The sequence below is a fragment of the Micromys minutus genome, assembly GCF_963924665.1.
Source record: "Micromys minutus genome assembly, chromosome: 11".
NCBI classification, from domain to species: Eukaryota; Metazoa; Chordata; class Mammalia; order Rodentia; family Muridae; genus Micromys; species Micromys minutus.
Genome location: NC_137980.1, coordinates 11909856 through 12054034, shown reverse-complemented (window position 1 = coordinate 12054034; position 144179 = coordinate 11909856). Strand labels below are relative to the sequence as shown.

The 144179-nt window shown below is 40.3% G+C and overlaps 1 protein-coding gene across 4 annotated transcripts; it reads left to right on the top strand.

The window, feature by feature from the left end:
- Positions 1–32035: 32035 nt before the first annotated feature.
- Positions 32036–107048, top strand: VCAN (versican; the record flags this gene model as incomplete). Of its 4 annotated transcripts, XM_080924670.1 has the most annotated exons (14): positions 32036–32105; positions 37578–37952; positions 41131–41305; positions 41385–41512; positions 54144–54437; positions 60887–63778; positions 72703–77859; positions 80981–81094; positions 81677–81790; positions 83330–83488; positions 84720–84802; positions 102089–102233; positions 106595–106777; positions 106921–107048. In XM_080924670.1, the coding sequence occupies 14 exons, from the start codon at positions 32036–32038 to the stop codon at positions 107046–107048; spliced, it is 10017 nt and encodes a 3338-aa protein (XP_080780796.1). The 4 variants fall into 4 exon arrangements, with proteins under 4 accessions (XP_080780796.1, XP_080780797.1, XP_080780798.1 ...); XM_080924671.1 differs by lacking the exon at positions 60887–63778; XM_080924672.1 differs by lacking the exon at positions 72703–77859.
- Positions 107049–144179: the final 37131 nt, after the last annotated feature.

The window sequence follows — 144179 nt, the reverse complement described above, 5'->3', positions numbered from 1 at the left end:
ATGAAAATAAACTCTGCAGAGATCAGATTGGAAGATCTCATGGATAAGTGGAAACAGTCTGTGTTTGGACACAGATATACAGACAGAGTATTTAAGAACATCTGAGTCAGAAAATTGAGAGATACTTGAAGTAGGAATACCCCTCTAGCCCTAAGAACTGATTGCTAAACACTAGCTGGCTCTGATTATATCAAAGCTGTTTACTAACCCCAAGATGAGTTCCTCCTGTCCTTCACGTGCTAATGGAAATTTCTGTTGCTTGTACCAGTGAGAAAATGATTAACCTGATTGAGTTTGACTTGCCAAATGTTAAGAAAAGGAAACATTAAGGAGGACAAGGTAGGTGTTTTCATCTCCTGTATACAGGAGGAGTGTTTTCACTGCCTCGACTTATTCTCTGGTCCTCCCTGTCCTTAGGACTAGAGTTAAGAAGGAGCTTACCACCTTGTGTTATTCCAACCTGAAACCACCAAGAGAGTTAATAAAATATTTTCATTCATCTTTGGTTTACTCTCTGAGAATTGGCTTCTATCACTGGGTTTCCCTTTGGGTATCACCCTTCATTGTTATATCTGCTCACCTTACTTGGTGCCTTTGGCATTCAGAAAGTTAATGTTCAAAGCTCCTGGGATGTGGGTGCATTGACTTGCAGCCCTTTCATGCAGTGAGAGTATTTTATTTACTTGTCCCATCAGCAGTCTGGACCTGCACTAGTGAGACTTCCCTGTAGTGAAGGTCTGTTCTGCCCCAGGACACTTACCACTTGGGAGAGGTTGCCCCACAAGTTGTGCAAGCTTCTGAGAACTGTTTCCCTTCCCCTGAACCTCTGCCACCTTCCACCCCCAGAACTTCAGCTGCACACCTGCCAACTGTTTCACCAATTGTAGAGTGGTTCTCTCATCTAAATTGACTTTCATGTAAAGAGTAGAAAGACGAAAGGCAGGCCCGGGGAAGAGCTCACTAATTAGAATGCTCAGAGCCAGAATCCTATGCCATCTCCCATAACTTCTTGAAAGGGGTAGGCAGGATTTCCATCAAAGAATTTCAAGGAATGGACTGACTTTAAATCCTGGGCTATGGAGGGCTCCATTTACTTGCACTGACGCCATGAGACCAGGAGATGCCCTCTTAACAGATGGAGCACCCCTGACATCAGAGAAGATGAAAGCATATCATGGTATGTGTTAATGAGCCATAGAGCACCAGGAGTGGAAGGTCTTTAAACCTACTTAATGAGAGACTCGCGTGGTGAACCTCATCAGAGGACTCCATGGAGTAAAGTCAAAGATGACTTCGAACTACCTATCCCTTGTGCTCAGCTGATATGTAATTGGGCTTCTACCAAGCTATTCATACTGAATCGGTAACTCATTTATTAAATTCTTATTGAGTGTTTCTAGTGCTAAGAAACTTTATTGCCACAGTCCCCTCGGGTACTAATGGAAGTGACATAAAATCAACTAGCTGGGATGGAGAGGTGACATTTGTTGCTTCTCTTTTGTTTCCAAGTTAGTATTTGGAAACTTGGAGTTTGTTTACTCCTAAACAACTATACAGAACCGAATAATTAAATGTAACAAATGATAAACAATGGACTGGCTATTTTGTGTTCATTGCAAGATATGGGATATTTGTAAGCATAACATATGGCTCTTATTCCAGTTAATGTTGACATGTTTCTCGGTTTGACTGATACATTTAGCTGTTCACAACACAAAAGGAGAACACAGAGGACATACATCTAAGATTGATTGTGAGGGGCTACATCTATTCCCTGAGCAGAAACAATTAAACAGCTGAACAAAATGTCTTGGAAAGGGTTTGTCTGCTTTTTTCTTTGAAATTTTTGTTTGTTGGTTTGTTTTTGTTTTAAGTTAGAAATACCTCTTCTATAGGACGAAGATATGTATGGAGTGGAAACATAAGTCCATATGAAGACTGTTAGTGAATGTCTGCTTGACCTACTTACTTGTGATTAACAAATGACTGAAAATAATGCAAGTGAGAGCATCAGTAGGGAAGGACAGACAGACTGTGATGTAATCCACACCATGGTACTATCTGAAAATGATAACAAAAAGGAGACTAAGGGAATGTTCTTTGGATATAGCAACATAGGTAAAAGAAAAAAAGAAAGGAAGAAAAAAAAGAATGAACAAACAAAAGGGCAGCAACAGCTCTAGAAAGCAAAGTACATGCACATACACTGACAAAACTTCCAGGAAATATAAATTCGTTTGTAGAGACACAGTAGTTGTTGAAGGGTAGGGCTGGTGAGAGGGCACAGGCCTGAAGCAAAGGGACAGGTCACACCTTTTGAAGATGGTAAGTTCATGGCTGCTGTGTATATGTACTATATATACACACACACACATAAAATGTGGTCAGTATACTGAATACTCTTTACTTTTGATGGCCCTGGCATGGCACTCAAAATATCTTCTAAAATCTAGAGAATATGATTAACATAAAATGTATTATTTCAAATATCTTTTATCTTTTGGATTTATTTATTTATTTATTAGTGGAAGTATGTATGTGTGTGTGTGTGTGTGTGTGTGCTTGTGTGTGTGTATTTGTGTGTGTGTGCATGCATGTGCATGCTTGTGCATGCATTGTGTATGTGTATCTGGTGTATAGAATCAGAAGACCATTTTCCAGAGTTTGTTCTGTTTTTCTACTATGTGGATTTCAAGAATCAATCTACACTCATGGAGTTTGGTGAAAGTTGCATTTACCCTCTGAACTATTTCACCAGCCTTAAATTTATCTCCTTTTAAAGAATAGAACTCAATGGCATTAAACATTTATATCGTTTGTTATATAGATATTATCCCCACTCATCTCTACAGAACTCCAGGCTAATGAAAACCAAATGTAGTTGCTAAAGTTAATAAACTATACATGAATCCAATGCCTAATTACATAATGAAATATGTATTGCCGTACAACTGTCTTATAAAGATGAAGCCAAGAAGAGATATTTCCTTCAGATTTTAAATATAAAGACAAGTTTTTAGGACTAGTCTGATGATGGATTATGAGAGTTGTTACTAGGTACTGGGCCTTGGAAAGAATAGATAGAAACCTATAAAAACTGTTTCCTGAAGGCTTCATCCAGCAGCCGATGGAAACGGATGAAGAGACCCACAATTAAACATCAGGTAGAGTGCAGGGAGTCTTGTAGAAGAGCAGGGGGTGGAGTTGAGCAGACTGGAAGGGTCAAGGACACAAGAAGACCTACAGAATCAGCTAACATGGGCCCATGGGGGCTCACGGATACTGAACTGCCAACCGGAGAGCATGCAGGAGCTGGACCTAAGCACCCTACACATGTATAGCAGATGTGCAGCTGGGTCTTCACGTGGGTCCCCTAGGAAATGGAGTGGGACCTACTTGGACTAGCTGGTTGGGCTTCAGTGGGAAGAAGTGCTTACTCCTACTGAGACTAGATGTACCAAGATGAGGTGGTACCCTTTCTCAGAGGAGAGGGAGTGAAGGGGGAAGGATTTGAAGGGTGGGAATGGGAAGAGAGGAGGGAGGGGAGCTTCCATCAAGATGTAATGCGGGACAAACAGTTCAATCTTCAGGAGCTCGCCATGGCATACATCAAGGCAATCTCTGCCTCACAGACTAGGAGATCTAATCTAGTAGGAGAAAGGTGGAATTAAGTAACTATTTAAAGTATACTCACCTAGCAAGATGGTGAAGCTAGAGTTTAAACCCAGATGGCTAATTGGAAAAAATCCGGCAATAATTTTCAAATATAAAAGAAGAAGAAGAAGAAGAAGAAGAAGAAGAAGAAGAAGAAGAAGAAGAAGAAGAAGAAGAAGAAGAAGAAGAAAAAGAAGAAGAAGAAGAAGTGAAATGGGTTCTTTTAAGGAAAGGAAGTGCCACTGACAGAGAAACCCAGGTGTGTTGTTTTCCCATCTGTCACTTCACGAGGACATTTTCAGATGGCCTGAGCATCAAACATCGCTCCAGGGCTTCAGTATTCAAGTAGAAAAACCTGTCCACAGCCACTAATCTGACAACTCAGAGTTGGGGTGCTTGCTTTTAGAGTTCCACCTCATCTGTAGGTTGCATCCTGCAGTGTAAGGCAGGGAGGGAAGAGTACTTCTTGTAGGAGACAGTGCTGGGAAAGCTTCATAGAAAAATGTAAAGTTAACCTGGCTCTGGGTATCTGGATTCTAATTGCTTTTCTATCTGGGTAAAGATGTTCAGCAAAGGAGAGCTCACAGAGTAGGGAGACAATGTCTACCAAGGTAAGCAGAAGGTGCCAAAGCAGCATGGAAATTACCCCAACTTTGGGATTGATTTGTTAAAAAAAACAAAGGAATCATTATATCTTCATTATTTATTTGAGCTGGCAATTTCTGGAATAGGAAAACGATTCATTACGATAATATGACTTCTGTGAATTTAAACATAAAAGTCCTCTGTGGCTACAGGTAACAAAAGCATAGTAACTTGAAGTTGTGATGTGTGACCCAGGATCCTATGGGCTTGGCATCCTTGGATGCTATAAGGGATAGTACTGAGCTGGGCAGTGGTGGCTCAAGCCTTTAATCCCCATACCTGGGAGGTCGAGGCAGGAGGATCTCTGTGAGTTTTAGGCCAGCCTAGTGTATGAAGTGAGCTTCCGGACAGCCAAGGCTACACAGAAAATCACTGTCTTGAAAAACGAAAACAACAAAGTCCAGACTAGACTTTTACTGGCAAGAAAGTTTATACCAAAAGACTACCTTGAAGTTCCTTTAGTGAAGAGAAGAGGCTCAGAAACATGCTTAGTGAGGGTTCTATGTGTGAAAACATGCTCTCCAAGTTTTCACAAATGTTGAAAACTTCAAAAAGCAAATCCTGATGTCTGATTTTTTTTAAAGGAGTCTTCTTCTTACTAAGTCAATGTCCTACAAGGAGATGTAATTTTTAATCCACCCTAATATTTATCCCTATACCTACAATCTTCTCAGCTATCCTCTTAATCGATCCCTAGTTTTACTTTTATAGATTATTATTCCAATTTATAAAGGTGGCATAACTCCCACAGACTGTTTTGATTTGGCTTTGGAGGCCAGAATTTCCCTGAAGATTTTGAAGTTACACTGTGTATTTATTATGACTACCTCCGGCCCCGATAAGAGTCTGAGAACATAGGCAAAGTTCTTACACAAAGTCCTACTGTGCTTACTTCAAGAACATTTCTATCTTTGGGGACTGATACCAAGGCTGGAGCTATCAGGATATAGTACTTTGAAGCCTAACGGAGAGAGGCAGGGTGTAAAAAGCAGTATTTGATTGAGTAGGACGAGTGGACAAAGACAGCAGGCAATTCATTAATTTTTTTGTTGTCTTACATTTTATATATAAATGAATGGTATAGGAACTAAGTTATCAAAATCAAAATAAAATATTTCCAGAAGAGTGTTTATCAGAGTGTCCAGGATGGAAGGATTTACAGGGCACTCAACCAAGCTGCGGCCACTTGAGAATGATAAGTAGTTAAGTCACCAACTGCTCCCCCTCCCCTTGTTAAGAGGAATAGGGCAGAATTGTCTAGTCTGCCTCACTTCACTCTGGAGAAGAAATGCTGAGGACGTGACACCCCATGAAAACAGCAATAGTGTTTGCTTTTTGCTCACTCTGAAGACTCACGTGTGGCCTTTCCCTTGTAAAAGATGTGCTTTGACCCAGAGAAGATCCCTGCTTCCAGTAGATCATGTTAATTCTATGCTGTTTTTTTTTTTTCCCCACCACATAAATGAACTTGATCGCTATAATCTCATTTCTGCTTGCCCAAGCTTAAATGCCTTCCTCTTACCTTGTCTTAAAACATGGCAATACAAGTAAACGCATATAAAGTAGTCGTGTGGACCACTCCAATCTCAGATGGGGGAGGTAATTTCTTTCCTCTCTCAATTAATCTCCCATAAAACCAGGACAATAGCATCCACTGCTATTTCAATAGCATCTTGAAGATTATACTTGGTCTATGTTAAGCATTCAACAGTCCAGAGCTGTTAGTCATATGTCTGCATTATTATTATTTCCGTTGACCTCATAACCGGGTTTGGAAAGTGAGTGAGCTTAAAGCTCATCTGTGATGCTAGTGTCTTTTGTAACATTTTGGATAAGTATGACCCTGGAAACAAAATATTTTGGTTTTGATAAGAAGAAGAAGATATAGTGTGATGAGTGGATAGAATCAAGCAGAAACTCGAAATCGGTGCCAGCCTTGGGTGTTTACTCTATCCAATTAGAACTTCCGTTTAAAACTCCAAGGGCAGTTTCCCTGTTCAATTAAGAGAACTGGTACCCGCGAAAGAACATTTCAGCCTTTTAGGTCACAGTTGTTGTCAAATCACTATTGCACGGTGATTAACAGCTATTTTCACACAGTAACCCCCAGCCATAAGCTTGGCATGTCCAGGGGCCTGCACCCAAACACTCAGTCTACCAGCTCCTGGAAGCACTTCAGACCAGCCTACACTTGCTTAGTCATGCATAGCGAAGTATGACATCACCAGGAATCCAGCACGTGATAAAGTCACAGAGAGCTTTGTCTGTAGGTATGGCGTCACTCTTCGTGTGGAGGGAAATAGAATGGGTCAGAAACATCTTGCTTTTGAGACTGTCACAATTCCTGTGGAATATCTTTTCCCAAATGGGAAGTCATTTGACCTTTCAAAGTAAAAGAACTGTTTTCACTTAAACCACGAACCCAGGGTATTTTTAGAAAACTATTTCTTAGGGTCTGTGGTGGCTGAAAACCCAACTTTGTGATTTCTGGTATTAAACTCCTGTGTTGCGGCGACTGACACTGAAGTTCAGGACATTGTTAAGATTTCCTGTAAGCATAACATTTGACACTTTAATAAGTCGGCGAAGAGATAGGAAGACCTTGCTGGCTAATAACTACATGCATTCAACTTGTTTTCTCAACCTGGAAATTGCTTTGATGTTCACTGAATATATCTATCAATTAAAGCACTTTTTTTAGAGAATAAAATTAGACCCTTCAAAATTAATGGATAGTCAAATATCAAATATTTATGTGATATTTAAAATATCACTCATTTTATTTGTAAAAGCTGGAACCCCCAATAGAGTTATGGGGTACCTGTTTCTATCCTCAAACCACATATTTAGTTCACAAATCAGCAATCGTGGTTAGAAACTGATCGTAGTAAGCTGGCACATGCATGCGAGAGGTGGATATTCACGTGCTATCACAATGGATGCCAGTGATGGATCTCTGTGGGTAGCACCAGAGGCTGCTCCTTGGCACAGCATTTCGTCCTGGTCCCTGAGAACACTGAAACACTTTCCACCTAAAGACTGTTTTCAGGCTTCTGTTTGTTTCCATTGCTTCCTTACATTTCTGATAAGTCCTGATTTTAGTACTTACAGTATTTTTTATTGTTTCCTTAAGAGTGCTGAGATCTTATTGTATCTCATTTTATCATGAAAGAAGCATTTTAGTTCTTTGAGATTAACCAAGTGTTTCCTGAGTGTACGGCCTAATCACATAGAGGTCTCCTGGTCTGAAGAAATGGGCAGGATTCTCTGAGCCCATGCACATACAGAAGTTGCAAAATGAGCAGTCTAAGAGTTGCCTGGACCAGATAACTATACGTGGCAGCTGAGCCCATCCGTTAGAATCTAGATTCAACCACAGCAATCCAGAGTGACCCACTGTGAATCTGTTTCTCTTGTGGTGTGATTTAAATAATTGCATGTGAATAGAATAAAGAGCTGTGGACAACTCACAGCACCAGGGACCCTGGATTCTTCTCTTTCTTTTCTACCACCCTGAAGGTGAACTCAGGAAGAAACAAGCAAACAAAAAACCTCAATCCACATGAGTGCACCAAAGGCAGCAGAAGGAATGAAGGAGAGAGGAGGTCGTGCTGCCATGCTTCCCGACATATTGCTGCGTTACTTCCATCAAGTCTGTCACATTGCTCAGAATTTAGTGCTATATTCCTGTCTGATCATAAGAACCCAGGAGAGTGACGTTTCTAGGAACAATGATCCCAGTGTGGTATAAAGAAGGGAAAGCCTATTTGGAATGGAATGACCAGCCATCTTTGCCAGCATGAGAAGAGCCACTTCCATAGAGACATGTTCCTAACCTTATATGAGATTGTGCCCTGGCAAACCCATGCTAAGTCAAAGGTATTAAACAGGAAATATGCTGAGCACACCAAATATGCTGAACACACCAAATATGCTGAGCACACCAAATATGCTGAACACACCAAATATGCTGAACACACCAAATATGCTGAATACACCAAATATGCTGAATACACCAAATATGCTGAATACACCTAGCCTCCTGAACACTTTCGGTTTAGCCACATAGAACATTCAACATAGTCATGTAAAAGGTGAAAGAGAGAATCTTACACCTAACTACCCTTATCAATAATACCATGAAAAGAATTTATTTTTATTTAAATCATTTCTTAGTGCTGTATTTCATAAGCCATATTGTAATGGGGAAAAATTGTAATAAAGCTACAGCAGATACTTAGAGTAACTAACTCCCTTGGGTATTCTTGGTGGTTAGCAAATGTAATGCATATAAGCATGACTCCTGGGGCACAAAGATCTCTCAGTGAGTAAAGTACTTGCTGTACAAGTGTCCAAAATGGACTGGGATTTGGATTCCCCAGTATTTAGTAAATGCCAGGCCAGTATAGTGTAAAACATTTAAATCCAATTCTGGGAGTCTAGTCAGAGCATCCCTGGGGCAGATAGACAGACTAATTGAATTGGCCAAATTGCCTTTAATTCGGAGACCTTGCCTCAAACCATAAAATGAAGATGATGATAGAGGAAACTGAAATCAACCACTGACCTTATGTAAAAGTGTACTGGCTGGTTTTGTGTCAACTTGACACAAGCTGGAGTTATCACAGAGAAAGGAGCCTCAGTTGAGGAAATGCATCCATGAGATGCAGCTATGAGGCATTTTCTCAACTAGTGATCATTGGGGAGGTCCCAGTTCATTGTGGGTGGTGCCATCTCTGGGCTGGTAGACCTGGGTTCTATAAGAAAGCAAGCTGAGCAAGCCAGGAGAAGCAAGCCAGTAAGCAACATCCCTCAATGGTCTCTACATCAGCTCCTGCTTCCTGACCTGCTTCAGTTCCAGTCCTGACTTCCTTTGGTGATGAGTAGCAGTGTGGAAGTGTAAGCTGAGTAAACCCTTTCCTCCCCAGCTTGCTTCTTAGTCATACTGTTTGTGCAGGAATAGAAACCCTGACTAATACAAATTGGTACCAGCATAGTGGGGTATTCCTGTGACAACCCTACCATGTTTTGAGGAGGACTGTGGAAGGACTTTGGAACTTTGAGCTAGAAGAGCCATTGGGATAGTAAGAGCTCTGTAGGATGTTCTGGAGGAGCTTGGAAGGTAATGTTAAGAACCTCGAAGAAGATGGAAGCCTGGCTTGTGAAATTTCAGAGGGAAGGTAAAAGACTATTATCAGGGCTGTTGCTGTTTGATTGTGAAGATTCTGTACTTTTGGTTAGCTGGGGCTGATGGATCAGCTGTGATTAACAAGATACCAGAACTACTAAAGCAAAACCTTCGTATTACTGGAACTATTGATTTTGGTCCGCTGGAGCTAAGAAATTAGTGGTGATTAAGAAGAGACAAGCATCATTGAGGTGAAAGCTTCTGGGAAGTGTTTTCTGAGAGCACAAAGAAGCTGTGTTCCAGAGATAGCCAAGGTTGTACCTCATGTTGTGGCTGGACTTGGTAATGTATAAGACTCACCCAGGTGGTACTGGGTTTGAAGGCATGAAGGGGTCATGAAGAGCAGCTAAGGGTTAGCACTGTGAGAGGCCATGGAAGGCCATTGGTGAAGGTGCAGCCTCAGTTGCAATTAGTAACCCAGGACTGACAGTAGTGTTTTGGAGATGCCAGTTCTATGAGATGTCCACCACAAACAGCAGCAACAGTGGAGAAAAGGTGGCTAGAGCCTAGAAGACAAGGTTTGTGCTACAAAAGACAGAGACAGAGAAGTGACCCAAGCCCTTGGAGGAGCCCAGACAGAAGTTTGTAAGTGGATTCCCATACATTGGATGGCTAGAGTTTGATTTTACTTTTGATTATGACTGTGTTCTGATATATTTCCCTCTTGAAGGAAGAAGTGGAGCCTACAGCTAAGAGACTAAATTGTAAAAAGACTTTGATTTCTAAAAGAGACTGGATATTTAAAGGGATTGCAATTTTAATATGTAAGAATTTGTAAAGATTGTGGGACTCTTAAAGTTATTTAGATCTTGGGGATGAATAAGTAAGAGCTGAGGCTTAATAGTGTTTTGTTTGTGTGTCAAGTTGACAAAGGTTCAATTGTACTGGTTGGTTTTGTGTCAACTTGACACAAGCTGGAGTTATCACAGAGAAAGGAGCCTCAGTTGAGGAAATGCCTCCATGAGACCCAGCTGTAAGGCATTTTTCTCAGCAAGTGATCAAGGGGGGAGGGTCCAGCCCATTGTGGGTGGTGCCATCCCTGGGCTGGTAGACCTGGGTTCTGTAAGAAAGCAGGCTGAGCAAGCCAGGGGAAGCAAGCCAGTAAGTAACATCCCTCCATGGCCTCTGCATCAGCTCCTGCTTCATGACCTGCTTGAGTTCCAGTCCTGAATTCTTTTGGTGATGAACAGCAATGTAGAAGTGTAAGCTGAATAAACCCTTTCCTTCCCAACTTGTTTCTTGGTTGTGATGTTTGTGCAGGAATAGAAACCCCAACTAAGACAATAAGCACACATCTGGATACAAATACACATGCACAGACATGCATGCAAAAATATACACACACCTTACACAACACATGCCAAAATGATTTCTATGAATTCTTGTATGTTAAATATAGTATAGTTTATTCATAGAAATTCTAACTTACTAGGTCTGTCGAAGAGGTTGAGACCTTCAATTTAAACAGCTTTCCAAGGTCATTTCTCAAAAGTATACATCCAGTTTTCTGGTAATACCATTAAGCAATGTAATTTACATACCAGACAATTTATCATTTAAATGATACAATTAAATGAGTTTTAGTAAATTAACAGAGCTAAGCATTCATCACTGTTAAAACACTATAGGACCTGTCCATATTCACAAAATGAGTCCTCATGACCATTAATAATCACTCTGTCTTGTCCTTTGTTCCCAGCCCGAGCCGCATACTTTCTGTCTGTCTGTATTGACACGCCTATTGTCATTCATACCCCGCCCATTGAGCCATGGTCTTTTGCAGTGCTTCTCCTCTCGTGTGTTTTCAAGGCTCGTCATGACACAGACTGCAGCAGCTCACCATTTCTCCCTTAATTAGTAATATTCTGTTGCCTGGATGTATTGTATCGTCTTTACCTATTCACTCGTTGACGGACTTGGATTTGCTTCCAGTTTTTGTCTACATATAACTAATGTTGCTACAAGTGTTCGTGTTCGAGGATAATCTACTCAGTAGGTCTGAAGCAGATGAGTGTCTTAACTGGTTTGGTTATGACAACAATGTAATAGCCCGTATCAAAGCCTAGCATATCGAACAAATATCTAAAGTTTTTATTTCCCAATTACTTTTAACTGAAAGACACACACACACACACACACACACACACACACACACACACACACACAGAGTGCTTGAAGACAAAAAAAAAAAAGGAGAAAGAAGAATTTCCTACCCTTGTTGTAGCTCATCCTCTACACAGTGGGAAAGAGGGAAAGGAGGAAAAAAAAAGCAGAGCTAGCCAGTTTCCTCTCCTTCCTTCTTCATGTTCCTTGAGCAGCAAACATGGAAACTTCAGAGAGAGAGAGAGAGAGAGAGAGAAGGCCTTAACTGGGGCATAAATAGTCCTTTGGAACTATTTAAGGACAGAATTTGTTAGTTAAAAGAAGTTACAGGATCTATCAAAGATTAAGGATGCCTAATCTCTTCCTGAGGAGGAAGCATCCATGCAGTTATAACAGACGCACAGTGTGGCTGGAAAGGAAGCCATTTGTGGTGCCGTTGGACAGAGTTTTTGAAATAAGCAGTGTGAATTTATACCCAGCGTTTTCCTTTCTCCCCACCCACTGCTTCATGTGTCTCCAGGTTAGCATTGCCCTCTCTCAGCTTCTGCATTTGACATGCACACTTTCGGTCTCGATGAGATACTTCTGGGTATTTCAAGAAACAGTCTCTAATTATAAACAACTCTCTGGGTATTCCTCGGGTTCATGCCTTCTTAAAAATCTGCTTTTTCTACTTCTTTGTTCTTTATGAAAATATAATTATATTTTCAGGAGTGTATCTAGGTTTTCTTTCTATTTTATATCTGAATGTGCCATTCTTTATAATGACAAGGGAACTGGGTTTTTTGTTGTTTGTTTGATTTTTGTTTTTCTTTATAGTTCTGGGAATATAGTCTCCAGGATATAAAATCCTACAAAGCCCATTGCTTAAGACTGTGCATGAGAAGTGTGGAGTTATTCCTGAGGACTCCCTTAGAGAAATAAACTGTGAATGCCACTTGGCTGCTACAAAGCTGACCTCCTCACTGCAAGGTTTTTTTTTTTTTTTTTGGCTGAAGTGAAGCAGAGCTGCTGGTAACAGATACTGAAGTCACGTGATAAGAGCACAGACAGGACAGAGCGGGGGCATCTTCTCTTGTCTCATCAAAAGCATCAGAAATGATCATGTATTAGCATCTTCTCTACTTTGAACTCTCTCTCTCTTCTCTCTCTCTCTCTCTCTCTCTCTCTCTCTCTCTCTCTCTCTCTCTCTCTCTCTCCTTCTGCTCCTTCCCAAACCTCTGGGGGAACATCCTCTTTTCCTGGAGATAAAGATGTTTACTGATAAGAAGCTGGGAACCGTTACAAGGAGGGAATGAAGAGAATGAATGGGGGATCAAATGACCCCCTGCTCTTTCTCCTCCCATTCTCTGTCCCAGGATCATTTCAATTCTGGGTTGTGTTCTGGCATTTCTTAGGTAGATGTCATCCTAAGGTTCATTTTATTTGATTTCCTTAATGTCTTAAGATCTTAAAGCCCTGGAGGAAGTGTTCCTGTTACAGCCAGTTTGTACAAGGCAACAATGCACTCTCTAGTTTACCTCACTCCTCATGGTTCTGTGTTTGCCTTCTCTACCTTCTTTCATCCTTTACCTTAACCTTATGGCCTCAGCTAGGAATTAGAGATTGTATTTCTTCCCAAGGTAGAGAGCAGGCGTTATTCCTAGCCTCATCAACATTATCTAACAAATGTCTCAGGGCATCAAGTACCCTCCATTTGCATAGCCTTTCTTTACACACACACACACACACACACACACACACACACACACACACACACACACACACACGTCTGCACGTGCATGCGTGTCTGCAGGAGAAAAGAGCAAATCTAGAAGTGATTCCTAGGTCAGTGTATAGGGAATTCCAGAGACTATTAGCTGATGGGGACAAACTCACCTTGACCATGAAAAGCACTGTCTTACAGGCTGAGGTACTATAATAAGAGGGGGCAGGGAGAAAGCCAGCCTCCATTGGCATTTTCTTGTTCTGTTTCAAATTAACCAAAAGAGGTGGTGGCAGCTAGCCTTCACCACACACTTCGGAAGGTATGATGTCCTTCCAACTGAATGGGTCTGAATAACAACAGACTGAGCCCTCAGGAACTGTGAGCTTAAAGTACCCTCTCACTGCTGTTTGTATTGGATGCACTGTTGTGGTGAGAAGAATAAATGTTATGGTGAATAAAATAGGAAGAGGAGAGAGGCATGTCGGAGACAGAATACATATCTACTGCATCAGGGGGCTACACATAAGAAGCATGTCTGCAATTGGACATCACAGTATAAAAAGCAACTGAGGGACTGGCCAAGCAATAACTGGCCCAGCCAGAGATCCATCCCACGGGCAAGCACCAATCCCAGACACAATTAAAGATATTCTGTTACCATGGCTGTCCTCTGAGAGGCTCTGCCCAGCAGCTGAGTCAGACTGATGCAGAAATCCACAGCTCAACATTGGATGGAGCTTGGAGACTATTATGGAAGAATTGGGGGGAAGACAACAGTGTGAACTAACCTGGACCCTTGGGGACACCCAGAGACTGAACCACCAACCAAAGAGCACACATGGGCTGGACCTAGGCCTCCCAGCACATAGGTAGCAGATGTACAGCTCCGTCTTCATGTGGGTCCTGAGCAACCAGAGCAGGGGCTGTTCCTAAAGCTGTTGCCTGGCTGTGGAATCCACTCACCTATCTTGGCTAACTTGACTGGCCTCAATGGGAGAAGTACAGAGACATGGTGTGCCATGGTTAGGGGGACACATACCTAAGGGAGGCCTCCACCCTCTCAGAGGAAAGAGGGAAGAGAGAGGGACAGGAAGTGGGGACAGTGATCCGGATGTAAAATGAAAAAAAAAAAAAAGACACTGCTTATGTGAATTTATAATCATTCTTGCTATCCTTTCTGTTAAGATTCACCAATCTTTTCCAGGTTAGTTCTCATGTGGTCACAGATTATTTTTCAGAGTTGAGACATTTTGAGTGGGAAAAAAAAGGTCTTGTTCGGGGTTGGAGAGATTTGCAGAGACTGAGTCAGAAGTGTTAAGGGTAAGACAATGGCAGACAGAGGGAAAGTCCTGGAGGAGAGGGAAGCTGACTTTGGCCATGAGGAAGCAGCCTATGAAAAGATTCTCGTTCTTTATCTGTTCCAGGATTTACCATGACAAACTGTTCTGACTGAGTCAAATAAGAAAAAGAAAAAAAAAATCTCATTGTTGCTAGTTTTGCAACCTTCTCAACCTGGGTAGTGATGGAAAAATTGGGAATTACAGCAAATATAATTCACACGCCTCATAGACCTTCACCCTGGGCACGTCAGCTCATCTCCCCACCACAGCTCAATATCTTTTAGCCCAGAGCACTAGGCAAATAGAACCGCAGCCCAAAGGTTTCCCCAAATGGCTGCAGCACAGGGATTAACACTCCTAAGAGAAGCTTTTAACCAAGCACCAGATGCTTTAGAATCTGTTCCCCCACCCCACTTGGAGACAAGGTCTCTGAGTCATCCTCTCCCCTGTGGCATGCTGCCTGTAGTAAAACCTGCTTGAAATGCCTGTCTTCCCTCCCTTCCCTGCCTCAGTGCTTTCTTATCAATGTTTGGAGACCTTGCCACCTCATCTGTAGACTTCTGCTGTGGGAATCCTGGAGCCAGGCATTTTGTCAGGATGTGGAGGAAGAGCCAGCTGCAGGCACCAGAGTAAAGGAGACGAAGGATCCTGAAATATTTGTGGAAATGGGGAAATGGGAAGGGTCATGGCACTTTGTCAACTGGACTTTATTTTGTTTGCGTTGGAGAGAAGCTTTTAAAAATGGATTTTTTTTTTTTTTTTTTTTTTTTTTTGGAAGAGAGGGTACCGGATGGGGCAGTTGAGGCAGGGTTTCTCTGGGTAGCCCTGGCTGTCCTGGAACTCACTTTGTAGATCAGGCTGGCCCCAAACTCAAAGATCCACCTGGCTTTGCCTTCCTGAGTGCTGGGGTTAAAGGCATACCTACCACCACCTGGATGAAAATGAATTTTTAAAAGATCACACCCTATTAACTCCCAGGAATACTTCTAACAAGTTGCTCTGTTTTTCTTGTTGCTAATTTCTGCCTTGTGGCTAGCAATCCAGAGGCCCTCGGTGTGTTTGCTTTCTCTGGTGTTATTTTCTTATTAGCATGATATTCAATACTTTCTCTTCGCTTTCTGTCCCTTTTTCATGTGGCACAAGTGTTCGTTATATCAACTATGGGAGACACCAGAAGTTCATTGCACCTTAGAGCTGTGCCATTCCCATTGTGCAGAAATGGTGCCTTACTTCTCCAAAGTGCAATGAAGTCAACCCCTGTGATAACATGTCGTCAGAATAGGTTCGCAAAGATGGTTTCCGGTACAGGACACAGTCATGTTCAGCTGCTGTTCCTCTCTAACACGTTTGTGGTCAATAAAGTGCTTTTCATTGTTTATTAAGCCTCTGACTTATCTGGGTAATAGAAATAACTGTATTTTCAATTACAAAACTGCATGAAAAGCAGTAAACGATTTGTTGAATTGGACAAACGGAAGAATGTTATGAACAGTCCATGACAAGTATTTGCTGAGTCTAATACTTCTGCTGTTTGCTTGAATTATTCTAACAAATATTGGATTTCCATCTATTTATTCTTGTGTGAAGATGTGACTGCTCATATTTTGGGACAAGAACCTGAAGTCCATGACATTTAAGTAGTATTACAATCCTGCTGATCGATGAATTAAATATAGGACACCTGCCTTCCGTTCTTCTGCTCCCACACCCACACTGGTGTTCTTCAAATGTTCCTTACACTGTGTGCAAATATTTCCTGACTCACCCACGGGGACACACTAAAACGGTCTTCTGGTACTAGCAGTAGCAGTTTTCATTAAACTCCTTGTTTCTGAATCCCTCTGTGGTCCAGTTGAATAACTGGAGATGTAGTCACTGAGAGCAAACAGTGACTGCCAAAGTTTTGCCTCTCAGGAAACTTCTGTATTGCTTTGCACTAGCCCCATAGCTGATAAGGTCTTTAGCTCTTCCTTGTGTTTGGAAACCAACTCTTCATTTCTTGGTTCAATCAAAACAATCTTCTACAAAAATCTGACCCATATACTTTTGGAGGATGGGAGAGGAAGGGAAAGAGTATGAGAAAGCGACTAAGCGGGAAGGAGACTGTGATTTCATTCTGTTGGGCTACTTGTAAGGTCTTGATCTTTTCCTTTGTAGCAATGATACATTCGTATTGTTTGCTTTTGATGCTTGGTCAGGGCAGCCTCCCTGGGTGAGTGCAGATGTGCTGAGCCATTTGGCTGCTGGGTGGACAGACTCAGAGTCTCTCTTCTCTGTAATGAAGTCATCGCTGCTCCAAGCCCAGCCTCTCCCATCCATGTTGGAATTTGGCTGTGGCTTGCATAGTTCTGTTGTGATGTAGATGCCCTTCCAGTTAAGTTCTAGAGAAATCTATCCAACATCGAACAGAAAGTAAGAAAATAATCTTTTTAACATTTTAGTTACCTTTAGAAGTCACCATTCATTTTGACATTATTTAAAGGGGCGTGGGGAGGGCTGATTGAGAGCAAAGCTATCTATTGAAAGAAAATGTTTATCCAAATGTTTTCATTTAGGGGCTTGAGGAGACAGAGGCTCAGGATGTTTTAAAAGTTGGTTCCTTGGACTTGATGGTATCTCAGTATATTTCTTTGTGCTAAGTCTCTCTCTCTCTCTCTCTCTCTCTCTCTCTCTCTCTCTCTCTCTCTCTCTCCCTCCTCCCCCTCCTCCCTCTCCTCCCCCTCCCCCCTCTCTCTCACACAGTGAGGGAGGAAGATGAGAGATATAGATATAACACAATCCTACAAAATCGTTAAGCAGGTTAAAAGTACAAAATGCCTGTCCTTGATGTGCTTTTCTTTTTTAAATTCATGACAACTTTGAGGAATTGGCTTTCTCCTTCGAATTAAAAGAAGGAAAAAAGAAAGAAAGAAAAGAAAAGCATCTCTGGGGTGCATTTGTCATCCTTAGCTTCCTTTAATGATCTAAGCAGCACACTTTGTTTGGTGGTGCGTAACATCAGCAGATCAGGGCAGAGAAACATGAACTCTGTTTGTTCAGTTTGAATAGGGCAGGCTGATCCAGAGCCCAGCAACAGACACAGCCCTGTCTAGAAGCGCTTCACCCAATCAACAGCAGGAGGACCCTGGAATTCGATCCCAACAGACCTTGGCAAGGAGTGGAGAGGAAGATAGTGGGGTTCCCTGGAGACACCTGCCCCCTATATCTTTTCTCTGCTTCAAGTTTTTGGGTGGTTGCCTCCAAACTCAGCCAAGTTCCTTAAGACTAGAGCACAGCAGCAGTGAAGAGTGCCTCAGGCTTTTCATCCCGTGTAGAAGGCATCGAGTTTACATACCCAGCATGCCCCATCCAAGCACAGGACATCAGGAGGGTACTCATACAACAAGATTTCAACTAGATTTAGATTTGGTCATAGTATATGTGTAAATATGTCCTTAGCCTTACAAGCTGTAAAGCAATGTTTCCTGTTTTAAAAGTTCTGGTAATTTTGTCAGACATTGGAGAATCTGAAATAGCTGCATTCTGGTTTTCTCAAAAGAAAGAACAAGAACACTTACATCCAGGTTGGGGAGATGGCTTAAAGATGAAGTGCTATCTTTAAGGGCACAAGCAAAGGACCTGAGTTTGGATACCTGGAACCCACATAAAAAGAGCAGGGCACTATGGCTCATGTCTGCAACCACCGTGCTTGGGAGACAAAAATCAAAGGATTCTGTCTCAATAATGACAAGAGTTATGATGATGATGATGATGATGATGATGATGATGATGATGATGATGATATAGAAAATGACTTAGGGAGATGCCAGGTGTTAAGGTTTGGACCCTACTTTCCCATATGCACACAGGAAAACACTGACACACATGCATATTCAGCACACTCAGACATACACAGAGACAGAGATAAACAGAGAGGACAGAAAGACAGATAGGAACACATAGAAAACTCAAAATTCAACGTATTAGTAGACTATCCTAAACATACCTTGTTTTTTACTTAAAAAAAAAAGAAAATTCTTTATTTTAGGTAGCCGAAACAGAGGATCTGTCCCCAGGGAAAGAAAGTAGAAATTAAGCTATATATCATTTTGTTATTTGACAGTCTTAAAAGGTGTTTGATTTTCTAAATAATAACTTCGGAAGCCAATGAAGGGGCGAGTGAAGCTCTTTAGCAGTGCTGTTGCCAATCCCTTAGTAAGTGGCCCCAGCCTAAGAGAGTGACTTTGCACCGTACGCCAGTTGTCTACAGATCATATGGGGATGGATGGGCCAGGAATGTTAGCCAGCTAAGAAAATAAAGTTAAAAAGACGCAAGGTTAAAAACAAACACATTTGACGAGATAATGTAAAACATCTCACAAGAAAAAGGTTCTCAGCCAATGACTTTTTTAATGATGTCCCATCACATGTACATGATATTGGTGATAAATACAATAAAGATCATCAGCATGTCTGGGAAACAGATATCAGTCTATTACCAGTTGCTTGCTTCTGCCCTACTTCTTTGTCGATTTGTTTATTCAAGTGTGTTTGGAAGGGAGAGTAGGGTAACAGAGTTGATAAGCTTTTAGGCCAATGATTTGTCACAAGTAGCCTTGGGCAAACCACTTCACTAGAAAACTCAAGCCAGGCTCACTTGAATTTAAGAACCAGAATGATGATAACTCCCTGAAACATTTCAGAGAGGAAAAAAAACAAAAACAAAAACAAAAAAACAAAAAAAACCTCTTTCCACCCCAATGTCAGTGGAAGTTTATTATATTTTACTTTTCTTCTTTCTGAATGAATTCCTGCTGACTCAAGAGTTATGTTCTTTCTGATAAGCATCTCTGGTCTGCGGAAGCTTGGCTGAGTCAAGTTCTGTACCTGGTTGTGTTGGTGTGTTACATGGAGCGGCTGAAGTCTGATGCCAAGATGAGGCTTCCATTCTAAAAAACAAATGGGATAAAATTTCAATTTTAGTAATGGTAGCATAATCATTGAGTAACTGTTAAATAAGTCACTGCAAGCCAAACTGATTTCTAAATGGCCCATCGCATAGTTATGTCACTCATTTCTGGGGGTGGGTAAGTAAAGGGATGCAGGAAATAAACATCTAAGAATGAAGTCGTACCAACAAACCTACCGCCAGTTTATCACTTAAGATCTATGATCATATTGAATCTATAAACCTTAGAAAAGGGTTCCACATGCTGAGAAGTCGAGGTTACAAGTTTAGAACTGTGGTTGCAACCAACCTAATTAAAGAAATCCAGAGCAAAGACAAACTTTCTGCGTTAATCACTACCGTTTCTGAAGCCCCGTGCTTGATGTAATTTTCTAAGCAAAACATCCAGAGCCAATAATTACAAGGATATTTCCATATTGGTGTAGGAGGAAAGGTTTGTAATTGTTTCAGTACCCGAGAGTTACTTCCAGGAGTCTTGAGAACTTACTCTCTCCTCTGCATAAAGTCATACTAGACTTCAAAGTAACGAAAATTCAAAAGTCCTCCTTTCTGAGGGGCAGAAATCCTTTGTATTAACTGTTTGACCCTTCGCTCTTTAAGGCCCTAATGGAGTCTTTTGTGATTCAGTGAAGGGTGTGCTTCTCTATATGGATGTTGTTTACATCTATGGAAAAGCCCCAGTAGGGAAAAAAAAAAACAACCAAAAACAAAAAACTGAGAACATGAAAGATTCCATTTCCTAACAACACGGAAAGACGGATAAATCCAAGAAATCTGAATTGGGCAGAAAATTATCCAAAAGATCCTGTGAAAGACAGTGGGATGGAAGAAGGAAGGAAGTGGAGTACATTTAGGAGAGACGCAGATTTGTGTCAGAGAAAGGATTCTCTTTGAATGGGACAAGGGATTGCCTGGGGAGATTTCCTGTCCAGTCCTTTATGGCCAGGGTCTTTGTGTAGGGCCTGATGCGGCAGGCTCCCCATTGAGCAGTTAGTTCCCCAGGGAGAGCTGCCACCAAATGCTTCTGCGTCTCCCTGGGGCTTGGGATCTCGCTTTCTCGGTATCTCTTTCAGGTTGGCAGGGGCATCTGAGCCTGACACCTCTGCTGACGGGGCGAGCGAGCTCCGGGGTCGCAGAAACACACTGTACACAAGTTCTTGGCTGATTTTTCTAGAGTCCTGTCCTCTCCTAAAAACTGACCATACTTAATTGCTCCTTGCTTGATGGCCACACCAGAGGCTGGGGACTCCTTTCCCCTAATTCAGAAGTAGCAGCACAGGGCGGGTGGGGGGGGATGGGGAAGGGTGGGAAGGCAGTTGTTTGAGACTGCACAGTGAGGTGGTACTGGAGCTGAATGCGGAGCACGGATTTCCCCCCAGCCGATTGGTACTTCTCATCAGGAAGAAACGCTGAGAGGTGGGAGTGCCTGGCGAGGGGAGCAGGCGGTCCGTACCACAGGCTCTAGGAGCTCCTTTCCGCCCCTCCGCCTGTTTCCAAGCCTGGGCTCTTTTGGAGTGGCTGTAGCTGCGGAGCGCTTCAGGAGCCTGTGAATGAACCCTCCTCCTCTCCCTCCTCCTTCTCGCTGAGTCTCCTCCTCGGCTCTGACGGTACAGCGATATAATGACGGTGGGTGTCACAACCCGCATTTGAACTTGCAGGCGAGCTGCCCCGAGCCTTTCTGGGTGAAGAACTCAAGGCGCGCGGGCGCAGCAGCTGCGAGCATTGGGTGCTGAGGACAGGCGCTGGAACGGGGATCAGCGGCTAGCTGCGCATCCTCCCTCCTCTCCAGCTCTGTCCCGCACTCGCCGCATCCTTCCCCAGGCCACCGCGCTGCCTATGAGATCTGCGGAGCCCATTCTCGCAGCTCAGCAGTGGATTTCCCCCCAAACTGCAGTAAGCCGACTTTCAAGGTAATCACGTTTCTTTTGTTCCCCCATTTAAAATAAAGAGGCGAAACTTGTTGGGAAAAGAAAACCTCCCAGCTTAGGGGAAGGGGGTGGGGAGGACGTACATTACAATTGGAAGAGGGCTTTAATTAAAGCCAAGAGGACAAGCTGTAAGACGAAGTTAAGAAAATGTGCGCACTTTAAAACATGAAGGTAACTTTGAAAGAGGCTCGCTAAAGAGAGGAATTCAGATAGACCTTGGTACTGAAAAGATCTAGACAAAAGAAGTCCGGGGTGCGGTAGAGAAAAAGAACCAACGGAATAGGGGGGAAGGGATTTTTTTTTTTTTTAGAGAAATCCTGGAAAAGTCCTTCTATCTTGAGTTGGAAGAATAGGAGGGACTCCTCACACCTTGATTTTTTTGTTGTCTTTAAACTGGTCGAGGCAAAAGTTTGAATGGAGAGTCCTCAAACTTGTCCAAATACAAGCCCCTGAAAGCACCTTAGGGCAGACCACCTGGTTTTCCTGGCTCCTGGTGTGTGGTCAGTATAGCTGGTTCCTGGAAAGCCACCCCTGAGCGGCTCTTGACAAGGCAGCAGGGTACTCTAGCTGCCCGGACCTGCCGGACATGACCCTTTCCCCCCACCCGCTCGGGCAATGTGGAAGGCTATCTGGCAGGGGTTGAGCAGGGTCCTGGGGCTGCGTTTCTTTGATGACTTGGGGCTGTCAAAGCTCTCTCTCGTTGCCCCTGTATTCTTTTGTCCTGCGCGTGGTGCGCCCGAGCCAGCCGGGAAGGCGCAATGGATGGGGGTGGGGTTGTTGGAACACCGTAGAGGTCTGGGAGGCTCCTGGGCGGGAAAGCTGTCCCTGAACCAGAGGGATGTGCAGTATTTCCCCCCTCGCCCTGGAAAGCGAAATGAGGGCTTGTCCCCCATCTTTACCAGCAAACCAGGACCTAGAGACTCCCCAGACAAAGGTGGCGTGGAGACCTGAGTTGGGAACCAATGGGTCTAGTCTTCTCGCCTGGATTACAGCAGTCCTCTGTTCCCTTCTGGATCTTCACCCCGCTCCCATGTCTCCGCTTGAGTTGAGCAACTTTATACCGGCTAGTGGAGTGGTTGCGGAGTGTGTGCCGGGTTTCCCCGGGGACGCCCTGGCTGAGAGAGTCCTACTGCCCCGAGTAGGCGTGGGCATTTGCAGGGACTTCTCTAGTGCCTGCAGACCCGGGACATCCCGGCTGTCTCGGTTTGTTCTTGGTGTCAATGGGCGTGGACCGCTCAGGGGGTTAGACAGAAGAAACAGTGGAAAGAAAATAATGTCATAGCCTGAACTATTTGCTCTCGGATCCAAGTACGTTCGCCTCCGCATGTCCTGCGTGTTCTCGGGATCCTGAGGAAAGGGGAAGAAATCTCCCCCGAGGCTGCAGGGCTGTACCGCCTCAAGTACAACCGCAGTGGACACTCGCCATCAGTGTCCCCTCATCTTTGTGTCTCTTTCTCCATCTTCTCTGTCTTCTCTCTCCCCTTTCTACCTCCTCTCCGCTTTTGCGTCCCCTCCCCCACGGCTGACAAATGAATGGCTAGTGTGAAGTCCCTTCCTTTTCTGTCCGAGGAGGCAGGCCCAGAGGGAGGAGCAAGGGGGGCGGTGCGCTCCTTAAGATCTGCTTGCAGTTGGGTGTTTCGGACTAGCAGAACCCAGATGTCTAGGAATAGGGAGTTTTGTAGTAGGCGTGGGCTCCCCCTGATGGAGGAATTCAGCATAAGCGGAAAATTGAGTCAGAAAACCATTTTTATATCCTTTGGTTCAAAGAGAGAAGAACCGAGTTCTCTTTTAATAGTCAGTTTCCCACTGCAGAATCTGGGAAGTGGAATTTGGGGGTTTGGAGAAAACAAAAAGAAGGGAATTTGGCCGTCTCCAAAAACACGGGCTTCTTTTTCTTCCTTCTGCCTGGCTTCCCGTGGCGCTCTGGGCGGCGCCTGCAGCGGGGCGAACGACGCCGGGACAGAGTCAGGTCTGTGGTTTCCTGACCTGCAATTTGCTCATCTTTAAGAATAAGTAATAAAGGCGCTTGCTTTGGCAAATTTCGCTAAGGTCCTTGAACACAATGCTAGGGCTCTGTCCCAGGCTATTGCAAAAGAATAGCCCCCACCCCCCCCACCCCTGACTTCTCATCCAAAACTTAACTTCCTCAACACCAGGACAAGCGTTGCACGTGGAAACTGGCAAGAAGGCGGGCGCCTAGAGGCAGAGGAAAGGAGCTTTTCCACTGGGAAAGAATGGGACAATGGATAGGCGGAAAAAGAAAGGAAAGAAAACGAAACAGATGGATGCAATAGCCAGGAGCCGGAAGAAGTGGTTTCAAAATTTTGGTCTCATGTCTGTTAGGCTGAAAACGAAAGCGAGCGCATCCTTGCCTGGTGCTGGCCTGGGAAGGAACTACAAAAGCGGAGGTGGTCCTGCCCCGCCTACCGGAGCGGGTCTAGCACACCCTCCTCCCCAACTCACCCTGATTTGGAGGAGGGACCCCGCTAGGCACTCCCTTCAGTGGCGGGGGTTCGCCATCCGCCACGTGGGCTGGAGCTTCAGTTTAGGGCGCGAGACGGGTGTGACTTCCTGGGCTCCCAGACAGCTGCGCAGCTGCTCGGCCAGCCGCTTAGCCGAGGTCTCCAGCGGCTGCGGCCAACTGGGGCGGGGCAGGGCTGGACCCGGGTGGGACCTCGGCTGGCGCGCCTCCTGGAGCTCTAAAGGCTAGCTGAAGCTGGAGCGGACCCAACTTCCATTCACATGGCACCGAACGCTCCTGTTAAAAGCCGTTAAAATACTCTTTTCTCTTGCGTTTTGGGGAGTGATACGCAAGTACACGGTCTTTGCTTTAGAGGGAGGAGAAGTGAAGTTTTTTTTCTAAGTCAACTCTTGGCATTAAAATGAGACAAATTTGCGACTGCTCCATGCTAAAGACCACTCTTAGCCAGTGACAAAATTAATGCTGCTTTAATTGAGTATCAGACAGGATCGTTAGAGTGGGCAGGACAGGGCAGGGGATAGGTGTCTAGCACAAGTTGACCAAATGGTTGATAAAAGACCTGGGGCGGGCGGCGGTGGGGGGCGGGGCGTGGGCAGGGAGCGCTGTGGTGGGTCTGGTGATATAGCCTGGACCCTGCTACTAAGGTCTCCACTTTAAATTCTCCAGCTTCTGATTCGGAAGAGCTAGGTTTTTTTAGTGGTTCTCTCTTCCATCTTAAAGTTTGTTTATAATGGGTCTATTTTCTTGGGCTTCCCCCCCCCCCTCTTCTTCTTTCTTTCTTCTCTCTAAAAATTATGGCCTAAATTGGGCTAAGTACTGCTTGGCAACTGTGTCAAACTCAGAAAATATTCACATAAAAGCCTAAAATGGAATCTTTTGGATTTAATAGGAAAACATTAGTGGAGGCATCATAGTTTTCTGAGGTGGAGAGGATTACCACTTGTAAGGACAACATAGCAAGAAGGGGGTCTCGAAAAACCTAAGTTCTAGTTCTGAGCACAACGTAATAGAGGAATACTTGACAAATTGCGTCTGCATGTCCCCACTAATGCTACAAAGGGTTGCAATAGACTCCCAAGCAGTTGAGCAATTACTTCCTTCAGCAGGAAGCCCACAGTCCTTAATCTTCTTGTGGGTGGTAGGCAGAAGGGCTGGATTCAAGACCATCACTTAGAATTTATGTAAGAGTTCAAAGTTTGCTTGTCCTTGGTGGTTTAAAAAATTAAGCTTCTTCATATGTCTCCTATCCCCCCCCCCTTTTTTTTCAACAAAAAGAGAAAGTTTGAAAAGAATTTCTTCAGGTGTTATGGGTGTTTATGCAATCAGGTCTCCCCAACCCCTTTTCTTGGCTTTTGCTAACTGCCGGGAAATCTCTGAGCAATCTCCTGCAGTCTCTATCTATACACGGGTAACTTTCTGTTTGGGAAGGATGTAAAGAATGAACTCAAAGTTAAATATGATTAGTGAGGGCGAGGTTCCCATGTCCCATTGTTCTGTTTCTCCTTAGGCTGCTGCTAAGCTTAAACACTCTCAGGTTAATGATTGGTCAATCAGGGGACATCCTGGAGCCCCTGAAAGCACAAAGACCAACTGACTTACTCACACACATACTGAAGCTCTTTTATTTTGTTTCCGAGTGGAGCTTAACATTTCTGTAGACTTTATTCGGGGACAAACATCCACAGATTCTATAGCTCAGACGGGATGTGGATCGGATAATAGAAGGACTTCTAGACACACATGTTGCTTTGGGTCAAAAGAATAAATCCTTATTCTAGGTGAATTTTTAAAATTTCCTCCACCCACCTAGAGAAATCAGTTAGGGACAGACAAACACTCATTGTTAGGAGTTTCTTGCTCTGGTCTAGAAGAATGTGCTGCCTGCTGCAGACATTTGTCAGAACAAGGGAGAGTAAAGGCACATGTCTTGACCAAGTTCCATTTGTATCAGTAGGCATTTGTCATTTTCTTCTTATAATCTAGATTTGGTAGATATCAAAGTAATTGGATGTGATGGGATAGTGATCTTTCACTGGTCAGTACCTACGATCTTTGTTAAAGGTGTTTATCCCATAACCCAAAGCTCTCTTCGTCCACCTGTTTTTTCATTATATACCGAAGTGTCTAAATATAGGATGCTTACCAGAAATGACTTAGTTTCAGTGCCAGCGAGATCCTCAGTGGCAAGGAGTGTGCAGTAGTGTGCACCGGGCTAGCAGAGGATGGAAGTTTGCTTCCACGCAGAGCTACTCACAATCATCTTCAACCCCAGCTGTGGAGGGATCTGACACCTCTGGCCTTTGAAGGCACCTGCAGTTACAGGATACTTCCAATAAGTTATGATTTCAACCTCACCTGAGATAAACTGGAGTAAGCACTACACTGCTGATCAAAAAGTTTGTGTGAGACGCTCTAGCTGGGAAAGCAAGTTAAATGGAACTGCTGGACCTCTGGGGTCATAATTTGTTATATGGGTAGTGCTGTAAAGTTTAAGAGTCTAAATTAAATACCTATGAGAAAGTTTGGAGAAATGGAACACTAGATGCTAAAGCCTTTTGCCTATTTAAAAATCTTTAAATCTAACAAAGACTGGATACAGTTAAAGATTGATAGTGTTGGAGAAAAATATGCTTTTGAACCTTGTGAGTGAAATTAGTTCATCTTTGTTCATAGTTATAAAAAATGATCATAAGAGCCTGGAGAAATAGCTCAGTGGTTCAGGGCACTTGTTCTTGCAGAGGACCTTGTTTCATTTTCCCATACTAACATGCTACATCACAACCATCTGTAACTCAAGTTTCAGAGAATCAGGTGCCTTCTTTTGACCTCTTTGTACATCAGGTATGCACATGGTGCCTGTACACACACACACATGCAAATGTGTGTGCAACTAAACTACTCATATGTAAAATAAAATATTTTTTAAAGTTACCAAAATACCAACAATACACTTTATCATTTTTTTTTCATCAATCAAACAAGGAAAACAGCTTGTGAAACATGTTGGATGAGTTGTAGAGAACCTAAGTTATAGCTTATTATGAGAACTTAAATAAGTTCATTTTCTTTAGAAATAATTTAGTAAACTGTTTTTAATTTACCAACAGACAATACAAAAAGTATGCACATTCTTTTATCTAGATATTCTACTTTAGGTATTATGGAGATGATGCTACACTTATCACTCAAGAGAAATAGACAATGATTTTCCCTCAGGAGTGTTTTACTGATAGACTGGTCTATTGTGGGGTAGAGACTGGGTATGTAGCAAGGCAAATCTGGATCTTTCTAGACCCTAGGTCTCCTTGATCTTTCAGACTTCCTGTTTCCTTCAGCACGTTCAGTGCTGGGATTACAGGTGTGACCTGTAATAAAACCCAAACATATGAATTAAAGCACAGTTTTTTAATAGTAACAACTTGGAACCATCCTAAAGATTCATCCCAGGGAACTTGCTGACCAAACACTTCTGCTCTTCCCATGAAAATTGTATGTGCTAATTGGGAATGTGTGGTTGCGGTGAAGAGAGCAAAAGGCAGATGTGCAGACAGAATGTGTCTAATGACATCAAATAAGTACATATTCATTCTTAGAAGACAAACAGCTACTGAATGTCCTGGACATTGTAGACTGAGGAAACGTTAGAGGTTCTCTCTTGAGGCATCTACATTGGCTAAAAGAGAAGATAATTTCTAAATACAAATCTAAACTGGTGACATGTGTTACAGTGAAACCAGAGCATGAAGGACATAGAGTAAAGAAACAAGAGTTCACAGGAAGAAGACAGAGAATTAAGAGATGTCACTAAAATGCTCAACTGAGCATTGGTTCAGGAATCCAAGTGTAGACTGTAACATATTCATGTAGTACAGTGACTCCTGTAAAATCTAAACCATAAGGCATCTCTCAGAGATTCTTCTTGAAATAATAAACTACCAAGTAAGATAGTATAACATGTAATGCTTACTATATATAATTTGCCATTGAGGTATCCAAGACAACTCTTGGCCCAGAACAGCTAATTGGCAGGATGGTAGAATAAAGCCACTGTGTCTTTTTCCTCAGGTTAGCCCTCAGTCCGCTAGGCTTCTACAAGAATAAGGGGAAATACTAAATGCCTGTTTTTAGAACTCTGGCAGCCCTTCGCTGGTATCATGTGTCCCTCTTCTCTGCAGACATTTCACAGCGATACAAGTTCCATTGACCTTGTCTTTTGTCTCCCAGGAAACTCAACAGCTGCTGTCAGCTTGGCCTTGATTGTTTTCCGGCTTTTTCCTGTTCTCCACTCCTGAAGTATCTGCCTAAATATAGGGACCTCTGGCTCTCTTATCGCCCCAGACTTTCCATGTACAGAGATTTGTTATCACTAACAGACCACACTTACAAGACAGACCTTCTGCAGCAGAACAAAAATGGGGGTGGGAACCATGCTAGAAACAAAGAGGTTCGCCTTTCTCACTCCCTAGGACCAAGTGCAGAAGAGAAGTGTCGTAGCTTAATTACAAACACAGGTGAGGATCTCATGGAACTGGAAAAGAAAAGGGAAATGTCTGTCCACGTGTACTTACTAATGATGAGGCCATGAACATACAGGTCTGAGACACCCAATATCCGGAACAGCTCTCGGACATATTTTATATTTACCAAAGCCATAACTAATCATCCTTCAGTTTGAATGTAGGGAATGTGCTGACAGAGGCACGCATGAGCAGAGGTCGAGGAGGCTAGTTGGAGCTCCAGGGACCTCCATCACAAAAGTTCCAAGTTGGGAGGGCCCAGTGTGCTTAGTGTTGGTAAGTGGACAGTTAGAATAGAGTGCTGTCGCTAGATCTGGTTCAGTTTCTAAGGAAGTTGGAGACCTGGGACTTAGTTTTAGAAGTTGTATTTACAGTGGAGCAATTTATTCACATAACATATCAGTGCAGCTAAAACATATTTCATCTCTGTGTTTTTAATGTGACTACATTCTTTCCTTTAGGTTTCATGGTAGACTCTCAGCAGGTGAGAATACTTACTGTAGGGATGACATATTTTTCTCTTTAATTTGGAAAAATATAATGATACATTGATAAGGATCAAGCATGGTATCTAGGGAGTGAGTTTTTGAGAATTTTTCCTGGGTAGAAAATGAGAATGCAGAAGATATATTCCAGAGTCAGGATCATGCCATTTTTCTTTGTTATTGTAATACTTGGCTGTCTGAATATTGACATATGTCCAACATTATTACTAGCCAACATTTATATTTAAATAGACAGTTACATATGTATCTAAATCTCAATTATCCCCACAGACATACTAACAATCATAATGATTTACTGATCTTTCAAAGAGGAAGTATTGATCAAGGGGTATTGAACCTTGAATCATAAAATATTGTGGGATTAGTAAGTAGCTCTGCCTTCGGGATGCCTAGTCTTTTATAGTGACTATAAAGTACATTTTATTACATTTATTTATTGTTTGTGGATGAAGTACAGGACAGTTTGAGAAAGTCAGTTCTCCCCTACCAAGGAGTCCTTAGCAACCAAACTCAGATCCTCAGGCTTGAAGCAAGTGCCTTTCCCCACGGAGCCAGTTTTCTGGCCAGCAAAATACATTCTAAAGTAATCATTAAAGCAACACTAAGTTATAGCAGTTTATCATAAGGGTAAAATTATATACTGCTTTTGTAGAGGTAGCCCAAAGTATGATGTAGCGCTTCAAATTCTTTTATCATTCATGATGTGAAGCAAGAATTAAAGACTATCTAGGAAGCCTGAGTTACTAATTTTAATAAGGACCACTAAGTAGTGAATGCTTTAGGTATGAATGAGCAACATTTGCTATGATTATCTTCAGTCTATCAATCATTTCTACACTGCCTATTTATTTCCTTTTTAAGTGATGAGAGAAACAAATTTTAGAGAGGCATATACATTTACTTACAGTCTGAAAGTTTACGTAGAAAAATGCAGAATTTGAATTGAAGTCTGTTTGGCACTGTAGTCCAGACATTTAAAAAATACTTTATAAAGATTTCCTGGGGACAAAAGGAAAGAAAAATGGGGAAAACCCCATATTTTTTCTTTAAAGAAACAAAGAATGTGTTACTTAGAACTATATGTAAAAGAAGTTTTTCTATCTGGATTAAATTAATATTCAAGGATTACATTTTATGACTTAAATATCTTGCCTGTGAACTTAATGTCTTATTTCTATGATGTCACACCATTAAGACAAGGGACAGTCACAGACCTATAAGCCATAGCCTATTGTTGGACCGCTTTGTAAGAAATCCAGAAATGTTATGAATTTCCCAGTTAGTGGATAGTGAGATCTAGTACCATGCTATTGTGATTATGTGATGAGTCCATTTAGATGCCAAGGTTAATTAAGAATGCTCAGTACAGGGGGCTTAGTGGTTAAGAGCACTGTCTACTCTTCCAGAGGTCCTGAGTTCAAATCCCAGCAACATGGTGGCTCACAAACATCGATACTGAGATCTGATGCCCTCTTCTGATGTGTCTGAAGACAGCTACAATGTACTTATATATAATAAATAAAAAATTAAAAAAATCCTCAGTACATCTTTCTCTCTGAATTTATCAGATCCATGGATGGAAAAGGGGAGATACATGGTACATTAAGTTTAAGGTGTCTTTATAGGAAAAACCTCAAATTACAGTATTTTATAGTTTGGCTTGAGTATGGTTGTGGCATGTATTTGAGATTTATAAAGCAAGAACAAATGCAGAATATTATTAAAGAAAAATGAGTAGCTGTCATAGAGTATTAAATTTTATTTGAGCACAAACTGGACTTGTATTACTTCAACATTTACTTATTTCAGTCCAGGTTTCCTAGGTGATACAGAATTTGTTTTCTAAGGAAGGCAAAGGGAGTTCTTTAGAGCAGCAACTTACATATGAGCCAGTGAAGACAACTTTGGCTGTAACAAAGCATTCTTAAATTTATTCAAACCATAATATGCCCATGAATTTGCTTCCAAGACCATTACAAAAAGCCTAGACAATCAACTTATACAGAGAGATTTTTTTTGGCTGTACCGTTTTGGAGGTTGAAGTAGATGATTGATTGGCCTTGTTTAAGGGCCTGTGGCCAGGTAGCATGTGATGCCTGGGAACATGAGGTGGAATGAATGTGCTACTCATGGAAGCGAGTGGAAAGGCAAACACAGGGAGGAAGATATCCTTATCCCTCCCCTTTGAGAACACATTATTGACAACTAGTTAATTCCCACTAGGTACCACCTCTATAATGTAATGTTTATCCAACTACAGGGAAGCCAAGTTGAGGCCCAAACCTTTAAAGCATGTGTCTTCGAGAAACATTTAAATCTAATTAGTAATACCCCACCACACACACACACACACACACACACACACACACACACACACACACACACCCCTGGTACTTATCCTTAATAGGATGTTTTCTACAAATCCAGACTTGGAAGGTCCCATTTTGTGACTCAGATGGTTAAATGTCTATCCCAAAGCACACAGCAAATTAGTGGCCAAGCCAAGGTTAGTGTTTCTTGACTTCCAGTGCAAGTATCTTCTTTTACTCTTTACTCTTGAAACTTAAAAGCTGTTGAGTGCTTTAAAACTGGTCACTTTGTAATTAGCATCTCTTTGGGATACATTTGTCTTGTTTGTTCAGTGGTGTTGTGTTTACACACATCAACAACATTCAGAAGGCGGAGTTCTTGCTGCTGCTGACATCTTCCAGAGCCAGAGCCAGTCCCTTCTCTCAAACCTAGTGTTCTTCCTATGGCCTGACTAGCTGAGGCCACTATGTGTCCTACGGTTCCCTGCAGAGGCCTGGAATTACTTTGGTGACCAGTGTCTCAAGTTGTGATCCAAATTAGTAACTAGCACGTTTGTGATGTCTTCTATTTCAAGCCTCCCGTGTTTACAGCCCACAGAGGACTGCCTCAGTTATTGCGCCCAGCACCTTATTAACATGTGATTGATGGCCTGCCACCACCATAAATGCTTGTGGTACACTTTCTTTCTCTTCATTTCTAGGACAAGATGTTGATAAGTATGAACCGCATCTTATGGATGTGCTCAAGCCTATTATTAACACATGCACTACATAAAGGTGAGTAGAGCAGCTCTTTATTTATTGATATGTGAATGAAGACTGGGGAATGGAATTATAATATGGGCTCACAACAGTGAAGAATCTTTTTGAAAAATCTATTTATTGCTCAAGATTATGACTTAAAATCATATCACCAAATGGAATGTTTTAATAAATCAATCAGACAAAAATAAACTCTTGTAAGTGAATCTTTCAGTAACATCTTAGACTATTATTATGTTTTTTGAGATAGGGTTTCACTACTTAATGTAGGTAGCCTCAACTCATGAGTGTCCTGCCTCAGCCTTACAAATGCTGTGATTCCTAATATGAGCTAGCATGCCTGGCCCCCAAGTTGCACTGTGTAACAAGATTCCTTTAGAGCACTGAGAATACTTATAATTCTATTTAGTGCTATACGAATTTTTCAAGACTTTCTTCTATCAAAACAAAATTAAATCATGAAGTCTAGACTTCTAAGGTAGGAAAATTAAAAACTGTTGTCAGCAAGTATTCAGAACCATCTCTGTCTTTGTTCATGAGGCGATAACCAGTAAGTACGCATGTGCTGTGTCTCTTAGTTTTATCTTTTTATTTAGGGAGGAGGCTACAGAACTGATTCAGTTCTTAGTGTATTCAAGGAGACAATCAAGAACTTCATGGACCTACTCCTGCTTCATGTTCTCTACATGCTTAGCTCCTAGACACCCATGCTCCAGACTTCTGGAAATCATTCATGCATTCACAGAATTTTGACTCTCTTCTTTCACCACATGTGACTCTTTTGCTAAGCACTCCCTCTGTGCTTCTCTTCAGTGATATTTTAACTAACTCCTTGGGAAGGTTTAGCATCCCTCCAAATGTTCTCCTACCCATCCACCCACCTATTTGTCCGTCCTTCCATTCTCCAACAATATTCTTAAGTGCATTCTCTGTGCCAGGCGTTAGTCTAGGAGTCTGAGGATAGATCGGTGGATAACTCAGATGCTGTCTTTATTTTCTTTAAACTTAAAATGAATATGAATTGGAAATAAACAAATAATCATTCATAATGATGGAAATACGCAGGATGACATCCAGAGAACAGTTCTGGTTGACGGAAGCAAGTCAGGTCTCTGAGAGAAAGAAACATGTAAGCTGAAATAAGAATGCAGAGTTGCTGGCCTTCTAAGATTTGACCTTAAGTTAAAAAGATAAACGGGTGTGAGCAACAGGAAAATCACCAACAGGAGCGATCAAAAGAAAAGCAGACATATAGACAGGGAGATAAGCCGAGCTGAGCTTATATAAATAGTAGCAACACCAGTCACGTAGACCGGATTCACTGGGAGCTGGAAGCTATTTTAAGTGCTTAACATTGGTTAACCAAAACATCCATTACCCCCTTGCTATAAGGAGGTCGCTGGGGTGTTGAGAAGTACAATTGCTTTCCCACAATTACAAAAGTAAGCATCCAAGGGAGGGGTTGAAAAGGGGAAGCTGAGTAGAGTCGCAGTCACCATTGTCTTACACTGCTTATCTGTCAGTGACAGTATAGACCAGCTTTTATTCCGTGTGCAGTATCAGGGAGTTGACTTGGATGATTATTGTGGCTGCCTGGGTTTGGTACTCATAACTTACTTCAGGTGGTGGGTCTGAGGATGGGGAGTCTAGACTCCATTATCTGTTGATACCACCAAAACTGTCTTACTAGAAGTTTCCAAGAAGTACATAAAGAGAGCAGAGAGAAAGATTAACAGTGCCCAGGGAAGGCAGGGAGTGTAGAGGAGGGCCAGGAAAACCTTTGTTGGCTAATAATAGAAGAGGAAACACAGTGAACACCACAGTAAGACATCACTCATTTGAAATACTCGCATAATGAAAAGAAAGCAACATGTGGTGTATTTCTGCCTTAGAATTAAAAAAAAAAAAAAAAAAAAACAAAAACTCTAGCAGCTAACACCATGCAATTGCTATATGTATTGTATATCTTTTATACAATACATGATTAACTTTTAGTTAACTCAAGTGATATTTAATTCTTCTCATGAGAGGCAGAAGCAGAACATATATAAGTTTTAGACCCACAGAAAAGGAATTTCACAGTGGGACAGGCAGCAGCAGCTGAGCCAATACCTGGCTTTCTCTTGTGTTCTGGGTGGCCATAGGATGCTAAAGTTCAGTGGCTCACCTTAAGCATGTCATACTGAAGTGTTGGATTTAGCACATGAAGAAGCCTTTGCTTTCACAATTTCTGTTGTATTGGAAACCAGCCTAATCATTGATAAGTCACCCACTTATTTTAATATCCCTCCAGTAATGTGGAACAGAGCATAGAGTCATGAGTTTAAGAAGTAAACAAGAGCAAGATAGATCCCAACGTTTTCAACCGGATATTTGACTGGAGCCCTCTTTCTGTCTCTGCACAGATGGAGTTTACATCATTCTTACTGTGCAGAGTCTATGCACAGAATAAGAAGTAATGAGCCATTCATTACATAGGGCTTTCTCCTCTACTGCAATCATTTAGAACACAAATCATATGTGAGAACAGTGAACTTTTTTTTTTTTTCAGGATACATTTTTATTACCTTCAGACAAGTTCCTGCAGGGAGCAGATTTTTTAAAATGCCCACACTCTATCAACCTTATACTTCAGATGGCTAAAATAATTCTTAAAATATTTAGAGGCATCTAGATTAGTTCTTGTGTCCCAGTGAATTATGACCCAAGGTTTAATACTCAAAAGCTTTGACTACACATCTTTTTGTTAAAATTATTCTGAAGACTGGGGTGCATTGTAAGCTTATATTAGAGCAAAGGGTTTCAGATGTGTGCGTTTATGAATAGCCAGATCAATATGAAGCCCTTGTGAAATTGCCTTTTTGTCCAATGTGCTCTTCAGTAGAGCAATAGTGCTTAAGCCACGTACAGTGTTCCAGCTTCTCTGCTTCGTAGATTTGGCTGAATCCTCTGTCTTCCCATATGCATTTATAATTGTGAAAACAGTTGGAATTTAGCAATATCTATTAGGGACGAGTAGATCATGTATCCAACAGTATTATAAAATTGTTTTCTACTAAAAAAAATTCTCAATATCTGTGGTAAGGTTGCTATATTTTATTTTTACTAAATGGTTCTTTAGGAGGGAAAGTATGAATTCCTTAAATGTACAATGAGCATAAATTAGACTTTTACACACAGAACTCATAAGTCTTCGAATCCCTCCCTAACATATAGGTCAACAAATTAAACAAAGCAGAAATGTTGGCGTCCTTTCTCTTAGTCTAAATTAAAGAGATGTGAACCAGGTGGGGTCATTTTTAGCATGTTCCCTGCACGCTTTTTGGGTGAATGAAAGAGATTATGAAAACACAAAAAAAGGTCTTAGTTCTGGCAGTGATTAAAGCAGGTGTCTAGAGAGCAAGGAAAATTTAGGATGAAGATCATCTACGTGGATGAATTTAGGGTCAGGAGAGGTAGTTAATAACTCATACTAAAAACTGTTGGGTTAGACATAATGAAACAATCTGTCCTCAGCCAGGTGGGGTCTTGCGCTTTCCTCTCAGGGGGCATCTTCCCCAAGAAATCAGGTTCATTTCAAAGGGAGAACTTCTAAGTTAGAGGCATTATTTTCTAAGCACCAAAAGTGACATTATTGCCTCGCTATTACATTGCTAAAAAACAAAACAAAACACAAACCCCAAAGCCCCCAAAACCTAAGTAGTAGTTTAGCTCACTTCATTTTTAAGTGTGTTAACTGTCTCAAGAATAAGCAATGGAATGGTTATCAAATCCTGAAGGTAATTGTATTATTGTTTTGGAATAAATGAGGGGATTCTATCACAAATACACTGGACATAATTCCATTTTGATCTCGCTGTTGGGAGGAGGAGACAGAGCCTCAGCTAGCCTGGCATTTTGATGTAGAGCAGGCTGCTCTCCAGCTAACAGAGATTCCTCACCCTGATGCCTCCCGTCCCAGGACAGCAATCACGAGCCACTGTGTCTACTTTAGGCCCGTCATCTGTCTTTGGCAGTGGAATTTTTTTTTTCTCTTTTCTTTTTCTCAATTAAAGGGAATAATATCTTCTTGTAATTTAAAGAAAAAGACCCAACTGATGGATAAGGGTTCCATGAGCTTCATCGTCATGGATGTGTGTTCACATGGAGACATGTATATCTTACTTAGATCACAGGCACAGTGTCAGAAAGACCTCCGTAATTAAAAGTCACAGAGTCACTTGATATGGATGTGACTCTTTCGGACACCATTTCATGAAGTGAGCATTGCTTGTGCAAGAGCAAGAATCTCTATCGTTTCTTACCCCTGCCTTAGCCAGTGGAGGCTGGAAAGTGGTTGGGGCCCTGGGGTGAGGGGGATGGGATCCAGGAAGGGTGAAAGAATATTTTCTTTTGCATGCAGTGGTGTTAAATTGTAACCAGTGTACACGTTGTCATTAAATGTTTAAGAGCTTAAACAGAAATGAGTATGTTGGGAGGGCTAGGTGAGCAGAAGCAGGCAAGCAGGCTTTCCGGCCAGGGGACAATAAAAGGCAGGGTTTCTCTGCAAAGTAAGTGACTGCAGCTGGAGTTGTCATTATAATGAAGTCTTTGCTTGGAACAAGGGCCCAAAGTGGGCTCTTCAAACAGTAGACATGCCCCCACTTCAGTCTTGAAGTACTGTTTGAAATTCTTCTTTCCGATTTATTTTTGTTTTCTCTAAGTTAATGTGGTAGCTACCTTTAATGATTTTCATCTCCGAGCTGTTAGCATAACAAGTTCAGGCCAGCCTTGAAAATTGGCCTGCCTCAATTGCTGGACCAGAAGATGGCTCTTACCACAGGAGCCCTGCTCCTTCTCCAGTCTTCTCCAGTAGTGTCAAAAAATTCTAACTTGCCCTTCAAATGTTGACAGTTATCCTAAATGATTTTTTTCCCAATCAAAAAAATGTAAGGTTTTTCTTTTTACCTTTCAACTGCTAGTCTAGCTTTTTGGGTTGTTTTTGGGAGAAAGAAGGAGAATGGGGAGAAGGGCAGAAGAGGGTAGGGGTTGGGAAAGAGGAAGTTTTCATTCATTAATTCTAGCCTGGAGCTTAGAACAACCCCCTTGTCTCATTGTCCTGAGAACTAAGATTGTCAGCACAAGTATGGACCCTGCTTGATCTAATCTTTCAAACTGGGGTTCAGACTCTACCCTGCCCAGTTCTTTTGCCCTTAATTTTTTGGTTTTGCTTGCCTTATTTTATCTTTTTCCCATTCATGTTAAATACCAAGTGACAAACGTTTCAAGTGAGCTGAGCTGTGCATTTCGGCGGACAAGGATGAGCATCACTAACCCCATCTTTGATATGAGGCATTATTGAAGTTCTACATAAATCATTCTCATTTTTCTCTCACACACTCAAGATTTAATAAAAGCTCGGTAGCACTTTCTGATCCATTCTTACATTCAATGGTCTCAGCATCGGATTTTTAGGAGTAGTAATCTGATATTTTGTCTTTCCTCCAGCCAAAATGGAAGATAGCCCACCTGTTAAAGGCTCTCTGTCTGGGAAAGTGGTCCTACCTTGTCATTTTTCGACCTTGCCTACCCTACCACCCAACTACAACACGAGTGAATTTCTCAGAATCAAATGGTCTAAGATGGAAGTGGACAAAAATGGAAAAGATATAAAGGAAACTACTGTCCTAGTGGCCCAAAATGGGAATATCAAGATTGGTCAGGACTACAAGGGGCGAGTATCCGTGCCTACACATCCCGACGATGTAGGCGATGCCTCTCTCACCATGGTCAAGCTCCGTGCTAGTGATGCTGGTGTCTACCGCTGTGATGTCATGTATGGGATTGAAGACACTCAGGACACCATGTCACTGACTGTGGACGGTAAGGATTTCAGATCTGTAGGAAAGGTTGTAGCATGACACCCACGTCAGAAGTGTGGGCCAGTACTCAAGGGTCTTCCTTGATATGCACACATGGAAAACAGAAAGAAGCTTTGCTTCTCACTGAAAGCAAACATAGTCTTTCAGGACAGGTAGCTTTTTGTGGGAAGCATCTTCACTGATGGGGTACAGTAAAACCCAAGATCCAGGAAATATACTGGAAACCTCAAGACATGATACATGATTGCATTTGAATGTTATAAAGGCTATTCTACATTTTAGTTTTGATGTTGTATAGATGGTGTCTTAGTTACTTTCCCATTGTCATAACAAAACATTATGACCGAGGTGTGTTAGCAAACAAAACATTTAATGAAGGGTTAGAGTCTTTGACCACCATCATTGTGAGGAGCACATGGCAACATGCCATCAGACTAAGAGAGCTAACTGGGTGAAGTGAGTGATTGGTTGTGTATAAGTAGTAGTTACTTCATGTTGTTGAATGAGCTAGAGCTGGCTGGAGAGCTAACTGGGAATAGTGTGTACTTTTAAAAAAATCGAAGCCCACCCCTGATGACACACCACCTTCAAGAGGGCCACATTTCATAGTTCTTCTCCAACAGTTCCGTCAACCAAGTATTCAGCTCCAGGGCACATTCTCATTCAAAATACCACATATGTTCACATACATAGATAGAACTTTCCCCTTTGTGTCTTAATTCTCATCATGTGATCTTTGGTGGTGCTGAAAGTCCAACGCAAGATCACAAGCATGCTAGGCAAATGTTCTGTCACTAAACTATAACCTCAGCCTCCTTACTGTGATTATCAGTCAACAATGGTAAGTGGGCCCAGCATAAAGAAACGTGCTGCCAAGCCTGACAAGATCAGTATGATTCCTGGAACCCATATGGTACAAGGGCATGTGTTTATATGTGCCTCTCTGCAAGCACACAAAATAAATGTAAACAACAACACACCCACTTGAGTTAAATTTTAAGAAGTGCTATTTAAAATATACATTGCAATACTAAGCATGATTTATATCATGTCTTACAAAGGTAATCAATATTTGAATTTTCAGTTGACTCAAAGCAAGAAATCATAGTAAAACCAAATGTAACGTTCATGCTATTTGCTATCCATTAAGTTTTGTAATGACACATTTAACCTCTATCCTTATTTTAATGGAGATTTATATGTCACTTAAGCTTAAGTTGGAAGACAAAGCAAAGAGAAATTGCTTTAATTGGGCACACACATAATGCCACAGCTCTTGGAAGCAGAATGTGTTGGCAAGTTATTAAGCGAAAGTCTAATACCCAGACATGATGGAACAGATTTTTCCCTGACTGTCAGTTTCCCTATAAAATATTTACCTTTCAGAAATACATAAAAGAGGTTTTAATAGAACTCTCTTTCTTGTTTAGCCAAAAGGAAATGGTTTGAATTTTCAGTGCAACAAACAAATTTATGATAAAGCATCCTGTATCATTAAATTCATCTGTTTCCTGTTGTCCAAGGAACCACTAAATCCCTGAGTTCTATTGATTTTATTTATCCTAAGATTGTACCTTCATATACATGCATATGCATAGATGTATATCACCCACATTTACTCTCTAAAGTTCTTCAAGTGTTTAACAGCTTCTTACATTTTTTAAAAGAAATGTTTCGTCATTAAAGACTTAGCAATGGACTTGCCTCTTGCAGCTTAGAAACCATGGCTATCTTCCACCTAATCTCCTTAGCCTCAGGATGTCTTCAGGTTATTTCAACGACTGCAAACACTTATACATGGATTGATGGCCTGGCAGGGAGGCCCTCCACCTCCTCTCAGTACCAGTATAGAGTGTGTGCGGAAGATTTATAATCCCCAAGATTACTTGAAACTTTGACCACTATAAACCATTTTAAACCCATTTAGAGTTTTTACTTAGAGCTTACAAGTTTTTTGGTGCATACTAGACAGATGGTAGAAATGTGCTCCCAGACAGTTTTGAAGATGGCACGTGACGGTAGAGATGGGCGTTTGGTAACAGTTTGAGACATGAACGATCAGAGAGAAGAAAAGGCCAGCTCCTTGCCGGTCAGTCCATCCCTGAGTTCCTGTGCAGCTCGCTTTGTGTGGGTCCACAGGGCTCATCTGCAACATGGCTGTTGGAACTCCTCCACAGCTCCCTTGGGGTCATCACCTGACTTGAGACAGAGACAGCATATGAGGAATGCCAGGAGCGAGAGTGTCTGACCGCCTGTCTCACGGTGAACCCCTGCCAACCCCAGGACAGGACTCAGAGTCAGAGGGAGAGGGACACATATCTTGGAAACAACAATTCATTCCAAACAACAACAGAAAGTGATCTTGAGCACTCGAATACTTGATTTGATCAAGTTTTGCTTATTAAAAATTCCCTTTCCCCAATTCTGTATTCTGAGGCCCATCAGTTGGGTTCATTTTCATGAGTCATGATATTTATTCCAGTTAAAAATAAAAATAGGGCCCTGAAGTCCCATAACAGGATCAAAAGTTCAAGCCCTTAGCCATTCTTGAGCTTTTTGAAGTCTCTTGAGGTAAAGAGCATAGCTCATAACTACCGCGTTACAATACCTAAAATACAACCAAGTGAAATTTGAAGCAAATATGCCTTGCTTCTCCCCGGGAAAGTGTGGGGGACATTATTTCAGATCTCTTTGGGGATGAAAATTGTACATTTGCATCATTCATATCAGAAATAGAAAAATAGGCTAGTCAGACAAATGTGTGCACATATAGATAGTTCATAACAATCTACCTTCTATTCAGATCAATCAAATAAATATTAGATCTAGATGAGAAAAGGCTGATTAAGGTTCAGAGAGTCTGACTAGTTTGTGAGAAGGGAACAGAATGAAGATGAAACAGGCATTCTCACACAGACAGCCTGCTGTTTTTCTCTACCCATCCCCACTCTGAGAAACAAAATGTCATAATACTGCCTGTTTCCAGGATAGAGCACATGGAGCAGGTCACCTTGTTATATGGCTTTTTGAGGTCCCTTCAGTCAACATGAGTTTCACATACTAAGAATAAGTCAGCGATGGTGACTGTATTAATTGGTATATTATTTGGTTGTGAAATTTTGCACAGTGCAGTGGGTGATTTGAGCATTGAAACTGTCTTTGATTTGCTGTCTTTGCAGGCGTTGTGTTTCACTACAGGGCAGCAACCAGCAGATACACTCTGAACTTCGCAACTGCTCAACAGGCTTGTTTGGATATCGGGGCGGTCATCGCAACCCCAGAGCAGCTGTTTGCTGCCTATGAGGATGGGTTTGAACAGTGCGATGCCGGATGGCTGTCTGATCAAACTGTCAGGTGAGAGGCCTGTAGCCAAATGCTTTTAAGTATTAATCTTCCAGTGAGAGTATCACTTACCAGGTCTCTCCCTCCCCAGATATCCTATACGGGCTCCCCGAGAAGGCTGCTATGGAGACATGATGGGGAAGGAAGGGGTCCGAACCTACGGATTCCGCTCTCCCCAAGAAACCTATGATGTGTATTGCTATGTGGATCATCTGGATGGTAAGACATTTGGTATTTTACAGCAGTGGTTCTCAGCCTTCCTCATACTTGGACCCTTTAATACAGTTCCCAGAGTTGTGGTGACTGCCATGCATAAATTATCTTTGTTGTTTCTTCAGAACTGTACTTTTGCTACTGTTCTAAATTATAATGTAAATATCTGTGTTTTATGATTGTCTTAGGCGACTACTGTGCAAGGGTCTATCTGTTCGACTCCCAAAGGGGCCCCAACCCACATGTTGAGAACCACTGTTCTATAGCTTCATTTGAACTTATAAAACTGAGAAAAAAACTAGAAGCAAACTCATAGGACAAGCCCTGGGCTTATTTACATTCCCCACAGCAGCGTTTCCTTTTTATGACTGTATGATTTTGTGGTAAAATAAGCCAAAATTACAGTGGGAAGGGAAGGAGGGGCATGTGAATGGTTATCCGGGCTGGAAATATCTCAGCCCATGGCAGGTTCTTTTCAGTCATACTGCCTTGTAAAGCATTCGGAATAGAAAACTGTAAGGGTGGCTCCTATTCTTGTAGAGCCAGGTAAAAACCCTGTGGTGACAAACTGCTTTGAATCCAAGTGCAAATAACCCCCCCCCACCCCTGCCACAACCAAGAAAAGCAGGATAAACTAGTAAATGAGGTGCTATCTCAGGCCTCCTTTACTGCAAGGATTTTTCCTAGAACCGTCATTCATCCGACCGATCCACACAACCAAAATGACGTATAGACACACACTGCTGTAGAGTTTGCTATTCACCAGGGAAGTTGCCACCAGTTTATTTTTGCTGTTTGCTTTTGTGTTTTTATGTCTGAGTGCTCTGATGGATTCACACCTGCAAGCCAGAGGAGGACACCAGGTCCCTTTACAGATGAGTGTGAGTCACCATGTGCTTGCTGGGAATTGAACTCAGGACCTCTGGAAGATCAGCTAACATTCTCAACCACTGAGCCATCTTACCAGCCCCAAAGTCAGTTTACATAAAGCCTTTTCTCCCCAACATGTTAGAGACTAATGAGTTTCTGTTCTGATGTTTCTCTGTCAGAGTAAAGACTATTTGAATTCAAACTGACTGCTATCTGAAAGGTTCCTGGTAGATTTATAAGGAAAGGCAGAAGGGATGATACTTACTACTCTAAAGGCAGTGGGCCTATCACCGAGATGGATTAAAATCTAATGAAATAGCCAACTTTATTCAGAGCACCAGACAATTTATACTCTGAGGGTTAAGAGGAATCACAAGGGTAAATTACACAACCACAATGGCAAGCCACATGTGGCAGACTAAATCACATGCAGAAATAAAATAAAACAAAACTAAATGACCATATTTTTCCACAGAGGCATAGAAGCAAATAAAATATCTAGTTGTAACAAAAAAATAAAATAAAATCTGAAGGAAACTGACTCCTTTCTGCTACACCTGGGTAGAGCACAAAACACATTCCAAGAAAGATTTCGTGGTTTTGAAGAAACTGAGGTCCCAAAACCATTGCCTTGTTTTCTTGGTGTTTTTTTCACAAGCACTCAGAATTCTCAAAGGACTTCATTCTTGGTCCTTGTTCTATACAGAATGGATGTTTCTATGACTTTTGAAACTGATTTTTATCTATGGTGACTGGCATCCTATATGCCCAAGTAAATAAATGTAGATGCTATTAAGTTGAGTCATTCATGTAATTTTGACTTGGTGTACATTGTGTGATGTGTAAAATATGGTTAGATGAGATAGTCCCTTCTAGGATTAAAATTCTGTGGTTGTTTGTTGGGTTGATTTGTTGTTGTTTTCAGTCTGGCTGTGTTAGCCAGGAAACCCTCATATTCCTGGACTCAAAAGACCCTGAATTTTGGCCTCAAAAGATTCTGCTGTCTGGCCTCTCACAGCACTGGGGCCCAGGTATATACGGCTTGGACAGGTTTCCATTCTCCAGCTGTGTTCACTGGATGGGTGGCTCTAAGATGTGAGAGGTGGGATATAAGTCGCCCACATTTTCCTTATGCAAGCATTAAATGTGTCTCAAAGCATACGCTACCATTCTTGTCACAATCACTTAATACCAGTAAGTGTGTTTTCTACGTAAGAAATTCTGGTGGTGACAGCGTCTGTTTTTGTATATAGGTAAAGTGGGACAAGGTAGATAGGTAATAATAATAATAATAATAATAGTAGCCAAGCCACTGCTGAAGCATACAAAGCAGTATCTTCCTCTTCCTCTTAACTACTTAAGATATGTTTAAAATAGTTTTTAATGACAGATTTCTTTTTTTTTTTTTGTAAACGGGAGATGTCTGATTAAAAGGCTTTGCATGAGTAAAATAAATTCCTATTGTTATCTTGGTAAGGCAGGAATTTGTATCATGGTTTTAGCTTAGAATAAGATCCCTCATAACTATAATGGATATGTTAGGGATGTTCCTAAGTCTATTAGCAGACTAGAGGTTGTTTATAGTGGGTATTTGTGAGTTCTAATCTACTGGAGAGAGTTTTATCAAATTCTAATGATATGGGGAGCATTCATGCCAGACTTCTTAATGGAAAGCTAGGCTTGGGTACTCAGGGACCTGTCTGTTGGTCTTTAGTGGCCCTCAGAGAGGCTGCCTGAGTCCTGCTTTCTAAGGCTGTACACTTTTTCAAAGCCTGGATGGGGACGTCTTCCAGGGATCTCTTAACTACATTGCATCAGTTGGGAGTTGGCTCTTAACATTTGCACAGTGTCACCTCAGCTTTAGGAATCAGTTCTAGCAGAGAGTGGCTCATGTGTGACTCTTACCATGAGAAAATATTTATTTACTAGTTATTGTCATTGTTGTCATTGTCTTCTTCTTCCTCTTCCTCTTCTTCCCCTTCTTCTTCCTCTTCCTCTTCCTCCTCCTCCTCCTCCGCCTCCTCTTCTTCTTCTTCTTCTTCTTCTTCTTCTTCTTCCTCCTCCTCCTTCTCCTCCTCCTCCTCTTATTCTTCTTCCTCTTCTTCATCATCTTCATCTTCTTCCTCTTCCTCTTCCTCTTCCTCTTCCTCTTCCTCTTCCTCTTCTTCTTCTTCTTCTTCTTCTTCTTCTTCTTCTTCTTCTTCTTCCTCCTCCTCCTCTTCTTCCTTCTTCTCTTCTTCCTCTTCCTCTTCTTCTTCTTCTTCTTCCTCCTCCTCTTCTTCCTTCTTCTCTTTTTCTTCCTCTTCCTCTTCCTCTTCCTCCTCCTTCTCCTCCTCCTCCTCTTCTTCTTCTTCTTCCTCCTCCTCTTCTTCCTTCTTCTCTTCTTCCTCTTCCTCTTCCTCTTCCTCTTCCTCTTCCTCTTCCTCCTCCTCTTCCTCTTCCTCTTCTTCTTCTTCTTCTTCTTCTTCTTCTTCTTCTTCTTCTTCTTCTCCTCCTCCTCCTCCTCCTCCTCCTCCAACTCCACCTCCTCCTCCTCCTTCTCTTCCTTCTCATTTTCCTCTTCTTCCGTTTCTTCCTTCTCCTCCTTTTTCTTTTAAAAATCAGGCTGGGTGGCCTAGATTAGTCTCAAACTCATAGTCCTTCTGCCTTAGCCTCACCACTGCTGGTCTTATAGGCATAGGCTTGATATTCTTAATAGGAATGGAAAGTAGATGACAGAAAATTACATTTTTAATCCCTAAACTAATAAAAATTGTTTGAAAGTGAGCTAGGATTCTCCCTAAAATATATTTATTGCTGCATTTATTGATCTACTAATTTCTACCTATATTTAGTTGTAGTCAGGGAAGGCAAGTATATGAGGGACTTAGAATTGGAGATCCTGATACAAATTTTTATTTAAATTAGTTATTTATAATTAAAGATATTACATATGTTGACTCAGAATGTCATATTTACTGACATTATTCATAAAATTTAACTAATTAGAGATATTATAAGTCAGGTATTTTTTTGCATTTTCTAAAGCAGTTTTTATAACACAGATTAGCATATAAATATAGTATTTTGCTTTTTTAAAAGAAAATCAAGTTCAGAAACTATACAGGGTATAAATGTTGGCTAGACCAACATTAACTTGTCTTAGCAGGAATGTTCTAAACCTTATGATGTTTTGTTTTGTTAGATATGATTTAGGATCAGAATACTGTTAGTAGAGAATGTGAGCTAGGGTTTAAAATAAAAATACAGAAGTTGAGATTGATGAAATAATTGTTTTTATATGTAATCTCTGTATTTCCAACAACTGGATTTTGAAGATGTTAAGATGCCCTTAGAATAGAGCTGAAATGGCTGAATGATTCAGAAAAACAAAAACAACAACAACAAAAATAAAACAAACAAAAGAACCAGGTAAAACTCAGGACCCCAGATGACCTGGCTTTGTGATGAAGTTACATATTGATAACCCTATATAAATTGAACGTGCATTTAATATGTATCTCACAAGGCAACAGTAACTTGAAGAACACCACCTGTTGTCCCTGTCTGGGACAGTGGCTGGAACGGAAGCCCTGGGTTAGTGCTGCTGCTGACATGGTGAGAAGTTGACCATTGTTGGCTCCGGAATATGTCAAACCTCATGTTTCAAATCATGATTCCTGTGGAATACTTGTTACTCTTTTGTCACTGTTGCTAATCATAATGCAAGCCTCAGTCTGTCAAACACCATTAGCATTTAGGAAGACTATGGTGAAAACAGGCTCAAGAGGTAGCTCACTTCCTCAGCATCAAGAAAAGAAAGGCCAACCTGGCCATGGTGATGCAGTCCTTTAATCTCAGCCCTTGGAGTCAGAGGCAGGGAGATCTCTGAGAGTTTACAACCAGTATGGTATAAATTATGCATTCCAGGCCAGGCAAGGGTACATAGCGTTTAAAAATAAAAACGTTTTAAAAATAAAATCAATAGATAAAATATCCTTAGAGAAATCCCAATGTATAGGAGAAGGTGGGCATGAAGAGGCACTGTTGGCATTGGTACCTGCTTTGGGAGGGAGAAAGAGTCAGGCTTACTGCTCTCCAGGGTAAGGCCACTCCCAACAGTAGCAGGATAACTGAAACTGCCCTCAGTGGGGCAAGATAGGGGAAGACACAGGATGGAGTGAAAGCAGAAAAAAAAATTGTATAAAAGTTCAATGAGTTAATAAAACATTATTTTAAAGGAAGCACCTTCATGAGGTTCATTTTGCCATGTAGTACTTGACAGGCCCTGGGAAAACTTTGCATCTTTCATCTTTGAACTGTTCCTTCTGTTAGAACATTTAGAACAGTTAGAGTATTGACTTTTGGCGGGTAATATGGAGGTCAAAGGAGATGACGTGTCCAGCATTTTCTACACTGTACGGCACAAAGTGAGTGACCAATCAATTGCAGCTGTTGTGTAGCGTATGGGAACGAGAGGTTGTTCATTCACACTACAGTCACAGAAGACTCACATTTCGAAACCACCCCTTTGTGTATTGGGTTCTGTAGGAGGTGAATTTTTCCAGCAAGGAAGATTGTTAAGTATTGAAAAAGTCTTTGGAAACTACAGCGTTTCATTCTTGGAGAGTTCTTAGAAATAGATTTGATCTGAAGGGAGAAGAGTGGACTGCTCAAGTCGGCTTGAGTCATGACCCTTTGAAGGATCTCAGAGGCTACTAGAACCGGGGCGTCATGAAGATTGTTTTGAATGTAATTAACGGCACGCTGGAACGTTATTGAATGATTAAAATATAATTAAAATATAAAATATAACCAAATAGAGAGTTCTATTTTCTCTCTCCTAATTTGTTTGGAAAAATTTTACTCTGATGCTAGTGAATGCAGCCCAAATCACGGACAGCATTCAGAAACACATGGCCTATACAACTTCAGAGTCATGGACACACAGACACTGCGGTGGCCTGACCATCTGAAGGTTTAAGACTCTGTGAAGGTGCTTTGTGACGTAATGGATTTCTCTCCTAGAGCTGGCAGCTCCTTAGAAAGTTTGTGTGCCTAGCTGCTGTTATGGCAAGAAATAATTCCTAGAAGAGATATGTGGGAGCAAGGTGTAATGTAAATATTTCAGCTAAAAATACCTCAAACTTAAATATCAGCCCTTTTAAAATGAAACTAGGTTATTTATCTGAGGATGGCAGCAAGTAGTTTCCAGAACAAAGTTGCCTTTTAAAAGGCATTTTATTTTCTCTGTAGATGAATAGGAGTGTGGCTGATGAGGTCAGATAACCTTTTTTCATGGTTGACTTGTTTAATTCCCTTGTAAAAGAATCAATCCCGGGCTTGTATCCAGACCTGTCTGATCAGCTTAGAGTTTCTTCACCTCCAGCTGGAGAGTCCTGTGTCCTATTTGCTCACGGCCTGTGTTTTCTATGTAGCCCTGCCCTTAAAGGTTGTTATCTCACCTTCATGAGCTAGGTCCCATTCTGGCTCTCCGTGGGACCTTGGGCATGCCTTTCTTGCAATGGTGCTCTGGTTATTATAGAGAACCCCACCCCAGCCCATCTTTCCACCATTCTCTATTGCTGGTATTCAAAAATCATGCTCCCAGAATTTCTTGGTTGGCGTTGCTGGGTTGCACTGGGTTTTTTTTTTTTTTTTTTTTTTTTTTTTTTTTTTTTTTTTGGACAGGAACTTTTGCTAAGTTAGTTTTATATACTTTGTATGGCTTTTTTATTCTTTTCTTCAAATATCAGGTTACTGGTCTTATTTCTGAAAAAAATACCCTAAGTTCTTAGTTGAGAAAAGCATATATATATATATATATATATATATATATATATGGAGAGATAGATAGCTAGATAGATAGAGAGAGAGAGAGAGAGAGAGAGAGAGAGAGAGAGAGAGAGAGAGAGAGAGAAGAGGGAGAAATTTGGAAAGCACATATGTATCTTTCTAATGTCTTTACTCCCAAATGAGAAACACTGGAGGCCTAATGCTGGCCCTGGGGTCTGAGCACTAGGAATGTGGTTCTGAGAGCACAAAGCCATCCTGTCATTATTTACAGAGACTGACTCATGTGTAAGTTGTAAGACATAGACTTAGGGAACTGACACATGGTGGCACTATCTATAAACAGTGGCCCTTTAAGGAGTTAGAGAACAGTGTATGTGGAGCCAATGCAAGACATGTAGTAAATTAATTTGTGACCCAGAGGATAATGAATATTCATGTTTAACTTAGAATTATATATATGTGAGTACACAGATGTTTAATCAAAATATGACAGAGAAAGAGTAAAAAAGGGAAGTCCTTTGAAAAATTTTAAGCCAGTACTTTGAAGCTAAAGATTGTGTTGAATTGCTGTTAGTACTTTGTGATCTGGCATATTTGGCAACTGGTTTTGAATCATGGCTATCTAAATGTTCATCTTTTCTGGTTACTTTCAAATTATTCATTTAATTATTAATAAGCTGCTCACATGTAATCCTCACCTAAATAGCAAGAATATGTATGTATATACACACATTTGTATACTTGGTATGTGTATGCATGTATATGTACACATATACATACACACACATATATATTTCATAGTCAAACTCAAAACTAAAGCATGGCTTTTGCTAGTTTACTGAACTGATATTCATAGCCCATAGTTCAACACAGCAGGACCATGAACACATGAGAACAAAAGGAAGAAAGTCGATGCCACCCTGCAAATTGCCTGGTTCAGGAAACCATGGCGACACCTCAGCTTTGACCACCGGGTGCAGCCATCAGCGTGACTGTCCCAGGCCTGCTCTAGACTTTGTCTCTTTAACAGTTCTGCTATGTGTCTCCTGGGAGGAAGCTTCAGTGTTTGGATTCCACAGATCATTTTTCATGCTTTAATGCGTTTCCCCATTGCTCCTGTTTCCCCATGTGTCACTTCTTAGGCTGCCAAAAAGTATCTTTTTCACCAGCCACTCAGAAGCCGGGAGAATGCAGGCATGGTCTGTTTTCAAAGGAGGCTTGCAGTAGCTTCCGGTCAAACTAAAGCATTTCTCCTTAATGTTTTTGATGATTAAGAGAATCCTAGTTTGTGTATTGTCATCAGATACTAAAATATAAACAAAATGCCTTCAAGTTCTCTTTTTCCTTCCTTTTGTCCTCCTTCTTTTCTTCCTTCCTTTCTTCAGTTTTTCTTCGAGACAAGGTTTCTTTGTGTAGCCCTGGCTGTTCTGGAACTCACTCTGTAGAGGAGGCTGGCCTTGAACTCAGAGATCTGCCTGCCTCTACCCCTGCTCCTGCCTCCTGAGTCCTGAGATTAAGAGCTTGAACCACCATTGCCTGGCTTTTCTACTTTCCTACTGTTGTGACCCTTTTATATAATTCCTCATGTTATGGTTACCCACAGCCATAAATCATTTTCATTGCTACTTTATAACTGTGACTTTGGTACAGTTATTAATCCTATGGAAATATCTGATATGCAAGATATCAGAGTTTAGACCCCCATGAAAGGGTCCTTCAACTCTGAAGGGGGGGGGGTGACCCATAGTTTGAAAACCACTGTTGTAGACATCTCTGGAGAGGTAATCAAAATAGGAGTAAGCTAAGGCTTGGAGCTATTAGCTTGAAGATGTGTGATAATGTGACATAGGATAGGGTTTATGTTTTCTATCCATCTGGGGCAAGTTATCTTGCAAGTAAAAGTCTCTGTTCTGCATTACATTTGATGTGTGCATTAATATGAATGTGTATGTACGGACCTTAAAGAATTCCTCACCTCTCTTTTGATGAGGCTGGCTGTTAGAACCTTACAGTGAAGTTCTTGTCAAAGGATAAGAACTCATTCACCTCCTGGGAGGCACCTGCTTGCTAAATCTAGTTACCTTGCTTGCTCAGGTCCACGTGCACATGGGGAGAGAAGCAACAATGTTGCCCTATGCTAGGAAAATTGCGATTTTCTTACAGGAGGCTGTGTGCCTGCCTCTTAAGCTCCAAAGATGGTGCAAACCTGAATGCGTTTTTCTTATTTGCTGAAATAATGCTTCAAATGTATTGAGAGATGAGCTCCTTTGTTTGGTTTAAATTGCTGACTTACAGCCTTGACCAAAGAACCCTGTTCTGGTCCTCTATTTTACAACTATTGGAGACAACTGGATTTGTTCTCTCCTGCTTTGGTTCTGTCTGGCAACCTAATCCACTTGTTCAGTTACTATGAACAGGTTTTCTAGTATCTACCAGAATTTTAAGACATGTTTACTATAAATCACTTTCGATTTATCTACATTATTGAGATATGTGTCTCTGGAACAAAATTTGCCAGAATAGTTCATGGAATGAACCCATCAACAGATGTTTTGTTTTGATACTTGGAGATTGTTGGAACAGAAAAGAGCTTTGCAAATCCAGGCAGTGTGGTTTGCTATGTACTGAGCATTAATTAAAGTAACTAGTGAACAATACAAATAAATAGAAGCAAAATAAACATAAAACAAATGGAATTAAACCTTTACAAGGTTAAAAAGGCCTTTACATATAAATGAAGTTGAAATTAAGTAGTCTTGGGATCATACAAGTTCAACTCATAAAATAGTTTTTCTACAGATGTGACTGATACGAAGGGAAGTAATATCCTCCGTGTGAGTTATATCACTGATGTAAGGTTTCATGTGATGATGCGTCTTACACAAAGAATTTGTTAGGCAGCAGATCCCTCTTCTCAGTCAAAAGGAATAGTAGTTTTGCTTCAGAACAGAGTGTTTAGCAATCTCAGAAACTAAGATGCCCAGAGCAATGTCAGCTAGAATAACAAATATGTGAGTTCTACCTTTGAGGGAGAAAAATGGGCATGCCCTCCTCCCTCCATGAGCATCCATTTCAGGCCTCAGTAGGGTATGATGCTGACGCAAGCAAGACTTCCCAGGCTGATGTCATCTTCCTCCAGTCTTTTCCATGTTGCTTTGGGCCAAGTCTGTAGATAAGAGTAGTGACTGTTCCTACCGGCAACAGAGTAATTTTATTTAATATGTTGCTTGAGAAGTGTGGAAAAGAAAAAAACAAACAAAAAAACCCAAAAGACAAAAAAAAAAAAGAAAAACCTGAAACAAAACTAAAACAATATTCTTAGACAAGAACCAGAAGTGCTATTTATTGAACCTGCCTTACTGAATTCACACTGGGTAATAGGTAGTGACTTTGTTGCATAATGAACTCTATAGGGCAGCTGTTGACATCTCAGGAACAAGGGAAGGTGGGTTTTATTGTTTGCTTGTTTGATTTTTTTGTTTGTTTGTTTGTTTGTTTTTGCATTTTGGGATTTTGAGAATACTGTTGTTTGCCAGTCTAGGTGATTTAGAATGTAAACATTCAATTATTATTATTATTATTATTATTATTATTATTATTATTATTATTATTGTATAGTATAGTCATTATCCCCCCCATTCTGCCTTCATTCCATTCCTTCCCCCATCCCACCCCCCAGTCTCTAAGAGGATGTTCCCACCTCCAACCCTTCCAGGCCTCCATCTCTCTGCAGTCTCAAGTCTCTCTATGGTTAGGTACTTCTTTCACTGAGAGCAGACCAGGCAGTACTCATGTATATGTGTCAGGGGGTCAGACCAGCAAGTGTATGCTTTCTGACTAGTGGCTCAGTGTCTGAGAGATCTGGGGGTGGCAGGTATCCAGGTTAGTTGACATTAATGGTCTTTCTATGGGGTTACCCTCCTCTTCAACTTCTTCCAGGCTTTCTCTAATTCAACGATAGGGATCCCCAACTTCAGTTTAATAGTTGGGCGTAAGTATCTCTATCTGCCTAAGTTAGCTACTTGTTGGGCCTCTCACAGGCAGCCATGCTAGGCTCCTGTCTGGCAGTACCATAGCATCAGTAATAGTGTCAGGCCTTGGAGCCTCTCCATGAGATGAGTCCCAATTTGGGCCTGTCATTGGACCTCCTTTCCCTCAGACTCTTCTTCATTTTTTGTCCCTGCAAAACAGGAAAAATTCTGGGTCAGTGTTTATGACTGTGGGATGGCAACCCCATCCCTCCACTTGATGCCCTGTCTTTCTGCTGGAGGTGGGCTCTACAAGTTCCCTCTCCCTAGTAGGTCATTTCATCTAAGGTCCCTTTCTTTGAGTCTTGAGAGTCTCTCACCTCCCAGGTTTCTGGTACGTTCTAGAGAATCCCCCTGCCTCTCACCTCCTGAGGTTGCATATTTCCACGCATTCTGCTGGTCCTTGGGGCTTCACTTCTGGCCTCCTCCAATACCTGTTCATGTTCCCCCTTTCCCCTACTCTTCCTCCTACCCTCTACTACCCAGTTCCTGCCCTCTCTCTACCCTTCTTAACCCCATGGCAAAAGCAATTTTCTTTCTTTTTATCTATCAATTCTTAATGGGGATTTAGGTTGTTTTCCCCGGTACAGATTTTGAACTTATAGTAAGAAAAGCTGATATGAGTCTTTTAGCCATCCTATGAATAATTCTCTTTTTCGTCGTAAAACTATCGTATACTTAGTCTGATGGTACCATTTGTTTTAAGCAGTTGTCTTGTTCCACCTGGCTAGGGTATACAATAGATCAACACTGTAAGAATTCTGTGTCTCCGCTGTTTGATCTATCACAGCATTAGAGATCACCTCTGAGGCATGGGGCAGCTTCTGTAATGCTGGCCAGATAACTTTTAGCTTCCTCTCCATTTCATCTGCACTCCTTCCTGTTCTGGTTATATTTATCTGGGGGTTCTGTAATGTTTCCTCTGACATTTAGCCATTTGTGCTCATATCTTGAAAGCATTAATTTGAATGAAATTTATTTTGTCAAATGGTTATTCTAGTGATCCAAATACAAAGTCAGTTTAACAAACATAATTTCCCAGAATTTGGTTGTTTTATGTTAACAAAAATGAACAGTCTTCTCTACTGATTGGATCTAGTGTTGAACACAGTGAGCAAACAGGAATTGATTAATTAACTAGGCTCGTTAATTAACTAGGAAGCCTAACAGTCTGTCCACCCTGGTTAGAACTCCTGCTATCATTTCTGGTGACACATATCTTCTTTTCTGGATAGAGGAAGTAGGAGAACTTGAGCAGGGAGAGGGTGTCCCTTTAGAGGACTAGAAACTTAAGCTGTTTAGTGGGAGCTAAAGTTACCCCTCAAACACCCTTAGCTCTGTGTTACTATGTAACTGTGGTCACAACCCTGTCACCTTCCTGAGCCAGGGACACAGGTGAATTAAGAATCCTTTAATTTCTACTGCTTCTATCCTTTCCCAAATTAAATTCCCAGGGATGTTTCTTATCTGGTTTAATCAACAAGATTAATCTGTATGGGTGGTAGAAATATGTAGGAAAAGGATGGTCAGAGAGTTACTTTTTGATTTTTACAATTCTCTCACAGGGTGTTGAATAATCACTTGGAAAAATTTGTTTATTTTAAAATGATTTCTCAAACTTTCTTAGCAGATGAATGCTCCATCAACTTTTTGGAAAGAATGCACACACACACACACACACACACACACACACACACACGCACACGCACATGCACACGCACAGGCACACGCACACGCACGCATGCATGCATGCATGCATGCATGCACACACAAACACTTGTGTAGAATTAAACCATTGTGGTGTGTTAGTTTTATTATATGGTAATAATAGTTTTCTCAAAATAAAAATGAGGCTATTTTCTCTACTGCGTTAGCAAATGGAGTATCGCGTCCTCCTCAGCATGTATCAAATCTGGGAGCAAAGGAAGAGTCGTTTTAAGCCTTTTTCCTTCTTCTTCTTGCAGGCGATGTTTTTCATATCACTGCTCCTAGTAAATTCACCTTCGAGGAGGCAGCAGCGGAGTGCGCAAACCGAGAGGCCAGGCTGGCGACTGTTGGAGAGCTTCATGCAGCTTGGAGGAATGGCTTTGACCAATGCGATTACGGCTGGCTCTCGGACGCCAGCGTGCGGCACCCTGTGACTGTCGCCAGGGCCCAGTGTGGAGGTGGTCTACTTGGGGTGAGAACCCTGTATCGTTTTGAGAACCAGACGTGCTTCCCTACCCCTGATAGCAGATTTGATGCCTACTGCTTTAAACGTAAGTTTTTCATGTCTTTTCTCAAAGTACAGGTTTAAAAGCTGCAGCAAATATACTCACTGAGGTTCAAGTGGATGTAGCTGTGTGGAGCACCAACAGTTGGTGACACAACCTTAGTACTGACATCATGGTTAACACAGTAGGGAGTTTGGCAAGTGTTTTGTTTTGCCTGGGGTAAGGAGGAACAGGAACTTCAGATTGGGGTCCTAATTGCACCCTGCTATTCCAGGAATCACAGAACACATCTTGAATTGGAGTTTCTAATTAACTGAAGCCATTAATGCAAATCCACTGTTAATATAACAATGTTAAGACAACAGTAGCTTAGTTAAACCTTTGAGTCCTGTTTTATTTTATTTTTTAATATAATTTTTATTGTAAAAAGGAGACAATGTAAACTTAAACCATTGCAGGTGAGTATTTGTTTTAAAAATTGATAATGATTATATTCAATTCCTACGAAAGAAACATCATACCGTCAAATAATTCACATATCCCATGTTGTTTCAAGTAATAGAATACATGCCTTCTGCTATATAACTTTGCTTTGAGTTAATCAAAGCACAATAAAACCTCTTCGCAACAGTTGAGTAGGGTATGCTTAGATTTGCATTGTAAAACTAATTTTAAGTAGCATTCATGCTATAGATATTTTCATTTTGTAGACATCCTTAATTTTAAATATTAGTTACATTATACAGTATTAAAGTTGTAGAATGCTTAACCTAACAGATCATTTGTCAACATTTTTATTGTAATATTTAATTTAGGGTCTGTGATGTGTTAGCTAACAAATACTTAGATATTTTAGTGGCATGGGCTAAGTCTGACACTGAGTACTAGTCTAATGAAATGCCAATAGAATACTTGACATCTTTTGAACCAGTGTTCTAATTCCTTTTGTTATATGAACAGGTAATTAAAATAGCCAGAAAATGTACTAGTTTGATACCAATTAGTTTTGAAAGTGAAATGTATAGGCATTTTTCATAAGGAAAAGGCAGCTATGAAGTTAAATCTCCACTTTAGACTTGGTTTTCTGAGGGTTATAGCCATATTGTGTATTACCTTAATTCAAGGAGGCTAACCCATACAAAGGCCTGGAGAAAGACAGCTTCTCTTCTCAGACCTTTAGACAGCAAAGTCTTCCATAACCTTTTTCAGAAAGACAATGGTAATAATGAAAAACCTTATCCTAAATATAGTCATATATACATGTACACATATAAGGCATGTATATTTATTTATTACAAATTCTCTCATTAATGATATTCAAGTAAATGAGGTTATACCATGACTTTTGCGTTAAGTTAGCCCTTTGCAGGAACAGGCTTGGGTTGATGGTGAGTAGGGGGTGGGACAGGAAAGGTTAGAGTGTGAATACAGTGGTTGGCCTGACTATCTTACTTCATTAGTTTTTTCCTGTGCTGTATAAAATAAACAACAGAAAAATTAAATAACATATTTTCTTCTTGAGAGTAAAATGGAAACCCGAGCTTTGCTATAGCCATAGAGAATATTATTAAAGAGTTGATCCTGGTAGACTTTAGGCTGTCTGTGTAAATGAGTTCACACGGATACACAGCGTGACAAAGTCCTTAGGTTTACATAGATTGACCACATTAAACTTAACATACACATGAGGTTTATATTTATTCTTTCTCTATTCATTTAAATGTATAGCCTTTTGGACTAAAATATGTACACCCTCCATCCCTATGTAATCTGAGGTTGAGATTCTATTTCATTCTATCCTTCCTTAAAGACTATAATGTCTAGTCTGTTTCACACATAAGAAGTTAAGAACATGGCTCAGCCAACGGATTCTTTTATTTTCTAGTGCAGTTTACAACTGTTCTTTTAATATGTGAATCCATAAAGATTTAAAATTATTTTCAAATAATTTAACAGATGTCCAGTTTTCCCACATAGTCCAGTGGTGACTAACCACGGCCTCAGTGACAGTTTTCAAAGGGATATCAGGGATGTGTAGTTGCCTTGCTAAGTTGGAAAGGCAAAAGATACATGCATACTGTAAATAAATTAGTTTTGTCAAACATAAAAAGTGGGCTTTTAGGCCACACAGTGAATAAATATTCCAAATCTTGTTTTGTTCTAATGCCATCTTCCTTTGAAAGGTAGTTCATAGTACATTTACGATATCAGCTAATGTACACAGATGGAAATTACCTGCTCAAATAGATTTGAAAACGAGGCAACCAAATGCCTCTTAAAAATAACCTCACTGACTACAGTCCTTTGATGAAGGCTGTCTATTTTCTAATTATCTTTGGCCTCAGGATTAACAACATTCTGTGAAAGAATGCAGTTCAAAACTCTGAAAGGCCATAGAAAATAGCTTCAGATTAAAGTGAATAAAAAATAACTGAAGACTTCATAATACACATCACAAAGAATCTCTAGGAAAGGGGAAAGGCCATACTTTCCAAAGCCTTAATTCTAGTATTCTTTATCCCTTTTTCCTGGCTTCTTCTTTTTTTTTTTTAGTCACAGTTTGAACAGTAGAATCTGAACTATTTTTTAACTATTTTTTTTAAAAACTAGTTTATCAAAGAGCTGCATCTCTACTGAACACAGATTTTGGTTGTCTCTAGCATTTTTTTTTTCTAACTGGAACAGTTTTACTGATGACAACGCTCATGACTAAACGTCTAGTTACTGTTTGATGTGGTTTGGAGCCTCCCTGTTTCTCCATCCTCCTTTCTCTGATAATGTTAGGGGCTGGAGAATAGAGCAGCCCCAGTCAGTTCCCAGCACTTCATGTACTTTAGTGTGCATTTCTCATGTTTATGATCAGTTTATTCTTCAAATCCGTGCTCACTTCATTACCTTTCTTTGGGCCCTAAACAATGATGGGCCATTAGCTACAGAGTGGGATGTTTCCTTACTTTGTATTTCAAAATGTTTCCTGTTTACTGAATCGGACTTCATGGCCACTCAGGCACCCACCAAACCCTCCGATGACAGTTCTAATTCGAACCCCACTGTGCCGAGAGAAACAGGATCCCCAGATGTGATCCTCAAGTCCTTCGGTGGACTAACCGTTACTCTCGTCAGCTCTTCTTCCCATGGTTTGCACTCACGAGTGGTGAATGGATGATACAAATGAGTTGATACGAAGTCAGTCAGTTCTCTAAAATGTGTACAGGGCAGTGTAAGCATGGATGGATCATTAGGCGGCTAGCATAGGTTTTCTACTTTGTTGGAAAATCTGCCTCATGTCTCACAAGAGACACACCGAGAGGATGGCCCATAGGATGTAGAACACTATAAGCATCTTGAGGCAAAACATCTGTGTCCAGGCAGCTGCAAGGACTGGGAGGGAGCATCTGTGGGAAAAGAAGCACGCTGGTTTTTGTTGGCTCCCTCAGTAATGGTACTGAGGGGGAAAAATCTGAAAGCCAAGTGTCCAATGTGACTGAGACTAAAGGAAGGTGCTTTTACAATGACCTAGAATTGTATTCTCCTCCTTCTAATTGTCAGTAGAGCAATACCATGGCATTTATTCATTCTGATGGCATTTCCTTATAGACAGTGTTTTTAAAACATCATTTTCTTTTTTTGGAATGGCTGAAAAGAATGGCATGTATTATCAGATACACTGAGTTTTGATGGAAATCAGCTGTTAGGTTGAAGAAAAAAAAAAAAAAAACCCGCCCAACCCCAAAAGGAAGTCTGAGGTTTTCCATTCCAAGTCATAGAATTAATTAACTTAATTGCAAGCAGACCTTCTTAAACAGAGCTCTAAAATTATTAAACCCCTCTTTTCCCCTGAAAATAAATCACATAAATCCTGGCTTTGTAATGCTTACTTCCCAAAACTCCCTGCTATCAGCTTACCATGTAACAGGGTAGAGGAGAGCAAGAGAGACTCAGAATCATAATTGACAATGGCATGTGCTTATTTGATTTTTAAAAATCTGAGTCCATTTTTTAAAACACTGTAAAAATATTTTTCATGGGATTATAGAGAGTTGCTCAGTTTGATCTTGTGCGATGTCACCTTCTTCTGAGTTAATTTCATCAGCCATGAAAAATGCTCGGAGGGGGGGAAAAGTAAAATTACCATTCTGTTTTTATTAATAGTAATATGATTATATTTTCTCTTATATGAAGGTGTCTAAGAGCTTGTATTATGTTTCCATGGGAACTTTCTTCATACATATTTTTTACTGTTTCCCCAAAGAATGCAGTTATAAGACAAACATGAAATCTGGCAGCTCAAGTGAGGTAACGGTGATGGAATTTCAGAGGATAGAGAATTGAATTAAAGAAAAATAGTCAGACACATTTCAGATCTTTAAGTTGTTCATGTCAATCAAAGTTGACCAATGTTTATGCCAAGAAGTAAATGCAGAAGCAGATTTTTTTGGGGGGGGGCAAGAGGAGAAAAAGTTTGTTTTCCATCCACACTTTTCAAGATCACAGTATTCTTTTTGGTTAATTTCTTTCCATGTATAAAATGATAAATGCCACTGTGATGGGTCTGTAAAGGACACATATTATCGTGTAAATGGACACCACAGTTTCTTTAGGAAACTGATGATTTTGGACTTGTAAAATTTTTTTTTGGAATACCAACAGCTAATAATAAATTCTAGCAACCCCCCCCATACACACACACACAAGTTGGAAATGATTATGCCCTTTTCAGATTTAGGATAAAATCAAATCATTATATCATAAAGTTCTGACAGAACGGAGGAAGCCAAGAGGCACCCGATTTTCTCTACTGGCTGTTCTTCTGGGGGAAGATATAAAGTTTTTAGCGTCTACCGATGCAATGGTTTCCGGTGCAAGGAAGCAGCACTGAAGAAACAAGGATGCCAGGACACGCAGGACACACAGTTCACAGGGACACACAGGACACACAGGACACACGGGACACGCAGGATGCACAGGACACACAAGACACACGGGACACGCAGGACACACAGGACACACAGGACACGCAGGACACACAGGACACACAATTCACACAAGACACACAGAACACATGGGACACACAGGACATACAACACACACAGTTCACACGGGACAAACAGGACACATGGAACACATGGGACACACAGTTCACACAGTTCACAGGGACACACAGGACACACGGGACACGCAGGACACACAGGACACGCAGGACACACAAGACACACAGGACACATGGGACACACAGGACACATGGACACACAATTCACACAAGACACACAGAACACATGGGACACACAGGACACACAATTCACACAAGACACACAGAACACATGGGACACACAGTTCACACAGGACACATGGGACACACAGAACACACAGTTCACACAGGACACATGGGACACACGGGTCACATGGGACACAGAGGACATGCAGGACACACAATGTAGCAAGATGGTGGCTGGGGGTTTCCTCAGGACCATTCCTTGTGTAGTCACTAGCATCCAATTCTCGGCTTTTAGAAAGCACTGATTCTTTTAGGAAGTACAATCTTTGTGTGCCAAACTGTTCCATTTCCTCTGTGTTGAAAGGGACATTGTCACTTTCCTGTACAACTTAAATTTCCTTAAGCCAGCCAATCTCCATGAACGTGGAGTCACTCATGTAGCATTTTATAATGACGAGGCTGCTTTCACCCTCTGGCGATCAAGTCCCTCCATAGTTAGAGGCTGAAAACCTATGAGTAGCCTTACTGCCTGTGCATTTGTGTTTCATGCTAAAGACTGAGACAAAGATCTGGAATAAGCCAAACACAGTGTGTAGTTACTCAGCAAACAGAACTGCCGCAAGTACCAACCAGCCTCTGCCAGACATGCCGAGTAATCTGCTGGCACCAAGTCTACAGAGTGGAAAGGAAGAAGACAAATGTCCAACACCTGGAGACGAAGGAAGAACGGGTATTACAAGTTTAATATCCTGTTTTCATGAAGGTCTACACATTATGGACAGTGTCATGGTTTATGTGTAACTTGGTTCCATTTGATGTGGCTTTTTGTTGTTTTGCAGTCTGAACCACACCCTCTCCCCTGAGACACTATGCAGCTTGAAAAGAAGGCAATATCTGAAGAAAGCCAGCAGCAGGGGCCCTTAGCTTCCAGATAACACATCAAGCTCTCTTTCTCGCTACTCTAGCTTGTTACAGAGAACCATCTATGAAAATTCAGCATTAATAACTTTTGGCATTTGCTTATCTCAGAACATGTAATGTTAATTTTTTTGTGTGAAAGCAATCATTTACCCAGTCATATATAGCACCTAACAGTATAAAACTACTTGAAGTTTATGGCTATTACACGATCAATTATCCTCCTTTTTTGTTTAGGTTCCAGGCTTCTTCATATCACAGAGCACTTGGGTCCAAGTGATCCGAGCGCTTGAGCACTCACTGGTCATGCAGCCCCTTCTAAGTAACTTGTCTAATTAACTCTTTGAAATTATCTTTCTAGCTAAACAGAATATATCAGAGGCCACCACCATCGACATGAATACCCTCGCAGAAACTTCATCACCCAGTTTATCCAAAGAACCACACATGGTACCCGACAGACCTACATCAGTCATCCCAATAGCCACCGAATTACCTATTTTTACCACACACTTCCCTTCTGCAGGAAATATAGTCAATTCTGAACAGAAAATTGTAGTCTACTCTGAGGCCATTACAGACACATTAGCCACTGAGCCAGCCACTGCTGCTGGGAGTCCCATCAACTCTTGGGATGAGGATGACTACTTGCCTTCTGGGTCAGAGCCACTTGAAAAGCCAGACATATCTGAAATTAAGGAGGAAGGACTTCAAAGTACAACTCTTATCTCCCAACATGCTACTGGCTCCCAGGATGAAATTACAGAGGAAATGCAAACATATGAATCAGTTACACAAACTGATCAAATAGAAGTAGGCCCCTTAGTAACATCCAATGCAATCACAAATCACATTTCTTCCAAGGAACTGCCAAAAACCAAAACAGCATTTGAATCAACAGAAATCACCACGGAATATAAGACTGAAATGCCAACAGTAAGCACCCATCCTGAACTGGCAACCACAAGTCACTATGGATTCACCTTGAGAGAAGATGGTAGAGAAGACAGAACACTAACCGTTATATCTGGTCAGAGCACCCGGGTCTTTAGCCAAATACCGGAAGTCATCACGGTATCAAAGACAACAGAAGATACTACCTACTCACAGCTAGGAGACTTAGTGTCCATTTCAACATCAACAGTAACCATGCTTGGCACAGATGGATCACCGATGAATAAAGAGAAAGAACCCAAAGCTAATGGTAAGATGACTGAAGACAAGTTTGGTCAATCACAGCCTACAACCCCCTTCCCATCACAGCATCTTACAGAAGTAGACTTGCTTCCATATTCTGGTGACACAATATCAGTAGAGGGAATATCCACAGTTATTTATCCATCATTACAAACAGACATGACCCAAGAAAGAGAGGGAACAGAAACACCAAGGCCAGGGTTGAAAAAAGATCCTTACGCAATTGATGAGATACAAGAAAAGATCACCAAAGATCCGTTCATTGGTACAACAGAAGAAGGCTTCTCTGGATTTCCTCTTTCTACATCTTCCTCAGAGTTTTCAGTGGAAAGGACCAAATCTGTTTCACCAGCATTGACAATTGAGAAGTTAACTGTGAAGCCAACAGAAGCAAGAGATGTGGAAGAAATGACAATCCTGACTAGATTAGAAACAGATGTTACAAAGTCTGACAAAGATGTTTCAAGAGCTCATTTGACCCATAGTACATTAAATGTGGAAGTGGTCACAGTATTAAAATGGCCAGGGGATGACGATAATTCGACTTCAAAGCCTTTACCCTTAACAGAGCATGCAGGCTTTTCAAAATTACCTCCTGTTTCACTTAGCACTATAGGAATAATTGGAAAAGATAAAGAAACCCCAAGTTTCACAGATCGAGGAGATGAATACACTCTTTTCCCAGATGGTACTCCAAAACCATTAGAAAAGGTTTCCGAGGAAGGTTTAACATCTGGAGAATTCACAGTTACATTTCCGACAGTTACATCAATTGGCAGTGCTGAAAAGTCAACTTTGGGAGAGCCTACAAGTGGAGACAGGGTTCTGCTCACTACAAGCACAGAAGACCAGGTCATCAATGCAACTGTGGAAGGAAGTGCTTTGGGTGAAGATACAGATGCCTCCAAGCCACTGTTTACTGTGCCCTCATTTGTCCACACCTCTGATGTGGAAGAATTGGCATTTGTTAATTATAGTAGCACCCAGGAGCCCACTACTTATGTAGACATATCCTATACTAGTCCTCTTTCTATTATTCCCAAGACAGAATGGAGTGTATTGGAAACTTCTGTTCCACTGGAAGATGAGGTTCTAGGCAAATCTGAAAAAGACATCTTTGAGCAGACTCATCTAGAAGCAACCATGTCTCCTGAAGCTTTGAGTACAACAGAAGTCACACAGGGAGAAATACAGAAAGAGCCACAAACTCCAGAAATCCCATTTCCTGCTCTCAGTTCTACTGCAGTTATGACCAAGGAGACAACAGCATTTGAAGAGGAGGGGGAGGGGTCAACATATACCCTCTCCGAGGACAGATTGACAACAGGTCCTGAAAGAATCCCAGGTTTAGAAACAAGTACAGTTGGCACATCTTATCCCCCTGGTGCAATCACACAGCAGGAAGTAGAAATGGGTACAGTGGTGACCCTGATGTCAACCATTAGGCCAACAGTCGTTTTAAGTACAGAGCCAGAAGTAAATTATGAGACAGAAGGTAGTAGTGCATGGGAATTTGCATCAACTTTGAGGCCCTTCAGGACTCCTGTCACGCACTTTATGGAAGAAACTACCGAGGAAGGAAAAAAGACATCCTTGGATTATGCAGATTTAGGTTCAGGGTTATTTGAACCATCCAGAGTTACTGAGCTCCCAGAATCTCCAACAGCTCCGAGTGATAATGGCGTCTTCACTACCATCCACAGCCTACACAGTGAGATACCCTCGACGCCATCAACAGCATTCACTGAAGAACCACTTGTCTTTGAGATGGAGCCCAGTGAGAAAACAGCAGATGACATACTTCCTAGAGAATCTGCAACACAGCGCCCCCTGACAACTCTCATTGATACCATAGCCAAGAAAACAGAACCTGATTTTGATCATGAGTATCACATGACCTCAAAGCCTCCTGTAACACAACCAACAGGACCGTCAGTTGTGGAAAGAAAAACAACCTCCAAACCTCAAGAGTCGACTACTTCACCACCCCCAGCAGGGACCAAGTCCCACCCTGACATAAATGTTTATATTATTGAGGTCAGAGAAAACAAGACAGGTAAGTCTTTGCTTTCAAGACAATCAGCATTTTCTCCTCAAAGTTAAAATGCCCATCATGCCAAATGCTGCCATTAGATGATAACAGTAACTGGAGTGTCAAAAGTTTGTTAGCTTCATGCATCTGTACAAAAATTGGAACGATATGTTAAACAGTTTGGAATAGTGTTAGGTACAGTTTTATACTGAAAGTTGTAAGAAGCCCTGCTTTGTCATCTAATACAACCATGTCATCATTGTTACATACCTTCAGAGCGTGTAGAACCAAGTGTTTTAATTTCCGTGTCTTTCCATACGTTACTACTCACGTGTAGCACGAGACAGTGCTAACATTCCATTGGTCTGCAACCATTAACCTTCAGCACTCACAATGTAGACAGCTAAATAATTTTGCATATCTCTGGGGTTGGCTGAATGATCTCTAAAGGTTTGTTTTTTTCTCTTCCAGGATTTTGCAGGCTTATCACATAAATTGTGGAATGGGTAATAGGTCTACTTTAATTCAAATTTAACAGTTGTAAGATGATGACTCTGTGTGTGTGTGTGTGTGTGTGTGTGTGTGTGTGTGTGTGTGTGTGTTATAATGTAGCGTTTCTTGTTTAGAACCACGTTCAATCTAGCTAAGTCCTAGCAATTGCGTGCAATCATTAACAACTCTAGAAGGCAGATTTCTGAATATGACCTTGCCTTTCTAAAGACAGGCCATGGTGTGTTTATTGTGATTTCATTTTCTCCTCTAAAAGCTGTTTATTGGCATTGCCTAAAATGTGCAGTTCTCATTGTCACCCATGTCTCGTTCTTATTGAAAAGTGATGGCACTGTCTGTCCTGTGAAACTCAGGAAGCTGAGTTGAGAATGCACAGCACAGAAGTCTGATGGATGGACTCACATTTATTTGTATCTTTTAAACTTAGAGCTCAAGTCCACTGGTTTTATTAAATTGCTTGCTTCAAATTTTAAAATAACAACTAAATGAATGACTGTCCATTTTTCTGTGTCCTGGCTCAGAAAAGGCTTTATGAGAAGGGTGCCTACTTATCAGTTTCTTTATTGGTATTAGAATATGCCCTGCTGGGTGTCAATCAGAAGACAGATGATCTTTTCATCAGGGTGATCAGGGGTACAGCTATTGAAAAGTACCAGAAGCTCCAGTTCAATTGGTATCCAGTATTGTACACAGAAACTACACAGCTTCTGTTTGCTCCTCTTCCCCAGAATTTTCTTGGTGTGAAAATATCTGTATGACATGAATAGTAGATCCCACAATCCCGCATTGATAAATTCATCTCCTCTTCTCAGCATAGATTTTCAGAGGGCAGAAATGGAGCATGATTTTTATTTATTTATTTTTTGCTACTGGTACAGTATTTTGTAAATCACAAATGGTTTCCTGTCTTCTCCATTTACACCTCTCAAAACTGGAGTTTCAAATAGAAATGTTAGCAAAAGGTAGAACTTGGGATTGCTGTTAGTTAGAATTAAAAGGAACATAAAACTGTAACTGTGGGGTGAGGGGCAGGGAATATACATGAAAGGAGATTGATATCAACCTTTGCTTTAGGGAGTTGAAAATTTTATACCAGTTAAGTATATGACTTAGCAAGTTATCTTACTGTACTGTTAGTGATGGGCTGGGTTGTCTCGAATAGTTTGAAACCAGAAATGTATGACATCTAACAACTCCAGTGGATGTGAAGTTGTACATTCAGCTTAGGGCGTTCAAACTACAAAATGAAGACAGGCTTGCCACTTGACCATATCCTCCCTCCCCACTGCCAGCAAGTGATGGCAATCATCAGATGAAAAGCAGGACCACTACTTAGTAGTAGTCCAAGTGGAGGCTCTGCATCGTCTGAGGCTGTAGTAGTTTATGCAGAGGTGTTTCTTGATGGGTGCCTTGTGGACTCCATTTAGGCTGACCTGCATAGTTGGTTTCTTTCCTTCTCTTCTAAAACAGGATTGTGCTGCTCATACACTCTGAGAAAATCAAGAAATATCTGGCAGTTTCTATCAGGCATGAATGCAGATGTGCATGTTGGGAAGGGACATTGGACACAGGCACAGTCTCTCTTTTGTCTGTTTATAATGCGTTCTAGACACACATTCTCCTGTAAAAATGACAGCAGGGTTTTTTATTTTCAGAAGTCGATGATATTTACTCAGACCCAACTACTCAGCAAATGTTGCTCGTTTTCTAACAATAACCCACTTTCCCAGTGTTCTGAACTTGACCCATGAAAACCCTAACACAGATGTTCAGTTAAGTTCTAAGGCGGGTGTGTTAATGAGGAACCATGGAAAGTCAAACTTTTTGTATTTCCAGACTGGAAAGTCCTTGGTGCATGCATGTCCTTGTATAAATCTGTTCACCTGAATAGATTTCACCTTCACTTTTACTCTGCATCCTAGTTCGTGAAAATGCCACCCAGGCTACAGAAACCATGGCATTTATATTTTCTGCTGCACTCAGAGAGTGATATAAAGCTTGACTTTTATGAAATAGCATGAGACAAAACATGGTATCCAAAGCACGGCTTACATCATCAGCTCAGATACACATTAATGGCAGTGTTGGTCGGGTGCTGGCGGGTAACTGTAGTTAACAGTTTAAAAATCTGAAGGAACTTCTCAGCCCATAAAGGTTTTATGAGCTGAAAAATGCTGTGGGTGTGGTTAGCAGTGGTTCAGGGATGCTGAAAGCTTGACTTGTCTGTTGCAGAAGTAATTTGCACACCTGCACTTGAAGAAATTATGAGAAGGCTTTCTTTGTGAACATGTCTGAAGGCTAAAGGATTTGACAATATAGAAAGGGTTTCTTCAATAACATCGGGATTTTTGTTGTTGGTGTTTTGTTTTGTAATTTGGAAAGAGTACTCAGGTTAAATTACTTTTTTTTTAAAAAAATTACACATTAGTGTTACAGCACTGCAATTTTTAAATCAAGCACAGACAAACAACATGTAACAGCATCTTTGAGACAAAACAATAATTGGGAAATGTCAGGTGTTCAATGTTCCGATCATGTCAGTACTCAGAGGCATACCTCCACATATGTTCGAGGTGACTAGAATTTCTTCTGAATTAAGTTAGTTTTCCATAACAAATGTGGATGTTTAAGGAAGTGACCTCATTTGCAGATCAGTCCCAAGAGTAGTGATGATGACTGGTGGGTGTGGTTGGGTGCCCTGAGGTGTTTCGGGTATTTTCAGGTATATTGAGGTATTATAGTCTTTCCCAATATAATTGACTGAGAAGAAACAGAAAATATCATATTGTATGAGGGCATCCCGTGAAGGCCTGAGAAGCCATGTATCATACTTACAAAGGTATCCCTTGAAGAGATAATGCCAATAATTTGAGGATGAGTCAGGATGGAAACAGATCTAATAGCAAGAGAAAGATTTAAAACTGATAGATTGATCAGTTATAGGGAAAATCTATATAATCTATACTTCCTCTGAATGATTAGGGTCATGGGTAGTGTTTCTCATAAATGATGTAAAGTTCAAGCAAGGGGGTTTAAAATATAAAGGATCCCTACAGTGAGAGAGAAAGTTTCTAGCTCTCTCTCTTTGAAAATGGAAATGCCATGTTAGTCAGATGTTCTGAAATATTTTGTGCACTCACATAATTAGTACATGTACCTGTGTAGTCAGCTCATGAAGAGTTAATGGTTTAACATATCCCTGATGTCTCAGGGAAAGTGTAATTTAGTTGCTTTAGCCATATGCTGCGAAGGTGTTTGTTTTACTAAAGTGGAAAAAGAAAACATAGATATACTAATGTGTGTTTCTAGAAACATATAGCAACACAATATAATTTCCATTTTCACCAACAATTTCTACCTGTGTATCTGTATCTACCTCATCCATATCTGTGTGCACGTCGACACACTCATGGGTCAGAGAAGTAAAGGATAGCAATATTCCATTTTCTGGTTGGCCTTTATTTGGTCAATCCAACGGGTTATGTGTACAAGTGCTTTCCCTCAATGTGTATCTGTGCTCCACTTGCATGTCTGGTACCTAGAGAGGCCAGAGAGAGTGTTGAGTCCCCAGCAATTGGAGTTGTAGTCAGTTTTTGAGCTTTTGTGTAGCTGCTAGGAGACTAATTCAGATCCCGAGGAAGAGCACCCAGACTTTTCCAGTGCACAATGGTATCTTCTGATAGAATTTGCTCTATTCCTTTTTGAAAAAGTCAAATTTTTTGAGGATTCCATAGAATGTATTTGGATCATACTCACCCAACTTTGCTCGGATTCACTTCGGGTACCCAACCTCCCAATTTCATGCCATCTTTTTACTTTTTAAACGTATGCACTTGAGTTTGTGCTGCTCAAACGCTCCTTGAGTTTGGAGCTGTCTCATGGATCGTGGCCATGCCTAGAAGGAAGACTTGTTCAGGAAGCATTTTAAAGTTCAATTGCCAAAATGACTAGTTTTTCATTTAGTTCTTTCTTACTACTTAGGTGTTCCTCAGATGACTCTGATTGCTTGGTTATGCTGTCAGTGTCTCTGTTAAGAGGGAGTAGAATCCCCTATGCCCTTTCTAAAGAAGAAGTGCTTATACTTGGTGATGTCTCCTTAACTGAACTCAGTCAAGATGACTACCTCTAAAAATAGCCTTTGCATTCGAAGGGACTGTGTTATCTGAGAATAACTGGAAGATGAAAAAGATGCCTGTTTTCCATAACATGCCAGCCTCTGCAGTGTGAGGCCATCAGACGCAGCCCCGTTGTCTACAGATGTGTATTTCTAGATGGGAAGTTTATGAACTGAGAAAAAGGTGTGCGGTGCTCAGCAGACAAAGACTGTCAGGGGGATACGACATGTAGAGCAGGGCTAGCTAAGTCACAAGTAGACAAGGGTCACAGGACACAGTGATCTGTGTCTTTGATCTTGTTAACCTCTCTGGTGTTCGGAGGGCTGCTTTGTAGATATAAGCATCACACACTACCCAAGAAGTGAGGGAATGAAGGAGCAAAAGCATCTGCCAACATTTGGGAAGGCATTTGTATCCTGAGTTTTAGTGTTGTTTAAAATACTAAGCTGGGCAATCTATGTCACAACTTTTAAGAAATGCTGAGGATTCAGAACATCTTAAGCCATTTGATTAAAAATCACATGTGTTTCTTTTTCCCCTTAAAGTGCTACTTAGTCATTTATTTCAATTAAGAATTGAGGACAGATAAATGACATATGAGATTCATTTCTGTATAGGTTTTGGATCTACATATACATGGAAACTTGACATGAGGATTTTCAGGCTTCTTCACTTTAAGATTTGAAAGGAACTTCCAGGGATTTGCAGTGTGGCTATTTTATTTTTGGAATAAGGAACCTGATCAACTATATATATTAGAACAACTTTCATTTTCAAGAAAATACAGTCTTATCTATCTCGACCGAGTAGGCTGCAGTATCTTTCACATAATTAAAGACTCTGAAAATTAAATTATAAAACCCCCTGAAAAAATATGAACTTTTACCAGTTGCCTATGCACAACAGCAACAAAGTTTTGTGTCTGGTTACAGAATGACTGCAAGACTTGTGCAATGTCTGCAAATTTCTGCTATGAAGTACTTAAAATTACTCGATGAATAGTTTAAGGTCAGTTATCCATAAAGCCTTGTGTGAAATGCCATTAAAAATCCCATTAACCACGGTACTAGTATATTCAAGTCAAGCTGTTAAAATACACCCGTATAAACAGAGAAAAGATTATACATGCAGTCGACAGACCTCTGTGGTTTGACTCTTGAAATCTAAATAAATGTTATATTCTCCTTAGAGTAAAATTCTGAATTAAAGTACTCTTTTAAAAGGGTCCATTCTTCTAAGAACGTGGACTGTCAGCAACCCTGTTCAGTCTTTCTTGTTAGTGTGAAATAAAGCAGATCAGTGTTTTTGCAATGAAACAGGACCTGGACAATAGCACAGGTGCCCCCCTCCACCATGTGCTACAAAGAGACTTTTCTGGTTTGCCATAATTATAGCCGTTCCAACTCTTTAATAACATGTGTGGTAGGTGGGGGTGGTGACAGGAAAGGGGGATGCAGAGGCAATTTTGGAAAATGAATAAACAAAACCGGCCGAGTAGGATTTGTTGAGTTGTAAGGAATTATTGATGGTACTTCGGGCCATGTGGCCAGGAAGAATTTGGTTATTTATATGTAGTGTAGATAAAGTTTTATATAAACTCTGCCCCGATCATGACATGCTGAAAGTGTGGGAACAGGTCAGACATGTACAGACAGGATAAAGTGTGGAAAAAGAAGCAAATCCAAAACCCTAGATAGTTACCACTTTTTTTTCTATCCTCAAACCAAAGTTAAGAAACCCAAGGAAAGCATTGGTAAGTCAACACAACCTGAACCAATAGCCACGTGTTGACAACCTGTGAAGATATTCCTTTCAGGAGAAGTAAACAATAAGTCCTACTTTCATTCTGCAAGTTTTGTTTGCTTTCGTTAAGTCATTTTTAGTAGGAAAATTTTAGTACTCCATAGAACACAAAGATTGTGGTTTCATATTAAATGAGAACCTTTTTTTTTTTTTTTGCCGAATAAATACATTTTAGGTGCTCTTGTCACATAGAAAACCGCATGGATACTATGTGCGCATCTGCTTTTCTGTGCCAATCACTCTACCATCCATAGATATACACTGAACTTAACATATCTCCACTGAGTCTAGCTGACACGAAAAATTACAGTATTTATCAAATAGGAACATTATGTATTAATGAAGCAACACAAAATGAAACCCATGAGGATGCTATTATGATAGCTACATTTTAGCCCTTTAGCATGAGATGTTATAATTTTATCTGAATTTATTTAACTACATTCAGATAGTATTCATGAGACACTTCTTGCTTTAATGATGAAATTGTTGATTTTATATCTCAAGAGTTCATATGCAAGGGCAATTTAATGTGGTCTTTCATATGCTTTGAGCATTGTCTTTACATTCCTTCTCACATGACAAAGTATACCTTTGTTTAAACCATCTACAGTTTCTATTGTGTCTTCTTTTAAAGCTTACAATAGTCACTATAAGATCATAGTAACAACTAATATTGGACAGATATTATTTTAATGATGCTTCTGTAAAAGATTAGGCATTTAATCATTTTCTTAACTTGGTGCTGAAGATAGTTGACATCTATGTCAGAAGAAGCACGTAATCCTTTTGGACTTTGATGTGCACTAGAATTAGGCATGGATCTAGCTTCTCTTTGTGACTGAAATGCTTCTCAATCATTTTAGTACCCATATGCTTCAGCTTGGATAAATGAAATCTAAGTGGCTACATTAGAGTAGATGGGGACATGTACAATGTGTGAAGTGTGAAGGTTAAATCGGATGTTATAGTTAGGGTAAAAAGTAGACACACAAATAATATTTTTGTAAAATGATTCATTGGGTATGTTCTGGCATATAGAAAGCATGTAATTTCAGTTATTAGGGTGAAAAAGAAAGTGGAATTACCGTATGTGTCTCCTGAAGTCATGTTTGTTGGTTTTCAACATTAAAAGTCAACACACATCCATGAGGTTTGCCTTGGTGGTTCAGCAAACATTACATTAATGCACAGTGGATTGGAAAAAAGCAAAAATCATACCAATGGCCCTCAACTAGATTTTCTCTTGTCTCATTGGATGTTGAATGTTGAGCCTTCCCAATGAGAAAGGAAGCGGCTTATATGAAGAACTATCCAGCAGAAAACATTTTTCTTTTTTAGAGATGGGCTTATGGAGGCAGAGTTGGCTCTGTCATACTTGTTTCTTCTGCTTGTTTCTCAGACTTGCCCTAAACCTGTGTATCAGAAGTTGGGGCTAAACTGAAAGTTAATTCTAAAACAGCGATCCTCTGGGCAAGTGCTAAGGCCTAGTGTAATGTGTCTAGTCCATTGCCTGGTGTGTCCACAAGTATTCTGTTGGTACTGCAAATGGGGGAGGGGCTGGAGTAGCAGGACTTCTTTAAGGATAGGCAAATGCATTGTGATACGGGTGAGGCCTCAGAATTTTCTCCTTTTGTATAACACTAGGCTAAAATGTTTGCTGGTGTGTTTCTGGCAGCAGAAAAGTCAACTGGGCTTACTGTTTGTTGCCATTTGGCATTACAATTCAGAGTTTGGGTTGATATATGTTATTTGAAATTTTTAAGAAGAATATTTATATACAACATCAGGATTGTCATTCATTGAAAGGTCAATAGCAAGAGATCAAATCAGTCTGGTCCTGGCCCATATCATAAAAGACTATGATGTAAAGGAGGAAAGGCTCCCCCTGGTCTTTTCAAGAAGACCTGTTCCAGCCCCCTCCCCCACTGGATATGTCCCATCCAGGGAGTCCTTTTCTGTTGTGCAGAGGTTCCTTCCTTCTTGCTTCAGTGAGTGCATGGCCATTACATCATAAATAGGATAGAACAAGCTACTTTTCTAAAAATAAACCCAGAGGGCAGAGAATGAAGAAGGAATTTTATCTCCTTTCTTACTGCATAGAGTGAAGAATAATCATTTTTTAATGTATGGAGCTATGACCAATTATTTTGATTTAAGGTCTGGAGAAATGGTCTCGATTTCAACGTTGTAGCTCACAGCATCACCAACTGTGCATCCTGGAAGTAAACTGTCTGAATCGTTTGTTTCTTTTTCACTGGAGAATCCTGCTCTCTTCTTAAGCACATCAAAGTGTTTCTGTAATTTGTGTGTATGCTCCTAAAACGGAATTTTTCTTCTTATTGTTATTACATAGCAGCACATTTGAAGAGCAAGAACCATTCCCAGAAAGGTGATGTCCCATGGCTTGTAACAAGTCAGAGCCTTCTCTTTGTGGTATGAGTGTGATGAGCCTTGTCTTCTGTCATACCCTGCCAAATCTTCCATTTAAGTATTGTGAAAACTCTTTGTTTTTTTCAGGTCGAATGAGTGATATGGTTGTAAGTGGTCATCCAATAGATTCAGAGTCTAAAGAAGAGGAGCCTTGCAGTGAAGAAACAGATCCACTGCATGATCTGTTTGCTGAAATTTTACCCGAGTTACCAGATTCCTTTGAAATAGACATCTATCACAGTGAGGAAGACGAAGACGAAGAAGAGGACTGTGTAAATGCAACTGATGTAACAACTACTCCATCAGTGCAGTACATCAATGGCAAGCAGCTTGTCACCACCGTGCCCAAGGACCCAGAAGCTGCAGAAGCTAGGCGTGGCCTGTACGAAAGTGTTGCACATTCTCAGAATTTCTCAGATAGTTCTGCAACTGACGCCCATCAGTTTATATTGGCAGAAACAGAGTCGTCAACTACCATGCAAGTCACCAAATCTAAAGAAGACACTGAATTGTTAGAAATCACATGGAAACCCGAGACTTACCCTGAAACTCGGGAACACTTTTCAAGTGGTGAGCCCGATGTTTTCCCGACATTCTCATCCCATGATGGTAAAACCACCAAATGGTCAGAGTCCATCCCAGAGAGCAATCCAGAGCAAAAACGCCCTAAGCCTATACCTCTGTTTCCTGAAGAGTTTTCAGGAGACGGTGCCATTGACCAAGCATCCCAGAAAACAATCTTTTCTAGGGCTACCGAAGTAGCTCTTGGTAAAGAGACAGACCAAAGTCCTACCATATCTACCTCTAGCATACTTTCAAGTTCTGTGTCAGCCAATGTCTTGGAGGAAGAACCAATTACTCTAACAGGAATCTCACAGACTGATGATTCCATGTCTAATGTGGAGAGCTGGGTAAAGATAACACCTAGGCAAACTGTAGAGTTCTCGGGGAGTTCTTTAGCTCCCATTATTGAAGGTTCTGGGGAAGTAGAAGAATATAAAAATAAAATCTTCAGCATGGAAACTGACTCACCACAGAGTAATCCTACAGATACAACCATCCCCTTGGATATGAGCAAGATGATGATCACAGACCCCCACACTTACATTCCTGCAACCACTGCCCCTTTGGATTCACAACTACCTTCAGCAGACGCAAGACCTACAGAATTTGGAATTCAAACAGCTACCTCTGAATGGGTTTCCAGTACATCTGTTGAAGGAAGGAACAGAGAAGAAGACAAAGAGGGAGCTACAAATGCATCCCACAGAGGGGAAGTCCAACCAGCAACAGAGAGGCCAGACCACTTACTTGTAACTTCAGAATTAGAAAGTTCAAATGTAGCTGCATCTAGTGATTTGGCTACCTGGGAAAGTTTTGTGCCAGAGACAACACCCACAGCATCTGAAAAGGACATGGCAAATTCAACTCCTGTTTTTAGAGAAACAAATGCTGTAGCAAATTTGGAGACACGGTTCTTTGAGCCTAGTAGTAGCAGTCAGCGCAGGGTCCAGGAAGAACTGAGCACTCTCTCAGGAAAGCCCCCCTTTCTTTTTATGGACCTGGGCTCAGGAGATGCCAGTCCTAATATGGAATTCATCACTGCTTCTTCATTTCCATTAGATTTAGAGTCTGAAACCAAAGTCAAAAAAGAATTGCCCAGTACTCTGTCTCCCAGTGTGGAGACTTCATCCTCCTCTGAACCAACAGGATTAGCTCCAAGTACTGTATCGGACATAGAAACCGCTGGGGTTATGAGCCAGACATCCGAAAAGACAGTGATTTCAGAAATATCAGGAAAGCCAACTGTCCAAGAAGAAGTAAGGGATTTATATACAGGTTTTCCCTTGGGAGAAGAGTTTAGTGGTGACTTCAATGAATATCCAACAGTGTCTTATACAAGGACAGAGGAAACAGTGGGCATGGGAGGCTCTGAGAACAAACACGTTAAGGATGCCCACACTTTATCATTTATACCGCCTACCTCAGACAACATCAACCCAGTGCCTGACTCCAAAGGACTTATCAGTACTTTGGCCAGCACCACAGCCTTTCCCTGGGAAGAGCTCATGACCTCAGCTGAGGGCTCAGGTGAGCAGCTAGCCTCAGTCAGGAGCTCTGTTGGTCCAGTGCTTCCACTAGCTCTGGACGCTTCTTCTGGTACAGGGTCTCCATATTTTGATGAAGAGTTTCAGGAAGTGGCTGCTGTGACAGAAACAGATAAACGATCCACTGCTTTGCCAACAGCAGCAAGTGGAAATTCTGTAGATCTGACAGAGAACGGGGACATAGAGGCAAATAGAACAATGTCAGTGGACTTTCCCCAGACAATGGAGCCAGCCAAATTATGGTCTAAACCAGAAGTCAGTCCTGAAAAGCAAGAGATTGGAAGCGAAAAGTTGACACAGGAACAAACTCAGGGACAAAAGACTTTTGAATCGCTCTACAGTTCTCTTGCACCAGAACAAACAACTTTGGAAACTGAATTCCAGACATCAGATTACTCTAGGTTGACAACAATGGAAGCATACAATACTAATAAGGAAGTGGAGAAGGAAGGCACACCCCTAGCTCATATGTCTACTCCAGGTCCAGGGATCAAAGGCTCAGAATCATACACTACCCGATCTGAAGCTCCTGGAAAGTCACACTCTTTCTTAGCTACTGTTCTAATGACTGAATCTGGACCAGCTAGAAGTGTAGTCGGGGATTCCTCAACTCAAGAGGAAGAAAGTGTAAAACTCTTCCAAAAGGGCATGAAACTAACAAATAAAGAGCCAAATACTGATCTCCCCTTCTCTGGATTGGGATCAGGCGAGGCTTTTCCTCCTCTACCAACAACATCAGTGAGTTTGACTGACATGGAGCAGATTGTAAGCACATTGTATCCTGAGACATCTCACACCGAAAGCATCTCAGGTGATAAAGTGGAAGACCATGAACAAATGAAAAATGTGTTGAATGAAGTTAGAATGCCTGTTTCTAAAACAGCCAGCATTTCACAAGACAGGACAGAGGCACCCAACACAACTTTGCATGATACCAGAACAGAAGAATCTACAACTTCTCTTCCTTTCGCGAAGCTCATGGACATGGAACATTCTCCAAAGCAGACGCTCAGATGGGAAGAGGAAATCCAGACCCACAGACCACAAACTATGACTGGACATATCTCTAATGACCATTCTTCAGCATCAGAAGCTGAAGCAGCAGCGACCTCCCCCACTGCTTTTCTGCCTCAAACTTACAGGGTTGAAATGACCAAACCCTTTGCTACGTCAGCATCACATCCAGATGACTTGTTTAATGTAAACTCTGGAGAAGGATCTGGAGAAGCGGATCCTCTTGACTTAGTGCACACTTCTGGAACTACTCAGGCAAGCAGTCAAGGGGACAGCATGGTTTCTTCTCATGGATTCTCGGAAAAGCATCCAGAGGTGTCAAGGACCGAGACTGGAGCTGCCGGTGGATCTCCAACAGCTTCAGTGATGCCCCTGTATCACTCAGAGTACAGTGAGAGTTCCCTGTATCTAACTAGCACACTGCCAAGCACAGTGACATATGAGAGTCCCTCAGAAGGTATTGCAGATGGTTTGCAAGACCATATCAGATTTGAAAGTTCTACCTTGAAACCTAGCAGAAGAAAAGCCACTGAGAGCATTATCATAGATCTAGACAAAGAGGATAGTAAGGACTTAGGCTTGACCATTACTGACAGTGCGATTGTTGAAATTCTCCCTGAGCTGACATCAGATAAAAATATTATTATAGACATTGATCACACTAAACCTGTATATGAGTACATCCCTGGTATACAAACAGACCTAGATCCAGAGATACCACTGGGATCACATGGCAGTAATGAAGATAGCCTTCAAATTCAAGAGAAGTATGAGGCAGCTGTTAACCTTTCTCCAACCAAGAAAGCATTTGAGGGCTCTGGCTACACTCCAGCAATATACAAAGAGTCTGTGACTCCCAGTGATGGGAAGGAGGCAGAGGACATAAGCTCTAGTTTTGCAACTGGAATCCCAGTTTCTAGCACAGAGACACAATTAGATACTTTCCCCCCTACAGTGTCAACTCTGCACATTCCTAGTAAACTAACCACAGCTAGTCCAGAGATTGATAAACCCAGCATTGAAGCAATATCGCTGGATGATATATTTGAATCAAGCACCTTGTCTGATGGCCAAGCTATAGCAGACCAGAGCGAAGTGATATCAACACTGGGCCATTTGGAAAAGACACAGGAAGAATATGAAGAAAAGAAATATGGAGGTCCTTCTTTTCAACCAGAATTCTTTTCAGGAGCAGGGGAAGTATTAACAGATCCTCCTGCTCATGTAAGTATTGGTAGCATATACTCTGTAGCTCAGCCTTTAACAGAATTCCCCAATGTGGTAGGACGATCCGACTCCACACACCACACTGAAGCAACACCTGCAGTTTCCTCTCTGACAGAGCTCTCTCCTCAGACGCCATCTTCTCCCTTTCCTGTCTATGTAGACAGTGGAGTCTCTAAATTCCTAGAGGTTCCCCATGCAAGTGCTCCACCAGCTCCTACTGCTGCCTCAACACAAAAGTCAATAGAGGGTTCTTTTAAGGAAGTCCGTACTAATATTGAAGCAACCATCAAGTCGTTGGGTGAGAATGTCCATAGAACAGAGCCTCCCTCCATATCTCCTGACCCTGCTTTAGACATTTCAGAAGATGAAAGTAAGCCTGAGTTACTAGAAGAAATGGAAATTTCTCCCACAAAATCTGAGCCTTCCCAAGATTCATCAGACAAAGCAAATGATCAGATTCTAGGAGAAACCATTGGGATGCTTACTGGTATCAGAACCACAGACAGTGGGCCAGTCATTACAGCTGCAGATGACATGGAACTAGGAGGTGCCACACAGCAGCCACGTTCTGTGTCTGCTTCTGTAGCTTTCAGGGTTGAGACAGGTATGGTACCTCAGCCCATCCCTCAGGAGCCTGAGAGGCCAACCTTTCCTTCCTCGGAAATTAGCCACGAAACACACACATCATTCTTTGGAGAATCTATACTGGCAACATCTGAAAAACAAGTGTCACAAAGAATTCTTGATTACGGTAACCAGGCGACAGTCAGTACTCTGGATCTAAAGACTGCACATTCGTTACCACCATTTTCCGTTCTGGGCAATTCTAATGAAACAGCTTTCCTGATTGGTATTAGTGAAGAGTCCGTGGAAGGCACAGCAGTTTACCTACCAGGTAAGATGTCAACATTGATACATCTGTTTCCATGGCTGGGATCAGTCTCTTGGTTCTATATACCTGTGTATGCCTTTTACTGGAATGTGAAATTCATAGCGACTTTTATATTGTTCAGGCCAAGTCATAGTAGAGGGTCATAAGTCAATGCAATGAATGTAAGTATGGGCATTTCTGTACTTTACAGACATACTTTGCTACCCCTGTCCCTGCGTCTTACGTACAACATACAGTTGTAACATGGATAAAGTGAAATAATGGTCTAAAACTCAATGTGTTTTCATCTACAGCCGAAATATTGACTTCTTGTGTGTCTACAATATATTTCATAGCTGTAAAAATGGGGAAAGTCACACTTTTCTTTAAACCCTTTCCCTTTGAGAGATGCTCTTATGATAGTACCGAAATATGCCAGGCCTTTAACTTTTAAGAATAGTAAGTGTGTCTTACAAAAGCCCATCAGTTACTGTTTGTACTATAGTGTGATGCCCTTGCTCAAAACAGGTTATACAATCCTGCTGACTCAGCTCTTAGTCACAGTGTATTTAGTATGTTTACAATCTACCTCTTGAAAGAGTAATTTCTATTTATTTACTGACTATAAAAAAGTATACATTTGATGCTACTTCATATAGACCATTTTATTTAATTGTCACAAAATGTCTAAAAGCTCCTCCCTTTTCATTAGCTCAATGTAAAGGGATAAAGCGTAGATATTCAGAAAGGGCCAGTAATTTGCCCAAGGATGCGCAGCCATACCATGGCAGAAGTGGCGTTTAACCCAAAACAATCCTCAGCTGATGTCCATGGTCTTTTTACTGCCCTTTTACTAGCTTGTCAATAGAGCAAAAGACCAACAAGTGGTATTTAGTAATGTATAAGCAGCAAATGAAATTTTGACTTAGTAGAGATAAAATTTTTCTTAATCTAGCCTGAAAATGTTAAAAAATAGCTTTTATAGTCTGTTCCAAGAATGCTATTATTTAAATAGAAATAAAATAATAACGGAACCCACAAATAAACACCATCATTTCATGACCTCCAGAAAAGGAAAGAAAGCAAGAAAGAAAGGGAGAAAAGGAAAAAGGGAAGGAGGAAGGAGGGTCAGGTCAATATTAAAGGCTTTGTTGGTGAGAAATGTTTTAGCTTAAATACTGTACTTTAGGTCATGGCTGTTAAATTATTCTCCTAGTCTTATTATTATTACTGAGACACACATTTTACCTTGGAAAGCAGAAGAACATATTTATTTGAAGCTTAAGATTTTAATAAAATAGTAATAGTTTAATAAAATGATAACATAGTATTTTGTGAATAAAATTGATCCAAGGGTAGTTGACACTGGGAGTATTTTGGAGTCTCACTATGGTAAATATATAATGATGACCTAGTCACCTGGCCAGTCTTCATTGTTTTATCATTAAGTTGAAATCCATGTAAGGATATAGAAATAAATAATTGGCAGTTGAAGGGTAAATATCTCTGTTATCCAGACTACAGTACTTACCTAGACAGTGTTCTGTCTTCACAACTACTTCTGTACTCTAATTCAGTAGACAGCTGCCCATGCTCCGGGAGGCCTGGCCTATCTGCTGTAGGGTTGGCTTTCCCAGGCCCACCTAAACTACCCCGGGAAAGAACAATGTGTCAAAAGGGCAAGTCTGTCTCTTAACCAGCACTGCTTTGAGCTCACAGGAAGAGCTCTCTTCCCACCCATGCTTGTCACCCGATCTCACTGTAGTGTCTGGTGTCTGTGATGGGGAGGAAGGCAGTCATTGAACCATAAGCATGGCCAATTAAGTCAACTGTATTTCCTTCAGATGTGCGTGTGTCACAGACTAAAACTGAGGAAATAGGTGGAAAACCAAGTGTCAGGGAGGTTTTTAAGAAACTTTGGAAACAAAAGTTTTAAAAAGTTTGTTTGTATTAAAAACAAACAAAAACAAAAAACAAACTGAGACAGATTTTAGAGAAACTGGAGTATGTATCTGAGTTTCCCCGGCTTAAAATGGATGTGTAGACTCAGAAGCCTCATCTAGTTGTCCAGATTTGACCTAATGCTAAAGAAGGTTGGCTTTGAACTTCTTGTCTGAGAATCGGTCATGTTTCTTCCATAGCCTATGTTTCATCAGATGTTAAATACCTCTTTATGTGCATGTATTTCAGGAGTTGGAGTTTATAATATTCTTGAAACTACCATTGTATATGTACAGCTTCATCTCTTGAATTTAAATTGTTTTGCAAAACTTCCAATTTTCATTTGGATCCCTGGACATTTTGGGAATTAAGTATTTCTAAAATAATACTCAAGTTCTCCATAAAATTCTTGTATCTAGACAATGTTACAAAATAAAATACATGTTTCCGAAGTGTAAAGTATTTATATTTAAAATATTCATTAAATCATTATATTAAGATGAAAATTTATGGTTTGGACTTTTGCATCTATCTCTAGGAGGGTTAGTTTTATTTACAAAAGTTATAATAAAGTTTTGGCTTCATTTTAAGTGAGGTTTTGTATTTTGAGTTGTTTTTATACAGTAGAGTTTAATCCATGTGTTGCTTTTCTTTAAGTATAGTTTAAAGGAGTACAGTTGGAACGTGGTTTGGGAAAAGGCATGTTAATGTAGCAGAAGAGACGTCAGTGCACACTTTCGAAGACAGTTTCTGAGTGGTAAAAGGCAATAGTAATTCAAACACTGGTAATACGCCAATATGCTAAAAGAATGCATGTTCTGTGTAATCAGTCATTTCACATGAACTAACATCGTTTAAACAATACATTTCCATTCACTGTGCACATATGTGTAATCATTTTTAACCAAAACCAATTGCCATTATCATGCCAACTAAATCTGCCATAGAATATGTTAGCTGCCAGATGTGGTATAATGCATTATTTACAAATAGTCATGATTGAATCCTAGAAAGGAATAGAAGGGATCTGTAACAGTTATCTTACCAAGGAACACTCCAGAGTAAAGTTAATTTTATATACAGTATCTCTTTAAATTCCTACGGTAATGCTTATGTGATGGTAGCAGTAAGTGACATTTTGTGCTAAACTATATTCAAACCTATGAGAAAAGGCTAATTGTTCTTATTTTCCTGAATGTGATAGGACCGGATCGCTGCAAAACAAACCCATGCCTCAATGGAGGCACCTGTTATCCGACTGAGACTTCCTATGTGTGCACCTGTGCACCGGGATACAGCGGAGACCAGTGCGAACTGGGTAAGATGCTCCTGTCTGAGGAGTTGCTGTACTCAGCCTTTTTCAGCCACTAAAATGGAAGAGAGAGAGCACTTTGGAATCTATGAGCAATTTCAGAGAAATGCCTGTGTAAGTGAAACGCATATTAAGTGGGTTAATTGAACAGGATTTTGATGGGTCCTGTTCATGTAATCCACATCCATCCAGGCTTCACAAGACCGCCTTTGCCATTTTGCTAACATCTGAAGTAACCGAAATTTCAAGCACTGGATGGGAGATTCCTATTAGCTCCAGGGCACATCGGATTTACCTAATAGCAGTGGAAACAAACTCCTTACTCTGGACCATTTTGCAATCGCTTTAGGGTGTCCAGTTTGAATGAAGAAAGATTCACAAAAGAAATTTTCAGGCCAAAGAGGAGAGATTTTGTGGGTATAACATTGAGTAAAACACAGCACTAACTTACTTTTATAAAATCTGAAAATCAGAGGGGAAAAAAATCTGAAAGTCATATTTAGTTGTCATTATGTATCCTGACGTGGCAGCCTCACTCTAAATAAGACCTTTTCCCCTGCTTTGCTCATGTTTTCCATCTTGTTTCAGATTTTGACGAATGTCATTCTAACCCCTGTCGGAATGGAGCCACCTGTGTGGATGGGTTGAATACATTTCGATGCCTCTGCCTTCCAAGTTATGTGGGTGCCCTCTGTGAACAAGGTAAGAGCTACTGACGCGTTTTCACTTTAATGGTGACAGTCTTCACTTGTGCACCTTTATGCTTTACATTGGGGGAAAAAAGTCACAGGTTGCGTTAGGGTTCCTTGTATGCCAATAGCCCCAAACATGTAAACCGTGGAGTGTGGCCTTACCGTGTTTGTTTTGCTGATGTGCTGAAATCATATGGGCCTGCTGAGTTGAATGGAAGGACACATGGTCCCTGGAGAAATACAGTTATAAGGATTATTCCTGGGAACAGAATCAGCATTTGCCATCTCATGACCTGCACTTTAGAGTTAATGCGCTCAGTGGGAGGTGCCTTTATTTGATCCCCATCAACACTTGAGGCTTATTCTCCAGGGCTTATTTATCTTCCAGGTCAGCCACATCTAGAGAATGCCTTGATGCAGGGTTGCAGTGCATTAGCTCTGGCTCGCCACATGCTTTGGAGATGATGTCCTGCAACTGCGTCCAGGAAACCATCCTAGTAAAGAAGCAACTTGGTTTTCCTTTCTATTAGAAAAATATATTTTATTGGATATTCTCTGTATTTACATTTCAAATGTTATCCCCTCCCCTTCTCCTCCCCCTCCCCTTCTACTTGCTTCCAAGAAGGTGCTCCCTTTCCCAATTACCCTCTCCACCTCCGTGCCTCGGCATTTCCCTACACCGACTCCAAGGGTGAGGACTCCGAGGCATAGAATGTCCCTCTTAAAAATGTTGAAGATGAGGGTAAAGAACTAAACATAGTCAGTTTAACATTCACTGTTGTAAAAATTAGACATGTTTGAGTGACATCATTATCCTATTGAGACACAGCTGTACATTACAGCTCATTGGAGGAGAGAAAACACATTCATAGATTTGAATTACTAGAGTGGGAGAAGGTCGCTAAGTCGAAGAACTTGGTCATTACTTTTAATTAACTCAAAAGCTTGACGTATCTGCACCAGAACTTCCCAGTTGTTTCTCGTCCAAAGAAGGAAGTACATGTTCCAAATTCTCTTCTCAAAGCTTCCTACTCATGATATGTCTTCATTTTAAATCTTACATGGCAAGAGCTGTAGCTTCCCAGAGAGCTCTCTTGGGAGTGCACCCTTCCAGAACTTTCGAAATCATTGAACAAATACAGTCTGTGACCTTGTCAATTGGAGTCTCCATCCTATCACTTGTGAATGATTTGCTTAGAAAAGTTTTATTGAAAAGAAATTAGCAGCAATACAAAGAAGTTAGCAGCTCTGTGGTCTGTGAGGTTTTAGGCTGATTTCTCTCCTGGTTTTGTCTCCTTCAAACACTGTCTGTAATTACGGGAATTACAATTAGATGGTGCCTTTTCAGTCCAACGATGAACAACCCCCCATTTCACTGGGATCAGTTGGCTTACTTTATAATGATGTCTTTGTCACTGTGACCAAAACTTATGAATCATTTTCTTCAGGGACATTGCATAGATATTATTTGGGTAGCCTATCAACACAGGGACTGAGGAGCCAAGTTAGGATGACGTAAGTAATGAATCTTGGCATTGTTTCCTTCCAGACACTGAGACATGTGACTATGGCTGGCACAAATTCCAAGGGCAGTGCTACAAGTACTTTGCTCATCGCCGAACTTGGGATGCCGCGGAAAGGGAGTGTCGTCTGCAGGGTGCCCACCTCACAAGCATCCTTTCCCACGAGGAACAAATGTTTGTGAATCGTATGTACTGGATATGAATTATTGGGAAATTCATGCATTGTTATCACTATCTTAGATTTCCTTGGATCCCAGTTTAAAGTAATTCTCTCTGTTTTCATTCATTTCATGAAGTCTCTTACCTCGGACTACATAAAGTCAACCTTATGACTGTTTTCACTTATATATAATGGATATATTCAGATATAGTACAAGAAGTTACTACTTGGCTTTCCAGTGGTGACAGGTGGAACAATAGAATATAGGTTGAAACATAAGTAATGCTATTCTCCTCCCCCCCCCCCTTACACAAAGTGTTATTTTTAAAGGCTCAATATAGTTATCATGATCGTTAACACCATCTTTGCTATTTTGATTATTTTCACAAGTTGTCAAAGTTAGGTATAAAGTTGCTTTGAGGGTTTTTCTTTTTGTGAATTAAAAAACTGAGTCTTGAATAGCATCCTAGTGATAACTCTCCACCTAGGGGCCCTCCTCCAGTGGCCTCTGACTTTAGAAAAGAAGATATCATGGTTACAAAGATGTGAGAACTGAAAGCTGATAAAACCTAGTACTAGGGCTGCTTCCTAACATCTGAACCCAGAGGAAAGAGGAGGCAGCTAGTTTTTATGTAGCAAATTGACAAGACCACTGTGCTTTAAAATCATAGTTTGTCGCTTAATTAAATGTATCCCTATAATGCCTTCTGTCTGAATTATTCTTTGTGAATTTATACTCTGGCTACAGTGCCTTGAACTTTATTGCCGGATATTTTAACTCGTGACTCATGTCATGATAATGACCTTTGAAAGTGACTTTCCAGAACTATTTGGCCTTTATGGTCATTGTGTTTCAAAGAGAGGTGTGTTTTTAAGTGAGGGAGAATCTCTGTCTTCCAGTATATTTCAGGGGACCACTAAATCTTTGCCAATGGCCTTGACTAATAAGATAAGGAAATGGATACTTTCTGTCATGAGTAAAGATAGACAATATTTAATTACAGGGAATTTCCAGGGAAATGATGGCCTCTGGCATTTTAATGTTTTAATGGTGCCTAAAAATGTGCTTCTTAACTTAATGCTCATTGTGTGGATGAAAAAAGATGAATCAGGAAAGAGTTTTTTTTTTTTTTTTTTTTTTTTTTTAATGAGCAACTAATTAAAAAACCAGAGAAAAGAATTCATAGCTCTCAAAATACTTTTCTTTGAAATAGTACTTTTGAACAGTGGTGACAACATTTGTCCTTGTCACTTAGGTGTGGGCCATGATTACCAGTGGATTGGCCTCAATGACAAGATGTTCGAACATGACTTCCGTTGGACTGACGGCAGCGCGCTGGTAAGATACTGCTGGAAGGGAAACATCTGGGCACAGTACACAACGGGCTGGCTAGGATCACTCCTTGACACAAGGATGGACTACAGAACTGTTTACAGCTACTTTGGCTAGTCATCAGTGGCCTCTCTCAGAACTGTGGCATCTTTAAGAAGACTAGAGAAGACTGTGTAGGCAGGGTAGATAAGCACCATTGTGCTGGATCATGGTGGCCTTAGCTTTCTTAGCTTCAAAGCAAAAAGGAAAACAGTAACCGTAAGAGAGACACAAGACAGACTTTCATAAAGTACATTTTTTTCTTCTTGCACATTTGCCATGAAATTCTGCTACAAAGCGTGGCTCATTTTTAATTACAAAAAAGGTTCAGCTTTAGTGTAAGGAATTTCCAACGCTGTAATTCTCATTCCATTTCAATCCTGCTGAATACTCATTGATCATTTATTAGCTATTTCTGTTTCTTAAGAAACACAGCCTTGGAAATACTAACTACTTTAAGTCTGCTTAAACTGCTCCCATTTTTGTTTGCTTTTTTTTTCCTTGTTTTTTTTTTTTTTTTTTTTTTTTTTTTTTTTTTTTTTTTTTAGGAAGAGTTTACTGTTTAAGTCAGGCTGCCCTTCAGTACAATACGTTCTTAGATCTCAATAGGTAAAAGCTGTTTACAGTGATGGGTGGTAAACACAAGAAAACCTAGTTAGTGTTTTACCACTAGCCGAGTTCTGGTTTGCTACACTGGACATGCTCAGTGATGCTGTTCTTAACAGCCACTTGGGGAGACTAATTAAACACCTCCATGAAGGCTTAGCCCAGACATATTCTAGCTAACTCTCCAGCAGGGATGGTTCCTGCTCAGTCCTCAGTTATTTCTGACATGGCAGCAACGCCGAGAGCCACACAGATGGACAGTAAATGCAAATTAAGTTCTAAAGTGATCAAGGGGACAAAGTCATTAATAATTTTTAAGTTTTAGATCTAAGCACTTGTGTACGAATTAATTATGCATTTAAATTTTACCTACTGCCTGCTAGTCATCTGGATTTGTGTTCCACAAAAGGAAAAGGTCACGCTGGAACCAGCCAGGAACTACTCGCTGCATTTAGAAGCTCTGTTATCCCCAAGGATTCGTTTCTGACTCTGAGGGCTCACTGCACAGTCACCACACATCTGGGTATAGGTCCTCACTGAACTCACCTGTTAGGCTGAGTTCTTTGTGCAGAGTCAGAAAACTGTTGATACAAAGCCGGTACCTGAGCTCAGGACTGGGTCTGCAGTTTCTGGCTCATCCTTCTTTGATGTGAGTAACAGCATACTTTGTTAAGAATTTTGATTGAGTAACTCCCCATGAAGCTCAGCTGGTTCTCTCTCTGTCACTATGGATGTAAATTGGCACAACTCGTCACTGAAGTTCACTAGGCCTTCGGCAAGAAAATTTGGCTTCTCTACATGACAGAAAAAAAATTCCAGGGAGGCAAGGTTTATTTTATTTTGCACCCCCCCCCCCGATTTAGTGAGTTTTAGCCCATTGTAGCAGGGAGGGCAGGACAGAATAGCTTCTAATGGCTGGAACATGGTGGGTTTTTACATCACAGCAGTTCAAGAAGCAGAAGGTAGCTGATGCAGGGACCAGGCAATCACCTCCGAAGTCCCACTATTAACACACACTCTGCCTGCTAGGTCTCACCTCCTAAAGGATTCCCAGCTCCACCCAGTTAATACTACTTTCCGCCAACAAGCAATAGGCTGGTGGGAGACACTTCCGAACTAAATCATAACAGCGTTAGTGGAAACAGGCATTGAGCTTCAATACGTTCCGTTATTGGAGTTTGATACATTAAACGGAGTACTGAGATAGTCCTAGTCAAGTCTAACGATTACCATTCTTTGCCTTATCAACCCCTCATAGAGACTTGCAGATCCTTGCTGCTGTCTTTAGAAGAGAAAGCAGGAAGCTCAAGACTCAGTCTGTAAAGTTGTATCGGCACTACATGTGTCCCATAGATCTGGGCCACTCATTCCCCTCCCCCCCATTTTTATTTCCTACCACACCTGAATAAAGCCTATATTGCTCAGCCGTATAAAGTAGCTTAATAAGGCCAGATTAGCCTCTCTCTGGCAACCACATAAAGTTTTAAGAACATCTCAGGGAATGTAACATACATTCTGTCACATACATACAGGTTAGCTTGAGATATTATTACTCTACTATGGCTCAAGAAAGTAAATCCACACCCTTTTATAAATGTCTGTTATTGTTTTATTAATTGAATGTTCCTTGACAATTTCATTTGTATGGACTGCTACAGTGCATTTTTATTACTCCTACTGATACCCTTTCCTCTCTCCCTCTCTCATCTTTTCTCCCCTGTCATCTTTCCTTCTCCCTGCACATCCCTTTCCCACATTTACATCTTTTTGTCTTGTATTGTGACCCATGTATTAAATGAGAGGGGACTGTGTGACCTTGAATTTCAAACTATGCGTTGAAGTCTGGTGTGCTCACCACTGGGTACACAACTGGAGACAATGACTTGCCATCCCTGAAGTTATAAGTAGCCAACTTTTCAGCAGAGAGACATAAGGCTCTAGAGTCCTTCCCTGATATATACGTGACTTTCAAAAGACCCAGACTTCAGACGGCCCATTGTAGGCAACCATAGCTGCTGTGATAGCCTCTTTGCAATGGCTGAGCCAGGCCCAGAAGATCAGATTTTGCAACTGTCTTCCCATCTTCTTCTTTCAATGATGTCTCTGCTGATTTGAGCCCATATTTTCATGTAGGCACAAAAATCTTGTTAAATTCATTATCATGTCTACACTCGATGTTGTCTCAAAATTCCTTAAACTGATGAGCATATCAGTTTTTCAAAAGAGAAATATCTGACTGGAATATTTCGAAGGTAGGAAAGACAGAGTAGTGTGATATAATAACCAGAGAACAACGACTGGAGCCTGGGCCTTAATCACTCACACGTATCATTAATGTCTTAGGGCTAAGCCTTTCCTACAAGGCTTTGTTTGAAAAAGGCAACAAATAAACCGAGTAAACAAGCAAGGTTTATCAAAGAAATGATAAAGGTAAATCTAGAACAACCTGAGACACCCTTGGTTTCCTCTTAATCCTGTCTTTGTGTCAAGTAAATAAAACCATGCTAAGGAGTGTCCCCAGCTCTGAACATTTGGGAACAGAAGAACACAGCTGTCCACTAGTCTGCCTACTCTGGACTGATCTCTGATCCACTTTTCTCCTCACAAATCCACCGTTTCCTCTGTCCTCTTTCTTTCTGAGACAGCCTAGGTGTCTCCTAAACATGTTCCTAGGTCTTAACTACTTCCATATGTGTGCAGGCTATTGGCTCCTTTGTTTTACTGTTTATTCCAAGGTTTTCTGCTTTTGACTGTGTCCCATATAATGGTCAAGTCTTCTTCCGGGAAAACAGTATCTGCTTACACTTGGGGAAATTGAATCTCCATGTGGAATTTCAAGGACTTCGTTTCTGCATAGGATGCTTTCTTTCCTCTTCTTGTTTCACAGTTTTTCGAGTGATGCATCTTGGGAGGTAGAGTGCTATCAAAAGAAAAACAGCATTTGCTATTTATCTGATACTATCTTTTGCTATTCACTATCCAGGAATAATTAGTATAATCCAGAAAATAAAGTTTAATTAGATCTCTGTATCAGTAATTTCATTTATTGAAATCATTATACTTAGTTTCCAATAAGCTCAAAGTATAATCATATAATATTCAACATGATCTTACTTCATAGCTAGACTAATTTAATTCATGTGTTTGTGCTAAACTAGTGATGCTGTCTGGCTGAGTCATCAGAATTTGCCTGTATTCTTCAGATTTTGATTAATCCTTACATTTTATTGGCCTCTGTAATGAAATGTTGATAATATTGATAAAAGGCCAAATTCTTGTTTATGTTATAGTTGGAAAATCTTTTCATTATTTCTGTGGCGTGTTTGCCTAATGACTTTGACCAAGCATACTTCTGAACACAAGAGTATGCAAGTTTCTCTTGTGATTTATGTTTCTCTTTGCACATGTCAGTTTTTACTTTGTTTCTTGGCATCTTCTTAGCCAGTCCATTCTTATCCTCATCACCCCTGGCAGCTCAGCACACTCTGTGCTTTATTAGAAACTGGCAAATGACATGGGCTGGGAGTTTCTCTCCTTGTCATCTTCCTTACACATTCAAAGCCATTAAGTTAAACTCTCCAAGTTAAACATATATTAAAGCCCAAGAAGTGGGAAAAAAGATTTTCTTATCAGGCAGTTAGACTGTTAGTATTTGAGGGTTTTTCTGGTATTGCTCTTTGGTTTTCTTTGACCAATTGTGAACTGAAATGACTGGTCTCAAGTGTTTTCCCTGAGATGTATTTCCTGGTGCCAGTGACAGGCCCTTATTAATCTCTACTATTCCCAAGTACTCCCTATCTCCTGTCTCATCCAGCCCCCTTCTGTCCTTCAGTAGAAAACAAACAGGCTTCTATGTGGTAATAATATAAAGTAAAATATGATAAGATAAAATAAACATACGCTATTGGGATAGAATGACATGAGCCCGTGGAAGGAAAAGAACACAGGAGAAGGCCTAAGAAACAGAGACCCACTTGCTCTCATACTCAAGAATCTCACAGAAACACTAACTGGAAGCTATAATGTGTACACAAAGGACATGCATAGGAAAAAGAAAGAAGAAAAATGCAAAAAAGAAAGTAAAAACAAAAGAATAATAAGACAAACAACTTGGAGGGGGTGGTGGTTAGGGATGAGCAGAGGCCTGACATGATGTTATGAGAGGAGATACTCCAAAGATGCTGTGGGTTTATTTTCTGTTGACTACTGTTGGACATGTAGAGTGCCCTTCAGAATGGTTTGTTTGCCTTGGCGAAAAGCTAATTTTCAATTACAAGTGTTATCTAATTGGACATAACTTCTGTGTAAGGGATGGGGGCATATGCCCATTTCTCCTTTAAGATCTAGAACCTCATTTGGTGTAGACCTGTGCAGCTCCTCTACATACTGCCTCAGACTCTTAGAGTTCATACGTATCTTGATCATGTTTATTTGGAAGGTCTTGTTTTCTTGGTCTCTTCTATTCCCTCTTTCCTTCTCCCCTGAGGGGTGCCTTGAGCTTTTAGGGAACAGGTTTGATGGATTCATCCCATTTAGGGCTGTTACTCCTTTCTTAAGATTCTTCATCCAGTTCCCCTGATTTCCATCTAAAATTCTGTGATCAGCACTGCAAAGCTAACTACCTTCACTTGCTATGTTTTAAGATACAATATTTTAATCCCATAGATTTGAGGCGAAAAAGACCACTGACATCAAATCACGGTCAAATTGAAACAAACTCATTTATTCATGTGTGTGGCATGGACCACCTCTCCATAAGGCAGGGTTCAAGAGGTCAGCATTGGACAGGGGGAAGCTAAAGGTTTTCATAGCTCTGGGTTGGGGTTTCTAAATGGGGGATTTGGCAGGCAAAAGAGATGGGGCTACAGAAGTAGAACGTAAGCATAGCAAGTTGGTCATCACAACCTCCTGAAACAGACATGTTTGAAAGCAGGCCATCACAACTCTTTGGTTGTTCATTCCTGGAACAGGCAGGACTGAACCATTTATAGTTAAGGTCACAGGTAAACATAGCCAAATTCTGAGAAGCAGTTTATCTTTATTATAAGATGGTTTTCAAGCCCAAGATGGTGGTAGGCTGGTTTATCATCACATCTCTTAGTAAATCATGACCTCTTACTGTTGTGAGGTTTTACACGTTTGCCCCATCATGATGAGAATGTTCTAAACTCTTACTCTAATTTCATCTCAAGACACTGAATATCTTCTAAGATAGATTTCCTGCTCACCTAACAAGGGGCTGGAAATTCAGCTGTGGTACACATTGATTTCACAGTGATTACTTTCAGCTCTCCTTCTCCCTTTCCCTTTCACCCTTCACCCAACACAAACACACAGTAGCATCTACCCATTAGAGGCTTGGATGAAACTACATCAAAGAAAATGCTGTTGTCCAGAAATTAAGAAAGGGGCAGAACTAAGAATTCATTTTCTTACAAAATGCTAGAAAGTTTTAGGAAGTCTAGCTTAAAAACAACAACAACACTCTAGTCTTTCTTTGGGTAACATCTACAAGTCTTTCACATTTTTGCTCCAGTGATTCCTGCTTTGTCAGTATCTGTGAAGTCTTCCTAGGCCATTGGCATCTTTGAGTTAGGAAGCCATCAAAGATTTCTCTTTTTACTCTTTAATCAACTGTAGGGAGGATACGGGAGTCTTTCTCAAATCGGTATGTTTCTCAGTCTGTTTAGTAAACTCTAGAATAAGTTTACTGAACCATAGGGATGTCATGTCTTATTCTTCTTTTAATCTTCTTAGCTTGCACTTGATAGTTTTGTTATAGACTCAAATAGGTTAATTAATATTATAATTATTTTTATTAATTAATTGTGAAAATCCAAATAACGTATTTCTTTGAGATTACTGAACCCCCTCCCCATTTTAGTGTGACTCAGTACTGTCTAGCTAGTGCAGCTACAAATTCTGAACCCTCTCTCTCTTCCCCACTAGCCTATTATTAGAGTGTGACAAGGAAAGAGCCGCAGTGATGTGAGTTTGCCTTTAAATTATTGTTTTCTTTTTAGAGACAGGGCTGTGCTATGAATCCCTGGCTGTTCTGGAACTCAATCTGTAGACCAGGCTGACCTCAAACTCAGAGAGATACTTACCTCTGCCTCCTGAGTGCTGGGATGAAAGGTGTGTACCACCCCTGCCAGGCTAGGTTTGTCTTTTAAATCCAGAGATACTTTGTCATTTTTTTCCATAAAATAGATACATCAGTCTGTCAAGCAAAGCACTGTGAGAGGTAGCTTTGAAAAGAAAAAAAAAAAAACAACAACAACAACAAAAATACAATAGCCCATAACCTGGAGACATTTTAAAGGGACAGACAAAAGTAGCTGATAAACCATTACTATTTTTCTTTTTTTTTTGCACTAAGGGGCCATTAACAGCCTTTCTGGAGACAAAAGGTGCTTCTTGGGCAATGAAAAAGAACTGGAAATGTTAACAAATTCAGAGATGTGGGCTGTGCTTGTTTGTGTCTCTCTAACCTCAAGAAAGAGATGCACATGATTTGATTTGGTAGGAAAGGACCCAAAATAAGACCCTCACATCTATATTGTTTCCTTAGTTTAAGGCTTTCAAAGTAGCAAGTAGAGAGAACTTTAAATGTTTTTACACAAAGAGATGATCAATGTTTGAGGTGATCGGTTACCCTAATGATATTGTTTTGTGTTGGTTTTATGTATTGATATATCATACGATATCCAACAACATGTATTTTGTGTGTTAATTAGACATAACAATATTTTAAAAATTCTGTTCTCTCCCAACAGAACCTTAAAGTTCTTAAGGACCTGGGAAGTCTTAGGAGGGATTTTGGAGATACTTTTACATGCTTCATCTGTGATGTGGTTTTAGCTCCAAGCCAAGAGCCACATCTTTGTGAACAAGTCACACAGAGTGTCAACATTAATTTAATTATGTTAAACTTTGCGGGCTTCATTATATTAGTCCCAAAGCCAAGAAAAACGTATGTTCTTTCCTCAGCCTTTAAACTATTACTCATGAATAGAAGACGATAGATTTCTTTCTACCAAAGACATTGTTAATGAAAAATTTTACTTCTGTTGCGGTTACATTTGATTGGAATCAACCACAGTTTCTTCTGATCTTACATTCAGGATGTTATGAGTCACCGTGTAGTTCTAGAACATAACACTCTTGTCTATACCTTCTGCTCTTGTTGCTCAGATGTCTAATGATGGGTTTAAATCGCTGAAGTACAGTGTTTGCCACCATTGGAAAAATCATCTTGTATTTGACAAGTCGACCCTGCAAGTGAAGAAAACGTAATGAATGCAGGGGGCCCCTTAGCCCTGCTTCGTGAAACTTTAGAATCATGTGCACATGTTTAAATGTAGCTGCTAATTAGTTTAAGGCAATGCACAACCATGGAAAAAAAGCAAAGAAAAAGAAGTTGAATGGTTTTTGGCACTTTCTCCGGCATTTATTCCTTAGCATTTCATGACTGACGACTTGTGCAAACAAGCCTGAGAGGCGCACACTGGCCCAGCTTCGGGTGGATTGAGTACATGTTGCTCCTGGAGGCTCTGCCTGGGGCCCCTGTCTCACAGTGGGAGTAACTTACATCCCTCTGGAAAGGCTGTTGATAATTACTGCTTTGTCAGTCAGTGAGCTCACAGCATTTCACAAGATTAGTGCTGTACTCAAGAGTGGCCAGATTGTCTGCCCTGCACAGAACTCTGGCAGCTAGAAAAATAATGGGCACGTTGCCGCTTTAACAGCTATCGGGAGACCCCACATTAATTTTCCCTTCAGCATATTCAATTTGGTAGAATCCAACTGCAGGCTTCCAGTGGGCTGTGATGCCCAGACAAACGTCTCTTTCTCCTCTTGAACAAAGCAGCTCTTTTCTTCTTCAGTTGTGGCTTCAACTAATGATAACAGAAAAAACCATAACCTCCTGTAAAACATAAATAAAATAAGACCCAGAGCAGAGTGCATGGGTCAGGAGAGCCTAGATCTGCCTTGCAGGGAAGGCATTTGCTGCATGTAAGGAGAACAGTTGAACATGAACTTGCTACTAGCAAGTGACTTTTGTGTACCAGAGCAAGCTGGGCAGAGAAAAAGATTTTTGTAATAAGAGATCCCCATGGCCTTTTTCTCAGATAACTCTTTGCTCTGTGTTCTAGAAGATGGAGTTGAGTCATAATTATCTAGTGAAAAGCTAACTCCTTATCAGTGTGTGTATATATGTGCATGCATGCATACTCTTGTGTGTGTGGGTGTGTGTGTGTTGCAGGTGGGTTCATAGGATTTTATGTAACTTGCTTGTATTCTTTGGGGATAGTGTTCTTCTTGCTCATGGTGACATGGGCTACATTAGGGCTTTGTTTGTGGCTCTTGGAGGTCAGTAGTGATTTAATGGGTCCCCAGTGAGGAAAAAAAAAGAGTTTGAACAAGTCAGCTTGTGGCATAGGTATAGATATTTTCAGAACATACCTCTGCAGATTCACACAGCATGTACTTCATTCTGTGCACTGGCACATAATTATTTATTGGTCCTGCTCTAAGTCTGTCGAGTGGACCCACTACACACGACTTTACCATCTCTGATGAAATTCCGCCATCGACATAAATCATTAGATGCTGTTAATAGGGATCTGGAAAACAAGCTTTTGGAGATGCTTGTCTTAGAAAGTCAGAGGGCAGCTGAAATGATCAACAAGAGAACAGGGTGGGATTAGAAAGTCACAAAGCTGAGAGGACAGGACGTGCCACAGATGAGACCCATTTTTCTATTCTCCAGGTGGAGTTAATAATTGTGACTCTAAAGCCCATGCTGGTACACTAAGCACTACCATACTGAGCAGTCTGTGTCACCACCTGGTGGCCACATTATGCTTTGTGTTTTAATATGAGCATCACTAGTGCAGGCAGGAATGTTGTTTAGGCCCACAGCTTTGAAACATGTAACACGGTAAACCCAATAGTGAGATGCAAAAATGAGATAATTTTCAAGCACAGTAGGAAACCAAAAGGAACCTTAAGCTTGATAAAGTCCTGGTAGATAAGGTTAAAGTTAGCACCAGTCTTTCTAGAACTTTACACACAGTAATCAAAGCCAACAGATCAGTTCCTTGGCTTTTTTTTTTTTTTTTTTTTTTTTTTTTTTTTTTTTTTTTCTTGGCAGGTGCAATGAGAGGATGTCTGTGGTTTAGTATAAAACTTTTTTCCCCTGTGAATTAAATTATGTGTTTGGAGCAAAAGGGTAAATGAAGAGCAGTTATTGAATTTTTCATACAATATAAATCCAAAATAGAGTTGAAAATTTAATCAATTTCCCCCAAAATTATTCCTGGATGTCAAGTCACTTTTATCAATAGTGTATATATGAAATATAAATGCTTTTATCACCATCAAAATAGTTCCAAAACATAGTCTTTTTATTACCTACTACAGGAAATCCAAAATATAGTGGATTTTTAAGTATAAAATGTGATGGTATTTAAGCTGAAGAACTATAGCAAAATATCTGATGGATACAGAGACAGATACAGAAGGGTCCTGACAGTCACAGACTCAAGTTCTACAATGCCGGACATATCTGAGATACCCAGAAGCACAAGCTGGAACTGTCGAGGACGGGCAGCCAGCATTTACAAAGTCTGCATGATAGACTTCTCAGCCTCCCCATCACCTGCAGCAAGTCTGTCTGCTCTTCTGCCCATTGTGGTTCATCTCTAATAGATTCCAGCAGAATGAGTCTGCTACACAAGTCTGTATAAATTAAGACATCCACAAGTTTCTCCATATATCATCTAGGTGCCAATACCTGCTAGGACTGTAAGCTTAGACCCTTGTGCACGCACGTGTGCACAGATATTTGTTTGTGTGTATGAATGAAAGAAAGATACACCTTGAAGCTCACATGCAGATGAACCTTAGTATTATTTAATGTCTATGACAATTCTGTTGAATTTGTTTTCATTCTGTTAACTGGGAGCTAGTAAAATAAAAAGCACTCCATGTTTTTAAGAGTGATTCTTCAGGAAAATCAGTGCTCAGTGATTTTTTTTTTAACTGTGGCTATTTTACCAAGTTAAATCCTTTAGTAGAAAGAATGTGAAGGAGGGCTAGTCACCGATAAAACTCTAATTTAAAAGGTCTCACTTTATGATGACAATGTGAGCTTTAAAACAGGTATTTTAAAATTTTAGTTTACTTTGTATGTGTACTAGCATTTGTCTGCAGGTACGTATGTGCATCACACGCATACCTAGTTCCTGAAGAGACAGATACTGTCTGGTCTCCTAGTTCAGCACATGGAACCAAACCAAGGTCATCTGTAAGAGCGACAGGTACTCTTAAACAATGACCCATCTCTTTAGCCTCATACCGAACATTTCAAATACTCTACGAGTTTCTTCACCTTGTGTCCTAAGGAGTTTGCTATTCTAATGGAAATTCACCTCTTCTTAAGATAAAATATTAGACTTTTTACTGCCAGTTTAAAAATGAATATAATATTTTATTAATGTTTGAGAATTTTATACAGCATGTTTTGATCAGATAACTGCCCACTCCTTAATCCACTTGAAATATTATTATCTATTCTTTGGTAAATTCATACATGGAGGTAGTGTTTGTAGATCATATCCATGCTCCCCAACTCCTCTCAGAAGCTATGACTTTTTGCCTCTTTAGACTTCTTTCAGGAATTCTAGTGTACACACACACACACACACACACACACACACACACACACACACACTCACAAAGCCAACCCCCCCAAACAAAAGCAAAACAAAAAACATACTAACAAAGCATTGAAAAATCCAAAAACCAAAAAAGCCAAAAAAAAAAAAAAAAAAAAAACCCAAATATTACTTTGGAGTGGTGCATTGTGGCAAAGCAAACCAGTTTATGCTTAAGAAACTCTCTTGTACCTGTCTGGCTCAGTCAGGGTTTCTATTTCTGCACAAATCATCATGACCAAAAAGCAAGTTGAGGAGGAAAGGGTTTATTCAGCTTACACTTCCACATCGCTGTTCATCACCAGAGGAAGTCAGGACTGGAACTCAAGCAGGTCAGGAAGCAGGAGCTGATGCAGAGGCCATGGAGGGATGTTATTTACTGGCTTGCTTCCCCTGGCTTGCTCAGCCTGCTTTCTTATAGAATCCAGCTCTACCAGCCTAGGGATGGCACCACCCACAATGGGCTGGGCCCTCCCCTCTTGGTCACTAGTTGAGAAAATGCCTTACAGCTGGATCTCATGGAGGCATTTCCTCACCTGAGGCTCCTTTCTCTTCGATAACTCCAGCTTGTGTCAAGTTGACTGAAAACCAACTAGGTCACCTTCTGTAGTCTTGCTACCCAGATGTTCACACCCCTCCTCAGAGTTTGATTGGTCTTTATTTGTGCCAATCACTGCAACAGCTGCTAATGCCTAATAACCTTGTTCTCTTTCTTCTAATGAATGCAGCACTTACAGCAGAGCCCAAACCTACTTCTATCCTCCTTTAAAGACTAGAGCAAACTTCTTGTTTATTTCTAAGTCTCACATAGACCTAGAAAAAAGTTTTAATAGTCATTTGTAGAGAGTCAGTTATTCTTCTCTGTATATGGAAAGGTGGATTAGGGAAATTACATGGTTTTGGTTGGATTGTTCATGCCTGGGATGCTTAGTAATTGCTGAGATTTTTCTATCATTGACCATGTGTTACACATTTTAAAAGATAAAATATCAGCTAATATACATGAATGGGCATTTGACTCTCTAGACTCCATATATGATTATTTACTGCAAGATTCTCCCTGTAGTCCGTTATTGAAAATTGCCCGGGCCTGGAGAGAGATGGCTCAGTGGTTAAGAGCACTGACTGCTCTTCCAGAGGACATGAGTTCAACTGCCAGCAACCACATGGTGGCTCACAGCCATCTGTAATGGGATCTGATGCCCTCTTCGGGTGCGTTTGACAACAGCTAAAGTGTACTTATATAATGAACAAATCTTAAAAAAAGAAAAAAGAAAAAAACAAAACAAAACAAAGAAAATTGCCCAAAGCTGACACCGCCTCCCATCCCTCCCTCCCCACCTGCCATGCTGACAGACAGGTGGGGGAACTCCAGACATAAGGCAGAAAACTAATTCTGCACCCACACAGAGAAACCCATTCAGTTGCTTTGAAACCTGAGGTCCCTCCCTGAGGGGTTAGGATGATGCCGGCCTGGAATGTCACATGGGCCACAGAAAACTGGCAGGCTAATTTTGACAAGGAAGACTATTGGGAGCAAATGTAAGCATTGATAATTTGGTCTATACATAGACGAAGAGCCTTAGTCTGCTCAAGGTTTCTCCCACAAACATTTGGGTTAGTTTGGAGCAGCTTTTGCTGTGTGTGGAGACACGTTTTGTGTAACAGAGCTGTACTTATTAGCTGCTGGAAAACAGCCAGGGTTGTTTCAACCATTTTATATTTTTGGCAAGTAATATATTTGAATTCAGTTGGGGGGTGGGGAAGGGCCGTGACTGAAAAGTCACTGAATTTAATTTAATTGAAAAGCATGTCATTTGAGAACTTGTTTTGCAGGTACAGAGCGCTAGCTAGTTATTTAATTGGAACTCCCAGAGTAATTTTGTCATGTGATATAAAGCATTAAGCAATTTCATACTGGGTCAAAATATCTTTAAGTAAAACAGAAGAAACCTTTACATCTGAGTGGACATTCCTTAACATCAACCCTTTGAGTTTTATGTCAGAGTTTATCTTTGCCATCAGAGGAGAATGAAAGATTAAAATTCTTTGAGCATTTTTCCCCCAAGGCATTGGGAGTTCAGGGCGGTGAGAAAGCAGAGTCTTGGAGGTGTTCCTCTGTAGGCTTGTGGCCGGCACCCATTCTGGGTAAAGGTTGTGAAGACAACTTTCTTAAACCATGCTGGCTTCTTAGAATAACTCCTGATTTGCCAGTCCTACCCTCTGAGTGTGCTGAGTCGGGTTACTTCAGAGCAGATCATCCAAGACTACAGGCAAGTTTGAAGCTCGAACAAACTATGTAGTAAGAACTTATTTAAAACAAACAAACAAACAAGCAAGCAAACCACCACCACAAAAAACCAGAATAAAACGAAACAAAGCAAAACAGACAAACACTAACACTTATAGTGGAAAAAAAAGGATCATTTCACACGAGAGCTGCTATGTTTTTCTCTGTTTAAATAACCCTCCCTTTGTTTCGAGGGATAAGGTGAGAACTTGCCTTCTTATAGCTGGCTCTATTTCTTCAGGAGGAATATTTCCCTAATATTTAATGTTAATGAAAAATACATTATCAAAACTACAGTCAAGTTTTTAATTACTTATTTATTTTTACTCACTTTCTCATAAAGTTAAATAACCCCCCCCAAAAAAAAAGAAAAAAAAATTAAGGCTGAAACAGCAACCCTGAGTCAATTGGCAACAACAAGAACAAATTCAAATCACCCTAACCTAGGTAAAAGATACTATTGAGTTATGAGGAGACAATAGTAAAACACCCCTGTAGGCATTAGACATTTTTGTAGAAGCCACACAATGAAAACTTGGTCCTGCACAATTAAGCCAGAAAATAAAAGCACACACTTTGAAACATTGTTAGGTGCCAGATGCAATTCTTAGCAAAGACAATTACATCTTTTTCCCCCAGTTTAAGCCCCAAGAAGAGTTTTCTGGTATAGAAATCTAATGAATTTCAGTGTGAATGCACTGGGGTCATTCAGAGCAGTAGGAAATGCCAGCTAAAGGCACAAAGCTGTTGAGAGATTTTGGGACCCTGAAATGGCATCTGCTGAGGTGCCTTCCAACCAGCTTGGCTGAAATTTGTGAATGCTTTTGATAAATGTAGCAGTGATTTCACAATATTTGCTTTTACAGATTAAAACCTAGCTGCTCATATTCCGTAAAATTCAGAAAATAAGAAAAATGTAGCCCAACTATGGCAGAATAGTGAAACTTTTATTGTTTTTAATGTAGAGTTTATTGGTACTCGAAATTGCTTTATATGTAAAAGAATATTATCCAAATGATTCTCTAACACTGATTTTAGAAGATTAAATATTAAAAAGAAACATTAGATGTAGAACATTGCAAGGGTCCAAACCAATAATAATAATAATACTAGTAATAGTAATAAAAATTCTTTGAAAGCAAAATATGTCTGAAATATGCATGTATATGGTAATAAAAGCAGATACTGGTAAGATTAAGCAGACAGGAAAAAAAAATTATAATACACTCTAAATTCAGAACAATTGCTTTTATTCTTTGATTTTCTCCAATTTTATATTTCTTTTTTTCAAAACCTTGCAATTATTAATTAATGTCATCTAAGACTCACATTCTTCCTCCAATTACATAAATGAATGCAAATATAAAGATTACAAGTCAAAACTGTATAACGGCACTTTATCACAAAAGCATTTATAATTACAAGAACTCTAGCTTTCAACACTAGCACTTTAAGAGAATGATAATCTTAAAAAACCTCACAAAATTCTCAAATTGTTCATAAACTAAGCAGATTGAGCACAATTAATGAATGAGTTTGGGTTTTATAAAGAAAAACCAAATGTATTGGACAACTGGTACTAATCTGCAAAGTTTATTTTCTTTCCTTGCATCTGATTTATAAAAGGAACAAATTTCAAGATAGGAAAACATAGCCTTAATTTTAAGTGTGACATAAGTTTAAAAGGTGGCTCAGCTAATTAAATGTACCTTCAAACAGCCAAGTTTTTTGAGCGATCTGTATGCAGATAGAAGGGCAAAGGCCTAAAAGCCAGCCATCTTGTGACAGACTTCGCTGGGACTGAGGTCAACAAATAGTATGGCCGTCTTCTATTTTCAGCTAACGTGTATGGGGAAACAGCCTCAGGTCTCTTTAGTAGGGGAACCTGCAGCATATAAAACTGCAGCATGGTCAAAAGCAAAAAGACTAGTTTTCTCTCAAAAACAAAATCTAAAACAAAAGCCAAAACTATGGAAAGCCAAACCTATGGAAAGGACAACATTGCTAATAAAAATTGAAGTTACTTAGGACCATTCAGAATGTCAACAAAACAGATGATTTGTCTTTTCAGTTACAGAGCGGTGTTCAGTTAACAATTATCTTCATCAGAGACAACTGAAGATGAAAAAGCAAACAGACAAAAATCAAAACCAAAAAAATCCTAAAACACTGCTCCGTATATAACTAATTTGTGCACTATACCAGCCTGAACCTGCTATAAATTTTCACGCCAACTTACAACCCACAGACTGTATCAGGAAAGATTAGTGGCTACTGAAAATACCACCAGGACAGGGCCATCTAAAGACACATTTGGTAGTGTGTTAATATACAAAAAAAAGACGCTGTACAATTTCAAATCAAATCTTACACAGCCTTACATTTCAATTCTTTTCCTTAAAGGGCGTGAGTTGTATACAGGGGATTTAAATTCTCTACAAGCAAGAAAAAACTGTAGTAGAACCAACTTCATCATCATCATCTTCATCTTCATTATCTTTCTCCTCATCATCATCTTCGTCATCTTCCTCCTTTATCCTTCCATCTTCCTGTTCCTTCTTATTTTTGCTCTTTTCAACCTAGACCACCCACCTTTTCTCTGCATCAGGTTTTCCTTTGGCTCTGTAGGCAGCAATGTCCTTCATACCTCGTACTTCTCCTTGAGCTTGGCGGCCTTCTCATGGGATGTTTGTTATCCGATACAGTGGCTCTTCTTCATCTCCCCTAGTTTCTTTGCAACATCACCAGTGGATAAGCTGGGAGGCTCGCCTTTCATTTTTCGGGCAGTACTCAGAACAGAACAAGAAGGCTGAAGAAGGACTCCTGGGTGCATTGTGGTCTTTGAACTTCTTTTTGGTCTCCCCCTTTGGACGGGAGGGTCATTTGTCCTGCATAACAAGCCTTGCCAGCCTTTGCTATGTCTTCAGATTTCCCCCTTTCTTTATAGCAGACATGGTCTTCCACCTCTCGGAGAACTTCTTGGAGAACTCTGAGAAGTTGCCAGAAGCATCCAGGTGCTTCTTGTGCTCCTCTTGGCCGGTTGGCACAAAGAAGGCACATGAGCCCATCTTGGATCTTAGGATCTCCTTTGCCCATCTCCTCGAGGCACCCAGTGCCCATCTGGCTGTCGCTTGTCCCGGCGCTGTCTCTACGGAGCTCAATTTACAGCAAGGGCTCCACTTTATATTTCTGGAACAAATTCTTTATTCAATTTCAAACCAAAGATGCATTTAAATTTGAATGTAAAGAAAGACTAACAGACCCGTGTGTCCCTGAGACTATCACTTAGTAGTCCTGTAAATCTCAGCCTGCATTTTCAGGAAGATTCAGGATGCTTCCTACACACTGCTCTTACTATTGCTACGCATGAATTAGTCTTACTACTCAGATACATGGTCAGACATGGCTATCCTAGGTAAAGTTCAGGGGAAAGTATAGAAAAACATCATAATTGATTAAAAAGACACTGGAATTTTTGTTTCATTTCTGCATCTTTCCCATAAAGAGGTTGTATTTACCATGAAAGTTAAGTTCGGTTCTGTGGTTGAATAGAAATTGTTGAGTCCATTCCAATCAGATAGCCACGGGGGCTCTGACTGCTGAGTATTTATTTATCTTCTGTCTCCGTGTGTACAGCAATATGAGAACTGGAGACCCAACCAGCCCGACAGCTTCTTTTCTGCGGGAGAAGACTGCGTTGTGATCATTTGGCACGAGAACGGCCAGTGGAATGATGTTCCCTGCAACTACCACCTCACCTACACCTGCAAGAAGGGGACAGGTAGGGGGCCATCGTGGCTGGGCGCTGAATCCACATATCAATTAGCAGCAGAGTCAGGAAGCCTGGGTTTTACCCCAAGAGAATACTATCCTCACTTTAGAATCCACATTCTTAAGGTAAAATGATGGCATCTAGACAGGGCAACTGTCAACAGCAACTTTAAGAAAAAACTGGCCAAAGACTGGCTGGTGTTTTTTTTTTTTTTTTTGTTTGTTTGTTTTGTTTTTGGTGAAGAGGACACTAAGGACATTGGCAGGAAAACGGCCAGTAGGCTGTATTATTTTTGTAGGCTCCTGTATTTTGTAGGCTCCAGTATTTTCTAGGCTCCTGGTCAAGAGCTTCAGCAGCAGAGACTGCAGAGCTGAGAAACTGCTCTAGAGGGCGCTGCAGGCTCCCACTCACTACAGTCTTCATCCCAAGTGGTCACCCTTCTTACTGAGTGCCTGATCTTTGCTGGCATTCGAACATTCTTAGGCATTCTCTAAGAGGTGTATTTTCTCCTTGTACTCCTGGGCACACGCCTGTCACCCCTGTGCCTGTCGTTGAGTGCCTTCCCCATTTGATAAACAAAGGCATTTGTAAAGAAAGTTTCGGGATGAGAATTGTTTGGCTAGTGTTGAACAGGAAACAACAAACAAATAAACAAACAAACAAACCAAAAGCCAAAAAAACAAAAACAAAAACAACAAAGTCCCAAAACCAAATACCAAGAAGTTTATGTAGCGTTTGAATTACAGTAGCATGGATTATAGCTGTATAATCATTTTTCTAAAGCGATGGATGTTCTATAAGAGATTTTAACACTACTCATGATAATGATTTTAAAGCCTGGATATCGATTTCCTATGGCAACCAATACCCACCTCAAGAAAGAGTACAAACTACCAATGCAAGTTGTAAAATACATTTGGATTGTTTTTTTAATTAAAACATAATAGAATGTATACAGTGTGTGTGTGTGTGTGTGTGTGTGTGTGTGATAAAAATGTTAGGCAAGACTCAATGCCTATAACAAAATGTGTTTGGAGAAAAAACATTAGGAAGGACATGCACTAGTCTAGATGAAACTCTGCTGTTGTCTGCGATGACTCTGCGGGTCTCTCATCCAAGGCAGCATTTATCCCCAATGCATTATCTCCATGAGCAGCTTTCTGCCTGTGCATTTCCTCAGCACTTCTGCATGGAACTTGTTAAAATAGCAAATAGAGTATTTGCTGTTTTCTCTTTTCTAGGATAACAAGTCTTTAATAACTGTTTGTCTTTATCCAAATATTGTGTTTGCCTCTGAATGGTCCCAGCATCATGTTTTTTGTTTCATTGTTCTGTGTCCTAAGCTTGTTTGTCTTAAAGCACAGTTTCACCATTGCAACAATACTGACGCTTTGAGCAAGGGCATATTTCTTTACTGTGCTAGACAGTCCAATTCGTCAAGAATACTCAACGTCCTCCAGACCCTCTGTGTGATGAATACCAGCGCTACTCTTACCGCCATATTCCCTCCTCACTGTGCCAACCAGGAGACTCTAATCATGGTCACAGTCTCTGGGGGAGGGTACAGTTTAGAGAGAAAGAAAGTGGTTGAGAACTTCAGTTTTAGAGCCAAGAAAGTTTCATGTAACATGTGTTAAATTTCCCAGTGTGAAATGGGTTTTGAAGGATGCTAACAGTCCTCCATTAGAGAACGGATTCTTCTCTTATGGCTCTAGAGGAGTTTTATAATGTCATTGTTGGCAGACTTTTAAAATGATCTCTTAGATGTTTCCTACACCTGTAAGACTACAGGCCCAAGTAGGTCTTCTAATTATTTACAGCTAAGAAAAGATGCTTAATAGATACAAAAGCAGCATCTTTCAAAGAACACCTTCCTTTCCTGCTGTCCATACATCTTTGGACCAACTTGTTGGTATTTCCCAGTCAAAATTTCTGCCTGAAATAATGACTTGATTTATTCGCTTTTCCCTGTAACATTATCCCAAAACAATAAAATTTTTGTTTCCATTTTTTTTGCAGATTACATAAGAAGAATTATATTATGTATAATCTATGCCTTGCTTTTTTTTTTTTTTTTTTTTTTTTTTTTTTGCTGTTCTGCTGGTTGTTGAGATTTACCGATATGGATGTATATACCTGCACATTCTCTATTTTGGCTACTCTCTAAGTGGTTCATTAACTGCAACTACATTTTACTATTAGTTCCCTTACCAGTGAATAAGTGGGTTACAGTCAGTATTTTCACTGTTATAAATAATGTGTCTATGAATATTTCTAAACTTGCTCTTGGGAGGCTTCCTTGAGTTTCTGTAGGGTATACTTCCAGGAGTGAAGATGCTGAATCATCAGATCTATGTATCATCATATTTACTAGCAAACGCCAAATTGCATCCCATACTTGTAGAAACTCACACTCCCACTAGCCACGAGTGACACCCCCTGACACTTCACCTCTCCAACATTTGATTTTATTGGGCTTGAGACATTTGGGGTCAGTCTGGTGGGTATGAAATGTTGTCCTTCTTGATTTAATTTGCATTTTGTTGGGTATTTGCTGACTATATTTTCACATATTTATTGGTTATTTGTAGATCTTTAGTACATTTTTAGTTTATGACTTTTCTCTCATTTTAGTAATTGATTCCTTTCTCCTATTGTGATTTGTAAGGTTCTTATTCCATTCCCATTTCTAATCTCCTGACAGTTTTATAGTTTATAAATATAATCTCCTGGTTTCTAGTTTTTCTTTACTCTCACGTTATGGTTTTTGGTAAAGATAATTCATAATTTTTAATGTTTCTTTGTTATTTCAGCTTTTTCTGTGCTTTAAAAAGTCTTTATGAACCCCCAAATCATAAAGATATTTGGTATTGTTTGTTGAATGTTTTATAACTTTGCCATTTGTGTTTGTGTGTTTAAGCTACCTAGAACTGGCTTTCCATGTGTTCTGTGAGGTAGGGAAGCAAAATATTTTGTCATATGAATATGCAATTGTTCATGATTTCTCTGCTGCTCTGCCATGTTGTAAAATAGCAAGCTTCTATGTTTGGACTAATTCCAGCCTGCCTTCTTAGCCTTGCTACTCTCATAGTCAACTGAATCATTTTATCTTTTTAAAAGAAATCTTCCCATAGAAATAATTTTGAGGAAATCATGCAATTATGTTCTAAGAATGATAAAACTAAATTCAACTTCTGATTTGTCAGTACAATATAAAACCAAACACAGTCAATTATCCAGTTGATTACTTTAATCTTCTTTATCACTATAGCCTCCTTCTAACTGATGCCTGCCAGTATTAGGGTCCTATTATAGCTTCTATTATTAGGGTGAATGCAGTGTGTAGGTGCAGGATGGATAAAGGAGAAGTAAATTCAAATTAAACCTGAACTTATTATTGAAAAACCATGTATTTATAAACTGCTTCCTAATGTTAGATTTTAAAAATCTAGTATAGATTAAACAAATGTGATCATTAACAAAGTTTGATATATTAAGATTTTGAACATTATAGCTACCCCCAATTTCTGGTGTGCAGAAAGCCTAGGTCAATCAGTTCCCACAGCAACCTAGAGACCAGGCCGAGTACAATGTGGTTGTAGTACTGATGTGTGGGAAGTAGAGGAAGAATGATCAGGATTCACTGTTATCCTTGACTACACTGTGAATTCAAAACCAGCCTGAGCTACATAACACCCTGTCTCAAACAACAGACAGACAGACAGACAGACAGACAAACAGACAGACCTGAGGCAAGAATACTGTCCACTCTTCCCTGTTTTAGTATAGAATATGTAGGACCAGGTAACATTTTATTTATACTTTGAAGTGCATGTGTATATTTCAAATCAATCATGTTAAAGATTATACTGTTTTTGTTTTTTTAGTGTGTGTGGTGTTTTTTCTTTTTCTTTTTTCTTTTTTTTTGGGGGGGGAGTTGAGAGTGATAGTTCACTACTGGAAATATATCATTGTTCCAACTCAAGATGGTTAATAAAAGATGAGAGATAATAAGAAAAACAACACCAACAGGCTAGTTACTGATGTTGAGTGCTCTTTATTCAAGAGATATTTTTAAAGAGTGACTTTGTAGGTGGATAGGTAAGTGTACGTCATTTAATGATATTTTATTTTACTAAAAATGCAACTCAGATTGACATGATCTAAGATAAAGAATGTACATTTAGAACCTCAATCGAAATATTTTAAATTATTTCTATTTTAAAATTCTCTATTAAGGCCTTTTACAAAGGTATGTGATTGAGGCTCTGAGGCGTTACAGTAAAGAAATAGAGTGCGATTAATTCTGATGCTTATACTAATCGAAATGCTCAGATTTCTTGAAAATAACACAATTTGCTTTTCCTTAGTTGCTTGCGGCCAACCCCCTGTTGTAGAAAATGCCAAGACCTTTGGAAAGATGAAACCTCGTTATGAAATCAACTCATTGATTAGATATCATTGCAAAGACGGTTTCATTCAGCGTCACCTTCCAACTATCCGGTGCCTAGGAAATGGGAGATGGGCCATGCCTAAAATAACCTGCATGAACCGTAAGTGGTCCTTTAGAAAGAATGGACAACCGTGCTTTAACGGATACTAGACACCTGCATTTCACGGCTGTGGTCAGTCGGTTAGGGTATGGAGCAAGTAATGCTGTTGTGTTTTCTTTCTTTCTTTGTTCTCTTCCATGTAGCATCTGCATACCAAAGGACTTATTCTAAGAAATACTTAAAAAATTCCTCATCGGCCAAGGACAATTCTATAAACACATCAAAACACGAGCATCGCTGGAGCCGGACGTGGCAGGAAACGAGGCGCTGATCCTTTAAAATGGCGACCACGTGCGTCACCCACCATTTCAGCCAAAGCCCTGCCTTTCCGTGCCTTTCCCATCACCTCGAGAAGAATTAGCAGTTGGTTTGGATTTTGGGGACTACCGTCTGGTCGTTTGGGGTGGCTGTATTCTTAAAATATTTTCAATGAAACATGGAATTTTGAGAGAAAAAAAAGCGAATAAAATGAAAGAAAATGAGCGGAGAAGAGAACCCATTTTCAGCCTATCTGATTTCTTTAGCTTTCTCTCTGCCTCCAGTGCAGACCGTTTCCTGTACACCAGCCTACTGTACTATATTAAAAAAAATGCAATATCAGCACCGATGGCCATGTAAATAAGATGATTTAATGCTGATTTTAATCCTGTATATAAAATAAAACATCACGCTCAGTTCAGGCATATTTATGATGGTTATGGAGTTTTCAAGGTCTTTCATCATTGGTTTGGCTGTTTTGCTATAGTTTGCGTAGGCTGGAAATGGTTTTGTCTACCCTTTGACTGTCAGCAAGTTTGAGGACGGCTTTTCTGGACAACCGGCAAACAGAATCTTGCAGGTCTCTGCACGCATGTCAGCCACAGGAGCCACGCTGATACCCGGCTGATGAAACGCTCGGAGCTCCAGGGTGTAACTCCATTCTGCCGTGTTCCTTTTTCTTCACTTAAATGAAGCGCCTGAATGGAGGACTTTTCTATGACCTGGAACATTTTTTTTTTTATGGTTCAAGTTGCTAATTATTAACTCAACCAGTTTCCTATACAATGGCTTTTTTAACATTAACGCTGGTAAGGTAACAGATGGAGATGTTTGGAATGGATATAGATCAAGGATTGTGGAGGGTGGGGGAGGGGGGTTTCTTAAAACAACAACACTCGTGCAAAAAAAGAGAAAAAAAACACATTTTGTACATATAACCGTTTTAATCCTTTATAAAAATTTTGAATGTTCATGTATTGAATGCTGCAGCTGCGAAGCACAGGTAAATAAATGAAGTAAGCCATACGGATTTAATTTATTGGATGTTATTTCCCCCAAGACCTGAAATCAATGTAGTACGCTAGTAACTTTTCAGTGTTAGCTTTTCTATTTCCTTCACAGTTTGAAACTTTATAATATAGGTACTCCCTTCCTGTTTCAATAATGTGACGGATAGAATGCTCCAAGTGTTTATTACGGAGAATGCAAACGTGGCTAGCTATCCGCAAGTGGATTTTGCCCGTTCCAAGCGAGCTTATAAGTGTAGACTAGTGTGGGCATCGCTTACTGTTAGGCGGAGTGTATTTGTTGAAGTTTTCGCTTCTCTCTTCCCACCCATTTACCCCTTGCATTTGGATAGTGATTGCTGAGGATGATGTCGAGAATCCTTATCTAGATATTTTAAGGATCAAAGATAAACTGCTCATGGAAAGAGGGAATTTAAGGCTCACCCATTCCCTTCACTTACAACAACTTACAGATAAATTACATACAAGTAAAATGTGACTAGAAGCCAGATACAACGAAAGCAGGCATTGAAGCATCATGAGGTGTCCTATAAGTATGGGTAGACTTTATGTTCTACACATCAGATCAAAGTGAGAATAGAGGCGGAGCAGACTGGGCTTGGCTCTATGTTGACTGTTTCTCAGAAAACCTCCTTGGCTTAAAGGGAATGACTGTGTTCACAAGCACTCGTAGTGTCTTAGACAAGGTACTGGGTCTCAACAGTAAGTGTAATCTATTCTAATGTGTTCTAGGGCACAGAAAATCATTGTGTTGACTTAGTAGGGCTTTCCCCCCCTTTTTCATTACAATGCATATAATACTTCCCTGTATTTATATTATAACATGTATAGTGTAAAATGTGAATGACTTTTTTTGTGAATGAAAATCTAAAATCTTTGTAACTTTTTATATCTGCTTTTGTTTCACCAAAGAAACCTAAAAATTCTTCTTTTACTACATTGTGACTTGTCTGTTTATTTCCACCTTTAAGCCCTAACACACAGCAACTATTTCATGTTCTGATTTCATCACAGTGAACAAGCTCCTTGGCTGGATGAATTAATTCTACGGTTAGTAAAGCAATGACTCCACTTACCTACAGCGAGCAAGCTGGTCAGCCTAGCAGTGTTTATCTGCCCACTGTGCATGAATCTTCAATATGGAAGAGCTCTGATAAGAGACTGGTGGCTTATATTGGAGACTCCTTTCCTGTGAAGAAGCCAAGTATTCACAAGGATCATCCCACAAGAGGCCTATGATAGCCACCATTATATTTGGAAGGAGAGTTGGGCATTGAGAGATGAAGTTCTTTGTCCACAGTTGCATAGTATGTAAGGAAGCAGATGATCTATAGAACCTGTGTGATATAGTCAGAAAGAACTTAAAATGCCATGTTCCTAATTGCTCTCTATCTAGATGCTTAATTTAAGGGCTAAATTATGGTATCTAATTATCAGATGATGTCAGAGCAGTAAGGCATCCTGCATCCGGGCATCCACAATGGTTCCTACAGAGCTTGTTCATCCAGTGCTTGCTAAGTACTTACTGTGTTCCAGGCATGGTCATAGTTTCTGAAGATTCAGTAGAAAATATGATTGATATATGTGCCCAAATTAAACATTTTATACTGGCTACAACCCATGGGCCCACTGTATTAAAAATACCTTTTTGAAAATATGGATAATGATGGTGTGGATTTCTAGAGAATATCAGAGAGCAAAAGTGAGTCAAATTATTTTAAGTTCTCATTCCTGAAATATAAACACTAACACAACACTGGACTTGCACAGTACAGAGGAGATTTTTAAACCCGGCATAATGACAACTCCAGGGCCCAGGAATCCTAGACAGTAGAGTTTCTGGGAGTTGGGGTGCAGCCTTTGTTACAGAGTGAGACCCTGTCTGAAAAGAATATAAACAAAACAAGCAAAAGGAAGAGAAAAAAAGAGGCTATTTTTTCTTTCTGAGTTTGATGCCTTAGTTTAAGGTCTGTCATTTCTTTCTCCCAACTTGAAGTGGAAATTATTCTTTTGTGTATTTACAAGGGTGTATTCATTGGTTGAATTGGGCACCGACCTCTGAATTGTTGAGACTGTTAGTGTGATATTTGCACTACTTGAAGTCAACATTAAGTGGTTCTCAATACTTTTGAAGGCTAAGTGTCACATCACTTGGAAGTATGAACCCTGACCACAGGAATTACAGTATTCCACAGGGAGGTGGAATTCTAGGGTAGCAGAAATGAGAAAGAAGTGTCAGAAGCTGTAGAAGAAAGACTATATCCTTGTGATGTGGTCTGTTGCTCTGAACTGAATTTACACAGAGTACAGAAAGTAAGAGATGGAACAGCATCTGCCAGGGAATTATAAGTGTGTAGAAGAAGCTTAGGAAGTTCATTTTCACTTGAATTTTAGTTCATTTCATTTGCATTTTTGGTGGGGCACACATTTGCCAAAGAAGTCAAAGGGTGACTTGTGGGAGTCAGTTCTCTCCTAGCATGTGTGACAAAATTCTGGTGACTAAGTTTGGTGGCAGGCGTGCTTACCTTCTGAGCCACTTCACTTGCTCAGATTTACAGATGTTTTGAAATGAACAGATCAAAAGGAAATGGATTGCAAAAGATTCAGAGTTGACTTAGTGTGTGCATTGTGCAGAAGCATTTCCCAGGAGAAATATCTATGAAAGAAAAATGTTCCGGAGAAAGGCAGATCGTGTTATCAAGTAGTAGAAGATGCAGTAATGTCTCTTTAGTGTGTTTCTTTTGAATTCTGTCTAACATTAGAAGGGCAGAGAAATTGTTTTTGAAGCAATGGACTCAACAGTGTGGTGTTAACAATAAAATTTAGGGACCACTCTTGCCTTTCTGCTACAAGTCATATTTGCTAAACAAACCAGGATAATTCGCTCAAGTTGTTCTTTTCTAAAATAAGCTTAAATGGAAAGTTTACAAAGGACTGTTTAAGATTGTGTAACCTTTCCCCATTAGTGTTCATCCTAGTGTGTTTGCATACGAGACAGACAAGAGGAACAAACGCCAGGAGAGAACAGAAAAGTGTCTGTTGAGGTGTTTACAGAACAAGCAAAGTCTGGGTTTTAATTGGAATTTAATTCAGAGCTTGTGTGAGTCCATCAAATGACCCTTGGTGAAGATCAAAAGTGCACTGCTGTGGGAAGTTGCCATTAAATGATTTTTGATAGTGCACATCCTACAGTAACATTTACAAGTTAGGCACTCACAGATCTCAAGTCTCAAAAGTTTTATTGCAATAAAAACTGATGCTGCTTGTCGTATTTAAAATACTACAATTCTGAATAAACATCTTACATCATTCCACATAGAAAGTGTGTGTGTGTGTGTGTGTGTGTGTGTGTGTGTGTGTGTGTGTGGTATATGTGGCTGTGTGAACATGTGGTTGTGAAGGCCAGAGGTTGACATCAAGTGTCTTTCTCGGTTGTTTTCCACCATATTTGAGGTAGGGTTTTTCACAGAATGTAGAGCTTATCAGCTTGGTATATTTTTTGACCAAAGAACTTCAGAGATCCAGGAGTCTTTGCCTACCTCACCATGCCCAGCAGTGTGGTTAAAGGTGTGTGCCAGCATGCCTGGCTTTTGTGTAGGTGCTGGGATCAGAATGTCAATTGTCATGTTTGCCCAGAAGGCCCTGTGGATACACAGCCTCTCCAAGTCCCAGAATGACTTTTAAAATGCTTGTCTTAGTTAAGGTTTCTATTAATGTGAACAGAGACCATGACCAAGGCAACTTTTATAAAGGACAGCATTTAATTGTGGTTGGCTTACAGGTTCAGAGGTTCAGTCCATCAAAGCAGAAAGTATGGCAGCATGCAGGCAGACATGTTTTAGAATAAGCTAAGAGTCCTACATCTTAATCAGGAAGCTGCCAGGAACAGAGTGTCTCCCATGTGGCTAGTAGGAGGGCTTCAAAGTTCACCCTCACAATGACAAACTTCCTCCAGTAAGGCTACATCTGCTTTAAAGAGGACACACTTCCTAACAGTGCCACTCCCTGGGCCAAGAATATACAAACCACCACAGTAGTCTATTAAGTAGAATCCAGAACCATGGTGATGTAATATATATGTACTATCACCCTTCAACATTTTTCCATTTATTTGTTTTTTATTTAATGTGTCTGAATTTTTGTACCTCTCTCTCTCCACCTGTTCCCCTCCCCCTTTCTCTCCCCCTCCCTCCTCTTTCTCTCCCTCCCTCTTTCTCCCTCCCTCCCTCTCTCTCTTTCTCCCTCCCCCCGTTGTGTGTGTGTGTGTGTGTGTGTATGTGTGTGTGTGTTTGTGTGTGTGTGTGTGTGCGGGGGGCTTGTGGAGTGTAGAAGAAGGGGTGGCAACTTTGGGAATTGAGTTCCAAACATTTGTGAGCCACAATGTGGGTGATGGGAACCGAACCCAGGTCCTCAGCAAGAGCAGCAAGATATCTTAACTGCTGAGCCATCTCTCTAACTCCACTCTTACCATTTTTAAAATGCGAAGAAAAATTTTGCTTTTTAGAAGTCAGATATTTTATAATTTTATTTTCCTAACTGTAGATTTATTTCTCATTTTCATTCCACCATGATTTTTATCTAATATAAAACAGATGTATATTTGGGACTTTTTCATTGGTTGAGTTATGAAGGATATATACATTAAAACATGTCCTTGACATCTAAAGATTATTTTTTTAGATGACAACATTATAAAAGTTTACAGTTTATCCAAGCGAGTCATCATTGTAATTTATTGATCTGTATTTGATCAAAACACTGGAATTATAAAATTTAGAAGTTAGTTATGTGGGTTGTAAAATTCTAATAGGAAAAAACTGAACAAAACAACTTGACAGAACCCATTTTCTATAAGCAAGTAATCTTCAAAACTAGAGTATAACATGCTTACGACCTTGTCCTCTTACTCTGTTTAGTTGGCTTAAATACTAGGGAAATGTGTTGAGACAAGTAAACACATGGGAGCCCTTGTCTTATGAGACAGGGCTGCCCAGTTTATGAAGCTCCATTTACCATAGTTAGTGCTCACCATCTTTTGATTGCCTGTCTGCTGATGGTAGAGAAAGGTCATTCTGTTCTTTTGTGCTATGGCATCTTATTCAAAAAACATTTGTTGGGCTGGAAGATGGCCCAGAAGTTAGAAGAACTGACTGCTCTTCCAGAAGTCCTGAGTTCAATTCCCAGCAATCACAAGGTGGCTCACAAATGTTTGGAACTCAATTCCAGTTCTTACCCCTTCTTTTATAATTCACAACCCCCCCACCCCCAGCCCAGCCACACACATACACACACACACACACACAATGGGGTCGGGGAGAGGGAGAGAAAGAAAGAGAGGGATCTGATGCCCTCTTCTGGTGTCTGAAGATAGCAACAGCAACATAAGAGTGTACTCACACACATAAAATAAATAAATAAATCTTAAAAAAAAAAAAAGATTTGTCACACTGTCTTAGCAATCACTCCTTCACTAATTTTGGAAACAGGATATAGTTCAGTGGTAAAGAGCCTAGCATGCATAAGGCCCTGGGCTTATTTGTGAATCTGAAGCCTGGGTACTTGCTTGGTTCTGTGTGCTCCTGCAGAACTGTGGTATAATACTAGGGTACACAAGCCCGCTTTGGAGATGTCTGAGCTGTACAATAGTTTAGGACTTGCAGGGTTTTGTGGACTACATTTGTAGTAGATGTTTATCAACCACAAAGTGATGATACTTTCCAGTCTTTAAGTGGACCTGTGGCCTCCAAAGAAACACAAAAAAGACATTCAATCCACAGAAATTTGAATAAAATAATGTGATGAAAGTGACCATTTCCTAGATATGAGATGAACCTGAAAATGCAGAAAGTAGGGTGAATTTAAAAACTGAAAAAGAAGCCACAAAGATATGACTTTTAACTCTCTGGGAGAAGGACATTCATACACCCAGGTGAGTGGTAGATAAAGCACCTAGGCAGAAGATTATTTTGGTCTGATTTGATCTCAAAATTTCTCCAGCTATCTTTTCTCATGTCCCTTAGTGAGACTGACCTCAGCATCTAGTCCATAATAGTAGGTATTTCCCATGGTCCAGGAAGTATAGGAAAATAGAACCCTGTTACAAATGGGACGTTGAATTTCTGTCTCTAGAGGAGTTATGTGCAGTTTAACGGATATGACTGAGACTTCACAGTGGGGAAAGAAAAGACTTCTAAAGTGTGAAAGTCTTGGCCACTCCTTTGTTCAGTTTTCATCCTTTCTTGATACTATCCATAACCACAGCTTTAAAACTCCTTATGCAAAGATTCAGAATAAATTGTTATCTCGCCCTGTCCTTAGCCAACTCTCTTGTCATTTTCTTGCTGTACAACTGAATATTATGGACTGAGTGTCTAACAGATGTTTGATGGTTCTGAGAGTGGGGAAGTCCATGATCCTGGGCCCGGGGCAGTCTCCTACTCTGGAGACTCTCGGTCATATGACGAGAGAGAGAGAGAGAGAGAGAGAGAGAGAGAGAGAGAGAGAGAGAGAGAGAGAGAGAGAGAGAGAGAGAGCAAGCTTGCTAGCTTGTGTCTTCCCTATTAGAGTGAGGGGTGGTTGCCATGACATTCAATGGCTTTACCTTTTAATGTTGGCACATCAGCAACTGTTTCTCAGGTCTTCAGAGATGACAAACATTTAAAGCATGGTACTGTCTATCCACGTGCAGACTGAGCTATTCTCCATCTAACTTAACACCTATATGCAGTCAATCACCAGCCTATTTCTGCTGCATTGGTTGTTCTTAAAGTTCCCCCATGCCTGCATGTGTGTGTGTGTGTGTGTGTGTGTGTGTGTGTGTGCTCTGTGTGGTGTATGGTGTATGTACACATTTGGGGAGGCATATGGAGGACTAGGGTATACTGCTCCACCACTGTCTGCCATAGTCCTTTGAGATATGTCTCTCACTGGAGTGATCTTTTCTTTACTCTACCAAAGATCTCAGACATAGTTCAGGAAGAATAAGGCACTTAGCTCCTACCAATCACAAAGATGGGTAAGCTGCATTGCTTTGGAGGCCTCCACCCTGGTCCCCACGGCTGGGTTTCTCCTCTAATGCTCATGGTGTACTTTTAGGTTATGGCTTAATTTTTCTTTGACAGTTTAATCCATGTAAACAGAGAAGTTTGGTCATTTTATCCCCTGCCCACCACTGTTCTTTCTCCTCCCTCCTCCTCTCTTTTCTTCTCCTAGCAAGCTCCTCTCCTCCTAGCCATGTGGCTATTAAAACTCTAAGACATTTTCTTTTTGCCTCAGCCTGTGTGATTTTTCTGACTGTCTAGTCTTAATTCTGTGTGCTCTGGTTTAAAGTAAATAAATAAAAGGTGATACTTCTCAGCTGGAGAACCTGTCAAGCTCACGTCTTAATGCTTGTTTTGTAGTTGGGAGTGAAGAAGGGAAGAGGAAAATTATATTATGTGTGTAACAGCTTCTTCCCTGAGACTAGATCCCTGTGTTTTTGAAACTTTATAGTTGTTCACGATGTGAGCAGAACAAAGGGCAACATTATGAGTGTGAACAATTAGAGAGGAGCTTTTGCTATTTTGAGAGGACCAGTCCCCTTCACGATCGGAGAAGCCATTTGCCATCTGAGGCATTCCTGAGCTTTGCCATGCATCAGCCCAAGTCCACGGATGGTGGAAAGAAGCAGACAGCTGGGGATTCTGGCTCTTCTGCATTGAGGGCTGTGGGAGGTGGGTGGTGCAGTCCTGGTCCTACTTCTTTTTGTTGCTGTTATTTTTCTTTTCTCTTGTTTGTGGAGGAAGGTCTCTGTAACTCAAGCGGGTGTCAAACTTAGACTTCCTAGTTTAGCACCCAAGTTTAAGAAAATATTAAATATAAAACTGCCTGAATATGAGAAAACTTGTATTACAAAGACTTTCTTTAAACAAGTAATGTCTCCACTTGGACTTTATATTTCTAGTTTTTTCTTGAGGTATCATAGGAACTGGCAAGACAGTATATGTAATTCAAAAAGAGGAAATCCTACATTTTAAGATGGATAGAGAAAACCAGCACAACAAAATAAAACCCAGCAGAACACGCAGCGGAAATCAATAAAGTGATGACACACGGAATGAGACTAACAGGATGACATCATGGTTTTGAGGAAAGAAGAGTTGTTGGGTTTCTGGAGGCTGGGACCTCAGGCTGGGCTGAAACACGCCATTAGAAAGCAGACATGGCAATAAATGGCTGCCGTGGAGGGGAAGTACATTTTCTTCACAGGCATGGCGTCTAAAAGGCTACCTGCATCCCAGAAGATGGTCTTATATTCATGCACCTACAGATGGCATCCCGTGGATTCGGTGCATTTTAAAATAAAAGGAGCACAAGGAACTGGAAAGAAACTGATCTGAAGGGAAAGGAAGGACCAGGAGGCAGGAAATTAGGGGTGTATTTGACCAAAATGCATTATAAACATCTACCAAACTCTCAATAAAATAAAACAAACATGATTTTTTTTTTAAAAAAGATGGCAGGCAAAGGAATTTAGCAATATTCTGCAAAAAGAGATGAAAGTCATTAGGTGAGAATGTTTATTATACAAGACTTGAGAAAATAGAGGGCTCATAGAGCACTCCCAGAAGAAGGCGGTTGCTTAAAGATTAAGAGACAAGGACTGTGCACGGGCTTCAGGAGTACAGTGTGTTCTCGGTATCTGCAAAGCCACAGATTCAGTCCTTAGCACACTACATAGATAAATAACCTGGGAACACAAGAAACTTGTCATCAACAGAGCAAATGTCATCGGGGCCTCGGGGTGTCTGGGTATAGAAGGGATACATCAATTTACGATTATATTTCATTAAAGGAGGGTTTGGAAACTGAGAAACAGACCTGTCCGTCTCCACACGGGAGGGGATTCAGAGACCTGACCAATGCACCCGAGAAATAGCGGGGAGGAAAAGCCAAGTGTGTGAGCGCTAGGAAGTCTGCATCTGAAAACACTGCGGGCAGTGGATGCTTATGGGATGGCTACCAGCCTCATAACTCCCTTTGCTTGACATCATGAAGCACCCTTAGCTGTGTGTTTAATGATGCCATTGCTCCTTTGTTGTTGCTTTGAATCTATTGCCCACGTGATATCTGTTTGGTGCAAACTTAGAGAGAAATCACAGCAAAGTGAAAACTGGAAAGCAAACACTCAGGAGAAATTTTTAACCCATGTAGCTCTGGCCTGCGCCAAACGGCGACCTATAGAAGGGACTATGTACTGAGTACCAATGCTGCTTCTGAGGATGCTGCAGCCTGTTCTTGTCACAAGGGCATGTCCTCAAGTGAGCACAGGGCCTTTTCTGTTTGGCACACCACAAGGTTTCTAGCACCAGCTGTGGTGCATGTCATGCATCAGACACTCAATAAATACAGCTTAAATAAATCACCAAATCATTGTCTTAATGCTAACAGCAGTGGGATAGTCACTCCTCCTTATCTGCAAGGAAGCAGGTTATAGGAGATTTTTCTGAATCTCCAAAGCCATGTAGCACCTAAGAAGCAGATCTGGGCTACACAGCCGGAGAGCAGTCCTGTTGCTCATGAATATATTAGGTTATAACTCCTTTGGTAATGGAAAAGCCTGCAGGCATGGGATGATATTAAATATAATACAGGAAATACAAAAAGCACTGGTTTCCTCTTCGTGACAGATAGTAGAAAATAGTATGGATTGTTGGCTGAACAGTTCTGTTTACTGTCAGCCTCAGAAGTGAAGGACAATCTTCTTTGTCTCATGTCATTCTTGCTGTGAAATATGCCACCCTGTTTGCCCGTCACCCAAGGAAGAAGCTGGATCCTTTGGCAAAACAGAGTTAGAGTATGGGTGTTTCTGAAATATCTTTTGGGAAAAAATGTTTATAAAAAAAACCCAAAACAGATAAATCAAGATCTGTCTGAGCTGCAGAAATCACCATTAAGTTTATGCTGGATGTCAGAACATTGCTCTTTTCACAATTACACAGCTTAGCAAAGTAAGTGCTTGGTAAGTTCTATTTGAATACAACTGGAGGTTGTTTGCCAGCAAGATATGGTCAAATTTCCATGCATTCATTAAAATATGACCCAGAGATGGGAAAATGAATATATGGGATTTAAAAATACAATCCACATTATGGTATAAGTAATAGAAACTGGCGTGTTTACCTTGTATGTTCTAGCACTATATGGGAAGATGATATGGATATATGAAGTTTTGAAATAAATCGAAATTGCATAAAGCAACCCAACATTTACTTTCAGAGACAGTCCAATAAAGGGGTACGAACTATGCTAAGCTTTTATCATGCTGAGATAGCCTTTTGCATTGAGGTTTATAAAACAATAAAGTCGGTGTTTTGTTCACTATGATTTTTATCCACTTGGGCAAGGACCAAGATTTAGGAATTGCTTTATTTTCTGTTTTAGATTTGTCTCAGGTTTTGTTACGTTATTATGACAACAGGCAGCCCCGGTTTTAGTAATGCTCCTGCAGTGTGCGTGTTTTCAGCCGCTCAGAAATACTGTGACGAGGCCCATCATCGATTCTGACATGCCGATTGTGTGTGCGCTCTGTCTCAGGGTTCAAGGCATTTAGAGGAAAGCACGCTATTTTTGAAAGTAGTAGTTGATTGTGAGTTCAAGTTAGAAATAGAAATAGGTCTGCATTCAAGAAATGTGTCTAAATAAGGACTTCCATACATTGGTTTTCTTAAATTAGTCTCTCTCTCTCTTTCCCTCTCTCAGATTTACTTATTTTATGTGAGTAAAGTCACTGTCTACAGACATGTCAGAGGAAGGCATTGGACCCCATTAGAGATGGTTATGAGCCACCTTGGTTGCTGGGATTTGAACTCAGAACCTACCAGAGCAGGCAGGGTTCTTAACCACTGAGCCATCTCTTCAGTCCCTCAATACACAGTCATGCCACCTGTCATCTTCTATGGAGAATTACAATGTACAGACCAGGTGGCAACACTTTCTGTGGACTTCTGTTTTCATATACCCCAGATTCTTACTTGGGCACTGAAGGTGTGCTCACACAGGAAATCTCCCCGGCATATCATGAGCACCGATGGCCAGGAAAAGGCTCCTTTGTCAGCCCAGGAAAGAGGTCACAGAGGTATGATTAACAGCCAAAGACCTGACTGGAATTAGAAAAAACACAGGACCAGTCATCCATAACTCCATCTAATAGTTAAGTGATCCCCATTTCCCACCCGCCTCCACATAAGTCAGGGTTTGGCATTGTCTTAGAGACTTGAAAGAGGTGGTGATTTTTCAGAATCATTTATTGTGAACTAATTTCACCAGAAGTTGAAACTAAAGGAAAGCTTATCCTTCTCTTCATGTGATGCTGGTGAGTGAGGAGGCAGAGATGCAGCCCACGTGTGACCATCATGTCAGGAAGCCGCTGAAGAAAACACTGGGCCAGAACCTAGGCTTACACAGTGCTGTGCTTTAGAGCAAACAGGGCAAAACACAACCCAGAGTTAAACACAAAGGGTCAAAGACAATAGGCTGCCTCTGGCTCTTTGGTGGCTGATGGGAACTCAACAAACTCAGGAAGAACCAGGTGTCTCTGAGGAAGTTGGGGATGCTATGACATTTTTTGTAAAGCTGGAAGCAACCATCAGGCTTGTTACTGTGATCCCACTGAGACTGTGGCAGAGCAGAGGGCAGGAGACAAGGCCAAAGGTCTTTCAGATGCTTTTATCTAATATCACTACAGCCCCTCTTTCCTTAAGGCCCCTGTAGGAACTATTCTAAATAGCACTCCTACGGTTACATGAGAAGTGAGACCCACCTGGCCAGCTCACCAAATGTGTATAGTGCTTGCAGTTTGCAGACAACTCTGCCAGCTTGCAGGAGAGCAGGGCTTCCCAGCTGTGCTGCCCAGTCCTCCTGGGATCTCGAGAAGATGCAGACTCAGAGGCAGGGGGTCCAGGATGGTCTGAGGTTCCTCAGATTTGACAAGCTCCCAGGTGTGCTGATGGTACTGGCAGGTGGAACATCCATGAACATCTTGGAGCGCTGATCTTCATAGACATCCCCTTCAGGTACTTCTTAAGTTTTCTGGGTGCTGTTCCCTCCGTTTTGTAATTCGTGGAGTCTGGGTCATACGTAGTTCTGATAAACTCAGGGGTAAGTCAGCTGGAAGGGATCCTGTCGGGCAGTGGTACATAAAATGCTCACACTTGGCAAAGCTATAACATGCCCATGCTAGGTACTGTCATAGCTCCCAACCCCATCACTGCCTCTCAGAGTCGAAGTTATAGTCTTACAAGTGATCCTCACACATGACAGGTTGGACCATTCACATAAAGTCTGAGAGTTCACGGAAGACTTCGGATTCTATTCTAAGTATCACACTATTTCCTGCCTTTGAACATGATTTGTGTTCGATCAAAGATGTTTTAAAGCAGGTTATTGATAGAATCCTCTTACTTGAGCTTCATGCCTTCCACCTGGACACCTAATCTTTATTCTTTCTGCATTGAACATGGGGGGGCTCCAAGAAGTTAAACTGGCATTTCTTTACTTCCTATAGAGAAATATACAGAAAGAAACACATTGGGCAAGTTTGAAAAACTCCCCATGCTAAGCTGACTGTATAGGTTTTTATCTAAGTGTTTATGAACTCGAATCTGCTCCATTGTGGGTTAGAACGCAGAGGCTAATCACTGGAAGCCTGTAATTTGAAATGACAGGTAATTGGCTTCTCTGTGAAACTCTTTGTAATGTGTAATACAGCATTAATCGGTAATTATTTAAAACACAAGCGAAGCTGATTAAAGTCAGTTCTAGGAGTTAGTGATTCATATTAAACTTGAAACTTGATAATTAACCAGAGAACAAAAAAAAAAAAAAAAAAAAAAAAAAAGAGAGACGATTTCAGTCTAGCTGTAAAAAATGATTTATTTTTTGCCATTTGGCACTAATTATGACATGCTAATATCCATAATTTCATTTGCTCTATGTACATTAGCATCATGTCCTCACGATGAGAATCTGAATGGAAGTTCTGAATCCAAGGAAGAGAGATCATTCATCCCACACTTGTATTAATATTTAACCTTCTTCAATGAATTAATACTGTGAGGTTGCCAACATAATCCTCAGTGGAAATAGCAATTAAGGGTACAAAATTGGGCTGTGGAGTCAGGTAGGACATTATTATTTTATAAGATTTGATTACATTTTTGAAAGTGAAAAGACATCTCATTGGAACAATGAATGCTTATCATCAATGGTTCATCCATCCCTACACAACATACTACACGAAATACATGTTCTGCAATTATAGTATATTACATTATAATTTGGCCACATTACATATTATGATATAAATATGTGAGTTTTCATATATATGCATATAAATATTTAAATACATAAAATTTGCTTCCATGATTTTGGTTTTAAACTTGTCTACTAGTTGTTGAATTTTTAACTTGTCTACTAGATGTTGATTTTTTTCCCCTGGCATTGTTTGACATAAATAGGAGGAGAAGCCCTTGGTCCTGTGAAGGCTCATTTTCCCAGTGTAGGGGAATGCCAGGGTGTTGAGATGGAAGTGGGTGGGTGGGAGGGGGAGCATCTCATAGAAGCAGGGAGAGGGATTATGGGAAATGGGGGAACCGGAAAAGGCAATAAAATTTCAAATATAAATACATAAACTATCCAATAAGAGAAAAAGCTTGTTCATCTGAAATTTTAAACCTTGTAGTGGTATCACTTATAATGATTACAACTGAAAACATCAAAGGCACAGCTTTCCAGAGGTGTGCCTTAGGTAACAGGTGTTGGTAAAGTATCCTCTGTGATTTGTAGCAGCGGTCATTGTACATTCCTCAATTCCAACATGACTTACTGCTATGCAAAAAGCCAATTTATCGGCCAGCTACCTGAGACCTGGGAAGTTAAATTAAACTCTAGCTTCTTTGCACATAATGGGTTGGTAGGTCATAATCTCCAGTGCTTAGATTTTTTTCAAGAGCAAATCATTTTTCAGATCAATTATTCTGGGAATAAAAATAAGGTTCTTTCTTATAGGTATAAAGCTGATATTTAATGTGTGTGAATATTATGCCTGCATTTTTGTCTGTGCTCCATGTGTGTGCCTAGTGACTGAGGAGGTCAGAAGGTGTCAGATTCCCTGGGACTGGAGTTACAGAAAGTGGTGAGCTGCAGTGCCGGTGCTGGGAATTGAACTCAGGTCCTCTAGTGCTCTAAAGTGCCGAGGCACCTCTCCAGTCCTCATAGGTGTAAAACATTTGCAACTATACCATATAGAAAGAATTATATTCATTTTCTTGAATCCAAGTCCTTTTTGCTATTTGGAAAAAAATGTTCTTTTCCTATCCATTTTTTTTAAAGTAACATATGAAGATGAGGTTTTCCAACAATTGTGTGACCAAAACAGACACAGTAGCTTGTCAGAGCTGCACTACATCTGATCCAGCTGACCATTCACGTCCAATCCTGTGCAAACTTTCTTCATCTGGTTTCCACAAATCCCACTGTACTGGACTTTACTCCTTGGATGAATCCCGAACTATCTCCTGCATGTTTTTCCTTCCCACATGTGCTACTTGATGATGCTATCCACCTTGAGGTTGTAGATATCAACCTGCTCATGAGTCAGCCTGGACCTCTCTTTTGAACTCCAACTATATTCTACCACCAACTTCACATGAATGTTGATATTAGAGTGAACACATCCAAGCACAGTCTCACCTACATCCAAACACAATCTCACCTCCTCTTTCTATCAGTTGTCATCTCTGATGCAGCAACTATAGAGAGGATGTTGACAACAAAATAAAAAAAATATTTCTGTTATAGTCCAACTTGATGAGATATTAAGTTCATTTGTGTTATTTACAAGATCATGAGTAAGGCTTACTTACATAAGTAGGCATAACTCCAAAGTACCTGAAGATTACTCATCCCAGCCTGGGTGATGGTTCACTAAAGTTGTGACACACAATCTCTTCTGCTCTCTGAAGAATTTGTTGACAGCTCCAAGATTGGAGAATCTCCCTAGACAAAATTGGGATCCAACAATTTCTTTCTCACTGGTATACTTTACTATTATAAACTTCAAGTGGGAATCATGACTCTTGTAAGTTTCAGGGACTTTATGAGACTTGTGAATTGTTTCCTTTCTTACTCTTAAAGAATCTCCCAGCAGAATAAGTTCTTTCAATTGGGAGGAAATTGCTACATAGAATTATTATAGTTCTGCCCCCTGCTAAGAATTCCAAAACTAAGGTATCAAATTTAGTGCCTGCTGAGGACCTGCTTACTAGCTTCCTATTTGGCACAATCTCTTAGAGTCCTCCTGTGACAAAAGTGACAACATAACTGTTTTTTTTTTTTTTTCAAAAGAAAGTTAATGTCATCTTTCAGAGTCATGTTCTCTGACCTAATTACCCCAAGATAGGCTCACTTCCTAATAGCATTATCTTTTTTATTTTATTTTATAAAATATTATTATAGCTCACAAAATTTGTGACATAATAATATATGATGAATACACATTTTTTTCTTTCTATTTTTTTTCCTAAGAAGGACTGAGGCTTCCACATTTTGGCCTTCCTTCTTTTTGAGCTTTATAAGGTCTGAGAGATGTTTCTTGGGTATCCAGAGCTTTCTGGGGCTAGTATCCAATTATCTGTGACTATATATCATGTATGTTCTTTTGTGACTAGGTTACTTCACTCAGGATGATATTCTCTAGGTCCATCCATTTGCCTAGGAATTTTGTTATCTTAGTGAATGTTACTATTTTTTTTGTGATGAAAAACCATGACTGCTGTGTTTTACAAAAATAAAGAGAAAAGGAATATGTTTGGTGGATGTGTAGTCAGATGTGGGAAAAGGGGGTGTCTCCTCCAGGCCATGCTGAGGCATTCCTTCCCCCTGAGAGACCAACCACAAGACACATATAGTATAGAATAGCGTTTATTCAGGGCATGAGGAGGGGAGTTGAGAGGGTAGTAGAGACAGGAAAAAGGCAATGGGGTGGGTACTGAGTCGAGCAGCTCCTTAGTGAGTCATGCATACAGTCATACCTGGCTGTTGCTAGGCAACTGTGGGGCAGAGCCTAGACAAAATGCTAACAATGACCAAAAGGCACTTGGGGAAGAAAATATTTCTTTTTGTTTACACTTTCATATTTCAGCTCATCATTGAAGGGCACCAAGGTAAAAACTCAAACAGGGCAGGAACCTAGAAGCAAGCCTAACTCAGGACCACCAGGCTAGGGGTGGCCCCACTCACAATGGACTGGGCTCTCCCACATCAACCACTAATTAAGAAAAATGCCCCATATGCTTACATACAGCCCAATATTAATGGAGGTGTTTTCTCAACTTTATATGTCTTCCTGGATCATTCTCACTTTATTTTTGAGATAGGGTCTGTCATTGGTTAATCTTGAAGTTCATCAATTGGATAGAGGCTGGTTGATAAGAGACCTTTTGTGTCTGTTTCTAAGACATGGGATTACAGGCCTGTTTCTCTGTGTCCCCACCTTGCTCTTGTTTTTCTGTTTTGTTTTGTTTTGTTTTGTTTTAAAAGTAAGTGCTAAGGCTCTGAATTCAGTTCCTTTATCCACTTTACTCACCGAGCCATGTCCCCACCCAAGGTAGTTTTAAAAGGATGTTAGTAATTTATTTGACCTGCTCGGGGCCATCTATATTAAACACTACCATTTGTAATAAAATACTAAGCTTTCCCACAGCCTCAGAGGTCCTAAATTATTTAGTCCTTATTGGATAATTTCAACAGATTGTCTGCCAAGTTCCCCCAACTCACTGTTCTTTTTCTACCATAACTTGAACCTACTGCATTGTCTGTAAATGTAATGTTGCTGTGTCTGGAGTCTCGAATGCTCTTGCCATAACATTCTTTTCCTCATATATCAGTTTATGCTCAAATGTCTTTCAGAAATGATTTCAATGAACATCTACCTAAATGGGCATCTCTGTTATGTACAAGACTTTAGATAAGCTACATGTGATTGTTCGTCTACATTTTATTCTTAATCAACTGAAGCTAAATAAACATTTCATTGCTTTTTATTTTTTTTCTTATTTACTTCACTGGATCCAAGTCTTATTCATTTTAACACAAAGTATGCAAAATTTTTTTTGAATAAAAGGATGCTTTTATATTCTGAAAAAATAATGAAAGACAAATATGTGTTCCGGAAGGCTGTGAAATATTTCCTCTTTCCAATTGCCTTCGGTCTTAGTTAAGGGTTTACTGCTGTGAACAGAAACCATGACCAAGTCAAGTCTTATAAAGGGCAATATCTAACTGGGACTGGCTTACAGGTTCAGAAGTTCAGTACATTATCATCACAGTGGGACTTAGTAGCATGTAGGAAGGCTCAGTGCAGGAAAAGCTGAGAGTTCTACATTTTCATCTGAAGCCTGCTAATGGACGACTGACTTCCAGGCAATTAGGATGAGGATCTTAAACCCCACACCCATGGTGAAACACTCACTCCAACAGGGCTACACCTCCTAATATGCCATCCCCTGGGCCACGCATACTTAAAAAGCATCTTTTCTCTCTGGACCACTGTTGACTGCTGCTTCTTGTTCACTGTATGAAAACTACTGGTTTATGTTTGCTCAATTGTGACTTTAATAATTTAAATAAAGTAGGCATCACCAGTATCACTTTATCCTGTGGAAACAATATAGCCCTATGTACACAACTTTCATCAGGAAATGTGGTCTCTGTGTGTATGCGGTGCAGACTTCTGACTAATGTAGAACTTCTAATAAAGGCAATTAATGTGTTGGGTCCTGAATCTGTATGTATCGGCTTTGGGAAATAAGGAATGATCTAGAAAATACATTTTGATGGGCTCACACAACATTTTCTGTATTTTCTTTCCCTATGGCTTATTTTTGCTATTTTAGTAACAAATGGTAGAATCAGCTAGATTCCACAATAGATGTTTCTGAGACGCAAGTCCAAGATGTGACCTCAGATGGAATAGTGTTTGATTGTTAGTTCTTATTTTTATAAAAGGTATATTTTGAATCTGGGAAGTATGAATTCAATATCTGCGGCACTGAAATATTTCTAACAATGAACATAATGCTCATTGTAAGATGCTATCTCACTTTTTTTCCACTGAAAATGCATTTCAATACCACATTTGAATTGATGTGAAACTTTGTTCAATAGATCTATATTTGGAAATTGGGATATGGCACAAAACAATAAGAAACATTGTCTACAAGAAATTATCTTTCTATGCCATTGATTTCTGGGCAGAAAATTTTAACTTAAATATCCCAATATTTCTTTTTCACAAGGGAGAAATAGATAATTAGATATGAATTCATCTATTAACACTTATGATTTCTATTTTCGTTTTCAACAAAATAATTTTCTCCATCAGTTATAATGTTGAAAATAGATTTTTTTTGTAGCAAAGGAAATTCTTTGTTATCTAATCTTTTGTGTAATGAAAGAGAGACACAAAATGAACTTTGGAAAAGGGACTTTTCTGTTGGCAATTGTTCTGGTATGCGCTGCCAGTTCTGTGTTCAGGCCTAATGTGAAGCCAAGAAGTTGTATATGAGCACTTTTGATGTGTTTTCTTTTGTATTCATGGCAATGAAACATGAAGGATATCATTATATCCCAGAAGAGGCTCCGAAGTTAACTTAGAATAAAAAAACAGTTCTAATATATATAGGTCACACCAACTAATGACTTTATTTTACTCAAACTTGAGTTTGAGTAAAATATTAAAAGATATTAAAAAACATTAAAAGAACATTAAAAGAACATTAAAAGATATTGTTCATTGTTTTTGGGTTAACCCTATGGCCTATAGAATGTTTAGTTTTAGGACACTAATTTGATTTAAAAGTTATTGCTGAAGTATTTTGGATAAAGAGCTAGCTGGAAGCGTTCACTTGTGAAAAACCCTGTTTCCAAAAACTCTGGAAGATTGCCTGGACAGGACACGAAGTGGTGGTGGTGATGGAGGGGTGAGGCAAGAAGAGAAGAGTAAAAGTTTTCTCAGTCAAACTTTCATGGACAAATACTAAACTGAAAGGTTTAAGGTGTCCCGAAAATGTTTCTGGGGCTCTACAACCTATATAGAAATGTACATACCTAGCCAAGAATGACATGAAATCACCAGGAATTATAAGTCATCCTTCTAAGTATTTCACAAAAAGCGATATGCAAAAATAAAAGTTCTTTAACTCCTGTCCCACCTCTGAAACTTACTTTAAATTTTTATGATGCTTGCTGGTGTCCCTTCACTTTAGTAGAGTCTCAAAGGAACATCTGGTTCCTCCGTCTCACACGGTGCTGACATCCGTGCTCACCTTCTTAGTGTTTCATTTTCTGGCTCTTGTAGATCTTGCCACAGGACTGCAGAGCGTTGGACATTGTCTAGTGATTGGTAGGGAATACACACGGGTAGCAGTACCCCATATTCGTCTCCCCATTTGTTTTCTGAGGTTCTGTCTGCTCGTTGCTATTCCACTTCACTTTGTTCTACTCTTTATACCCAGTGAAGTCAACTGGTTCCACGCTGAAATTGGGGCTAGCATAGACCATTCTGTTGAAAATATAGAACAGAATGCACTTCATCAGGAGAAGGAGGCTGGCTGGTCATGTTGTGTCCACAGACAGGAAGTGAAGAGTGAGCTGGATATGGGGTCAGAGCACAAAACATCAAGATGCTCCAGCTGTGACCCACTCCATTTAGCAAGACTCCTTCCACTGTAGCCTTCTGAAACAGCATCACTGACTGGAGACAAAGTTATCACTAGCTACAGCCTATTGAGGCACTTCCTATTCAGACCAAAGCTTTGAGTGATGTTGGAGATATTCTGTGCATCAGGTAAGATGTGAAGTCATTGTTCCCTTTTCTCTCCTGTAATCTTCACAGCTGTTCCAGACAGGACTCTAAAAGTTATCCTTTCCCTGAGGCCTAGACAAGGTAATAAGTTTTCTGAAGTAAGGCAGCTAGTAAATACGACACCAGGAAGTCTGTCTCCGGAGCATTCTGTTTCTTTATGTTTTTATTGGATATTCTCTATAATTATATTTCAGATGTTAACCCCTTTCTCTCGATCCCATCCCCCCTCTCCCTCCTATTGCTCTATGAAGGTGCTCCATCTCCCACCTCTGTTTCTAACCTCCACTCTAAGATTTTATTTCATGCTTCCCTCATATGTAATTGTGTTTGATGTATGGAATGTGATCTTTAAGCTTACATGCCAACTTATCTTGATCATGAAATACCTAGGTTTTAGAATCTTCTTTGTCTTTTTTTTTAATACACATTTTTAATGAGCTCATCTTAGTCTACTAAGCAGAAAATACAAATAACAAATCATGATTAGTAAAATGTTTCTTGTAATTTAAAATTTCTTAGAATGATATGTTATCCGATCTCTAATTTATTTAATCTTATTCATATAATGTATGAAGTAACCCATAAGTCTGCTAACAGCACAATTGAATGTTTTTGCTTGGTCATAACTTCCTTTCTAAGTTTCATGAAACACCATAAATTGGAACCAAACAATGGAGCCAGGCTCAGAATAGATGGAGTGAACAGGAAGGAAGATATCTTCATCTTCAATGGGATTGTCTACCTGATAGACCAACGCCCCTTGAGTATGTGAATTTTTGACATCTATTTTGTCTGACAGTCTGAAGAATAGCCATATAACCAAGGTGCTCACCAGGGAGGAGGGGGAGGAGATAGAGTAGGGCTGGGTGGAAAATAGAGTCTCCACTGGTTCTGTCAGAGGCTGGTGGGCTATAGCACCTCCTGACCTGAACTGCCTTTTCCTCTCCTTTATTCAAGGTTGGTCAAAACACAGAGAGATAGCCAGTGAGCTCCAAGTATCAGCAACAGCAGCTATATTACCATAAAAGAGAAAACTGTGGTTTTCAAGGGAAATAGAACTGAGGACTGAATTCTGTCCTCAAGACAGGGGCTAACTATGCAGCTCTGCCTGCCCTAGAACTCACTAAGTAAATGAGGCTCATCTCAAACTCATGGAGTTCCACCTGTGTCTGCCCTTCAACTGCTGGAATTAAAAGTGTCCACTACCACACCCAGCTAGGACTATTTTCTCAAATGTTAACTTTCCTTAGATTTCTCCCTATTACTTGCACACGTTTTTTTAAGTCCAAACTTAATTCTGAATGAGGTAGGTAGTCTCTACTCAGACCTTGGTCTCTGAGGTGCCTGTCAAGGCCCATGTCATGAAAGCACAAGAAATTTTATAAGGAACAAAACAATGCAGTCCACAGTGAATGGCTAGCAGTTTTGCGTGTTTACTAGGGTTCGGTCTCTACCTCTGTGACACTGCCTTGCACACTAGAAGGAATGCCATTTCTTATGTAACTGCGAGAGAAGTGACAACCCATCCCCAAATGCCCTTTGTATTGAAGCAATAATCCATCATCGTGTTTGGTACAAGTCTCTTCATTTAGATTGTTGTACAGAGTAAGGCAAGTTGATCTCCCCAAAGTAGTGGAAATTAGACCTTCTGAAAGATTAAGGAGAACAAATAATAGGAAGGAGTAAGTTCACTTTCTCTCCATCTCTCTTGCATTTTCTCTTCCTCCACTTTCCCATCTTTCCCCCCTTCCCTCTTCTCCTCTTCTTTCTGCTTTTCTTTCCTGTCTCTCTCTATTCCTGACTTCTTAAGCTGAGATTTGGTCCTACCTCCATTTGGCCTGGAAGTTACACCCTCAGTGTCTGGGCTTCCATGGATCTACATATTGCAGGCTAGAGGCTGTAGATGTTTTTAACCTCCCCAATTACATGAATCAACTCCTCTTCTCTCCTGGTTTTTATTAGTTTTTGTAATCCTAAAGAGCAGAACATTTTGATGTAGAAAGTCCAGGTTTCATTCATCTCCAGGGATTCCTCTGAAGACCAATTTCACTTTCTATGGAAGGGTTTTTGTGACTCCCATCAGATCTAACCACTGCTGTGCCTCTGGGTCAGGCTGAGGCTCAGTCATTTACAGAAGCTCTGTCTTTTCCCTTTGCAGGTGAGAAGTGGAGGTTTGGATCGACCTCAGCTCACCTCTGGCACTGTTGTATTTTTATAACTCATTTGCAATCCTAACAAAGAAAGCAAGCGGTGCCTAAATCTCAAATTACCTTTTGAGTATGTTCCTCCTCTGAATCATGTCTGAGTTTCCCTTGGCAACCATGAAGTGTAGCTCCCCGTCCACTGCTCTACTTAGTCCAGTCCCCCTGTGGTTTTAGCACTTGGTGACTGTGTTAGTCAGGGTTCTCTAGAAGGTCCAAAGCCGCTGGATGAAATCCATGTTAAAGTACCAGCAACAGCCATCCACAGCTAAGACTGAGAACCCGGAGTTGCTCAGTCTCAGGCCCCTTGCCTCAGCATCAGAACAGCTGCACAGTGGCTGACTCATGCTAGAAACACCGACAACCAAGTAACTGTTCAGCCCACAAGGCCTCGAACCCTAAGAGTCACACCTGTACCCCAAACCTGGAAGTTTCCTGAAAAACTAGAAGCCTGCAGTTTTCCTAGTCTCAAATGTCTTCTTTAATTGTCGCTTAATTTGATTGAATGCTTGATCCTCAGGCAGTGACAGTGTTTTAAGAGGTTATGGGTAGTACAGCCTTGCTTGAAGAATTAAGTTCCTCCAATAGGCTTTGCCCCACATCAAGCTCCCTAACTGCTTTGCGCTTACCATTATGGATGTGACGGTTCAGCTTTCCTCTCTGGCTTCCATGTCTTCTCCTGGTTGGATTGTCCCCACTCTGCCCTAATGGTCCCTTACCCCTCTGGAAATGTAAACCAAGATAAACTCTCTCTTCTCTAAGTGTGCTTTGGTCAAAGTGCCCCCTCTTCTCAGATAACTCTTGCTTGTGTCCAGTTAACAAACAGATGAACAGCCACAGAAAACGACCACTAGGACCCCCAGTGTGTTATTTGTTCTGACAACCTTAGTTCTTAATCAACAGAATATTTTTGTCATGTGATTTAATTTTTTTAGGGAGGTAAACATCATATTCAACCAATCTAACTTCCTGTGCAAGGCCTCCACGCTCAAGGGTTTGTCTAAGCTACCGATGTTCTCATGTGTTTAACTTGGCACTTTTTCACACGCTCTCTACTGAACCGATGGATACAGCAGCTTTGCAGACGTACAAGGTTCTCATCCAGTCAGCAACACTTTCCTACTTCTAGCTGTAAAGGCAAAGAGCCCAGCCACTGTCCCTTGTCTGGGACATCTTTGACGAGGGGAAGGGTGTAAAATCTCTGATGATCAATCCTGATGTTCACTGGGTGAGATTCAGAGTGGCCATGGGAACAAGGCTTAGGAACGTCTGCAGCCGCCGCTGAAGATTAGTTCATTGGAGTGGAAAGATGCACCCTAAATGTCTGTGGTAGCAATTCACAAGCTAGTAGCCCAGACTTAATTATAAGGAGAACTCAAGCTAAGGACACCTACTCACTCCTCCCTGTTTCTTGACGGTGGACACAGTGTGGCCATCTGTCTCCTGCCACCGTGATACATAGTGTCATTAGGACTGTAAGTCCCAATAAATTTCTATCCTTAACTTCCTTTTGTGAAATATTTTGTCACAGCAGTGAGTAATTAATATGGTCTTTCTCAGAGATTGTGTCTTTCCTCTCTACCTCCAAAGACACAGAAAAAATTAGACCTAGTTTCCCAAACCCTATCTCATAAATCCTATCTGTACGTTATATGCACACCCCAAATCCTCTAATCTCTTAGCCTAAATCACTGGAGCACACAGTGTTGGTAATTATTTCCAGTTTTCCTCTGATACAGAGCCCAGAATATGTGCGCAGAGTAAGATGGTGAGGAAGCAGGAACGTGCTAGGAAATAAACAAACAAGAAAACAAATGACCATTAGTTAATTAATAAAAGGTGGCACATGGATTTGGCCATATGGTGAGAAAATACTCCTGATGCCAAATAAACATGAATTCAGATGCCAACTGTGTGAGTTTTCTACTTGTAAAATTATGCAGATTGTGTTTCGTCTCCAGAGACCTTGCGTTTTTCACTTACAGAAATAGATGAGGCAGTAGACTTACCTGGAGTGGTTTTTGAGGACTAAATATAATGAGATAATTTATGCAAAGTTAGGGAGCTTAATTACAGGAAGGACAGCAAAGAGGCTGAAGTCATGGAAATGCTTGAAGGCTGAGTTGGTTGTCCAAGACTGGCTTCTTTTCTGTGCCACCAATATCCAGAAAAACCAAATGCTTGGCCTCAAGATCCTGCCCAAATGTGGCTTCCCACTGATGTGTGTCAAGATGCCCCTTTGAGGATGTCTGTGCCTTAATTTTACTCCTTTTGTGAAAGAAAGATTGCTTTTCGTTTATTCTTTTTAGACACTATTTTTGAGCCTTGGTGTAACTTTGGCAGACTATATATATATATATATATCTGCTTAGATCCTGGATTGCCAACCAGTCTTTCCTGGAGAATAAGGTGTGCTCTAGTATATTTTTAGAAGATGAGATCTAAGCATAGCTACTTTGACTTTGCCAGAGTTTCCTCACCCAAATAAGGGCTTGTCATGCACATTCTCGACCACTAGATGTCACAAGTGGAGAGGTGCTCCGCTCCAAACAAGGTCTGTGAATAAAAGCTGGTCTATTGTAATCCATCTTGCACAGTTGGCATAATCAATGTTGTCATGTCAGTGGCAGGCAACAAGCATCTGCAGTCCTTTCTGTTAGCCATGGCTCAGGAAAGCTTTGGAACTTTCCTGTCCATATTTATAATTACGATTATAAGATAAAAAAATTGTAAATACTTAACTTTGAATGTTTATAATAAAGGCAAGGCAAACCCGTGTAACTGATCAAAATGTGGAAACTCTGGAGATTATCTGCATTATTTTGACCAGTATATTACATATTGATTTCATGGTAATGACAACCTAAAACAATGCTTTCAAGAATTGCTTAAAAATACACAGCCTCAACAAATAAAGTCCTTAGAAAACCAATGGCAAAAACACAATAGTACTTGCTGTCTTCTTCAGAAGAGCCCTGAAGTCTATCATGAAATCAGGACAATGGGATATGTTTTCTGATCACTAAAGTTATTTATCATGATGAACAATTTCCTCTTTAATGTGTAAATATTTGTTATTTTGTGATAGAATAATATGACCACGTTGAAACCTTTAATAATTTTAAAAGAATTTTCGCTTCGTATTGATGTTTGACTGATTTTTCAGCAAAAAGAGGCGATAGGGTTATCTTTAACGTACCACTGTCTCAGAACTCTGACATCTGATGTCTTCAAATGCTGAATTTCTGAATCCTAGTCAGGATTTGTCCTCCTCATGTCTGCTCCTCAGCCACTCCCTCTGCAGAAGCCAACAGAGAAAGCAAGAGAAAACTCCCAAATAAGTCAAATAAATAAACCGAATAGAAGGGTTGAGAAACTGGTGAGTAGGAGATCTGGGCGGCCGGGGAGCAGAGAGATCTCTGCGGAGTGTGCACGCTGAGCTTGCCCTCCGACCTGCCTGATCCGAGGACCAGGAACAGAACTTTGGAACCTCTGTTCCCACCCGGCAACCCTGAGGCATTGAACAGGGCTGGGCCCATCTGCCACCTGGACCAGTGGAGATCCAGGGACACAGACAAGATAAAAGGGAAAGGTGAGAACATATCACTGACAACAAAATGGCAAGAGGAAAGCAAAAGAGTATATCCCAAGGAAACCAAGACAACCTGGCAACACCAGAACCCAGCTCTCCCATAACAGCAAACATCGGAATGCCAAAAACTCCAGAAAAAGAAGACACAGACCTGAAATCATACCTCAAGATGCTGATAGAGATACTTAAACAAGAACGGGAGGAAAAGCAAAATGATTCAGAAGCTTTTAAAGAGGAAACAAGAAAAACAATCAAAGAACTCAAAGAACTAGAGGAAAACAGAACCAAAGAAATAAAGGAATGGAAGAGGGAAATTAAAACGGAAATTGACACAATAAAGAAAACACTAAAAGAGATAACCCTAGAGGCAGAACACCAAAAAAAAAAAAAAAAAAAAAAAAAAAAAAAAAAAAAAAGAAAAAAAAAAAAAAGAAAAAAAGAAAAGAAAAGAAATCAGGAGTCACAGAAGCAAGCATTTCCAATAGATTACAAGAGATCGGGGGCAGAAGACAACATTGCAAACATAGACAAAACAGCCAGAGAAGATGCAAAAAACAAAAAGCTCCTAACCCAAAATGTCCAGGAAATCCAAGACACAATGAGAAGACCGAACCTAAGGATAATAGGAATAGAAGAGGGAGAAGAGTATCAACTAAGAGGCACAGTAAATATCTTCAACAAAATCATAGAAGAAAACTTCCCTACCCTCAAGAATGAGATGACCACGAGCATAAAAGAAGCCTTCAGAACTCCAAATAGGTTGGACCAGAAAAGAAGTACCTCCTGACACATAATAGTCAAAACACCAAGTGCCCAAAGCAAAGAAAGAATACTAAAAGCAGTAAGGGAAAAAGGTCAGGTAACATATAAAGGCAGGACAATCAGAATCACACCCGATTTCTCAACAGAGACTATGAAAGCTAAAAGAGCTTGGACAGACATCATGCACTCCTTAAGAGAGCACAAGTGCCAGCCCAAGCTGCTATACCCAGCAAAACTATCAATCACCATCGATGGAGAGACGAAGATATTTCAAGACAAATCAAAATTCACACAATATCTGACCACAAACCTAGCACTACAACGAATTATAGGTGGAAAACCAAATACAATGAGGGAAAATAAAGTCTAGTAAAAACAAGAAAACTCCTAAACAAGAAAACTAAAAGAAGAAAAAAACACAGATACAACTCAACCCAAAAAAGCAATAATGGCAGGAAACAGAAACAACTATTCCTTGATATCTATTAACATAAATGGTCTCAACTCCTCAATAAAGAGACATAGGCTATCAGACTGGATACATAAACAAAATCCAGCCTTTTGCTGCATACAGGAAACTCATCTCAGAGACAAAGACAGACACTATCTCAGAGTAAAAGGGTGGGAAAAAACTTGCAAGCAAACAGCTCCAAGAAGCAAGCTGGAATGGCTATTCTAATATGGAATAAAGTAAATTTCCAACCAAAAGTTATCAAAAAAGATAAGGAAGGACACTTTTTACTCATTACCGGGGAAATCTGTCAGGAGGAACTCTCAATCCTTAACATATATGCTCCAAATAAAAAATCACCCACATTCATAAAAAAACCCTACTAAAGCTCAAAAAATACATTTCACCCCACACAATAATAGTGGGAGACTTTAATACCCCACTCTCACCAATAGACAGATCATGGAAACAGAAACTGAACAAGGACACTGCAAAACTAGCAAAGACCTTGAACCAACTAGAATTAATAGATATATACAGAACATATCATCCTAAAGTAAAAGAATACATCTTCTTCTCAGCACCCCATGGCACATTCTCGAAAATTGAGCACATAATTGGACACAGAACAAGCCTCAATCAATAGAAGAATATTGAAATACTCCCATGCATCCTCTCAGATCACCATGGTCTACGGCTGGTCTTTAACAACAACAAAGACAACAAAAAGCCTATGTACACATGGAAACTAAACAACGCTCTGTTAAACGATAGCAGGAACCCTTCTCCACTGTTGGTGGGGTTGCAAACTAATACAACCACTTTGGAAATCAGTCTGGTGATACCTCAGAAAATTGGACATAATACTACCTGAAGACCCAGCTATTCCACTTCTGGGCATATACCCCAGAGACACCTTAGCACACAACAAAGATATATGCACCACAATGTTCATAGCAGCTCTATTTATAATAGCCAGAAGCTGGAAAGAACCCAGATGTCCTTCAGAAGATGAATGGATACAAAAATTGTGGTACATTTACACAATGGAATACTACTCAGCCACCAGAAACAATGACTTGACCAAATTCTTAAGAAAATGGCTGCATCTAGAGAATACCATTCTGAGTGAGATAACCCAGTCACAAAAGAACAGACATAATATGCAGTCACTGATAATGGGATGCTAACCCCAGAGGCTCGAACTGCCTTAGAAACAACTCACAGACTGTATGAAGTCCAAGAAATAAAGAAATCAAAACAAAAAACAAAAAAAATATCTTTACAACAAGAAAACTTTGACTATTTCCATTTTACATTTTGTTTTACATGTACTTTATGCTCATTGTAACTATTAAGTTTTCAATGCATACTATCCAACCTTTAAAAAAATCAAGTACTGACTAAAAAATATATTCATACAGTTTTATGTAAAAATTATTTTAAAATCTGAAAAAAAAGTACTGACAAAAATGTATTGTATAATTTTATGCAAACAATGCTTAAAATCTGTACATTCATCTTTGTTTTGTAAAATAAAGTTGTTAAAAAATAAATAAACCAAATAATACGCCAAAGCTGAAAGTAAACAAAATAAAACTCGATCTATACATGGCATCAAACCCCTCCCTCCCCCAAAAGTGACAGTTTTGCCAGAAGGTTGTTGATACATATTAAATTTCAGTGATAGAGACTGTCTAATCCATTTTTTTTTAATTTTATATATCCATTGGCTGAATCGCCACAGAAATAAAAACCACTTATCTAAGATAAATGACCCCTACTAAATGAACCCAAGGAATTTTCTCTTTATCACAGTTCCTTTGGCTTAAATCATTTAAAAAAAATAAGCAAATCTGTTAGAAAAGGATAGTTGAGAACTCTACAGAATTATTAATCTTAGAACAAAATGTGAATGTGTGTGTCTTCAAGTAGAGTGCTGTTCGTTCTGCACACAACAGCTGGAAACATTCATATTTTGAGTGAATGAAAGAAAATGGGTCTTCCCTTTAGTGTGGTGGTTTGCAATATGCTTGGTCCAGGAAGTGGCAATGTTAGGAAAAGTGGCCTTGTTGGAGTAGGTGTGTCCTTGTGGCAGAAAGTGTGTTACTTTGGGATTCTCCTCCTAGCTGCCTGGAAGCCAATCTTCTGTTTGGAACAAGATGTAGGATTTTCGGCAACCCAGCATCATGGACGCTGCCATGCTTTCTGCCATGATGGTTGTAGACTGACCCCCTGAATTTGTAAGACAGTCCCAATTAAAATTCCTTTATAAGAATTGCCTTGCAGGTAGAGGGAGGATGAGATAGGGAGATTCCAGAGGGGATAGGTGATAACCTTTGAAATGTAAGTAAAGAAAATATTCCCCCTCTCCCTCAAAAAGAAAAGAGTTGATTTGGTCACAGTTTCTTCTTTACAACAGTAAAACCATAACTAAGACAAAAGTTGGTACCAAAGACTTGGGTATTGTTGTGATAAGCCTGACTGTGCTTTTGTTTAGAATAATGTGTATTTTGGAACTTTAGATTTGGGGAAAAATGTGAAATGCTTTAATTGGGATTGGCTTATAGATAGGTTCTATGGTTCAGTCTATATCATCATGGGTGGAAACATGGCAGCATCCAGGCAGGCATGGTGCTGTGGGAGGTGGGAGTTTTATATCTTGTTCCAAAGGCAAACCAGAGAAGACTGGCTTCCAGATAGCAAGGAGGAAACAGGAGGGGTTCAATGCCCACAGCCACAGTGACACACTCTCGGCCACAAGGCCATGGCTACTTTAACAAGGCCACACTTCCTAATAGTGCCACTCTCTGGGCTAAGCATAATCAAATCACCACAAACATTAATGGGTAAAATGTAGACAGAACTGAGATCTTCAGGGCTGGCAGAGTCAATGGCCATGGTATACTCTACAATCGACTCCAGTTCATGGTAATCACATGTGGTGCCTACATATAAGAAAGTAGTGTACAATAGCACAGTCCTTGACTAGTGAATTTGAACAAGAACACAGGAGATAGAAGGTAATGATGTACAGATTCTTAGGGCACCTTGGGTAGTCTATGCATATAAGTAAGTGTCCAGAACAGCAGACTGGCCAAAGAAATGTGTGTTTGGCATACAACTGCAAAGAACCCTAATCAGACTTCTGGGGAAAGGAGTCTCTTCTACCCACATTCAACTCTCAATTTGTTTCTAACCTGCCACATCATATGTGTTGTAAACAGCCCTGGATGGAGCTTCAGTGCCCTAGAGCTGCTTGGGGGAGGGGCACAGAGAATGCAGAACAATGAACAGTGTAGAAGGAGAAGGTCATTCTGATGAGGTCACAAACGCCAACAGAAACTGTGTGATTGTCAGTGGACTGGAAAGGTTATTCTTATGAAGTAAAAGGGGGTTTGCCTGAACAGTATTTATGCCCAAATGCTTTGTGGATTTGAGTGTAACTCTGTGGACTCCTGAGTGGTAAACATAGCATGCTGGACAGAATAAATGCTTAAGTAAAGCACTGAGATAAAATATGGCCTCTGGTTTGCTTTTTGTAACATGTGAACTAGAGAGAAACACGTTGAAGATAAGGTGTAGAGTCAGTTACAAGATAAGCTGAACTTAAAGGTTTGGGCTTTCTGCTGTGCTTTGTTATAAAAAGTGATAAAGTATGTTCAGGAAAGGACACCGAGGCTGTGACCAAATGACCTTTTGATAGGGCTATTTCTATTTCTGACAATGAAAGAATGGCTCTGAAAGAATTTTAGACATCAACACTCCCAACAAGGAATGTCGGAGAATAATGTCAAAATATGTTTTGGTTATCTAACAATCTTCATGCCCTGTGTAGTCTAAGCTTGCTGCTCCTTCCTTCTTACACAGTGTTCCTCCGTTACCTTGGAAACAAATCAAGGAAGTACTGAAGTGTGTCAGACACTTTAAGAGAGGGCAGGCAGCTGTTTCTATGGGGTCCTCTCTCTACAAGTATGTCGCCAACTTGGCCTGTGGGTCTGGCTACCACCACCCAGATTTCAAACATGCCTGGGTCAACCTTTTAGCAGTGCCTAATAGCGACTTCACAGACTGCAAGAAATACTTGCTATAGGAAAACACAGTGTTACCACACATAAAACAGGGTATGCCAAAGCCTGGTTGGGAGTTACTACATTGCAGGTGATTTTTCCTTACGAAATGCAGTTTCTCAATTATTTTGCTCCCCTTTTCTCTGTAGCTTCCTCAGATCTGTTTTCCATTTTACTTATGCAATGTACTTGGTATCACATACATATAGAGATAGGAAATGACAAGGATTCAGAGAAGAGTGCTGTCCTGTTGCCAGGATGTCACTCTGGTCTCTCCTCAGCGACTTGGTCTTTGCTGTCTACTGCCTAAGAAAAATCTAGATACACAGAAACACAGGGCACAGGGTAGAAGGTGGGTGGAGTTTATAGAAAGATAAAGCAGACAGACTGGAGGGTGAGAGTGGCCAAGGACACAAGGACCATTGTGCACACATTGAATTTTTGGGTAGTGTTTTGTTTCTTAAAGGTTTTGAAACGTGAAGACCTGTAGACCAGTTTTCCACCCTTGTGTTTGTCGGGCCTGCTTTGTTTGACTTTTGATGGAGGGAACTCCAGGCACATAGCTCTCTCCTGATCTTGTAGTTTAGAAAGTCATATCCCTCTTTGGGACCAGGAATATACTCATTTTCTCTCCTATTGATCAGTATTCAGTTTTGAAGTTTCAGTTTCTGCTTTTAAAAGTCTGACCACCTGAGTTCAATTTCCAGGACCCACATGGTGGGAGAGATGAGACTATTCCCATGAACTGTTCTTTGACCTTTGCTCTCCTTCCAAATAAACAGAATGTAATGAAAATGTAAGAATAAAACCCAAAAGTTGAGCAAATATAAACATTAAAATATAATCATGTATTTCAAAATGCAAGCAATGTCTTTAAAAATAATTCTTCCTTCCAGGAGTACCATCCCTCCAACATCCACAATCCATCCCTATGTCTCTGTTGGTTGCTGTGCTGTGGCTTACAAGGCACTTTACGTCTGGAACCAATCATCTTGTGTTCTCTTGCTCGCCTCTGTATTCTGAGTTCTTTCTGTCTAGTTTAGGTGTGACTTTTCCTTTTCTTTATTTTCATTGTTGTATGTTCTCTATCATGTTTCTTGGCTGTGGTAGACACCAAAAATATTTTGCTGACGAAACAAAAGAACACAATTTAGTTCTTCATTTCCATGTGAGAATAACAGGTTTGTCCAGAAAAAAAAAATCTTCTAACCATAAAACTTAAACCAATATCTATCTTGATATAATTTTATTGTTCTCTCAAACTCTATTATCCTTCATTTTTCTATATAGTTATTAAATCCAATCTCTGTTTTTCCTAATGATGGAGTTGACAAAAGGCCATTATAAAATTTTATTAGAACATACAACCCTAAGTATGACGCTTTGGCATAAGAACACACACACACACACACACACACACACACACACACACACACACACACACTATATGAAATATATATACACGAAGGATCTGGTTGTTGAGGGTAAATGTACAAACAAGAGAAGGCCTGGAAATCACCTTTTTATAATAGAAATTTAGGTCTATTAATGAGACAATTATTTATAAGTGGTCTCTAAAAAGAAGGGAAGAAAAGTTACTGGAAAATCGAGGCTCTGTTGTGGGGATTCTTAGTCTGGTTAATAAAAGAATTTAAAAACAGACTCAATAGAAAGTCCTGGAACAATTAAATATGAATTACAAACAACAACAAAGTGTATAAGTGTTATATAGAAAAATGATAATCAAGAGGAAAATAGAAAAGAAGAAAAGAAAAAGCATGCTGTTTATATTCATTGGCCACAATGGAGGTCATTAAGTGACCATAGGTGTATAGGTTCACTTCTAGGTCTTCAATTCTATTTCATTGATCTACTTGCCTGTCTCTGTGCCAATATCATGAAAGTTTTTTTTTTTTTAAATAACTATTGCTCTATAGTATAGCTTGAAGTCAGGGATGGTGATTCCCCAGAAGGATTTTTTACTGTGTTATTGTTGAGAATAGTTTTCCCTATCCTGGGTTTTTTGTTATTCCAAATGTATTTGCTCTTTCTGTCTCTATAAAGAATCAACTTGGAATTTTGATGGGGATTTCATTGAATTTGTAGATTGCTTTTCATAAGATTTTTCATAGCAATTTTTCCTATATTTATCCTGCCAATCCATGAGTATGGGATATCTTTCCATCTTCTGAGGTCTTCTTTGAGTTTTTCTTTAGGGATTTGAAGTTCTTGTCATAAGGATCTCTTACTTTTTTGGTTAAGAGTCACACCAAGATATTTTATATTCTTTGTGAAACATTCTTTCATGTGTTTACCTTAGCAAAACACCATCCAACACAACTGACTTTCCAAACAGCCTTTAAGTTTCCACTTCAAGTTGCCTTTCAAGATGACTAAAACCAGATATAAGCCTGGCTTTGGTACTGGAAGTCAGATCAATGGCTAAAATTGAGCTGTAAGATAATCTGCACGGAGAAGTAATGGACTTCCTGGAGAACGAAGGTATTGTTTCTTCAAGAAACTGTATGACTTCAACAACAGGTTTGACCAGGATTTGGAAATGATACAGGGGGCCAGATTATGAGGGCACTGCACACAGATGCAAAACATAAGGTTGGGTAGGAAATGGTTTTTCAATATAGGACCATTCTCCAATGATACAAAGCTTAATACTTCCAAGTATGTAGGAGATAGCACTAGTACTCACTTAGAAGCTTCAAGAAAATCTACAGAGGACAGTCGAAATGTTAGAATTGCAGGTGGAAATGCTAAAAATTCTCCAACTATTGAGATTGGTGTGCTTTGTAAGTATATTATATAAGGACAGAAAGCATATCAATTAGAAGTTACAGAAGAAAAGTAAGATATGAGAGATTCAGTTATGATGATTTATACAATTGTATCACTTAACTCATTGTGGAGTTCGTGAATGACTCATGTTTTTCTTATAAAGTCATAGTGTAATTTGAACCTTTGTCAAATAAGGGTAGCTTATTTAGAGGGTAGCTATTTCAAATGTACTTCCTATGCACCCAATAAGCACTCATCAAATTAGTAATACCCCAATTAAACTCATTTTAATCTGCGATTACTTTAATAGTTTATCTTCATTTAACAAAGAATGGACACCTTCATTGTGTTAGGGTGACTTTAAATAATCCAAATTGGAGCTATAATTTAGTTTGCAGAAACTGATTACTCAGTGCACCAAAACATAAGGCATCTACTCAGGACACTGTTGATTTTCAAGGTGAGATCAACAAACTGTGAAGAGGTAATCTCTCTAAACTGTTTCATAATGTCTTATTCCTTAGACTTAGCAAGTGTCCTAGTTACAGTTCTATTGCTGTCAAGAGACACCATTACCGAACAATGTATAAAGGAAGCATTTAATTGGAGGCTTGCTCACAGTTTCAGCTAGGAAGGTTCAGTGACTGGGCTTTTCTAAGCCTACTGTGGCTAGTGTGTCTTTTTTTTTTTCTTGTTTAACATTCTAAATTAGTGCTTTACTTAGTTGTTTGGTTGTGAAATGTACTTATTAGAAATAATACATGGAAATCGCACCAAAGACAACTCACTGCAAACTGGATGTTAACAGTAAGGTAGATAAGATGGCTCATTGCCTTCAGGTAGTTTAGGTTTGTCAGCTACTGCTCTCCTCTCTCAAGCCTGAGAGAACTAGCCTAGGAAGCACTAGTGGCAGGACTCTGTACTATGCATGAGCACCACAATGTTACCATTTCATCACTTTTTATCTGCCTAATGTCACGTGGATGGAGGCCAGGCAATAGTGACAATGACTCCTGAGCTTTTGAACTGGAACTCTACTCCAGTAGAACTGGTTGTCCATCTGGTCCCACTGAGGAGTGAAACTGTGACGGAGAACATTTTTCAGTGCCTTGACTATTTCTGATGGCAAGAACCACTAGGAAGCACTGAGATTTTGAAAGTGTTTCAGGGTCAAGTCATTAGTCTATAAGAATTTTGAGGGGATGTTGGGTTCAGTGGCTTTCTTATCAGGGTATTACAGCTATAATATTGTTAATACTTACCATATAGTAGTGACCCAGTCATATGCTTATTAGATTTGATTGTATTTTACTGTATTTGTAGTGAAAAGCCAAACCAAACTCTTTTGCTGTATTATATAAATAGCAGAGTACATATGGTTTTTAATTAAGACTTCTATATGTTAGATTCTGAGTCTCCCTATTGGTAGACAGCTACTATACCTTTTATATTTTTGCTAACAGAACGTGTACAAGGAAAAGAAAATTTAAGAAGGGTCTATGGTTCCTCCTATTTCTGACTCTGTATTACTACTTTTCTAAAGAAGGAACTTTCCCTCTTCTACATCTATACATCTCTTCCATTTTGGACAGATACAAGATTAGAAGAAGCTCAAAGCTCAAAGTATAGACCAGTGGGTAAGGGATGGACAGAAAAATGGATGCTCACCACTGGTATTCCAGGGTAGGACCTAAATTGTGTACTTGCTCAACACCAACACATTGCTATGCACAGATCGCTTCCACTTGTATAAACTCTCTCTCTCTCTCTCTCTCTCACACACACACACACACACACACACACACACACACACACACACACACGCACACATCTGCTGTCCTTGTCTTAGCTCTGACCCCTCTCTTCTTACCTACTGCATTATTTTTCTGTTTTCAGAGAACAGTGATGCCCCTTTGGGCATGTGTATCTTACCCACTTTTACACTGTGAGGCTGTGGGAAAGTTGCATGTGTTAGCTTTATTTTTAGGCTTTATATGGGTGACTTTTGACTTTGCCCTTGAATTGACTGGGGAGAGAAAAACTTGACAGAGTGTGGATTAATAAAGTCTGTACTTGATAGGAAAGACAAATACCTACCTTACACTATTGTTGCACTACGTCATGAATCTCTCTATTGTTTTATTTGTGTGTAAATGGCAGAATATAGTTTGAGAACTTTAGAAAAATGTATCATTACCTTGCAGACTAATCAGAAAACATGCCAGCAAAACCTGCAAATTTGGCAGTTTGTAAATTATGTGGGCCATCAGTATTTCTACCAGAACAGGTTACATACTCAGCAGAACTTTTCTTAGCATGGGGTAGATCACCAACACCCTTGGGAGTC